The sequence below is a fragment of the Dendrobates tinctorius genome, unplaced genomic scaffold, assembly GCF_039654945.1.
Source record: "Dendrobates tinctorius isolate UK_male_01 unplaced genomic scaffold, ASM3965494v1 ptg000120l, whole genome shotgun sequence".
Lineage (NCBI taxonomy): Eukaryota > Metazoa > Chordata > Amphibia > Anura > Dendrobatidae > Dendrobates > Dendrobates tinctorius.
In genome coordinates, this window is record NW_027361788.1 from 44,618,101 (window position 1) to 44,762,279 (window position 144,179).

Genomic DNA, 144,179 nt, shown 5'->3' on the forward strand with positions numbered 1-144,179 from the left:
GAGAACATTTTTGTTATAATTAAAAAAATCTAAAATGGCAGAAATGTTGGCGACTCTTTGGGGTAAATTTTGCCTCACCCACACCCCACCACAGTTCCTCCCATTTTGGACTGGTGTAAAAACGCACTTTTTTTTATGCTCAGCTTTGCGCTGATCAAACATTTTGTGACATCTGAAGGCGTTTTACTCCAGTGTTTTCCACACATTGTCGTCTATGTTGCCGCTTACTTCTGCTTGGCCACAAATAAATCAAAGACAAATGTCCAGTATTGATCAGAGGCACAGATGAAAACCACCCGTGGGTGATTATGGGTCCCTGAAAATCACAGACAGATGCCATCCATGTGCTGTCCGTTTTAAACACCGCAATGGGTAGGAAAAGATTTGCAATTTTTTTTTTGCACATGAGAAAATAACTGATGATAAAAACCGACCCACTGACCAATCACTGATAAAAATCAGTCTGTGAAAAAAAGTGGACGTCTGAATAAGACCCAAGTGTGAGCACATCAAAATTGAAGACAGTAATAATGTATGTAATCCAGGACTTGCTCCAATGTACATTTACCATACAGGAGATCGGTAGATATGAGATTATAGATAAATATGAGGTCAGGGGTGGACATACTGCCAGTGCAGCTGCATCGGGCCCCGGGGGGTGGAGAGGGGCCCTTGCAGGCAGGCATGACCGGCCGTCACCAGTGAGTCGGGCTTTAAACTGTTTGAAAAACTTACCTCTCCCTGTTCCTCCGCACATCCTGTCTCTTCCACATTCCAAATCTATATATTTATAGAGGTGTGGAGGGCCCAAATAGATCTTTTGCTATGGTGAACTCTATGTACACCCCTGCTTGCAGGCCAGTGGTAATGACTGAGGGCTATCTGGCCTGTTGCTCAGACCCCAAGGCTCGGGGGTCCCACGGCCTGATTGTCCTCATCATAAGCGGCATGCCGGGCAGGGGTGGGGTCCGGACAGATTTCTTGCGCAGGGGCCCCCAGCTGTCACTGTCCGCCCCTGTATTAAAGAGCTACGTACACTCTACGTGCACATGGTAAGTATTTAGTGCAAAAATTTCTGCAACATTTTTGCATTTCTTGGCAGGAAAAACATCACATAAAATAGGTGCGTTTCTGATGCATATTGTTCCCCACTCATTAGTGTAAGCAGATAGACCGGACCGCAGTTACCTGCATGCCGGGTCCGGAACCAGGAAGGCTGCATCCTCTGTTCCCGGGGGGGGGGGGAGCCTGAGTGAGGAGGTCCTTCCCCTGCTGCACAAGGGAAGGAGGAGAGAGGCGGAGCTTCCTGCTGACAGGAGGGGGGCGGAGAGAACCTAGAAGGAGCGCATAGCAACAGGAGTATAAAAAGGAAAAGCACGCAAAAGAGGGGAGATTGGTGCAAACGCAGAGCGGTGCGCTCAGCTGCCCCATCCCCCACCGAGTACAGGCACTGTGGCAGGGTCCGAGCGGAGAAGGGGCAGTGGAAGCACATCTGGGACGTTATTTGTCAGTGAGTACACAAGAGATGCCAGTAGCGGATCTTGATGATTTACCCAAGTGCATTCAGTGACAGAACCTTCCTGAGATGACCATTAATAACCTCAGTGATAGCAGCCGAGACTGGAAGAGGAGGGATTGCTGCACGTGGCTCCTACTCCAGACTGAAGAAATACAGATGTTTTGAAAATGTTATTTCCAATTTTTCATCATTTGCAGATCAGTAACATGTCTAGCCATCTTGTGATTTCCTTAAAATCACAATTTTTCTTTCTTGGTTTAACAATTTTAATGTTAAGGAGTGTAAATATAGTAGTGCGTGAAAGTTTGTGAATCTTTCAGTTTTCTAAATTTCTTCGTAAATTTAACAGAAAACTACATCAGATTCTCACAGTCCTAAAAGTAAGGCTGCGTTCACACGTCGCGGTTTTTTCGTATTTCCGCGGCGGTTTTTAACGCGAAAACGCAAAAAAACAGCATCCCATGCAATCCTATGGGATTCCGCACATGCTGTGCTAATGCTGCGGATTTTCCCACGGCGGAATCGCATCGCAGAAAAATACGCAGCATGCTCATTATTTTGCGGAATCGCGGAAATTCCACCCACATAGGAATGCATTGTTCTGCTTACTTTCTGCATGTGGCTGTGCCCCCCATGCGAAAAGTAAGCAGAACATTTGCGGATGATACCCACTGTCCGGAGGAGAGGAGACTGTCCTCTGGGCTCTGGGTACCATATCCCTGTAAAAAATAGAATAAAAAAAAAAAAAAAAAAAAAAAAAAAAAAAAAAATCGGGTTACATTCACCTTCCGTTGTCCCACGCAGCGTCCCCAGGCCTCCGTGATGCATTGCGATAATGACCTTTGCTGACGTCGCGGTCTTGCGATACTGTAGCGGTGAATAAGGTGAATATAACCCGTTTTTTCATTTTTTTAATTATATTTAACATTAGATCTTTTACTACTGATGCCGCATAGGCAGCCTCAATAGGAAAAAGTTGGTCACACTAATCAAACACTGTTTGACGAGTGTGACCAACCTGTCAATCAGTTCTCCAAGCGATGCTACAGATCGCTTGGAAAACGCTAGCATTCTGCAAGCTAATTACACTTGCAAATCGCTAGTTTTTCCGCGGGAAAAATTGTGGGAATTTAAGATGCGATATTCCCGCGGAATGGAATTCAGGAATTCCCGCGGTAACTTCCGCGGGAGTTCCACTACATGTGAACTAAGCCTAAATGAACAGAACCAAATCATACAAATTAGAAGAAAATTTTAGACTTTTTTTTTTTTTTTTTTTTAAAGAAAGTGATCCAATATCACACATCTGTGAGTGGCAAAAGTATGAGAACATTTAGGAATAGCAGAAAATTTTAATGCGAGAGTAGTGTCTAATATTTTCAATCAATAGGATGACAATCAGGTGTGAGTGGGCGACCTGTTTTATTTAAAGACCAAAGATACATCAAAGTCTAATCTTCAAATCACATGTTAGTGGAAGGGAATCATGGCATGAACAAAGGAGATTTCTGAGGATGTCAGAAGAAGGATTGCAGATGCTTATCAGGCTGGAAAAGGTTACAAAACCATCTCTAAACAGTTTGGACTCTCAGTCAGACACATTGTGTACATATGGAGAAAATTCAAGACCATTATTAACTTCTTTAGGAGTAGTCGACCAACAAAGATCACTTCAATAGCAAAGCCTATATTAGTTTGTAAGGTCACAAAGGAACCCAAGATAAGCTCTAAGCAACTTAAGGACTGCCCCACATTAATGTTAATGCTCATGAGCAGAGTTAAGCAAATTTGTTTGGATTTGGTTGCCGAATCTGAATTTGCCATATTCGTGCTATATGGGGGACCCTATTCATGCCGAATGTATGTTTGATGATCGGTTCTGAAGATATTCGGTAATTTCTACTCTCATTGACTCTAATAACGTTTGGCTGTGTTCGACAAATATTGCAAAAATATTCGCTGCCGATTGTATTTGGAACCGAATCCAAACAAATTCTCTCATCTCTGCTCTTGAGTCCACCCTCAAAACAAGAATGGATTACAATGGTGCACATGGTAAGATTGCAAGGAGGAAGCCGATGCTCACCAAAATGAGCATTGCTGCCCGTCAGCAGTTTACTAAAGATCACCTGAACAAGCCAAAAGGCGTTCGAAACAATGTTTTGTGGATGGATGAGACCAAACGTAATTTTAGATTAAAGTATTGAAAATTCTGAAGGGTTCACAAACTTTCAAGCACCACGATAGATAGATACTAACCAGTTATTAGGTATTAGATGTGTAATGTAAATGATGGAAGGGCGTGGATGTGAAAATAAGTTGGAGAAGTTTGTTAGAATGGTTTTACATTTAATATAAAAATAAAGAAATATAAAAGTTGTTGATAAAAAAAAAAAAAAAAAAATCAAACAACTACAATGTACGGTAAATTAATATAAAAAAAAAAAAACAGATAACAGTCTCCCAGAGCGCTCCTAGTCCAAGGACATGGCTTTAAGTGTTTGGGGCCGGTCTCCTCAGTGATGAATAGTAATGCTTTCAGGCGGCAGGTAATGCTTTCCAGTAAAGCTTTTCTCCATATCTTCTAGATAAATAACCCAGAGCCTATAATCTTACTCATCAAGTCGCTTTCATCAATCCTTGGCGAGGACGCATCGCTTACTTCAATCAATCACATGTTGGTCAAGAAACCTTTTAGGTGGAATCTGTATTGATCAGATGCATCCATAGAGCTAAACACGGGCGCTGACCGACAGCGAGGGGCCACCTGCAGGCTGACTGGGGTATTACTCTACATCAAATTCCTTCACAAATATTGCCGGAGAGTGAAAACAGTGGCAACAAGAAAATGCCTTCAAAGGGTTAACCTAATGAGTGTCCTGCAACCCCTGCCATTATACACATACACACCAGATGGCCATTGTGGAGGCACCCAGCATCTAAGTAGGAAGGCACTCATAGAAAAGTCAGCCAACCCCCATGATTTCAGCAGGACTGGGGTGTCCTGACTTTCCTCCAATGGTAGTGACTTCTCCACAATCTCTGAATGAGAAGAAGAAACAGTATAACACCTGCAAAAGAACAGACAACAGCGACCAGCAATGCTGGGAGTTGTAGTCTTACAACAGCTGCAGAGAGTTGAGTCAGGGGACACAGAGACGGAGCAGGCCAGCAGTGCCCATTATAGGGGGTCCATAGCCCGGTATCCGCCTGACAGAACCTTTATGGATATTGACCAGTCTGACTACAACCTGCAGAGCAGATCAAAATGGGGAGAAAATCTGCATAGCATTAGCAACGGAAGACTAGAACCTGCAGAGCATTAGCAACGGAAGACTGGAGCCTGCAGAGCATTAGCAACGCAAGACTAGAGCCTGCAGAGCACTAGCAACGCAAGACTAGAACCTGCAGAGCATTAGCAACGCAAGACTAGAACCTGCAGAGCATTAGCAACGGAAGACTAGAACCTGCAGAGCATTAGCAACGGAAGACTGGAGCCTGCAGAGCATTAGCAACGGAAGACTGGAGCCTGCAGAGCATTAGCAACGCAAGACTAGAGCCTGCAGAGCACTAGCAACGCAAGACTAGAGCCTGCAGAGCATTAGCAACGCAAGACTAGAACCTGCAGAGCATTAGCAACGCAAGACTAGAACCTGCAGAGCACTAGCAACGGAAGACTAGAACCTGCAGAGCACTAGCAACGCAAGACTAGAACCTGCAGAGCACTAGCAACGCAAGACTAGAACCTGCAGAGCATTAGCAACGCAAGACTAGAACCTGCAGAGCATTAGCAACGCAAGACTAGAACCTGCAGAGCATTAGCAACGGAAGACTAGAACCTGCAGAGCATTAGCAACGGAAGACTAGAACCTGCAGAGCATTAGCAACGGAAGACTGGAGCCTGCAGAGCATTAGCAACGCAAGACTAGAGCCTGCAGAGCACTAGCAACGCAAGACTAGAACCTGCAGAGCATTAGCAACGCAAGACTAGAACCTGCAGAGCATTAGCAACGCAAGACTAGAACCTGCAGAGCACTAGCAACGGAAGACTAGAACCTGCAGAGCACTAGCAACGCAAGACTAGAACCTGCAGAGCACTAGCAACGCAAGACTAGAACCTGCAGAGCACTAGCAACGCAAGACTAGAACCTGCAGAGCATTAGCAACGCAAGACTAGAACCTGCAGAGCATTAGCAACGCAAGACTAGAACCTGCAGAGCATTAGCAACGCAAGACTAGAACCTGCAGAGCATTAGCAATGGAATACTAGAGCCTACAGAGCATTAGCAATGGAAGACTAGAACCTGCAGAGCATTAGCAATGCAAGACTAGAACCTGCAGAGCATTAGCAACGCAAGACTAGAACCTGCAGAGTGTTATCAAGGTGAGACTAGAATCGGCAGAGCATTAGCAATGGAAGACTAGAACCTGCAGAGCATTAGCAATGGAAGACTAGAACCTGCAGAGTGTTATCAAGGTGAGACTAGAATCGGCAGAGCATTAGCAATGGAAGACTAGAACCTGCAGAGCATTAGCAACGCAAGACTAGAACCTGCAGAGCAGTAGCAACGCAAGACTAGAACCTGTAGAGAATTAGCAATGGAAGACTAGAACCTGCAGAGCACTAGCAATGGAAGAATAGAACCTGCAGAGCATTATCAATGGAATAATAGAACCTGCAGTACATTAGCAAAGGAAGACAAGAACCTGCAGAGCATTATCAATGTGAGACTAGAATCTGCAGAGCATTATCAATGGGAGACTAGAATCTGCAGAGCATTATCAATGTGAGACTAGAATCTGCAGAGCATTAGCAATGCAAGACTAGAACCTGCAGAGCACTAGCAACGCAAGACTAGAACCTGCAGAGCACTAGCAACGCAAGACTAGAACCTGCAGAGCACTAGCAATGGAAGACTAGAACCTGCAGAGCACTAGCAATGGAAGACTAGAACCTGCAGAGCACTAGCAATGGAAGACTAGAACCTGCAGAGCACTAGCAACGCAAGACTAGAACCTGCAGAGTGTTATCAAGGTGAGACTAGAATCGGCAGAGCATTAGCAATGGAAGACTAGAACCTGCAGAGCATTAGCAACGCAAGACTAGAACCTGCAGAGCAGTAGCAACGCAAGACTAGAACCTGCAGAGCAGTAGCAACGCAAGACTAGAACCTGCAGAGCAGTAGCAACGCAAGACTAGAACCTGCAGAGCAGTAGCAACGCAAGACTAGAACCTGCAGAGCAGTAGCAACGCAAGACTAGAACCTGCAGAGCAGTAGCAACGCAAGACTAGAACCTGCAGAGCAGTAGCAACGCAAGACTAGAACCTGCAGAGCAGTAGCAACGGAAGACTAGAACCTGCAGAGCAGTAGCAACGGAAGACTAGAACCTGTAGAGAGTTAGCAATGGGAGACTAGAACCTGCAGAGCACTAGCAATGGAATAATAGAACCTGCAGTACATTAGCAAAGGAAGACAAGAACCTGCAGAGCATTATCAATGTGAGACTAGAATCTGCAGAGCATTATCAATGGGAGACTAGAATCTGCAGAGCATTATCAATGTGAGACTAGAATCTGCAGAGCATTAGCAATGCAAGACTAGAACCAGCAGAGCACTAGCAACGCAAGACTAGAATCTGCAGAGCATTATCAATGTGAGACTAGAACCTGCAGAACACTAGCAACGCAAGACTAGAACCAGCAGAGCAGTAGCAACGCAAGACTAGAACCTGCAGAGCAGTAGCAACGGAAGACTAGAACCTGTAGAGAGTTAGCAATGGAAGACTAGAACCTGCAGAGCACTAGCAATGGAAGAATAGAACCTGCAGAGCACTAGCAATGGAATAATAGAACCTGCAGAGCACTAGCAATGGAATAATAGAACCTGCAGAGCATTAGCAATGGAAGACTAGAACCTGCAGTACATTAGCAAAGGAAGACAAGAACCTGCAGAGCATTATCAATGTGAGACTAGAATCTGCAGAGCATTAGCAATGGGAGACTAGAGCCTGCAGAGCATTATTAATGGAACACTAGAACCTGCAGAGCACTGGCAATGGAAGACTAGAACCTGCAGAGCATTAGCAACGGAAGACTAGAACCAGCAGAGCACTAGCAATGGAAGAATAGAACCTGCAGAGCACTAGCAATGGAAGAATAGAACCAGCAGAGCATTAGCAATGGAAGAATAGAACCTGCAGTACATTAGCAATGGAAGAATAGAACCTGCAGTACATTAGCAATGGAAGACAAGAACCTGCAGAGCATTATCAATGTGAGACTAGAATCTGCAGAGCATTAGCAATGCAAGACTAGAACCTGCAGAGCATTAGCAATGGAAGACTAGAACCTGCAGAGCATTATCAATGCGAGACTAGAATCTGCAGAGCATTAGCAATGCAAGACTAGAACCTGCAGAGCATTAGCAATGCAAGACTAGAACCTGCAGAGCATTAGCAATGGAAGACTAGAACCTGCAGTGCATTAGGAATGGAAGACTAGAACCTGCAGAGTGTTATCAATGTGAAACTGGAACCTGCATAGCATTAACATTGAGAAACTAGGATCTGCAAAGCATTAGCATTGGAAGACTAGAACCTGCAAAGCATTAGCAATGGAAGACTAGAACCTGCAAAGCATTAGCAATGGAAGACTAGAACCTGCAAAGCATTAGCAATGGAAGACTAGAACCTGCAAAGCATTAGCAATGGAAGACTAGAACCTGCAGAGCATTAGCAATGGAAGACTAGAACCTGCGGAGCACTAGCAATGGAAGACTAGAGCCTGCAGAGAATTATTATTGGAAGCCTAGAAACTGAAGAGCATTAGCAATGCAAGGCTAGAACTTGCAGAGCATTAGCAATGCAAGACTAGAACCTGCAGAACATTAGCAACGCAAGACTAGAACTTGCAGAGCATTAGCAATGCAAGACTAGAACTTGCAGAGCATTAGCAATGCAAGACTAGAACTTGCAGAGCATTAGCAATGCAAGACTAGAACTTGCAGAGCATTAGCAATGCAAGACTAGAACTTGCAGAGCATTAGCAATGCAAGACTAGAACTTGCAGAGCATTAGCAATGCAAGACTTGAACCTGTAGGGCATTATTAATGCAAGACAAGAACTTGCAGAGCATTAGCAATGGGAGACTAGCACCTGCAGAGCATTAGCAATGGAAGACTAGAACCTGTAGAACATTATTAATGGAAGACTAGAACCTGCAGAGCCTTATCAATGTGAAACTGGGACCAGCAGAGCATTAGCAATGTGGAACTAGAAGCTGTAAAGCATTATACAAACATCTATCTGTAACGGATGTATTCTTGCAGAGCATTGTCTTTCTGCTGTGCATCCGGAGACTGTATATTTATAGAGTGGTCTTGCAGATCTTGCTTGGGTCCAGTGAAACACAGGGATCCTATGTGGACCCAGATCATGCCAACCTACATAGGGATGGAATTTGCAGAACATTATCTGTTGTGTAGTAGATGGAGACCATAACAGAACATTATATACATGTGAATTCAGCATTTTCACAATTTATACAACCAACATTGATTCAGACTTTTCGGGAATTTCTTATCAAGTGTGGATCTAGAACACGGAGAGCAGCAAATCCCCAGAACAGGTCCAGATTTCACATTACATATGGTGCATGGATCCAGAAAAGTGTCAGTTCTCTGGCTGCAGTGATCAGTGCAGATACCCTACCTAATAAAGGTCTAGACCCCGCAGAGTATTATCTGTTGGGGGGGGGGGGTATAGGTGTTGGGAACTCCTATAACACAATCACTCACAGCTCGTTACTTTCCTGCTGTGGACACAATTTTTACAGGATATCCATGAAGTATCGAGACAGAAGGTGCAGAGCATTTTCTAACCCATCAACAAATATTTTGCAGGACACTTATTGCATAGTGTGGATTTATACCTTGCAGCAGAGCATTGTCTACCAAGTGTAGGTTAGAAACATTCAGAGCATTTTCTATCTAGTTTGGATCCCCACCTTCCCTAGGCTCGTCTGGGATGGATGCGGAGCTCGTAGAAGATTTTTTGTCTAGTTTAGATACAGAACATTATCCAGTGTGCGGCTACACTTTGCACAGCATAGCCTCTGGTGCAAATCAGGAACTTGTAGCGCATTCTACATAGTTCACATGAACAACAGGGTCTATAACACATGGATTCAGAATTTGCAGAGCATTTTCCATCTTGTTCACCTGCAGAGCACTGACTGTATTGCGTGTATGAAGAACTTGTAGAGCAATTTCTGTGTGGTTAAAATTCAGAGCACTGCAAGGTCTGTATCTGTACAAGATAGTCCATGCTCTGCATCTGAAGTAGATAGAAAATGCTCTGCAAGTTCTGTATCCACACAGTATGGACAATGCTCCGCATCTGAACTAGATACAAAATGCTCTGCAAGTTCTGTATCTAGACAATATGGACCGAGCATTTTCTGTGTAGTTCAGATGCAGAGCACTGTCTGTGATAGGTGGATACAGAACTTGAAGAGCTTTTTCTCTAGCTCAGATGCAGAGCAATGTCTGTAATAAGTGGATACAGTACTTGCAGAGCACGGTCTATATTGTGTTGAAACAAAACTTGCAGAGCATTTTCTGTGCAGTTTAGATGCAGAACACTGTCTATAGTGTGTGGATACAGAACTTGCAGAGCATTTTCTATCTAGTTCAGATGCAGTGCATGGTCTATAATAAGTGGATACAGAACTTGCAGAGCATGGTCTATAATAAGTGGATACAGAACCTGCAGAGCCTTTTCTTTCTGGTTCAGATGCAGAGCATGGTCTATAATGGGTGGATACAGAACTTGCAGAGCATTTTCTATCTAGTTCAGAGGCAGAGCATGGTCTATAATAAGTGGATACAGAACTTGCAGAGCCTTTTCTTTCTGGTTCAGATGCAGAGCATGGTCTATAATAAGTGGATACAGAACTTGCAGAGCATTTTCTATCTAGTTCAGATGCAGTGCATGGTCTATAATAAGTGGATACAGAACTTGCAGAGCATGGTCTATAATAAGTGGATACAGAACCTGCAGAGCCTTTTCTTTCTGGTTCAGATGCAGAGCATGGTCTATAATGGGTGGATACAGAACTTGCAGAGCATTTTCTATCTAGTTCAGAGGCAGAGCATGGTCTATAATAAGTGGATACAGAACTTGCAGAGCCTTTTCTTTCTAGTTCAGATGCAGCGCATGGTCTATAATAAGTGGATACAGAACTTGCAGAGCATTTTCTATCTAGTTCAGATGCAGAGCATGGTCTATAATAAGTGGATACAGAACCTGCAGAGCCTTTTCTATCTAGTTCAGATGCAGAGCATGGTCTATAATAAGTGGATACAGAACTTGCAGAGCCTTTTCTTTCTGGTTCAGATGCAGAGCATGGTCTATAATAAGTGGATACAGAACCTGCAGAGCCTTTTCTTTCTGGTTCAGATGCAGAGCATGGTCTATAATAAGTGGATACAGAACTTGCAGAGCCTTTTCTATCTAGTTCAGATGCAGAGCATGGTCTATAATAAGTGGATACAGAACTTGCAGAGCCTTTTCTTTCTGGTTCAGATGCAGAGCATGGTCTATAATAAGTGGATACAGAACCTGCAGAGCCTTTTCTTTCTGGTTCAGATGCAGAGCATGGTCTATAATAAGTGGATACAGAACTTGCAGAGCCTTTTCTTTCTGGTTCAGATGCAGAGCATGGTCTATAATAAGTGGATACAGAACTTGCAGAGCCTTTTCTTTCTGGTTCAGATGCAGAGCATGGTCTATAATAAGTGGATACAGAACTTGCAGAGCCTTTTCTTTCTGGTTCAGATGCAGAGAGCATTTTTGTGTTGCTTCAATCCCTCAGCACGGGCACCTAATCCTCCAGCACTGCTGCTTTTGCAGACACAGCCCTCCTGACCCCTGAACCTGCAGAGATCAGTCACAGCTGCAATATGTTATGAAACCCTGAGAAGCAGCGCACGACCCATCCCCAGTGCAGAGCCCTCACTGAAACCTAGGAAAAAGTCACTGGCTCTGCAGAGCACAGCAGACAGGTGACCTACCTGTGCCCGGGTCCTGGCAAGTGAAGATGCCAGCCTGGAGGCTGAAGCAGAGACAGGCAGGGGGCACCAAGAGGAACAGGTGAGGAGGCAGCACAGGTGTCAGAGCAGCAGGCAGGAGCACAGCTGCATGTTAGCGGCAGCAAAGTGCAGGTGGAGGGAGACCCAGTGCCACTGAGACAAAGGTAAGAGATGCAGGAGAGAAGATAGGAGGGAGGAGAGTGAGAGGATGCGTGTACTCAGCTCGAACCCACGGGAGGCTGCCCCCTACAGCGCGCCTGCAGTACCCGCGTCTCCCCACAGAGCGGCAGCAGCGAGCCGGAGAAGGCACCGACTGACAGAGGCGCTGTCCCAGGGTGCTAGTCGCGGCACCGCTGAGCCCCGGCTACGCGAGGGTTAAGTGCTGCCGAGATGGGAGCACGTGTGTGCTGCACACTCGCCTGATGCCGAGCACCTGCTATACAACTAGTAGCTGAGCTCTGCACACCTATCACAGACAGAGCAATGTGCAACGACTTCACCCAAGGCAGGCGAGGGGTTAGCTGAAGGCACACATGGTTATGGCATCGAAGGGGTTACAGGATGTACTCTATCGCGGAAAGGAGGATGGGCTTATGGCAATGAAAGGGTAAACTGACCCTGCACATGATATTAGCAGGAAGGGTTAAATCATAATCACGTCTGCGAATGTAAGCTGTGTGTGTGTTCTTCAGTATGTACATAATCCAGGCATGGGGAAGAGACATTATATATGACACAGGTGGTGTAAGGGTTAAGGGCGCCATTGCAGACTCCAGCAGTACAAGGGTTAAGGGCGCTGTCCACAACCCCAGCAGTGCAAGGGCGCCGGTCAGGACTCCAGCAGTACAAGGGATAAGGCCGCTGTCCAGGACCCCGACAGTTCAAGGGTTAAGGGCACCGTCCAGGACCCCGGCAGTGCAAGGGTTAAGGGCATCATCCAGGACGCCCGGCAGTATAAGGGTTAAAGGCACCGTCCAGGACCCCGGCCGTGCAAGGGTTACAGGCGCCATCCAGGACCCTAGCAGTACAAGGGCGCCATCCAGGACTCCAGCAGTGCAAGGGTTAAGGGCGCCATCCAGGACTCCAGCAGTGCAAGGGTTAAGGGCGCCATCCAGGACTCCAGCAGTGCAAGGGTTAAGGGCGCCATCCAGGACTCCAGCAGTGCAAGGGTTAAGGGCGCCATCCACAACCCCAGCAGTGAGGGTTAAGGGCGCCATCCACAACCCCAGCAGTGAGGGCTAAGGGCGCCATCCAGAACCCCAGCAGTGAGGGTTAAGGGCGCCATCCAGAACCCCAGCAGTGAGGGTTAAGGGCGCCATCCAGAACCCCAGCAGTGAGGGTTAAGGGCGCCATCCAGAACCCCAGCAGTGAGGGTTAAGGGCGCCATCCACAACCCCAGCAGTGAGGGTTAAGGGCGCCATCCAGAACCCCAGCAGTGAGGGTTAAGGGCGCCATCCAGAACCCCAGCAGTGAGGGTTAAGGGCGCCATCCACAACCCCAGCAGTGAGGGTTAAGGGCGCCATCCACAACCCCAGCAGTGAGGGTTAAGGGCGCCATCCAGAACCCCAGCAGTGAGGGTTAAGGGCGCCATCCAGGTCCCTGGCAGTACAAGGGTTAAGGGTGCCGTCGAGGACCCTGGCAGTACAAGGGTTAAGGGCTCCGTCCAGGACCCTGGCAGTGTAAGGGTGCCAGTCTTCACATGCAGGACACACTTGTCACGTTTTTTTCTCGCACCCATAGACTTGCATTGGTGAGTCTTGGCCGAGATGCAGTGCAAATCGCGGCATGCTGTGATTTCCTCCGCACGTATAATACGGGCGAGAAAAGAAACGGATGATGGGAGCTGCCCTTAGACTAACATTGGTCCGAGTGCTATGCAATGTTATATCGCATAGCACTCGTCCGTATTTCTCTCTAGTGTGACTCCGGCCTTACAGTGATACCTGCTGATGAAATCCGTCTTGTGGTTATTTTTTAATCTTCATTTTCAGTGTTGAGTTAAAGATATGCTCACGCTCTGTGGTGGCCTGTGGGGGTCTGCTTAAATATTCATCTTTATGGGCTTATGACAGGTCACTGATCCCTCACTGACTGGCCCTCTATTTTACATACTGCATAGACTATTGTAGGGTAAAAAAAAAAATGAAAAAAATTTACATTCAGCAAAATGGTGCAGGCAGCTATGCTGTCACATGTATCGCAAAATGCATATAATATTGTTGGGTAAAAAATATATATTTAACTTCATCAAAATGGCGCATGCGCGGTAGCATCTATTGCGTTCCAATAGATCCTACTATGCAAGTGCCACTGCCATTTTGCTGCAGCCACATTATTTTTCTCCAGGAAAATGGCAGCAGCACATGTGCAGTAGCATCTGTTGGGACACGATAGATGCTACTGTGCATGCGCCATTTTGCTAAGTGTAATTTATTTTTTCTAAACTCACCATTTTCCCAAGGGTAACAGGACCCTAAAAGTTATTTTGCAATTTGTCCTGTGTACGCTGATACCCCATATGTGGGGGTAAACCACTATTTGGGTGCATGGCAGAGCTCAGAAGGGAAGCAGCCCCATTTGACTTTTTTGGCTGGAATTGAGACCGGACACCATGTCGCGATTGGAAAACCCCTGATGTACCAAAACAGTGGAAACCCCCCCACAAATGACACCATTTTGGAAACTAGACCCCCCCCAAGGAACTTATCTAGATGTGTGGTGAGAACTTTGAACCCTCAAGGGCTTCACACAAGTTTATAACGTACAGCCGTACAATTAAAAAATCATTTTTTCCACAAAAATGATCTTTCCTCCCCCAATTTTTATTTTCCCAAAGGTAACAGGACCCTAAAAGTTATTGTGCAATTTGTCCTGAGTACGCTGACACCCAACATGTGGGGGTAAACCACTATTTGGGCGCATGGCAGAGCTCGGAAGGGAAGCGGCGCCATTTGACGTTTTTGGCTGTAATTGAGATCTGACACCATGTTGCGTTTGGAAAGCCCCTGATGTACCAAAACAGTGAAAACCCCCCAAAAATGACACCATTTTGGAAACTAGACCCCCCAAGGAACTTATCTAGATGTGTGGTGAGCACTTTGAACCCCCCAGTGCTTCACAGAAGTTTATAACGCCCGGGCGTGAAAATAAAAAAAAATCGCATTTTTCCCACAAACATGATAATTTAGTCCTCAATTTTTTTATTTTCCCAAGGATACCAGGAGAAATTGAACCCCAAAAGTTGTCCAATTTGTCCCGAGTACGCTGACACCCCATATGTGGGAGAAAACTACTGTGTGGGCACACGTCGGGGCTCGGAAGGGAAGTAGTGACGTTTTGGAATGCAGACTTTGATGGAATGGTCTGCGGGTGTCATGTTGCCTTTGGAGAGCCCCTAATGTACCTAAACAGTGGAAACTCCCCACAAGTGACCCCATTTTGGAAACTAGACCCCCCACGAAACTTATCTAGATGTGTGGTGAGCACTTTGAACCCCCAAGTGCTTCACAGAAGTTTATAACGCCTGGGCGTGAAAATAAAAAAACTTTTTTCCACAAGAATGATATTTTTGCCCCCAATTTTTTATTTTCCTAAGGGTAACAGGAGAAATTGGACCCCAAAAGTTGTTTTGCAATTTGTCCTGAGTATGCTGATACCCTATATGTGGGGGTAAAACACTGTTTGGGCGCATGGCAGAGCTTGGAAGGCAAGGAGCACCATTTGCCTTTTTCAACGCAGAATTGAGATCAGACGCCATGTTGCATTTGGAGAGCCCCTGATGTGCCCAAACAGTGGAAACCCCCAATTATAACTCCATCCCTAACCCCAATACACCCCTAACCCTAATCTCAGCCCTAACCCTAATGGGAAAATGGAAATATAAATTTTTTAAATTTTATTATTTTTCCCTAACTAAGGGGTGATAACGGGGGTTTGATTTACTATTTATGGCGGGTTTTATGTTTGGCAGCTGTCACACGCTAAAAGACGCTTTTTATTGTAAAAATAGTTTTTGCATCACCACATATTGAGAGCTATAATTTTTCCGTATTTTGACCCACCGAGTCATGTGAGGACTTATTTTCTGCGGGACGAGTTGACATTTTTATTGGTATCATTTTCGGGCACGCAACATTTTTTGATCGCTTTTTATTCCGATTTTTGGGATGCAGAATGAACAAAAACCAGCGTTTCATGAATTTCTTTTGGGGGGGTGCGTTTACACCGTTCCGTGTGCGATAAAATTGATAAAGCGGTTTTATTCTTCGGGTCAGTACGGTTACAGCGATACCTCATTTAGGTCGTTTGTTTTGTCGGTTTTATGCAATAAAAACAATTTTATATAAAAAATTATTTTTGCATCGCTTTATTCTGCGAGCTATAACTTTATTTTTTCGCTGATGACGCTGTATGGCGGCTCGTTTTTTGTGGGAAAAGATGACGTTTTCAGGGGTACCATGGATATTTATATGCGTCTTTTTGATCGCGCGTTATTGCACTTTTTGGTCGGCGGTATGATAAATCATTTTTTGCTTCGTTTATTTTTATTTTTTAAGGGGTTTGCTAAAGGGGTTAACTAATGGGACAGTTTTATAGGGCGGGTCGTTACGGACGCGGCGATACCAAATGTGTACTTTTGTTTTGTTTGTTTTTTTATTTCCAAAAAATGAATTTATTAGGGAATAATTTTATTTTTTAATTTATTTAGTGATTTTTTAAAATTTTTTACTTTTTTTTTTAAACTTTATTACATTGTCCCAGGTGGGACATCACTGTCCTGTGACAGATCGCTGATCTGTCACATCACAGATCCCTGATCTGTCACAGGCACTGTACAAGGCTTACTCCTTGCCTGCTCTTTGCAGGCATGAGGAAGCCAGCTCCCTGCAGGCCCCCGAAGGTCCCCGTCGCCATCTTGGATTCGGGGACCTGCAGGGATGGAGCCCCCTGCAGCAGCGCTGCACATTGCGCTGCTGTGGGGGGCCTCAGGGAAGCACGGAGGGAGCCCCCTCTCTGCCGATGCTTCCCTTTAACCCCCGGTACACAGCGATCGTGTTTGATCGCGGTGTGCAAGGGGTTAACGTGTCGGGGGCTGTCCGTGACCGCCCCTGACACATTGTGTCGGGTGTCAGCTGTGATAATCAGCCGACACCCGGCCGCGATTAGCGGCGCTCACCACGTGGGCGCCGTTAATCGCTGCTGTGACGTACTATCCCGTCCCTGGGGGAATTAAGTCCCAGGGCACATGGACGGGATAGTACGTCACATGACAGAAAGGGGTTAAGCTGGACCATGTACAGTGCGTTGCGAAAGTATTCAGCCCCCCTGGAACTTTTCAGCCTTTTCCCACATATCATGCTTCAAACATAAAGATACCAAATGTAAATTTTTGGTGAAGAATCAACAAGTGGAACACAATTGTGAAGTGGATTGTTTGATGGAGATAGTTTGTGAACAGCAGTTTTCAGCTCTTTCTACAGATTCTCAATTGGATTCAGGTCTGGACTTTGCCTTGGCCATTCTAACACCTGGATACGTTTATTTGTGAACCCTTCCATTGTAGATTTTGCTTTATGTTTGGGATCATTGTCTTGTTGGAAAAGAAATATCCGTCCCAGTCTCAGGTCTTTTGCAGACTCCAACAGGTTTTCTTCAAGAAAGGTCCTGTATTTGGCTCCATCCATCTAACCTGCTGAAGAAAAGCAGGCCCAAACCATGATGTTGCCACCACCATGTTTGACAGTGGGGATGGTGTGTTCAGGGTAATGAGCCGTGTTGCCCTTACGCCAAACATATCGTTTGGCATTGTTGCCAAAAAGTTCGATTTTGGATTCATCTGACAAGAGACCCTTCTTCCACATGTTTGGTGTGTCTTCCAGGTGGCTTGTTGCAAACTTTAAACGACACTTTTTATGGATATCTTGAGAAATTGCTTTCTTCTTGCCACTCTTCCAAAATGGCCAGATTTGTGCAGTGTACGACTGATTGTTGTCCTATGGACAGATTGTCCCACCTCAGCTGTAGTCATGGCCAAAAGTTTAGAGAATGACACAAATATTAATTTTTACAAAGTCTACTGCTTCATTTTTTCTAATGGCAATTTGCATATACTTCAGAATGTTATAAAGAGTGATCAGCTTAACAGCAATTACTTGCAAAGTCAATATTTGCCTAGAAAATGAACTTTATCCCCCAAAACACATTTCAACATCATTGCAGCCCTGCCTTAAAAGGACCAGCTAACATCGTTTCAGTGATTGCTCCATTAACACAGGTGTGGGTGTTGATGAGGACAGGGCTGGAGATCAATCTGTCATGATTAAGTAAGAATTACACCACTGGACACTTTAAAAGGAGGCTGGTGCTTGGCATCATTGTTTCTCTTCTGTTAACCATGGTTATCTCTAAAGAAACACGTGCAGTCATCATTGCACTGCACAAAAATGGCCTAACAGGGAAGAGTATCGCAGCTAGAAAGATTGCACCTCAGTCAACAATCTATCGCATCATCAAGAACTTCAAGGAGAGCGGTTCCCTTGTTACCAAAAAGGCTCCAGGGCTCCCAAGAAAGACCAGCAAGCGCCAGGACCGTCTCTTAAAAGTGTTTCAGCTACGGGATCGGGCTACCAGCAGTGCAGAGCTTGCTCAGGAATGGCAGCAGGCAGGTGTGAGTGCATCTGCATGCACTGTGAGGCGGAGACTCTTGGAGCAAGGCCTGGTCTCAAGGAGGGCAGCAAAGAAGCCACTTCTCAACAGAAAAAACATCATGGACAGACTGATATTCTGCAAGAGGTACAGGGAGTGGACTGCTGAGGACTGGGGTAAAGTCATTTTCTCTGATGAATCCCCTTTTCGATTGTTTGGGACATCTGGAAAACGGCTTATTCGGAGAAGACCAGGTGAGCGCTACCACCAGTCTTGTCTCAAGCCAACTGTCAAGCATCCTGAAACCATTCATGTGTGGGGTTGCTTCTCAGCCAAGGGAATGGGCTCTCTCTCAGTCTTGCCTAAAAACACAGCCATGAATAAAGAATGGTACCAGAATGTCCTCCAAGAGCAACTTCTCCCAACCGTCCAAGAGCAGTTTGGCGATCAACAATGCCTTTTTCAACATGATGGAGCACCTTGCCATAAAGCAAAGGTGATAACTAAATGGCTCAGGGAACAAAACAGAGATTTTGGGACCATGGCCTGGAAACTACCCAGATCTTAATCCCATTGAGAACTTGTGGTCAATCATCAAGAGACGGGTGGACAAACAAAAACCTTCAAATTCAGACAAAATAAAAGCATTGATTTTGCAAGACTGGACTGCCATCAGTCAGGATTTGATCCAGAAGTTGATTGAGAGCATGCCAGGGAGAATTGCTGAGGTCCTGAAGAAGGGTCAACACTGCAAATATTGACTTGCTGCATTATCTCATTCTAACTGTCAATATAACCTTTTGCTACTCATATGATTGCAATTATATTTCTGTATGTGATAAAAACATCTGACAAACACACAAAAACCAGAGGCCAGCAGATCATGTGAAAATATAATATTTGTGTCATTCACTAAACTTTTGGCCATGACTGTAGATCTCTGCAGTTCATCCAGAGTGATCATGGGCTTCATGGCTGCATCTCTGATCAGTCTTCTCCTTGTTTGAGATGAAAGTTTGGAGGGACGGCCGGGTCTTGGTAGATTTACAGTGGTATGATACTCCTTCCATTTCAATATGATTGCTTGCACAGTGCTCCTTGGGATGTTAAAAGTTTTGGAAATCATTTTGTATCCAAATCTGGCTTTAAACTTCTCCACAACAGTATCACGGACATGCCTGTTGTGTTCATTGGTCTTCATGATGCTCTGTGCATCAAACAGAACCCTGAGACTATCAGAGAGCAGGTGCATTTATACGAAGACTTGATTACACACAGGTGGATTATATTTATTGTCATTTAGGACAACACTGGATCATTCAGAGATCCACAATGAACTTCTGGAGTGAGTTTGCTGCACTGAAAGTAAAGGGGCCGAATAATATTGCACGCCCCACTTTTCAGTCTTTGCATTTTCACAAAAATTTAAAACAACCAATAAATTTCGTTCAACTTCACAGTTGTGTTCCACTTGTTGTTGATTCTTCACCAAAAATTTACATTTGATATCTTTATGTTCGAAGCATGATATGTGGGAAAAGGTTGAAAAGTTCCAAGGGGCTGAATACTTTTGCAAGCCACTGTAGCTGCACTACAAATTTGATCTACCGAGGCCCCTACCCTTTTGGCTCATGATGTTGCTATCGCTTTGGAGGAATGGGCAATTTCTCTGCCTCGTATGCTAGGGAGATGGCGGTTGTTATCCATCTAGCTAGAGGAGGTCTTGATGCTTTTTTCCCCCCTTATTTTTGCCCCAGTACTACACAAACAGATTAGTGTCCTGTCTCCACTCACGAGTGGCCTCCAAATAGTGAATGACTGACTGCCTAACATCCAAAAAGTGGAAGAATTTTTATTTTAGGTTCTTTAGGGCCAGACAGATGGAGGGAAGTATTATCTCCCAATTTAAATTTCGAGAAGAAACAACTTTTGGCAGAAAAATGGGGTTCAGTCTTAGAACTATATGCTCATCAAAGATCTAAATATAAGGGTTCTGCACTGAAAGAGCCTGCATTTCATCCAGTCTCTTAGCTGAGGTGATGGTCACTAAAAAGTCTGTTCTGAGCGCTTCGCAATAGTAATACTCTCTACCGACTCATAAAGGAGCCGGCGCAGGGCGTTGAGCACTAGATTTAAATCCCACAGAGGGATTAATTTCCTTATTGTGGGCCTTAATTTCTGGATGGCTCTAGAAAAACATGCTACCCATGGATGAGATGCCGGGGGGGGGGGGGGAAATCGAAGAAAATACTCAGGGCTGCTACCTGCACCTTCAGCGTGCTTAGTTTTAACCCTTTATTAAATCCTGCCTGGAGAAAATCCAGGATTTTTGGGATATCAGGCCAGGAAGAGTCTATGAAAGAGCTACTACATTCCAGGCAAAACCTCTTCCAGATCTTATTGGAAAGTGCGCAAGTGACAGGCTTACGACCTGCCTGGATCGTGTAGATTACCTGGTCGCAGAGACCCTTAGCTCTTAAGATCTTCCTTTCAGGATCCACGCTGATAACTCTTTACTCCTTGGATCTGGCTCTGAACTGGTCCCTGAGAAAGCAGGTCTTCCCTCTCTGGTAGCAGGAGCAGATCTTCCCTGGACATCTTCCTTTCCAGAATCCCCCTGGGCGGTATGCCAGCTGCACCGCGTCTGATGTCACCGGAAGCGCCTATCTGACCTCCGGCAAGGAGTTCTCCCTGCGGCGCCCGGAAGTGACGTATGCGGCTCTGCGAGTGATGGACGCCGAAGCCCTCACAGGGAAGCGGCTCCAAGCCCAGAGCCTTGCTCTTCTGGGCATGCGGCTGGGGAACCTCCCTTCGGAAGGTGTTGGCCCCAGACCTCTTGACAAGAGGAAGGAAAGGATGGACCCCCGGTCCTCCTGAGCCCGCAAGGTAACTGAGGGAGCGTCCAAACTACAACATCTTCTTTCGTGTCTGTCCTTACAAGGACAGGAAAAACACTGGTGAGTGTGGGTGGGAGGGTCTTTTAACCTCTCGTCTGTTTCCTGTCCCTATAAGGATAGAAGGACCACCTCCATGGTGCTATCAGGAGAGACGTCCTGGAAATGAAGATTACACAACAACCACAAGACGGATTTCATTAATCAAGGTATCATTGTAATCAGTATAATGGCGCCGACCTGACAGTGTCTGTAGGTTACTGTGCACAATCCTGCTGACAGGTTCCCATTATTAGTGCCAATAAGGGGTTAAATCCAGCACCCTGGGCGGGTAACACTCAATCTTTTGCATATTAGCCGATAAGAAATTAAGTCATGTTTGTCAGCAGGGCCTGCACTGTGAGGGTTAATAGCTGACAAGCCGCACCATGCCAGTTCCAGCACACTTAGGGTTACATTCCACAGCTGCTGGGTGCAGCACGAATCATGTCTGGCATGGGAGGGGTTAAGTGCTGCAGAGCTGCAGAATGGTTTGCGACGTTCCCATGGTAACACCCCGACCATCTCCCCAGTCCAGCACCTGTCACCGCGCTCGTCCTTGAGAATTTGATGCAGCCACATCCTCCGGAACAGAGCTGCCTCCTGGCAGGGGTCCGGGCATCGCCCAGCGGCAGGGTGGAATGAGGTCACGGTCAGGTGTGGTGAGGTAGCAGGAGGCATGGTGCTGGGACTTCTGCCGCCGCGGCCCCCTCCCTGCGTGGATTACACCAGCTCTTAGCCAGTTTAACCAGCAGATTTAAACCCAAATCCCCACAGCTCAGTAACCCTTTCCCCACCAGCCTCCCGCCTGAAGGACGTGACCACTTATGCAATGTCCTTCCAGCTGCAGCAAGAGGTGGAGATCACATTATATAACTGGAAAAACACCTGGCTCTTACATAACTACTACTCCCTGCGTCACCAAGGACACAGCATTCACACTGACCTATGGTAACCTGCTGGGACTTGTGGTTCTACCACAACTGGGCCCAAATGACTTGCTTGGGTTAAGTTCTGTCCCAGAACTACAAGTTCTAGCAATGTTTTGTAAGTTATGATATAGCTAGATGCAGACACCCTGCGGATGGTGGAGGGGAGTAGTCACGATAGGCATCTGATGAAGCAGTGATCCAGCAGTCAAAGCTTAGTCACCCGTCAGCGCTTCATCGCCCTCCATCATCTCCACGCTCCCGAGTATCTACCGTCTACCATATGGGACACTGCACTTAGTGGAATTGTCCACTGATTTCGCGCCCAGGCCATAGATGTGCCCCTGCTGAGCACAAGCCGAGGGGCAGCTCTGATCCCCCTATTATCTGCGGCTGATATATCATGTGCCAAGCCCCCGCAGCGCATGGCTCTCCATCCATCATATTGGGTTGCAGCGTCTTCGCAGGTAATGAGGTGACATCCGGTCAAGATTTTATTAGAAGCCGAGCAGGATGCCAATTACCGCATCAGACTGCAAATGAATAAAGTCGTTTTATGGCTTCAAAAACGGGCAAAGAGAAAAAGTGCTAAACAGGAACACGCAAACACCAGGAAAACCGGATGATCCCACCAACAGGAGCCATATTGGTGGTCTCTAAAGACAAAACAGCAGCAGACTAAGTGACACATACTTTATTGAATCGGCAGAGTGACAGGGGTGCGACTATTTATCTTCGGGGGGAAACACCAGGCTCTTCGGGTCATAGTAGTTCATTTCAATGAGTGGCAGACCCAGCGCCTCTTTCCTCTTTATCTGCCGCTCGGCTTCTCTACGAACCCAGTCCCTCATCCTGCAAGAAAAAAAAAAAAAAGACAGCAGAGACATGAGGGCGCCCATTACTAGAAGACAGCGGAGACATGAGGGCGCCCATTACTACAAGACAGCGGAGACATGAGGGCGCCCTTTACTAGAAGACAGCGGAGACATGAGGGCGCCCTTTACTAGAAGACAGCGGAGACATGAGGGCATTCATCACTAGAAGACAGCGGAGACATGAGGGCATTCATCACTAGAAGACAGCGGAGACATGAGGGCGCCCATCACTAGAAGACAGCAGAGACATGAGGGCGCCCATCACTAGAAGACAGCAGAGACATGAGGGTGCCCATTACTAGAAGACAGCGGAGACATGAGGGTGCCCATTACTAGAAGACAGCAGAGACATGAGGGCGCCCTTTACTAGAAGACAGCAGAGACATGAGGGCGCCCTTTACTAGAAGACAGCAGAGACATGAGGGCGCCCATTACTAGAGGACAGCGGAGACATGAGGGCGCCCATTACTAGAAGACAGCGGAGACATGAGGGCGCCCATTACTAGAAGACAGCGGAGACATGAGGGCACCCATTACTAGAAGACAGCGGAGACATGAGGGCGCCCATTACTAGAAGACAGCGGAGACATGAGGGCGCCCATTACTAGAAGACAGCGGAGACACGAGGGCGCCCATTACTAGAAGACAGCGGAAAAACAAGAAATGAGAGCAGAGAAATGCAGCAGCCTAGAGCATGGGAGGGTGTCAGATGTGGGGGTATACAAGAGGTATACACACACGTCTCCTCCGCAGGTGAGTGGTCAGCGGTGAGGGGGGCACATGAGAAAGTTGTCGGTGGGGTTACAAAAAAAAAAACAAAAAAAAACAAAAACACAGCTGTCGGTGCATAAAGGAGAAACATCTGAGGGGAGGGGTGTATAAAGCAGAGATGTCATTGGGGAGGGAATGTAACAGAGACAGATGTTAGTGGGGGGTATAGGAGTGTATAAGCGATATGAGGGTAGAGACCGAGTGTCCTGTCCCCCCACATAAGATGTACACACACATCTCCTGCTTCGCTGCATTATTAAGCAGAGCCGCTATTTCTGGCAGATGCTGACACTCATTAAAGCATATTAACAGCTTCCTCACCTCCGCTGCAAGCCTCAGCCACAACATGTCGAACTCCCACAGAGAGGCAGAAAACAGCAGCTTCCCCCCCGCCAACACCTTATTATCTCACCCCCAACATCACATCCCTCTGATATTATGCAGTTCGGGGATTTCGCTTAGACCCAGGATCAGTGGTTCATTGTGTGTGCATGGCGGATCCAGCTGCAGCCCCGTGACAGCGGGCACCACAGATCTGGGCAGGACTGGCATACATTGCGTGGTGTGGAATAGACCTATGCCGCCTCCTGGTGCTGAGCTATTAATGACTACTCCATGCCCCAAGACTGGGCAGCATGGCGCACAGAGAAGAGGAAAGCCCAAGTTCAAAAGGCGCAGGGCAAAGTGTGGGTGCAGCCGTGACTGGCGGGGCCCGGACCAGAGGGTGCAGCTGAAAGTGTACTGATTAAGGGTCGGTGCTTCAATGCTATGTGATGTTGGCGCGCGCTGTGGCCGAGACGTGCTGCTCTGCCAATTTCTTTCAGCTCAGCATGAAGATAAATAATTGATTTGTTCTCATTAGGCCTCTCCCTTAGGAAGCGCTGTTCAGCTGCACAGCCATTTCCTGTGAGCGAGCGGCTGCCCACACCTGAGCGGTGGTACTAATCACTCCACATGGTACAGTATGTCAGTGCCAGGAGTGACGTGACCCCAACTCTGCCCCCTGTCCTAGTTATCAGACCCCACGCTAGTCTCCTGAACAAGCAATTACCAACTATATATAGCAGCCATGTGGGTTCATGGGGGCTTTGCATCCAATCTAGCCACCCCCAACTGGGGCAGAAGAAAAGGGGCCCTCCTGTCACTCCAACAGCAGCGACCAGTCTGACAGAACATTATCTGCAGCGTCTGTCAGGAGAAGACATATAACTGCAATATAATCTCCCCCTCAGAGATGACTAAGTGACGGCAGGGGGAGTTATGGCCGCCACGTGAGCACTTTATTGGATTTACGACACTGTGGGTGGGAGCAAAATGAAGTTATAAGGAGAAATGAGGAGAAAAGCAACAGGGCACTCACCCCCTCTCTGGAGAGTAGTAGATAAAGATGGGGACCAGCACCAGACTGACCGAAATGCCGAAGAAAAAGACCAGCCGCATGTTCCGCACATCTTGTACAGGGTCGTCGCTGAATCCGTGCCAGTCTGGGTTCTGGAAAAGAAAATATACGGGTGGGTAAAAAGACATTGTCGACAGGTGATTACACAGGAGGGAGGTGGAAGCAGCCTGAAATTATAGAAAGGGTTAAAAATAGGGTGACCATAGTGCGCAGGGCAGTGAACGTCACTTAGAGAGCAAGCTCCCGGGCCTTGGCACCAGCGCCAGTCTCCAGACACATAAGCAGGAGACATGAAAGTGCCATTATATGTTCTCATCACACGGGGGCTGAGCGCAGGGGAGAGAAAAGCCTGTGCAGCCCCCGAACAAAGGCAGCGCCACTAATGAGGAGGCCGAACACAATAGAGGTTTGCTGAAGAGAAAGGCATGAGAGGCTGAAAGATGCTCCGCTGAAGAGACGAAACCAAGAACTAGAAAAGAAGAGCGGGGGAAGGGTGCAAGAAGAATAACCATGTCAATCACACCGGGGTATGGTGGGGGCACACTGCCCTCTACTGCTGGAAGTGGGAACAGCACACAGCAAACTAATGGGGTCCTGTGCTGTACATAGAGTGCCTACAAGTAGTATTCAACCCCCTGCAGATTTAGCAGGTTTGATAAGATGCAAATAAGTTAGAGCCTTCAAATTTCACACAAGAGCAGGATTTATTAAGACTGGTTTCACATTTGCGTTAAAACAACGCTGCGCCCTGCGTCGTTAAGCCCCGCCCCGAGCCGGCTCCCTGCCCGCCCCATCCGGGATCACCGCCTACTTTCGCATTTGCACGCATGCGATCGGCGCACCCTATCTTTAGCATAGGGTGCGCAGATCATGCGCTGCCAGTGTGAAAGTAGCGTGCTGCGCACTTTTGACAGATGATCAGAGGTGCTGCTTCACCTCTGATCATCTGTCATTGTGAGATCAGAGGAGGAGTCGCGTTATTATGTGCCAGGCAGCGATCTTGTCACATAGTAACGCTGCTTCTCCTCTGATCTCACACTGACAGATGATCAGAGGTGAAGTGGCGTTACTATGAGTCAGATCGCAGTGCAGCGATCTTGTGACAAAAATAAAAAAAAAAAAGTGTAAAAAAAAAAAAAAAAAAAAAAAATGCAGGGGCTAGGGCTAGGGTTAAGGCCCCGTCACACTAAGCGACTTACCAGCGATCCCGACACCGATATCAATGTGTCAGGATCGCTAGTAAGTCGCTATGTGATCGCTGGTGAGATGTCACACAGACAGCTTCACCAGCGATCAGCACAGCGATGCCGAGCGCCCGGCATCGCTGGCCATCCTGTAAAAAATAGAATCAAAATAAAAAATATAGTTATTCTCACCTTCCGACGTCCCGTTCAGCCATCCTGCCTCTCTCCACGCTCCGGTCCCAGTGATCCTTTGCACGAATGACCGCGAGATGTCACAGTCTCGCGGGATAACAAAGTATATTTTTTATTTTTTTAATTATTTTTTACACCTGATCGCTGGTCTCCCGCCTGTCACACACAGCGATGCGTGCTGGCCAGCGGGAGACCAGCGACCAAAGAAATGTCCAGCGATTTCTTCCAGCGATCAGCGATACCGGCAGGGGGGGCCGCTCGCTGATCGCTGTCACACACAGCGATCTCGCTGGTGAGATCGCTGTTACGTCACAATAGTTGTGACTCAGCAGCGATCTCGCTACCGAGATTGCCTAGTGAGACGGGGCCTTTAGGGTTAGGGCTAGGGATTAAGGTTATGGGTGTGTTGGTGTTAGGTTTGTGGTTAGGGTTATGGTTAGGGCTGAGATTAGGGTTAGGGGTGTGTTGGGGTTAGGGTTGGAATTAGAATTGGGGGTTTCCACTGTTTAGGTACATCAGGGGCTCTGTAAATGCAATATGACGCCCGCAGACCATTCCATCAAAGTCTGCATTTCAGAACGTCACTACTTCCCTTCCGAGCCCCACCGTGTGCCCAAACAGTAGTTTTCTCCCACATATGGGGTACCAGCGTACTCAGGACAAATTGGACAACAACTCTTAGGGTCCAATTTCTCCCGTTACCCTTGTGAAAATAAAAATTGGGGGCTAAAAGATCATTTTTGTGGAAAAAAAATGATTTTTTTATTTTCATGCCTCTACATTATAAACTTTACTGAAACACTTGGGGGTTCAAAGTGCTCACCACACATCTATATAAGTTCCTTGGGGGGTCTAGTTTCCAAAATGGGGTCACTTGTGGGGGGTTTCCACTGTTTAGGTACATCAGGGGCTCTGCAAACGCGACATGACACCCACAGACCATTCCATCAAAGTCTGCATTTCAGAACGTCACTACTTCCTTTCCGAGCCCCACCGTGTGCCTAAACAGTAGTTTTCTCCAACATATGGCGTACCAGCGTACTCAGGACAAATTGGACAACAACTCTTAGGGTCCAATTTCTCCTGTTACCCTTGTGAAAATAAAAATTGGGGGCTAAAAGATCATTTTTGTGGAAAAAAAATTATTTTTTTTTTATTTTCACGGCTCTACATTATAAACTTTAGTGAAACACTTGGGGGTTCAAAGTGCTCACCACACATCTAGATAAGTCCCTGGGGGGGTCTAATTTCCAAAATGGGGTCACTTGTGGGGGGTTTCCACTGTTTAGGTACATCAGGGGCTCTCCAAATGCGACATGGCATCCGATCTCAATTCCAGCCAATTCTGCATTGAAAAAGTCAAACGGCACTCCTTCCGTTCTGAGCTCTGCCGTGTGCTCAAACAGTGGTTTAGCCCCACATACGGGGTATTGGCGTATTCGGGAGAAATTGCACAAAAAATTTAGTGGTTCATTTTCTCTTTTTACACTTGTGAAAATAAAAAAAAATGGTTTTGAAGTAAAATGTTTGTGAAAAAAAGTTAAATGTTTATTTTTTTCCTTCCATATTCCATTCATTCATGTGAAGCACCTGAAGGGTTAATAAACTTCTTGAATGTGGTTTTGAGTACATTGAGAGGTGCAGTTTTTAGAATGGTGTCAATTTTGGGTATTTTCTGTCATATTGACCCCCCAAACTCACTTCAAATGTGAGGTGGTCCCTAAAAAAAATGGTGTTGCAAATTTTGTTGTAAAAATGAGAAATCGCTGGTCAACTTTTAACCCTTATAACTTCCTAAAAAAAAAAAAAATTATGTTTCCAAAATTGTGCAGATGTAAAGTAGACATGTGGGAAATGTTATTTATTAACTATTTTGTGCGATATCACTCTCTGATTTAAGGGCATAAAAATTAAAAGTTTGAAAATTGCAAAATTTTCTAAATTTTTGCCAAATTTTGATTTTTTTAACAAATAAGTGCAGATCATATCTAAAAATTTTTACCACCATCATGAAGTACAATATGTCATGAGAAAACAATGTCAGAATCAGTAGGATCCGTTGAAGCGTTCTAGAGTTATGACCTCATAAAGTGACACTGGTCAGAATTGAAAAAATTGGCCCGGTCACGAAGGCAAAAACAGGCTCGGGTGCGAAGGGGTTAATATTTTGTGGAATAACCCTTGTTTGCAATTACGGCTAATAATCGTCTTTTATAAGACCTGATCAGGCCGGCACAGGTCTCTGGAGTTATCTTGGCCCACTCCTCCATGCAGATCTTCTCCAAGTTATCTAGGTTCTTTGGGTGTCTCATGTGGACTTTAATCTTGAGCTCCTTCCACAAGTTTTCAATTGGGTTAAGGTCAGGAGACTGACTAGGCCACTCCAACACCTTGATTTTTTGCCTCTTGAACCAGGCCTTGGTTTTCTTGGCTGTGTGCTTTGGGTCGTTGTCTTGTTGGAAGATGAAATGACGACCCATCTTAAGATCCTTGATGGAGGAGCGGAGGTTCTTGGCCAAAATCTCCAGGTAGGCCGTGCTATCCATCTTCCCATGGATGCGGACCAGATGGCCAGGCCCCTTGGCTGAGAAACAGCCCCACAGCATGATGCTGCCACCACCATGCTTAACTGTAGGGATGGTATTCTTGGGGTCGTATGCAGTGCCATCCAGTCTCCAACCGTCACGTGTGTGGTTGGCACCAAAGATCTCGATCTTGGTCTCATCAGACCAGAGAACCTTGAACCAGTCTGTCTCAGAGTCCTCCAAGTGATCATGAGCAAACTGTAGACGAGCCTTGACATGACGCTTTGAAAGTAAAGGTACCTTACGGGCTCGTCTGGAACGGAGACCATTGCGGTGGAGTACGTTACTTATGGTATTGACTGAAACCAATGTCCCCACTGCCATGAGATCTTCCCGGAGCTCCTTCCTTGTTGTCCTTGGGTTAGCCTTGACTCTTCGGACAAGCCTGGCCTCGGCACGGGAGGAAACTTTCAAAGGCGGTCCAGGCCGTGGAAGGCTAACAGTAGTTCCATAAGCCTTCCACTTCCAGATGATGCTCCCAACAGTGGAGACAGGTAGGCCCAACTCCTTGGAAAGGGTTTTGTACCCCTTGCCAGCCTTGTGACCCGCCACGACCTTGTCTCTGATGGCCTTGGAATGCTCCTTTGTCTTTCCCATGTTGACCATGTATGAGTGCTGTTCACAAGTTTGGGGAGGGTCTTAAACAGTCAGAAAAGGCTGGAAAAAGAGATAATTAATCCAACCATGTGAAGCTCATTGTTCTTTGTGCCTGAAATACTTCTTAATACTTTAGGGGAACCAAACAGAATTCTGGTGGTTTGAGGGGTTGAATAATAAATGACCCTCTGAATAAACTTTTCACAATTTAAAAAAAAATTAAACAAAGAAATAACATTCTTTTTTGCTGCAGTGCATTTCACACTTCCAGGCTGATCTACAGTCCAAATGTCACAATGCCAAGTTAATTCCGAATGTGTAAACCTGCTAAATCTGCAGGGGGTTGAATACTACTTGTAGGCACTGTATAACCCAATAGGATCACTAATGACAAAACCAGACAGGAAGAAGAGAGTCTCAGTGGTGCAGTCTGCCCATTACTGGCGGCCGTTCAACACATCGGACCCATATTCATTATTGCGTCCGCTCCTGTTTTTTGTCCCGTTTTCATGTCTTTTTTTTCTTCAGCCCTATATTGCTCCTTTCCGTTTCGCCTACTCTGAAGTCTATTCTATACTTGCTCGTCTGGGTGCGGGTTACGTAATCCAGATGTTTGAGGCCGATTCATTATGGGAGAAAAAGGTTTTCGAAATTTTGTTTTTCCATTTTTTTCCCCACAAATGTTCTCCAGTTTCCTCCCTGGAGGGATGTTTTTCTTCAACAGAAATTTTTGTGACAATGATAAAAGCCGCATGTGACATTTTAAGAGGATCATGTGACTTTTTGCTCTAAAATAAAAAATATATGAATTCTGATAAAAATCCTAAAGTTTTATGTATGCAGCTCCTGTGCAGATAAATGTGTCTCCATCCTTCCAACCCCGTACAGTCTGACCACGCAGTCCCGGTCTCCAGTAATTGATAACCAACAGACGAGGACAACTGTAGGAACAGACTACCCAGGGTTTGTCATTAGTCTGTAACCATGGCAACACATAGCACTGGACAAGAGTTGTAGACACAAAACGTTGGGCGGTTTCTCAGATGGACCATTTGCAAAACTGTTTTGTGGTTTAAATGCATAGAGCTGGGATCCCGCAGTGCGGTAGTCATACACAACCAGCAGGCGAGAACGGATGTTACCACAGAGGCGTTACCTGAAAACCTGCGCCATTAATCGTCCTGCAGGTAGCTTACTGAGGGGGCTGCAATGGAGCTCCTGCCACCGCCAGCTTCCTGCAGCAGGGACTCTGCCTCCTGGGACCCCACTCCACCCCAGTCACCACCACCAGTAACCTACATTCCGATCCCTATTTCCCTCAAAATTTGAGGGGGAAAAAGTGCATCTTATAATCTAAAGATACAGTGTATTGAATATATAAAATTAAAAAAATGATGCCAGTAACCACTAGGTGGAGCTCATTGCTATAGAATTATACTATTGTTCCAAACCTTTTGGGGCTGTATAATTCTGTGTGCAGTGAGCTCCCCTAGTGGTGGCTGTATACATAAACACCTAAACACTGAAACTATAGCCAAGTATCGTTTCTCCTTGCGGAGATTGACATGCTAAGCATGCCAAGATGAGGAAAGCCGCAATGCTCCTCTGCGAAATATGCAAATTGTCTCTTCAGAGAGGAAGAGGACTAGAACTACCGTATTTTTCGGACTATAAGACGCACCGGACCATAAGACGCACCCCAATTTTCAGTAGGAAAATAGGGGAAAAAAAAAAGTGTCAAATGGGGGTCCGTCTTACAGTCCGAATTCAGCTTACCTGGGAAGGGATCCGGCACAGGTGGAGAAGTAGTCACAGGGGTCATTCAGTGGTCCAGGCTCGTGCGGTGGCGGCTCTGTGCTGGGGCAGGTTGGTTGTGCTGGGGCAGCTGCGCTGGGGCAGCTGTGCTCTGCGGTGGTGGCAGCTGTGCTGGGGCTGGGGCAGCTGTGCTGGGGCTGGGGCAGCTGTGCTGGGGCAGCTGTGCTCTGCGGTGGTGGCAGCGGGTGGCGCTCTGCGGTGCAGTGGTGGCAGCGGGCTGTGCTCCGATGCAGGGGCCGCGGCTACGCCGGCATTTCTTCGCAGCCCGGAGGCCCCCGCAGTTCCCTTGCTGGCCGCCGCCATGTTGCGGTGGCCTCCGGGAGCATGGACGCCGGAAAGATGGCCGCCGGTCCGGGGACGGCGTATGCGCGGGATCAGATCTCGTCCCGAGATCTCGGGGGACGAGATTCAAATCTCGGCAACGAGATCTCATCCCCCGAGATCTCGGGACGAGATCTGAAGCTGCGCATGCCCCGGACCGGCGGCCATCTTCCCGGCGTCCATGCTCCCGGAGGCCACTGCAACATGGCAGCGGCCAGCAAGGGAACTGCGGGAACCTCCGGGCTGCGAAGAAATGCCGGCGGAGCCGTGGCCCCTGCACCGGAGCACAGCCCGCTGCCACCAACGCACCGGAGAGCGCCGCCCGCTGCCACCAGGTTAGACTGTGTATTGCGACCATAAGACGCACCCCCCACTTTCCCCCAAAATTTTTGGGGAAAAAAAGTGCGTCTTATGGTCGGAAAAATACGGTAACTCTAGTGCCACCTACTGGAAGTAGCAATCCTAAAAGTCAATGTTGACCCTTTAATGAGCCTTGTTACATGACTTAGGATAAAAGCCAAGCCAGAATCTCAATTTGCAGACACTGTGTTTCGGGCTACTGACCCTCGTCAGTGAAAAGTGTGAGATCTGGTTTGGCTGTGTGAGACGCGTCAACACTGAAACTGCAACACCATGGAGGAAAAGTCGTGGAGTGACGGAAATCACAGGGCGGGGACGTGTTACTAATCTGCAGATTATAAAGTGAGAACTCCATGCTGAATAATTGAAGATCTTTTGAAAACATGTATAAAGCGCAAGGTGCAAAAATCCCAGCACTTACTGTCTCAGCTGCCATCGCTGAGATTATTAAAGGGAACCTGTCAGTCCCCTCTGCCCTCCAATCCAGCAGCACTCAGCTATCTGCAATTAAACTCCCTCCCTCCCCAGCCCTGTATAAAGTAATTCAGTTAAATGCTTTAACCCCTTCACCCCCAAGGGTGGTTTGCACGTTCATGACCGGGCCAATTTTTACAATTCTGACCACTGTCCCATTATGAGGTCATAACTCTGGAACTCTTCCATGGATCCTGGCGACATATTGTACTTCATGATAGTGGTAAAATTTCATTCAAATAACTTGTGTTTATTTGTGAAAAAAAACTGGAAATTTGGCGAAAATTTTGCAATTTTCCAACTTTGAATTTTTATGCCCTTAAATCACAGAGATATGGTGCACAAAAATCTTGATAAGTAACATTTCTCACGTTTACTTTACATCAGCACAATTTTGGAACCAAAATTTTTTTTTTGTTAGGAAGTTATAAGGGTTAAAAGTTGACCAGCGATTTCTCATTTTTGCAACACCATTTTATTTTTACGGACCACATCACATTTGAAGCCACTTTGAGGGGTCTATATGATAGAAAATACCCAAAAGTGACACCATTCTAAAAACTGCACCCCTTAAGGTGCTCAAAACCACATTCAAGAAGTTTATTAACCCTTTAGGTGCGTCACAGGAATTTTTTGAATATTTAAAAAAATGAACTAACTTTTTTTTCACAAAAAAAATACTTCAGGTTCAATTTTTTTTATTTTACCAAGGGTAACAGGAGAAATTGGACTGCAAAAGGTATTGTGCAATTTGTCTTGAGTACGCTGATACCTGATATGTGGGGGGGAACCACTGTTTGGGCGCATGACAGAGCTCAGAAGGGAAGGAGCGCCGTTTGACTTTTTCAATGCAAAATTGGCTGGAATTCAGATCGGACACCATGTCACGTTTGGAGAGCCCCTGATGTACCTAAACAGTGGAAACCCCCCACAAATGACCCCATTTTGGAAACTAGACCCCCCAAGGAACTTATCTAGATGTGTGGTGAGCACTTTGAACCCCCAAGGGCTTCACAGAAGTTTATAATGCCCGGGCATGAAAATAAAAAAAATCGTATTTTTTCCACAAACATGATCAATTAGTCCCCAATTTTTTCATTTTCCCAAGGGTAACAGGAGAAATTGGACCCCAAAAGTTGATGTCCAATTTGTCATGAGTACGCTGATACCTCATATGTGGGAGAAAACTACTGTATGGGCACACGTCGGGGCTCGGAAGGGAAGTAGTGACGTTTTGGAATGCAGACTTTGATGGAATGGTCTGCGGGTGTCATGTGCGTTTGGAGAGCCCCTGATGTACCTAAACTATTGAAACTCCCCACAAGTGTCCCCATTTTGGACACTAGACCCCCACGGAACTTATCTAGATGTGTGGTGAACACTTTGATCCCCCAAGTGCTTCACAGAAGTTTATAACGCCCGAGCTTGAAAATAAAAAAATCATTTTTTTCCACAAAAATGATATTTTTGCCCCCAATTTTTTATTTTCCTAAGGGTAACAGGAGAAATTGGACCCCAAAAGTTGTTTTGCAATTTGTCCTGAGTAGGCTGATACCCTACATGTGGGGGTAAAACACTGTTTGGGCGCATGGCAGAGCTTGGAAGGGAAGGAGTACCATTTGACTTTTTCAACTCAGAATTGGCTGGAATTGAGATCAGACGCCATGTTGCATTGGGAGAGCCCCTGATGTGCCCAAACAGTGGAAACCCCCCAATTCTAACTCCAACCCGAACCCCAACACACCCCTAACCCTAATCTCAGCCCTAACCCTATCCCTAATGGGAAAATGGAAATAAATACATTTTCTTTTAATTTTATTATTTTTCCCTAACTAAGGGGGTGATAACGGGGGGTTTGATTTACTATTTATGGCAGTTTTTATGTTTGGCAGCTGTCACACGCTGAAAGACGCTTTTTATTGTAAAAATAGTTTTTGCATCACCACATATTGAGAGCTATAATTTTTCCGTATTTTGACCCACCGAGTCATGTGAGGTCTTATTTTTTGCGGGACGAGTTGACGTTTTTATTGGTACTATTTTCGGGCACGTGACATCTTTTGATCGCTTTTTATTTTGATTTCTGGGATGCAGAATGAACAAAAACCAGCGTTTCATGAATTTCTTTTGGAGGGTGCGTTTACACCGTTCCGTGTGCGGTAAAATTGATAAAGCGGTTTTATTCTTCGGGTCAGTACGATTACAGCGATACCTCATTTAGGTAGTTTTTTTATGTTTTGGCGCTTTTATGCAATGAAAACTATTTTATATAAAAAATTATTATTTTTGCATCGCTTTATTCTGCGAGCTATAACTTTTTTATTTTTTCGCTGATGATGCTGTATGGCGGCTCGTTTTTTTGCGGGACAAGATGACGTTTTCAGCGGTACCATGGATATTTTTATGCGTCTTTTTGATCGCGCATTATTGCACTTTTTGTTTGGCGGTATGATAATAAATCATTATTTTTTGCTTCGTTTTTTATTTTATAAGGGGTTCGCTAAAGGGGTTAACTAATGGGACAGTTTTATAGGGCAGGTCATTACGGATGCGGCGATACCTAATATGTGTACTTCTATTGTTTGTTTGTTTTTATTTCCAAAAAATGGATTTATTGGGGGAATATTTTTTTTTTTTCTATTTGGCGATTATTTAAATTATTTTAACACTTTTTTTTTTTTTTTAACTTTAAAACATAGTCCCAGGTGGGACATCACTGTCCTGTGATCTGTCACATGCACTGCTGCAGACTTCCTCATGCCTGCGCTTTGCAGGCACTGAGGAAGTCAGCTCCCTGCAGGCCCCCGAAGGCCCCAGTCGCCATCTTGGATTCGGGGGCCTGCAGGGAAGGAGCCCCCCGCAGCAGCGCTGCACATTGCGCTGCTGTGGGGGGCTCAGGGAAGCATGGAGGGAGCCCCCTCCCTGCCGATGCTTCCCTTTAACCCCCGGTACACCGCGATCATGTTTGATCACGGTGTGCAAGGGGTCAACGTGTCGGGGGCGGTCCTTGACCGCCCCTGACACATTGGGCCGGGTGTCAGCTGTGATAATCAGCTGACACCCGGCCGCGATCAGCAGCGCTCACCACGTGGACGCCGCTAGACGTACTATCCCGTCCATGGGTATAGAGGCCCGGGTCCCATGGACGGGATAGTAAGTCTGATGTCAGAAAGGGGTTAAAAAAGCATTAATAAGCTCCCCTTTTCCTTTTGACTAATCAATGGGGCATTTGTTCCCCAAACTAATCAGCCATCTTTCCATGTTATCATGCCCCTGTGGGCGTGATAACATAATTTGAATGAGCGGCGTCAGCGCCAGCTCATATAAATTGGGTGCATACGCATTGCTCGTTTTGGCATCGTCACTGCGTCTGAAGGCGGGTGCAAGCCTCCTGACTACAGAGACGCACATGTCCAGAAATGCAGAGGACATTATAAAGGCTTTTTCTTTTTAAACCATTTAACTGAATGACATTACATAGGGCTGGATAGGGAGGGAGTTTACTCCCACATAACTGAATGCTGCTGGACTGGAGGGCATGGGGGACATGACAGGTTCCCTTTAAAGGGGTTGTCCATTACTAGGACAACCCCCTTCTCATTCCTTATGTTTGGCCCTGTTAAAGTAAAAACACTTAGACTCCCCTCCCATGTCGGCGCTGTTCCAGCGGTGTGGGCACTCACGTTCTCGTGGCTCTCATGCAGATGTGTCATGCAAGCCCTGCGGCCCAATCACCATTAGCGTCACTGTCCCCTCCTTTGGATGTCTTGAACATCAACAGAAGGTTAGGGAAATCCCTTTAATGGTTGTTTGCGGAAGATTCTGCCACTGAATGTGCTAGGGCAAATCATCAAGATCCGCTGCTGGCAGCTCCTGGTTAATCCCTGACCAACAAGGTCTTCGATGGGAGGCAAATCAAGAGAACTTGCAGGCCATGGTAGTAAATTTAGGCCATGCAAGCTGCTCACAGCACCAACAACAAGCGGCCGTATGTATCGAGCTCCATGTACTGGTGGCTGTATAAATCTGTATGTAGCGAGCTCCCCGTACTGGTGACTGTATAAATCTGTATGTAGTGCGCTCTCCACAGTGGTGGCTGTATAAATCTATGTAGCGAGCTCCACGTAGTGGTGGCTGTATAAATCTGTATGTAGCGAGCTCCTCCTAATGGTGGCTGTATAAATCCATATGAAGTGAACTCCACCTAGTAGTCGATGCATAAATCCATACATAGTGAGCTCCCCCTAATGGTGGCTTTATAAATCCATATGTAATTAGCTCCCCCTAGTGATGCCTGTATAATTCTGTATATAGTGAGCTCCCCCCTAATAGCAGCAGAAAAAATCCATATGTAGTTAGCTCCCCCTAGTGGTGGCTGTGTAAATATGTATATAGTGAGGTCCCCCTAGTAGTAGCAGCATAAATCCATATGTAGTTAGCTCCCCCTTGTGGTGGCTGTATAAATTCATGTCATGAGCTCCCCCTAGTGGTGGCTGTATAAATCTGTATATAGTGAGCTCCCCCTAGTGGTGGCAGTATAAAGCCATATGTAGCAAGCACCCCTTAGTGGTGGCTGCATAAATCCATCTGCAGAGAGCTCTCCAAGTGGTGGCTATATAAATTTGTATATACTAAGCTCCCCCTAGTGGTGACTGTAGGAAGACATTTTATCATTTTAGTTCCAGATCATGCATGTTTGATCTGCCTGTTGGGTCTATATTACAGTTTGGAAATTAGAATCTCATTTGCCCTAGTGGGTCTGGTGACTTATTAATTATGATCACTTTCAGCCTCACTAGAGCAAAGAGGGATTCAAGGGTTTATTGTAAAGATCCTTACACTATGGCAAAGTCCCAAAAAAACCCTTTTGCCCTATCAGCTGCCAGCATTGACATCAGGGGCATATCTACAGGATTATGTAATGCTGTTGATAAGCCCCCCCGATGTAACCTGAAAGATAAGAAAAACACGTTAGATTATACTCATCAGAGGGGACGGTCCGGTCCGATGGGTGTTGCGGTCCGGCGCCTCACATCTTCATACGATGCCGTCCTCTTCTTCCCTTCCTGTAGTAGATCCTGCGCATGCGCACTGCTCTGCCCTGTTAAGGGCAGAGCAGAGTCCTGCAGTGCGCAGGCGTCAGGAGAGGTCTGGCGCCTGCGCACTGCAGTATTCTGCTCTGCCCTCAACAGGGCAGAGTAGTGCGCATGCGCAGGAGCTACTACAGGAAGGGAAGAAGAGGACGGCATCGTATGAAGATGGGAGGCGCCAGACCGGACCGCAACACCCATGGGACCAGACCGCCCCCTCCTGTGAGTATAATCTAACGTGTTTTTCTTATCTTTCAGGTTACATTGGGGGCTTATCTACAGCATTACAGAATGCTGTAGATAAGCCCCTGATGTCAATGCCGGCAGCTGATAGGGCAAAAAAAAGGGTGACAGATTCCCTTTAAGGAAAGCCATGTATGTAAAATAATACTCGGCTAATTGGTCAAGAAGGATCACATGACCGAATACGCAGCACAGAAAAGGAATGTGCTTATTTGATTCCTCTAGGCCAATCTTCTGTAGGATCCATAGTAGGCTTTATTATGGCACCGTAAACTGTTTCTGAGAACTCTTTCACAAGTCAGTGTGTCCGATACGTGTGGTGACAGTTTTCACATGTATAGGAGACACTGAATGGGTCTGTGCACATGAGCGCGTATTTCCAAGGACCATGTGTCCGTGGGTAAAACACCCTGACATGTTAGTTTTTTTAGCAGCAGCATGGGCCACAAAATGTCCTGCATACTGATGACATCAGTGTGTAAACAGTGACACAATCCGGGGCCTGGAAGTCAGAAGTATTGTTCGTGCTAGTCCCCGGCGTCGGGTGCTGAAGACGGCTCTAATAATTCTTCCCTGCTCTCTCTATGATCAGTGCTAGCAGGGAACAATTTTGAGAGTTGTATTCAAGTGTAAAACTAAAAAAAAAAAAAAAAAAAAAAAAAAATCACAGTATTCTCAACTTAACACCTAATCCCCTGAAGCCATTGTCCCCTTCAAACAAAAAACAATATCCCTCAAATGCTCGACTTTCTGTCCCACCCGATAATTCATGTCTGCGACAAATGGTTTTCAACCTTTATGGTGCTATGATGTGATCGTCCAGGCTGAGAACCATTGGTGAATGAGCTGCTGTCAGCTCAGCTTCAGTGAGTAGCTGTGATGTCATCGAGGTTACTGCAGGTCACAGAGGCTGCATCCCCAGTCGGGCCAGTGAACTGCGGTGACCTCAGTGAGAATTTCTCACGGTGAACTCACTAAGCTCAGCACTGAACCGTGAGACTTTTTCTCACTGTGCTAGCAGTGACCTTAATGAAATCATCACAGTCCACCATTGCAGCAAATCATTCTCCCCAGAGCTTCAGCGTGAGCAATCGCCTCCAGCCACCAGTCATGCTGATGAACAAATGTCACACAGAAGGATTATAGAATATTGTATTTTTTATTTTTACAGGGGACAATTTCTTCAGGGGATTAGGTGTTAAGGGGAGTATAATGTGATTTTTTTTTTTTTTTTATTCTTAATTTTACATTTGACTACAACGCTCAACATCTTCCCCTGCTCGCGCTGATCGCGAGGAAAGCAGGCAATAATGATGTGAGCTGTCTATAGCACCCCGGCGCCTGAGAACAGTGGAAACTGTGCTGGCTTTTCTCAGGCAGCGGTACGTGTCATAAACCAATGCGTCACACAGTTGCCAGTGCCACGCGTATGAAACACACGGACATCAATGCTACTGGCTTTTCCAGTACCGGAAATAACAGGACGTGTGACAGAGCCCTCAGGGCATTTATTAGTGGACACATTTTAACCCCTTGAAGGGACTGCCCACTACCAGACCACCCCTTATTAATGGGGGCATTTTTGATCTCGCTGTGTAGAATTTATTGTAAATAGATGAAGGTTCCGCATTTTATTTAGTCCCATTAGTTTTTTTTGTTTGTTTTTTTTAAAGGAATGTATATTACAACTTTTTTTAACATATTTTGATACTGTGTCACTCCCAGATGTGAACAGATGATGAATGACATCCATGATCCTGTAATACACCTGAAGGCGCCTCACACTCAGCCTCATGCATAATACCAGACACTGACATAAGGAGGCGCTTTCCCAGCAGCCACCAATCAGATATCAGCTTCTATTCCTCAGGGTGGGTTACACAGATGAGAGCTGGAATCTGATTGGTCACTACTATGACTCCCTATAACCACCAGCAGGAGGCGCAGTGACGTTACCTTGTCGTACATATTGATCTCGTCATGGTCGTCGTGCTCGTGTTTGGACTGGCTGCCATGACTGACCGTGACCGGGGTTGTGGCCTCAGCCCGAGGACCAGTATGAAGTCTGTATACCGGGGCCGTCCTCAAGAACCGCGTAGCCCCGGACAACCTCAGCGCCCGCAGACACAAGGGCATCGCCATATTTGTTCAGCCCCGAAAGGAGACTCCGAAAACACCGGAAGAGGCGGGCTCTTGTCATAATCTACCAATCAGCATTACGGTGGCGCTAACCGTTGGCAAATGTTAACCAATAAAAATCCTTATAGGGAGTCGCTAAAAAGGGGCGGGACTTACTTCTCGCTAGACCAATCCACGACCAATGTGAAGGCTTAGCCAATCAAATTCGTGACTTTAGGCGCCATCTTTACTTTGGGCAGCAGTTTATATAAAAGGCGAGTGACAGCTAGGTAACTATGGAAACAGTGCGAGTCGGGTGAAGATGGCGGATCTGGGTGAGCACCACCGCGGAGAGGTTCTCAGTTACATGCGGTTCGCGCAGTGTAAGCGGCTGCTGCGGCTGAAGAGTGTGGCGTCCTGCTTCCAGGATGTGCGGGAGAGCCGGCTGGTGGAGGACACGTACACGGCGGAGGAGGTGGCCGAGCTGCTGAGCGGCCTGGAGGCGGTGGTGCTGAGCGAGCTCGAGCTGGAGCTCATCAACTCTGCGCACACCAATGTGCTGCTGCTGCAGCAGCTCTTCTCCCAGGCCCAACACTGGCACCTGCGGCTGCACACCGACATCTCCGAGCTGGAGAACCGCCAGCTGCTGGAGCAGGTGGCCGAGCTGGAGAAGAGCCAGGAGCTGGGGCCCTCAGCCAAGGGCCCCCAGAGCAGCAAGCCCAGACTGGCCCCTCTGAGCGACGGCGGCTCCGCAGACCTCCTCCACAATCAGATCGGCCGACTGCAGGAAGAGAACGACAAGCTCCGCGCCAGACTGCGCACCCTAGAGAGCCAGGCCACTGCCGCCCTGGACCACAAGCGCAGCGCCGAGAAGGCCCTCCAAGACCTGCAGGACCAGGCCCAGCACAACTCCCTGGACCCCCGCCACCTGGAGGACCCCCGCCACCTGGAGGACACCGTGGCCAGCCTCAGGCTGGAATTCCAGAAGACCCTGGGTGACCACACAGCCAACCAGAGGGGCCTGGAGGAGAGCCTGACCACGACCAAGCACGAGCTTCTGCGGGTCAATGAGCAGCTGCTGATGGCAGAGAAGGAGCTGGACAAGAAGTTCCAGGAGACCGGGGCCTACCGCAACATGAAGGACATCCTGAGCCGCAAGAACGAGCAGATCAAGGAGCTGCGCCGGAGATTGTGCAAGTACGAGCCCGAAGACTGAGCCGGGCCGTGACCAGACATTGTGACCAATGGTACCGATCCTTCTTGTGCGGGTCAGCACGTCAATGACAATAGTCTAGAAATGATCCCCGCTTAGAGACTTCTGCTAATCGCCATTCCCAAGCTCACCGACATCTCCAGCCTCTCCTGGTGGCTGTCACGGCATGATGGGAATTTTAGTTAAGCCACACGACTATGACCAGAGAATTCTTTTGTAAAATTGTTGAATACTGAGACAGCCCAAAACACTGCGACCAGCCCTGTTGGTGCCTTCAAAGCCACAGGTTAGAGGACAACTTGCTGATTCCTGGTGGTCCGACCACTGGGACTTTCACTGATCCCGAAAGTAGGGATTCGTTGTCTATGGGCTGCCAGAGATGGGGGGAACACAGCACGGCCATACCTGGCACCATAGACAGTGAATGGAGTGGAGGTGGGCATATTCGACCACCATGTCCGGGATTATTGGGAGTCTCAGTGGTCAGACACTCATCAACAATCGTATGGATATGGACTAACGTTTCGTCTTAGGCCTCTTTCACGCTTCAGTTTTTTACAATCAGTCACAATCCGCCAGGTTTTGAAAAAAACGGATCCTCAATTTTCTTTTGAGGATCCTTTTTTTTTTTTTCCCCATTGACTTCCATTAATGGCGGATTGTGACAGATTGCTGTCCGTTGCATCCGTTTTTTTTGAGGATCCGCCAAAAGTTGCTGTCCGTCACCATCCTCAAAGATTTCAAAACGGAGCTTGCAAGGTTTTTTTCTCTGGCGGATCCTCCACACACACATTTAACCCGAAATTCTTTCTGGGTGCCGGACAAAAAAAAATCTCTGTGTCTCTCTCTCACGGATCCGCTTGTCTCTCTCTCTCTCGCCATCCGTTCACATCAGTTGAGAACGGATCCGCTAGTCTGCCTTTTTGGCGGATTTGAACTGATGCAAAAAACTGAAGTGTGAAAGAGGCCTTAGGGAAAATCCCTTTAAGGGTGCCAACTTTTAATAGCTGTCTTCAGCTCACTGGTTCCCCTACAGCTATTCTGCATGCCCCATGCTTGGCCAGGTGTGGGGAGGAAGCTGCTGCATACACATAAGGTGGCCTATTATCTTCAGGTGGGGGTGGGAGTTATTGGGCTTTAAAATTCACTATGTATGAGGGGTGCACGTTATGACATCCCCCGTGGTCAGCAGGTTCTGAAGCTTGGTAGAGGACAAGATCACATGTTGATGGATTCTGCAGGTTTTGCCTCCTGCAATGTACAGAGGGTAAAATCCTTACTGACCTCATCCACTTGTGGACCCACCTTGCTGTTCAGAGCAAAGATGTCTGATGAGCTCCTAAGGGTATGTGCACATGGCATCTTAAAGACACCGGTGTGCCCACTTGTAGTTCAAGCAGATGATGCTTCAGGAGATAAAGGGCAGTGTTTTTTCTGGCATCTTCTGCAGTTGCTTTTTTTTTTTTTTTTATTATTATTATTTAACAGGGTCGATTTCTAAGTAGAAGCTGCCAGAATGAGAGCGGTCGCTTCTTTTAAATCTCCACACTGCTTTTGAAACCTGAGGCTGTTAAAGGGAATCTGTCACCTCATTTTTGGCCTATAAGCTGCGACCACCGCCTACAGCATTCTGTAATGCTGTAGATAAGCCCCTGATGTAACCTGAAAGATAAGAAAAACGAGTTACATTATACTCACCCAGGGGCGGTCCGATCTGATGGGTGTCGTGGTCCGGTCCGGCGCCTCCCACCTTCTAGCGAAGACGTCCTCCTTCTTACTTCTGCCGCGGCTCCTGCGCACGCGTACTTTATCTGCTCTGTTGAGGGTAAAGTACTGCAGTGCGCAGGCGCCGGGAAAGGTCAGAGTAAGAAGGAGGACATCATTGCTAGAAGATGGGAGGCGCCGGACCTGCGATACCCAATCTAACTCGTTTTTCTTATCTTTCAGGTTACATCGAGGGCTTATCTACAGCATTACAGAATGTTGTAGATAACCCCTGATGGCGGTGGTCACAGCTCATAGGCCAAAAATGAAGTGACCGATTCCATTTAAAAGAAGTGACAAAAGATGAAACGTGCACGGCAAGTCTTTTGTGCACATGTTCGTTATTTTTAGAGCTCTTTTACGGTGGATTCCGTCTGGAAAAAAAAAACCGTGTGCACATATCCTAATTCTGTGCTGTCTGCCTGTTAGAAGTCTTAATTCACTCTGTCTCTTGTATATTGCATTTATGGGACCAGTCTATAGTAACGGACCCTCACCCATCACTGTCCATTCCTCATGGGCCGGTAAAATGCCAGAGCTGGGATCTGTGGCTGCTGAAGTTGAGTATACCCCAATCACACCTCTTTGATCACTGGCAGCAGTCCATCCATCCCTTGCCATGTTTGGTTCCATATATTGTTTGTGTTCTTACCTGTTGTCACTTTAAAGGATTTTTTTTTTTTTTAAGCCCCTGTGTAGCCCTGACCTTCCCTTCAGTGGTGGTCCTACCTGATCTAATCTTCAGGCGATCTTCATCTGGTGATACATGGATCTGTATAACTATTAAGAGATTTTTCTGTTTTACTCACTTCATTAAAGTGTTTTTGTTTCTGATTTCTACATATATGGTTTGTGTTTTACCTACAAGTGATTCCTCCACACCCCCCCTCCCAAAAAAAACAAACTAATATTTCCATGACTGGACCCTGGTAAAAGCCTATTTTAATTAAACCTCCAAGCCTAAAGATACTTGCTGCAGAAGCAGGCCGACACATCCTTGGCCCCGGCACTTCGTACAATATAGCTATAACACTATTGCCAGCGCCCCTGCAGGGTTTCCCTTCCACCTACATGCAGGGATGCTGGCATACTCACTGCTCTGACCCCACTGTCTGCTCCGTCTGCAGGAATGTCTCCTGCTTGTGCATACTGCACTTCAGATAAGATACCAGAAAGCACAAAAGAAAAAACCCCTAAAATATGACTTTTAATTCAGTCATTAAATAGACACAGAATGTGAAATCACTAGATACCAGGGAGTCCGAAATCCATAAAGCAGCACAGTAATATGATTCATTTTCAGAATATGAGTATATCAAAAGGGCACAAGGCTATCATGCCCTAATAAACCCTAGTTCGGCCCTTCCTGACTGCGGAGGTTGGCACCCTAATTGTAGACAACATGGCCCCCCTGCTCATCGTCGGCGTCCCTAATAACGCCCTAGACCACCCTATGTATACAAAAAAGGACATAAAGAAAAACACACACCTATAATACCGAAAAACAATACTTTCACAAAGTGCTGTAAACTTAACTCGTAGAATAAAAACCCCAACAATGAAATCTTATCTCGGAGTCAAGCAAGGGTATAAAAATGCAGCTTATTGACGCTTATCTCGGAGTCAAAAAATAATGACAGCTGCTAGTATGCAGACCAGTGGGTAAATACTCCCTTAGAAAATTCAAAGAGTGTCCTACAAAGAAATATACTATAGTCAGCACTTAAAGACAGTGTCCAGCAATTCAGGACAGCCTGTGAAAACACACTGCACATCAAGTGACAGGCAGAGTGGTGAAGAAATACATTCCACATGTGAGGTCTGTTGAAAAAAGACAGGTATACAGTAATCCTAAATCACATAAGGCAAAGGTGTCCTATCCCTGTGTAGCAAGAGGCTGTATCCACCTCACCAGGCGATAGCTGGCACAAATTGCTCACAGAGCTTTCATATAGTATGCAAACCTCCCTGTAGCACAATCAGGTCTCAATAGAATACCATTTCCTAAGGCTACCAGGGTTGCCTAAATCCCAATTAGTCATGTGATATAGTGGGCTGCCAAGTGCAGTGTGTAAAAGAAAAAATACTTATCAGCCATTGATGCCCGCAGAACCCGACACGTTTCCCCATCTAAGTTGGTGAGGGTTCGTCAGGGGTCAAAAAAACGGGTCTCATTACCCCCTGGCCGAGAGAGAAATGCAGTGTGCGGCACACAGGGATAGGACACCTTTGCCTTATGTGATTTAGGATTACTGTATACCTCTGTCTTTTTTTCAAACAGACCTCACATGTGGAATGTATTTCTTCACCACTCTGCCTGTCACTTGATGTGCAGTGTGTTTTCACAGGCTGTCCTGAATTGCTGGACACTTTAAGTGCTGACTATGGTATATTTCTTTGTAAGACACTCTTTGAATTTTCTAAGGGGGTATTTACCCACTTGTCTGCTTACTAGCAGCTGTTAGTTTTTTTGACTACGAGATAGGTGTTATGAAGCTGCATTCTGTATACCCTTACTTGACTCCCGAGATAAGATTTCATTATTGGGGTATTTATATTATGAGATAGTTATTATATATCCATTTCATTCCTTTGTAAGACGTTTTCTGAAAAAGGTATTTACCCACTGGTCTGCATACTAGCAGCTGTCAGTATTTTTTGACTCCGAGATAAGCGTCATGAAGCTGCATTTTTATACCCTTGCTTGACTCAGAGAGATTTCATTCTTGGGGGGTTTTATTCTACGAGATAAGTTTACAGCACTTTGTGAAAGTATTGTTTTTCGGTATTATAGGTGTGTGTTTTTCTTTATATCCTTTTTTGTATACATAGGGTGGTCTAGGGCGTTATTAGGGACGCCGACATTGAGCGGGGGGGCCATGTTGTCTACAACTAGGGTGCCAACCTCCGCAGTCAAGAAAGCCCGAACTAGGGTTTATTAGGGCATGATAGCCTATTGCCCTTTTGATATACTCATATTCTGAAAATGAATCATATTACTGTGCTGCTTTATGGATTTCAGACCCTCTGGTATCTAGTGATTTCACATTCTGTGTCTTTTTAATGATTGAATTAAAAGTCATATATTAGGGGTTTTTTCTTTTGTGCTTTCTGGTATATTATCTGATTTCTGAACCCCAGATTATTCTCTTGTTGAGGTCTGCATACTGCACTTCCTCATGGCGTGCCTAGTATGCGCGTGCGACTGCTCCCCCATTCTTAAAGGGGCAGCGTGTGCACAAACTGAGGCATTTAGTATCAGAGTACACCTGCAAGATGTTTCCTAGCCCCTTAAGGAGTCACTAAAGCAACAATTTTAGTATGCAGTTTCTCCTACTAGTGAGTTGAGGTCCCCTGGTCCCGGTGTGGCCAGTGACCTATACTTTGTCCTAGTGCCTGAACATTATACCCTGGTCCGTGAGCAGCCTGTCCCTGAGTCAGTATCCTAGACCTGTGTGTCTGAAAGCAGCCCTAGTCCGAGTCAGTGACGGCCACAGAGTACTGGGATCTGCCTAGGAGTGGTACTTGGAGGCTACCTGCAGCCCAGTCTGTCCCTACCATCAGGAGCTCCAGTGAACACCAGGTATTATGTATTGCTTATATAGCATCATATTCTGCAGTGCTTTACAGACATTATCCCCATGCACACCGTCTCCATTGGGGCTCACAATCTAGATTCCCTATCAGTATATCTTTGGAAACCAGAGAAAATCCACGCAAACGAGGAAAACATACAAACTCCTTGCAGATGTTTCCCTTGGTGGGATTTGAACCAAGGACTGCAGTGCTGCAGAGCAACAGTACTAACTACTGAGCCACCTTGTTTCCCATGTAGCCACTTACACTTAGGAATGGTGTAGCTACAGTAACGGGGTCTACCAAGCTGGGGTACCTCTTTCAGTACCACCCCATGTTTTCGGAGGTCCGCTCTGCGTTGGCTGGAGTCTGAATGAATGACGCTGGCTGGAATTCCTTTGTTACATGGGCGCATATAAAAGATCACTGTGTCACTCTGTCGCCTGCAGGTTCTCACGTACAACCTGGGTCAGCTCCTGTAGGCGGTCCCGGAATTCCAGCACATAGGGTACAATAGGTACCCCTTCTATGAGGCCCTCCCCTTCCCAGTGTTCCAGCACTAAGTTTAGGGGTCCCCTTACCCGTCTCCTGTATACCAGCTTGAACGGGGAGAACCTCGTGGATTCTTGGGGCACCTCCCGATAGGCAAACAGGAGGTGTGGCAAGAATTTCTCCCAGTCCCTGTAGGTCCTGGTAAAAGTCCCAATGAGCTGTTTTAATGTCCCGTTAAAGCATTCACACAACCCATTGGTTTGCGGGTGGTACGGGGCGCTTCTAATGGACTTTACACCGCACAGCTTCCACAGTTGGTCACCTCTGCTGTAAACTGGGTACCCTGGTCCGAGAATCTCCCGGGGAAATCCAACCCGGGTGAAAACCTGGAGCAGGGCGGCCGCCACGTCTCTGCCAGTATGTTAGGTAACGCAACCACCTCTGGATACAGTGTGGCATAATGTACCACTGTCAATATATACTTTTTCCCGGACGGACAGGGTTTGGCTAACAGCCCTATCAGATCGACCGCTACTTGGCTAAATGGTTCCTCGACAATGGGGAGGGGGCGTAATTTGACCTTGCATTGATCCCCCCTCTTGCCAATGCGCTGACAACTGTCACAGGTCTGGCAGTACTGACGAACATCATAGGTTACCCCCGGCCAAAAGAAGTTTTGTGTCAGACGATGCCTGGTGCGATTGACGCCGAAGTGCCCGGCCAAGGGTATATCATGAGAGATTCGCAGTAACTCCTGCCTATACTTCTTGGGAACTACCAGCTGTTGTTTTATAGTGGGGCTCGTCCCTGTGTGGTGCTGCTCTGTGATCCGGTAGAGGAGTCCCTGCTTCCATACAAACTGTTCCCCTTCCAGTACTCCTCTCCCCTCCTGTGCCTTCCCACGATATCCCTCTAATGAAGGATCCTCAAGTAACTCCCTCTTAAATTCATCTGGGGTGGCCCAAGAAATGTGTCTGGCTATGGGAATACGTGTAGGGCTGTAGTGTCTTACCTGGACCTCCTCTGAGTGTGATTCCGCCTCCGCAGCTCGAGCTTGTCTCTGGGTGGTCACAGGATAGGTCTCAGCCAGAGGGGCCACCGAGAATGCAGACAACATGGGCCCCAAGTCATTTCCCAGCAAGACGTCTGCAGGCAAATCCTCCATCAAGCTGACCTCAACAAGGCCTTCCCCGACTCCCCAGTTCAGGTGAATCCTGGCAGTGGGTAGTTGATGTATAGCTCCCCCTGCTACACGGACTGCCACTGTCCGGTCCGTCTTCTCTTGGTCCTGGACGAGATGAGGCTTCACAAGGGTCAAAGTTGCCCCGGAATCTCTTAGTCCCTGCATACGTTTCCCATTAACCCACACGACCTGTCGATGCTGTTGTTGATTATCTGCCCGGGCTGCCTGCACGGGGTCTACTTCATGTAGCACTTCCTCCATCTCTTCCACCCCTTGGTTAGTCGTAGCCCCCAATGCCGGGTCAGCTTCGCCTTGGTAGCAGTGTACAGCAGCCCGGCGGAAGGTAGCTGTTCCCGCCTTTGGCTACTGGGTATGCTGAGTCCGGTTGGGACATTGTCTTTGCAGGTGGCCCAGCTGACAGGTGTGGCATCGCGCCCCAGGGGGACTGTGGTAGGCCGGGTTTCTAGCTGGTCCCCCTACAATCTTCGGTGGTTTGGGGCCCTCCAGGTCCATGGGCGGGCCCCTAGTGACCACCTTTTATCCGGACAACTGCGGCCTCCTGGCATCATGATGTTCATCGGCCAGATGAGCGACTTCCTCAAGAGTCGTTGGCCGCCTGTCCCGAAGCCATTCCTGTGTCTCGGGGTTTAGTCCATTAAAGAATCGTTCTAATAGGAAGAGCTGGAGGACGTCCTCCTTAGTGGATGCTTGGCTTCCTTGTACCCACTGTAGCAGTGACGGCCGTAATTTACAGGCCCATTCAGCGTGGGTATCGGTTACGCGTTTTATAAGTCCGCTGAACTTTTGGCGGTAGGCCTCTGGTGTCAGCGCATACCAGGCCAAGATCACTTCTTTGATCCACTCATAGTCCATACAGTCCTCATCAGGTACCGTGCGATAGGCGTCCGCTGCCCGGCCTGTCAGCTTGCTGGCCAGAATCTGAACCCGTTCCTCCGGCTTCACTTGATGAAGGGCACACTGCCGTTCAAAGTCCTGCAGAAAGCCATCAATGTCTTCCTCTGCCTCCCCCAACTGTCGGAAGGCAATATACTGGATCTTTTTGTGGCTTACTGTTAAAGGTACCTGGTGGAAGGCCAGAGCTCCCCCTGCTCGCTGACTCTCCTCTCTGCCATCTCCATCTTGGCTAGCTTTATCCTGGTCCGCTTGGCCATCTTTTCCTTCAGATCAGTACGCGCATCAGCCATCACCTCTCGTATGATCTCTACCGCAGGGTTTGGGCCATAGAACGCCAATCTGTTCTTTACCTCCCTCTGCAATTCGGTCTCCTCCACATTCATATTGGGGGGCGCTGTACTGTCGTGTTCCATGATGGCTGCTATCAAATCCGCTTTTGTTTTGTTGCTGGCGATCAACCCTCGGGCTTCCACCAGATCTTTTAATGTAGTCCTCTTTAACTTCTGGTAGTTATTTTCCATTCATTCCTTTCCTCCTGTAGAAGGGGTATCATATCCCACCGCTGCCACCAGTGTAACGGGGTCTACCAAGCTGGGGTACCTCTTTCAGTACCACCCCGTGTTTTCGGAGGTCCGCTCTGCGTTGGCTGGAGTCTGAATGAATGACGCTGGCTGGAATTCCTTGGTTACATGGGCGCATATAAAAGATCACTGCTTCTCCACATATTTCCAGTCTGACAACACTTTACTCACAGGACACAGAATATATCACACAGATACAGAGGGCAGACCAATAGAAAAGCGGCAGGCCAGACATGAATTACAAAAGCCGCAGGTGGCCGGAGCCTGCCGATGTTTACTGTGGGAATTACAAAGGTGGGGGGAGGGCGGACAAAAGGAGAATATCGTGTCCCCTCTGCCCAGGGGCGCAGCCTGTAGGCTGATGCATTAGGGACATGCATCTCACATAGAACCTATTATACATACATATAACTGCACAACATATTCTGGGTGCTGAGTGGTTCTGTAACACTAAGCATGCCAGGTCCTGTGGCACAGTGGGTCTAGAAATCTACTTGCAAGCTTCTTCTGTGGTGCCCCAGCAGTCAGTACATAGTGTATGTAAGATAAGAGGGGTGGAGGTGCTGTCTACCAACCCAGAGCTTTGGATACATTGAGCATCTCCTGAGATGTGGAAGTAGTAAAATTTTCCATAATATTTTGCATAAACAGTCTGAAGGGACCTAGAGCGTCGGTCTCCCATGGGTGGCTCAATACAACAGTGAGACACTAAAATTGACGCTAGTAAAAATCATCCATCTTGTCAGTAGCATTGGTCATTCTCTGGGGCTTTCATTTTTAGCACACTTTATTTCACACACAACACATCACACTGAGCAAGGGAAACTGTACAAAGCTGAAAGACATGGATTCTCCTGCAGAAATGCATCCTTATTCCAGGGGTTTAGCACGAGAGGCTTCAGCATTAGCCCTTAACACAGCTCCGGGACTGGGATATGGCCTCTGTTGAAACAAGGGTCCTGCAGCTGTGGTGTCTGCTCCGGTTTTGGCCTCATTTCTTTTGGGAAGTCCAGTAGACCAAGTACCTCTGAAAATAACCAACAATGGGATTATAATCCTATTAGAATGGTTTCTTTTCCAAGCTGAAGTTATCTGGTAAAAAGGATTATATATCTCTCTCTAATATCTATCTATCTATATATATATATATATATATATATATATATACACATACATATACACATACATATATATATATATATATATATATATATATATATACACACACACACACACACACACACACACACACACACACACACACACACACACACAGTTGTGGCCAAAAATATTGACACCCCTGCAATTCTATCAGATAATACTCAGTTTCTTCCTGAAAATGATTGCAAACACAAATTCTTTGGTATTATTATCTTCATTTAATTTGTCTTAAATGAAAAAACACAAAAGAGAATGAAGCAAAAAGCAAAACATTGATCATTTCACACAAAACTCCAAAAATTGGCCAGACAAAAGTATTGGAACCCTCAGCCTAATACTTGGTTGCACAACCTTTAGCCAAAATAACTGCGACCAACCGCTTCCGGTAACCATCAATGACTTTCTTACAATGCTCTGCTGGAATTTTAGACCCATTCATCTTGGCAAACTGCTCCAGGTCCCTGATATTTGAAGGGTGCCTTCTACAAACTGCCATTTTTAGATCTCTCCACAGGTGTTCTATGGGATTCAGGTCTGGACTCATTGCTGGCCACCTTAGAAGTCTCCAGTGCTTTCTCTCAAACCATTTTCTAGTGCTTTGGGTCATTGTCCTGCTGGAAGACCCATGACCTCTGAAGGAGACCCAGCTTTCTCACACTGAGCCCTACATTATGCTGCAAAATTTGTTGGTAGTCTTCTGACTTCATAATGCCATGCACACGGTCAAGCAGTCCAGTGCCAGAGGCAGCAAAGCAACCCCAAAACATCAGGGAACCTCCGCCATGTTTGACTGTAGGGACCGTGTTCTTTTCTTTGAATGCCTCTTTTTTTCTCCTGTAAACTCTATGTTGATGCCTTTGCCCAAAAAGCTCTACTTTTGTCTCATCTGACCAGAGAACATTCTTCCAAAACATTTTAGGCTTTTTCAGGTAAGTTTTGGCAATCTCCAGCCTGGCTTTTTTGTGTCTCGGGGTAAGAAGTGGGGTCTTCCTGGGTCTCCTACCATACAGTCCCTTTTCATTCACACGCCGACGGATAGTACGGGTTGACACTGTTGTACCCTCGGACTGCAGGGCAGCTTGAACTTGTTTGGATGTTAGTCGAGGTTCTTTATCCAACATCCACACAATCTTGCGTTGAAATCTCTTGTCAATTTTTCTTTTCCGTCCACATCTAGGGAGGTTAGCCACAGTGCCTTGGGCTTTAAACTTCTTGATGACACTGCGCACGGTAGACACAGGAACATTCAGGTCTTTGGAGATGGACTTGTAGCCTTGAGATTGCTCATGCTTCCTCACAATTTGGTTTCTCAAGTCCTCAGACAGTTCTTTGGTCTTCTTTCCTTTCTCCATGCTCAATGTGGTACACACAAGGACACAGGACAGAGGTTGAGTCAACTTTAATCCATGTCAACTGGCTGCAAGTGTGATTTAGTTATTGCCAACACCTGTTAGGTGCCACAGGTAAGTTATAGGTGCTGTTAATTACACAAATTAGAGAAGCATCACATGATTTTTCAAACAGTGCCAATACTTTTGTCCACCCTCTTTTTTATGTTTGGTGTGGAATTATATCCAATTTGGCTTTAGGACAATTCTTTTTGTGTTTTTTCATTTAAGACAAATTACATGAAGATAATAACAAATAATTTGTGTTTGAAATCATTTTCAGGAAGAAACTGAGTATTATCTGACAAAATTGCAGGGGTGTCAATACTTTTGGGCACAACTGTATATATACACACACTGACTGCACCAGCAGAATAGTGAGTGCAGCTCTGGAGTATAATACAGGATGCAACTCAGGATCAGTAATGTAATGTATGTACACAGTGACTGCACCAGCAGAATAGTGAGTGCAGCTCTGGGGTATAATACAGGATGTAACTCAGGATCAGTACTGTAATGTATGTACACAGTGACTGCACCAGCAGAATAGTGAGTGCAGGTCTGGGGTATAATACAGGGTGTAACTCAGGATCAGTAATGTATGCACACAGTAACTGCACCAGCAGAATAGTGAGTTCAGCTCTAGGGTAACACAGGATCACTACAAGATAAGTAATTCATGTACACTGACTGCAGCTCTTGCATACCTTGGAGCATCAGAATAAGCACTTGGATCCATGGGATCAATCTCTTCTTCTTTTCTCCCTGTTAATAGAGAAACTCCAGTTATTCTGACAGCTACCTACTCTTTTAGCAGAGATCCTGTTTACAAGATCTTGGTGAGTCACCTTTTTTGGGTTTCTGATATGGAGCAATTTCTTCCCTTCGGATGTGTCTCCTCTCCTTGATCTCTTCCCTCTCTGGCCTCTCTGGTTTCTCCGGCCGCTCCTCTGATTCTGAATAGTGCAATTTGACTATGAATATTAAGAGAACATAAGAAGAAAGCTACAGATTGTCACTACCTTTCTGTTTAGAAGGACATTTGGTGATGATAGCGTTTGGGTCATGTGGCGATAACCAGGACACCATATCTGTCTCCACATTCCAGTAATACGGGAGGCCACTGTGCAGAAGGAGGAAAAAAAAATACAAAATAATTTAAATCTCATGTCACAAGTTAAGAAGACCCTGATATAACTAATACAAAGACCATAACCAGCCACATTCCACACAGAGATCATCATCATCCCATGTGATGTATGCAGGATAAAAGAGGAACACTATGGTGTGTAGACTCTAACCATTATTACAGAGATCACCATTATCTTAGGTCCTGACCAGCCATTTCACTATACCTTGCCCTATGGTTCTCCCTCATCACTTACCATGACCTCAGCCACTTCCACTGTCACCATATATACATCACTTTGGAGATCACAATCATCACAAGACATTGCCCTACGATCTACCTGGCCAAACACATGTGACCGCCCTTACATATTCCCTCAGCATTCATGTACACAGCCCGTTCAGCTGCAGATCCTCACCATATCAAGTCATACACCTTGTACCAGTTGGGAGGGAGATTCTCTATCCTTGTAGCCTCATAATCCACGTTGTCATCATCATAGTCTTCAGCAATGACCTCCTCTGCCGCCTCTGGGGAAGCACATACAGAAAATGTGAGTGAGTATCGATTAACTAAATGATGTTAAAAATACAACTTATTCACCATTTTCAAGATGTCTAATGTTAGTGAATGGTGACATTCAGGGATAATGTCCAACTGACTTAGGGTATGTTTCCACGGTCAGTAAATGCTGCGTACAGCCGGAGCGCGTCCAATCCGCAGCGGCCAGATGTTGCAGCATAGTGGAGGGGATTTCATGAAATCCCATCTCCACTATGCGTGCAGGGATGCCTCTGGCTTCCCTGCGTAACCGGACATGCGGCGTGTCTTTCCAGACCATAGCATGTCTATTTATCTTGCTGAAAAAATGAAAACCTTGAGGGTACTACAAATAAGCCACAGGGAGCTGCAGTCCACACACTTAAAAAGGGGAATTGCAATGAAAGAAAAAGAAGTGTGCAATATGGACGCAAACAACCCAAAATAAATGCAAATAAAATACTAATAATCAATTATTATTTTTATTGAAAACATATAGAAAGAACACACAAGTGACAAAAACATATTAAAAACAATTAAAAAAGGCCAAAAAAGAGTTTGGCCTAAAATGACACTCCAGAATAACAGGTCTTTTAATAAGGACCTGATATATACCCCCTCCAATAAATAAGGGCAGAGACTAATGAAATAGTGCAAAATACACATGTATATGCAAACCACAATGTAAACCCCAATGCGTAATTTGCAGCTCTAGAAGCATACAATTTGAGAAGCACAATAAATATGATGTAACAAGGTGCAGTAATCATAAATGACCATAGAGCATGGTTGCAGTTGCCCAAAAATGCATAAATACACCACACAATAAAATACTTTGACTTCAAAGACAACCTATTAATGATCTGTATTGAAAAATGTCAATACTTAAAATATCTAGAAGCAATAAACCCATAGAGGTAATGATAGATCAAATATCTGAGTATGTGACAGTTGTCAGAAAAAAAAATAATATTATGAATGCGGTTATCATGGATGTAGATATACCGCACAATGAGGAGCTATGGCTTCAAAAAAGCTTTTCAGGTCTTCTACAATAAGAGACATACCAATCCTCTAAGCACCTGAAGGCTGCACACATGAGGGTAAAATAAAGGTATCATAATAAAGTCAAATGCCCACAAGATGAAAATAGGAGGGGGGGTGTTGCCCCACGCGTATCGCCACCTGTAGCGTGGCTTCCTCAGGGGAAGTGGAGGTGAGTCATTGTCACAAACAGCGCCCTTTTATATATCTCAAAATTATCATAAACTACTTACAGGTAGTGAAATAGTTCGGCGGGCGTGAGGTCAGCGTCCGGAAATAGCTACTGCGCAAGCGCTGTGATGATAATTACAGAAAGTAAAATGGTGCGGCGGGCATGAAGTCAGCGTCCGGAAATAGCTACTGCGCAAGCGCTGTAATGATAACGAAACCGAAATTTAGGGATTGGAGAGCGGCGCAGGCGTACTGAAAGCAAGTGTTAAATGAACGCAAATGCGCAGGCTCAAAGAAGGAAAGAGTAATGCCAGCATATAAAGAGCGCTGATGCTCCTACATTAAAAGAAAACATCACAACCACGGCTTGAAAAGTAAGTATAACACAGGCATAATAGTTGATAAAGGTCACAAGGACCATAAAACCATGCTTGAGCGCAAAAAAAATAAACAATTATTCATATAACACCATGCAGTAAAGATTTAGGTTTTGCAAAATGTATTACGCAAAATAAGAAATGAGAATAAATGATAATCATATGTCTTTGTCATGAATATACTTTTCATATAAAATACCCATCAGGCTTTGCGTGTTGCTTTGCTTTTTTGTATATATGACTTTTATCATTTATTCTCATTTCTTATTTTGCGTAATACATTTTGCAAAACCTAAATCTTTACTGCATGGTGTTATATGAATAATTGTTTATTTTTTTGCGCTCAAGCATGGTTTTATGGTCCTTGTGACCTTTATCAACTATTATGCCTGTGTTATATTTACTTTTCAAGCCGTGGTTGTGATGTTTTCTTTTAATGTAGGAGCATCAGCGCTCTTTATATGCTGGCATTACTCTTTCCTTCTTTGAGCCTGCGCATTTGCGTTCATTTAACACTTGCTTTCAGTACGCCTGCGCCGATCTCCAATCCCTAAGTTTCGGTTTCGTTATCATTACAGCGCTTGCGCAGTAGCTATTTCCGGACGCTGACTTCATGCCCGCCGCACCATTTTACTTTCTGTAACCATCATCACAGCGCTTGCGCAGTAGCTATTTCCGGACGCTGACCTCACGCCCGCCGAACTATTTCACTACCTGTAAGTAGTTTATGATAATTTTGAGATATATAAAAGGGCGCTGTTTGTGACAATGACTCACCTCCACTTCCCCTGAGGAAGCCACGCTACAGGTGGCGATACGCGTGGGGCAACACCCCCCCTCCTATTTTCATCTTGTGGGCATTTGACTTTATTATGATACCTTTATTTTACCCTCATGTGTGCAGCCTTCAGGTGCGTAGAGGATTGGTATGTCTCTTATTGTAGAAGACCTGAAAAGCTTTTTTGAAGCCATAGCTCCTCATTGTGCGGTATATCTACATCCATGATAACCGCATTCATAATATTTTTTTTTCTGACAACTGTCACATACTCAGATATTTGATCTATCATTACCTCTATGGGTTTATTGCTTCTAGATATTTTGAGTATTGACATTTTTCAATACAGATCATTAATAGGTTGTCTTTGAAGTCAAAGTATTTTATTGTGTGGTGTATTTATGCATTTTTGGGCAACTGCAACCATGCTCTATGGTCGTTTATGATTACTGCACCTTGTTACATATTTATTGTGCTTCTCAAATTGTATGCTTCTAGAGCTGCAAATTACGCATTGGGGTTTACATTGTGGTTTGCATATACATGTGTATTTTGCACTATTTCATTAGTCTCTGCCCTTATTTATTGGAGGGGGTATATATCAGGTCCTTATTAAAAGACCTGTTATTCTGGAGTGTCATTTTAGGCCAAACTCTTTTTTGGCATTTTTTAATTGTTTTTAATATGTTTTTGTCACTTGTGTGTTCTTTCTATATGTTTTCAATAAAAATAATAATTGATTATTAGTATTTTATTTGCATTTATTTTGGGTTGTTTGCGTCCATATTGCACACTTCTTTTTCTTTCATTGCAATTCTATTTATCTTGCTGACACGCTCAGTCTCCGCAAGATGAAGTCAACCATACAATGTATAGAATGCGGTGATTCCGCATGGTTCAATGAACACATGCGGAATCACCGTGCATACAAAAGCTGGCAGGGCTTTGGATGGAGCGGACATGTGCTGCGTCCAAAGCGCTGCCGATTACTGACCGTGGAAACATACCCTTAGAGGCCGTGCATCCGAGCGCTCTCTGGTTACTACCTCTGCACCTGGGTATGATCAGGAGAGGTTTGCAGGTCACACGTTTCCATTCATCTGCAGCAAGCAGAGCATGCACACTGTTGCATATTAGAGAGGTACAGAACTTTTCATTATCAGTGCGCTGGAGTTCTATGGACTGGGAGACAGCGGTCCTCCGGGCCTCAGCAGCTGGTGATACGTTTTTGGGGTGTGCAGTGTAGGCTGTGCTCTCAGAGTGACAACTTACCGGCTTCCACGTGTTTCAGGATCCCTCTTTTTGCCAATCGAGCTTGAAGGGCCAAAGGCAGCGGCATCGCGAGTCACCAACCTGCAGGTATGGACACTGGTGAGCGGTGCCAGCCCCAAAATGTGCCCAGACCCCCACACTGCTTCCTAAGGCACCAAGGAGTGGTGACCCCCCTCTTGTGCCACTACTGCTCCACACTCTGCAGTGTGCTGGTACTTGTGGTACACCAGATTGGTAGGGAAAGCTGATCCTTCTAGTTCTACTTCATGAACCGTCCCAGGATAAAGCTGAGACCAAATGTACAAACCCAGCTCTGCGCGCGCCGCCGTTCTCCTCTTCGTGTTACCCGTTTGTGGAGGTCGCAGGCTGATGGCGTCACTGACACGCAAGGTTTTGCGTTCCACATCTCGCTTCCGATCTGTTGCCAATAGGAAGCGCTTTATACTCCCACGTGATCTAATGCTCTTAAAGCGGCCGACGTCACTTCCACTGCTGGCCCCAAAGAATGGAGGAATATGTGCGGGAACCATGGTAACGCCGGGCATGACGGGAATGTATCGCTGCTTGTAGCTATGTGGCAAAGTGGTGGCACTGTAGGAGCTGTCAACACCCCAGTGCATTCTGGGAGGCAGCTTGTACAGCTGCGCAGAGGTTGCCGGGAAACTTGGTTTCACAGACGCTTGTCGTCAGTGGCAACCAATCAGAGCTCAGCTTGTATTTTCGAGCCTTCCATGGGAAAATGAAAGGAGGACTGTAATTGATTGCTATGGAAACCATGGAGGCTTCCCATTAGCAAAGCTTTGGATACTTGAGCCATGCTCGCTAATTAGCAGAGCCATCAGCTCTCATGCAGCTGATATGGGGGCATATGGAGGTAGTTAATAGAGGAGACCTCGACCCCCCCCATGTCTTGATTGTCTCCAACCTTGTGAACTACAGCTCCCTGCATTCCCTGACAGTCTGGTAATAGGATTGACATCATGGGAATCGTAGTTTTGCTACCAGATTGCTTCTTGCGCTGGTCAGAAGAGGTAGATGCAGGTGTAGTTCTGCTAGTACCTCTGCTTGCTGACGTGTTTTCCATAGTGATGACATGGGAACATGTCTGGCCTCAGTGGTGACATCTTGGTATTAATTGTTTGCTTTCACCAACTGTATCCAGTGGCAAGATGAAATATAGCAAAATGTGGACTTGTCCTTTGACTATTTTGCAGAGTAACAGCTGCCATTTTCCTTTTCCAGCCCCTGGAGGATTGTCGATGACTGCGGCGGAGCCTTTACAATGGGACTCATCGGGGGAGGGGTATTTCAGTCAATTAAAGGGTTCAGAAATGCTCCAGTGGTGAGTATATCCTGTCTTGTACCTCCAGTGTTCCTCTTAGGCCGCGGTCACACATGCAACTGCAATGCGAGAAACTCGTGCCTCAATACCTGGCAATGTCGCCGGCACTCGGGACCGGAGTGTGCAGCTGCGTGTATTTCTATGCAGCTGAACTCTCCAGTCCCGAGTGCCTGCGGCAGTGACAGGTATTAAGGTGATAGACTCACATTGCAGTTGCAAGTGTGACCCCGGCCATTCACGGGGACTTTGATGAATAACCTGTGTGACTACCACTTAATTCCCTGATTGCAGAGATGTGGCCCTCTCTCCTGCACTGCCCTGTGCTGGTGAAGAATAGTGCAACATCGGTGGGTCCATTACATTACCACCTTTTCTTTCTTCCCAGGGGTTTAAGCACCGTCTGCGGGGCAGTATGAATGCTGTTAAAATCCGTGCTCCACAGATAGGAGGTGAGCTCTGTGCTTGGGATACCTGTTTGACACTGTGCCCTCACCCCATTACGCCCCTTTACTGTCTCTGTTATTGTACAGGCAGCTTTGCGGTGTGGGGGGGCTTGTTCTCCACTATTGACTGTGGTCTGGTGAAGCTTCGTGGGAAGGAGGACCCCTGGAATTCCATCACCAGCGGAGCTCTTACCGGGGCCGTTCTGGCGTCTCGCAGTAAGAAACCTCTCACCCCTTTTATATTCATCGTTCTAGACATTTCTGAAGTTACCATGGAAGACACATGATATTAGATTTTTCCCTTTACATGTTACACTAATACAGAGAGATGTGGCCCCTGACTACAGGATGGAGGCTTCTACTATGGGGGGGGCACTTATAGGGCCACTGCATGGGATATCAGCCAGCCTAGTCAATGACCAGCTATATAATGCATAGATGGCCTTGGGCTACCAGAGTAAAAGATGATCTTTTTCAGCAATGGAAGTCCTGAGAGGGGGATAGTTGTACCTTTTAATAGTCAAAGGTTAAGGGAAAAATGACAGGAACGGGCCGCCTTATTGAATCTTTGCAGTTGGTTCAGTAATGAGTTGAATGATTCAGACCCCCACAGACAAAATCACTTCTTGGATCCGCTTCAATGAAATTAAAATTGGGGGGGAAAAGTAGCAGAAATCCTTGGATAATAAAACTTGTACGACCATTCTCCCAGTCACTGACCTGAACGATGACTCTGTAGGGATCTGCTCATTACAAGTCTCCCTGAATAATCGTCATCACTGCTCTGTTTCATTCCTTAGGTGGACCCCTGGCTATGGTGGGCTCAGCACTGATGGGGGGGATATTATTGGCGCTCATAGAAGGTGTCGGCATCCTCCTGACCCGCTACACGGCACAGCAGTTTCAAAACCGTAAGTTCTCTAAACTATATAATACAAAGAATCAAAAGACAATTTGTGCTAAAATGAATTGGATTAATAGAACAGTCTTGTGGACTGAATGAATAAGCTAAATGAAATATATTTAACTTTTTATATAATAGATCCAATTTACAAAAATGCTGAGATGATAGCCCAGGTGTAATCATATAGTGTTTAATCAAATGGATATATCGCCTGCATAGGGATTTGCTCAAATGCAATTAAAGGCATCAAGTGCATACAGCAGACTTAAACCATGCATGTAGGATCCACGTATATGGTTGGGGGGGGTTATGGATGGCAGGCAGTATGTATAATGATAGTATAACTACGGACTAACAGGCATCTACATTACTATCATTATACACACCGCATGCCATCCTTCCTTTACTATATACGTGGATCCTACATGTATGGTTGAAGTCTGCTGTATGCGCTGTTTGCACTTGATGCTTTAATTGCATTTGAGCAAATCCCTATGCAGGCGATATATCCATTTGTTTAAACACTATATGATTACATCTGGGCTATCATCTCAGCATCTTTGTAAATCGGATCCATTCTATACAGGTGAAATATACACTCACTGGCCACTTTATTAGGTACACCTGTCCAACTGTGTGTTAAGACTTAATTTCTAATCAGCCAATCACATGGCGGCAACTCAGTGCATTTAGGCATGTAGACATGGTCAAGACAATCTCCTGCAGTTCAAACCGAGCATCAGTATGGGGAAGAAAGGTGATTTGAGTGCCTTTGAACGTGGCATGATTGTTGGTGCCAGAAGGGCTGGTCTGAGTATTTCAGAAACTGCTGATCTACTGGGATTTTCACGCACAACCATCTCTAGGGTTTACAGAGAATGGTCCGAAAAAGAAAAAAAATCCAGTGAGCGGCAGTTCTGTGGCCGGAAATGCCTTGTTGATGTCAGAGGAGAATGGGCATACTGGTTCGAGCTGATAGAAAGGCAACAGTGACTCAAATTGCCACCCGTTACAACCAAGGTAGGCAGAAGAGCATCTCTGAACGCACAGTGCGTCGAACTTTGAGGCAGATGGGCTACAGCAGCAGAAGACCACACTGGGTACCACTCCTCTCAGCTAAGAACAGGCATCTCATGGCTACTTTCAGCAGGATAATGCGCCATGTCATAAAGCTCGAATCATCTCAGATTGGTTTCTTGAACATGACAATGAGTTCACTGTACTCAAATGGCCTCCTCAGTCACCAGATCTCAATCCAATAGAGCATCTTTGGGATGTGGTGGAACGGGAGATTCGCATCAGGGATGTGCAGCCGACAAATCTGCGCCAACTGTGTGATGCCATCATGTCAATATGGTCCAAAATCTCTGAGGAATGCTTCCAGCACCTTGTTGAATCTCTGCCACGAAGAATTGAGGCAGTTCTGAAGGCAAAAGGGGGTCCAACCCGTTACTAGCATGGTGTACCTAATAAAGTGGCCAGTGAGTGTATATTTTATGTAGCTTATTGTTTCAGTCCACAAGATTGTTCTAATAATTCATCTCATTTGTAGCACAAACTGTTTTTGATTTTGTTTCCAAGTAATTTTGCAAATGGTGGATTTTTACTATTTATTTGCGGCTCGTGAAACAGACACCGGTAACGGCGCCTTTGTGGTTATTTACAGCTTTTATAGAGAACAAACCACTTTTATTTTAAAGGGGTCGTACAACTTAAGCCTCTTGTAATTTGACACTTGGTGGTCCCTATGCTGGCGAAACTGTTCTCTCCCACGACTTCATCCCATGGGAAACAGTTGGGAGGCCACCATACATATCAGACGGTCGGCTGGTTCCACCAAGATTGTCATTTTGGCTGACTTTCATCTAATGTGTATGGAGGCCTTTATGTCCAGCTGTTGATTATCATCTGCTGTTATCTAAGAATGCTACATGCTGCCATTGCAGGGGGCTTATAGTATTCCAAAGACATACTGATAGGGAATTTAGATTGTGAGCCCCATCGGGGACAGTGATGATAATGTGTGCAAACTGTAAACCGCTGCGGAATATGTTAGCGCTATATAAAAATAAAGATGATGATTATTCTGCAGCTCTGTTGTGAATGATGGAGGGGTCCCAGAGTAGCCCACTCCTTATGCACCCTCCCATGTCCTGATTTTGCCTCCGTCCGCTCTGTACCGCTTCTGTCTGGTGCTATGTCCACGCTTTAGTCACAATGTTGTGTAATGGACCCAATCTGTAGCTACGCCCCCGTTCTGTCCATATTTCAAGGGGGAGGGCATCATTGAGGGATGAGCATGCAGCTCCTTTACTAGTCTTTGTTGGTTTATTTTGCAGCCAGTCCATTTGCAGAAGGGCCAAGCAATATACCGCACTGACGCTGGAAACAGCCGGCCGCTTGGGCTTTTTATTTCAATGGTGGTGATGTTGAAGACTTGCGATACAGGTTAAGGAAGAATATGGGATTTGTATAAGTGAAGTGTTCTTATCCTTCTGTATAGAAATAAACCGTGTTCATTGTGTAACGTGTGACCCTCAGCGTGTGTATTGTATGATCACCCCCAGCCTGCAGGAGAATGAGGGGGTGTTATGGCATGTTTTTTTTTTTATGGACACATTAATTACATTTATTTCCATTTGTCCAGTAATAATCCCTTATACAATTCCCATGCCACGGTCTTCATAATGGGGCAACGAAGGAGAAATGTTTCTAGAAACAGACACTTTTACTTGGATGTTGCGATCGGTCATTTCTTCAGCTTTCAGTAGCGAGGATGAATCTAAAAAGACAAAGCAGACAATGCTGTGTGTAACTGGATAGTACTACTACATGTCTGATAGCAGCGGTGTACATCATGTGGCCATTGTCTGTAGCCCCCAGCCTTCTGGGCACTTACCTGTCTGTGGCTGGTGACTGCTCACATGCGTTTTCCATGTTGGAGAGGAATGGCACAGGCGCAGGGACGGGTAAGTACTAATGCGGCCATGGGAAGCCATCTATGGGACCTTCATGTATTGGCAGGATTTGGGTCTCCTGATCCCTACATGGGACTTCTTCGAAGGCTAGATGGGGCGGCGATGCATAGGTTGTGGGGATATTGACATGTTTGGCTGTTTTGGCAACCTGCATAAATGACAATAGGGAGAGACCTAGGCATGGTCTCTTGGTCTTTGTTATTCCTTCTTTCCCTGTGATGTAATAGTTTATGATGGGGAGGGTGATGTATGGAGCAGGCTAAGGCGCTCAGACTTCTGCTCATGAAGTGAATAATTCTGAGACTAGTAAGTAAAAGTGGCACTTGGTGGAGAATTTTGAAAAAACACTTGTTATCAAAGATGTGAATTGATTTGCAAGCTGCCAAGTCTGTGTGGCCTTTTGATAGGAGCCCTTAGAGCGGCTTCCGACCTGCCAACATTCGCGGCTCTTTTTTAACTTAACCAACCCATCGTGATGCCACGTGCATCACGCAGCATTGATGCCATACTGCCAGGCCGTCTAATCGAGAGGAGCCGCAGATGCTGGCCTGTAGGAGGTCCGAAGGGATCCTGTCCACTAGCCACAGATCACCGACGTGACCTTCTGGTCCTGTGAATCGACTGACCCTAATTCCAGTAGTTATGTTCAGCTACTTGCATTGTTCTTTGTTTTATAGCAGAAAGTTGGTAATTCTACTGCTAAACTGAATTTTCAGTGGGGTGAATAATTTTGGTTGCACCTATACATTAATCTATAGATGAGCCTTGTAGATCGATAGCCATGTACAATGCACAGATCTAGACATGCAGTCAATATGGAAAGTATTCAGACCCCTTTAAATTTTTCACTCTGTTTCATTGCAGTCATTTGATAAATTCAAGAAAGTTCATTTTTTTTCTCATTAATGTACACTCTGCACCCCATCATGACTATATAAAAAAAAAAAATTCAGAAATGTAAAAATTTTTGTAAATATATTAAAAAAAGAAACTGAAATCTCAAATGGTCATAAGTATTCAGACCTTTTGCTCAGTATTGAGTAGAAGCGCCCTTTTGAGCTAGTACAGCCATGAGTCGTCTTGGGAATAATGCAACAAGTTTTTCACACCTGGATTTGGGGATCCTCTGTCATTGTTCCGTCAGGTTGGATGATGAACGTTGGTAGACAGCCATTTACAGGTCTCTCCAGAGATGCTCAATTGGGTTTAGGTCAGGGCTCTGGCTGGGCCAGTCAAGAATGGTCACAGAGTTGTTCCGAAGCCACTGTTATTTTAGCTGTGTGCTTAGGGTCATTGTCTTGTTGGAAGGTGAACCTTCGGCCATGTCTGAGGTCCAGAGCACTCTGGAAGAGGTTTTCATCCAGGATATCTCTGTACTTGGCTGCATTCATGTTTCCTTCAATTGCAACCAGTCGTCCTGTCCCTGCAGCTGAAAAACATAGCATGATGCTGCCACCACCATGTTAAACTGTTGGAATTGTATTGGGCAGGTGATGAGCAGTGCCTGGTTTTCTCCACACATACCGCTTAGGATTATCACCAAAAAGTTCTATCTTTGTCTCATCAGACCAGAGAATCTTATTTCTCATAGTCTGGGAGTCATTCATGTGTTTTTTAGCAAACACTATGCAGGCTTTCATATGTCTAGCACTGAGGAGAGGCTTCTGTCAGGCCACTCAGCCATAAAGGCCCGACTGGTGGAGGGCTGGAGTGATAGTTGACTTTGTGGAACTTTCTCCCATCTCCCTACTGCATCTGTAGAGCGCAGCCACAGTGATCTTGGGGTTCTTCTTTACCTCTCTCACCAAGGCTCTTCTTCCACGATTGCTCAGTTTGGACGACCAGGTCTAGGAAGACTTCTGGCGGTCCCAAACGTCTTCCATTTAAGGATTATGGAGGCCACTGTGCTCTTAGGAACCTTGAGTACTGCAGAAATTCTTTTGTAACCTTGGCCAGATCTGTGCTTTGCCACAATTCTGTCTCTGAGCGCCTTGGCCAGTTCCTTTGACCTCAAGATTCTCATTTGGTCTGACATGCACTGTGAGCTGTGAGGTCTTATATAGACAGGTGTGTGCCTTTCCAAATCAAGTCCTATCAGTTTAATTAAACACAGCTGGACTCCAATGAAGGAGTAGAACCATCTCAAGGAGGATCATAAGGAAATGGACAGCATGTGACTTAAATATGAGTGTCTGACTGAGCAAAGGGTCTGCATACTTATGACCATGTGATATTTCAGTTTTTCCTTTTTTTTTTTAATAAATTTTCAAAAATCTCTACATTTGTTTTTTTTCAGTCAAGATGGGGTGCAGTGTGTACATTAATGAGAAAAAAAGGACTTTTTTGAATTTACCAAATGGCTGTAATGAAAGAGTGAAGAATGTAAAGCAGTCTGAATACTTTCCGTACCCACTGTAAAGCTAAGCTCTATATCTGGAGCACATATCCTCGCCACGAGTGCAGTGAATATTCTTTAAAGATTTTTAGTCCCTTTTTATCTCCATTTTATTACACCTATAGACAGGAGACCGCTAAAATGACAGAAGGAGACCTCCAGCCTTAGCGACGCATGTCGACAATAGGTTTTTAAATAGGTGTTAATGTTTTCTGTAGGTTGTCGGCACCAAAAAATCACAGCCAGTATCTGATCTCCTACGTAAAATGAATTTCCCTATTTCATGTTATGAGTACGTCACCTATAATTAACCCCATACACCTCCATCAAGATAACGCAGGCCCTGATGTTACTGTAGGAGGTAGGTGTTGGTGTGGCATGTGGAAAAGCTGAGTGATATCCAATTAACCACTTACAAAGGGTTAAAGCTCATCTTTCCAGATTTTTGTATACTTATTTTCTCTAGTCACCTTCTACAACAGCATAGGAGGTTGTCTCCATGCCCTAATGGGGACAGGAAGCACAAAGAGGTTAAAAGACCCTCCTACCCTCTATTCGCCAGTGTCTTTCCTGTCCCCCATGGGCCATGGAGAGCTTATAGGGTATGCTGTGTGGCCGGTGACTACAGTATTACCTTTTATAATTAGCCGGGCAGTAGTGGTTGTGGCTTCCCTCCTCTACTAAAGCTGCCCCAGTCTCCCCGCTTGCAGTGGATTCAGGGACCTTCCTGCGCCTCCTTCGGGAGTAAAGCGGGCCAGTGACCCCTGTGACGGAGGCCTCCTGAGCCCTCCGGCTTTCCTGCGCGAGCTGTTCGGCGTCCCGGAAGAGACGTCATCACAGGGCGCGTGTCACTTCCGGGCCTTGCGTTCCACCGTGGAACGCCCGAACTTCCGGTGTCAGCCCTCTGTAGCCTCCGGATCACCGAATGGCGTGTGGAGCACGCTGAAGCTAGCAGAGGCCTGCTCTGAACCCAGGGAGGAGGAGGGGGATAATTGACTGCAATGAGGGAGGGTTTATTGCCTATATAAACCCTCCAGAAGACACCTTCAGGTAAGGCCTATTTGTCCCCCACAATGGAAGGTGTTTTTGCATCTGGCCCTGCGTCTGCAGAGTTCAGCGCTAACCCTGCCACAGTAAGTATATGGGTTATGGGGGGTCCTAGTACAGGGTTTTGAATAGCAGTCCCCTTGGTGTAACTTCTCTCCCCTTTCTTTGTTTTTTAGAGCGACAAATCTGCCCACAAAAACCAGGCCAAAAAAGTGCTAGAATGTGCCTTCTGCTTCAAAAAGCTCCCGTTCAGATGGGAGAAGAAATTGTGCCGCTAGTGTACCGATACGGTGGTTAGAGCTGAACACCCCTTACTACTAGAGGAGATGCGTACCCTCGTGAAACAGGAGGTTCAGTCCTCCCTTGCCACTCTGAAACCTCCTCCTCCTTCTCCGGGTCCATCTGCCGCCAAGACAAAGAAAATGTATTTTGAGCACTCTGACTCAAATTCTGAGGACTCCTACAGCTCGGCCTCTGGGAGATGGGATGAATCTTCATCTCATAGATCTTCCGAGGCTAGGAAATATTTTTTCTCCATGGAATACATGGAGGACTTAATTAGCCCAGTACGTAATGCTATGGGCTTCGAGGAGGAGCAAACCCCAAAACGATCCAGGATGAAATGTTTGGAGGTCTGCAAGCGGAAAGGCAGATAGGGTTCCCTGTCCATGAGAATGTCTTAAACATGATTGCCCAGGAGTGGGAATCTCTGGAAAAACGCCTAAATACCCCCTCTGAACTAAAACATAGATTTCCCTTGGAAGGAGAATTGGTTAACTGGGAGATCCCTAAAGTGGATATACAAGTGACGAGAGTAGACAAGAGGACTCCCCTTTTGAGGACTCCTCTCAGCTAAAAGACTCGTTGGATAGAAAGGTGGAGAGCCTCCTGAGAAAGTCTTGGGGAAACCTCCACTTCTTCCCTTAAAACTAATTTCGCCTCCACGTGTTGCTAGATCCCTTTGAAGTTGTTTGGATCAGCTGGAGAGTCGTAGATCTCAGGGAACCTCAAGAGGGCAGCTATTGGACTCCCTTCAGCTTCTAAAAAATGCAACGGGGTTTCTGACGGATGCCTCAGCTGAGTCGGTGGCTTAAACTGTGAAGTCGTCACATCAAAAATTTAAGCTCTGCTCTATCCCGTTTACAGGCGAATGTCTGTGGGCCTGCCCTAGATGAAATACTAGAAAAGGTCACAGATAAAATGTCTCTACCTGAGCAGAAGCCGGCAAAAAAGCGTTTTTTTCGTCCCTCCTTGCCTCAGACCCCTCAAACTAGCGGGAAAGGAAAAACGTGAAGGTGGAGCTATGCTAAGGGTAAGGGCAGGAACATCCTTGTCCGCCAAACACAGCAGGACGAGCAATGACTCGGACACTGTGGGGGGCTCTCAAGGTTCCTTCACCAGTGGATGGTGATTTCTGAAAGCCATTGGGTTCTCAACATCATCGGGGGGGCCTCCTAATAGAATTAGAGTCCCCCCCCCCCTCAGGGTTGGACTTACTTCTCTTCCATCCCCGGGTGCTTAGGACCTCTTAATATCATGTCTTCAGGGTCTACTGAGTGCGAATGTAATCTCCCCAGAACCAAGTCAGGAGTGGGGGGGGGGGGGGGTCATTACTCCCGTCTCTTTATAGTAAAGAAGCATGCTGAGGATGCGCGTATAATTCTAGACCTGAAGGGTCTCAACCGGCATGTCACATACCGAAAATTCAAGATGGAGTCAGTAAAAACGGCAATTCCACTAATAGGTCCCCGTTTTGTGATGGCAACAATCGATCTAAAAGATTCCTACTTTCATATTCCCATTCATCCTCGCCACAGAAAATATCTAAGATTTGCGGTTCTACAAAATCAGCAGGTGAAGCACTATCAATACAATGTGCTCCCATTTGGCATTTCCTCTGCGCCGAGGATATTTTAAAAAAATATAGTAGAGACAGTGACCTACATTCGGGGACAGGACATCTGTAAAGTACCATACTTAGACGACCTACTAATCATAGCCCCGTCCACTCAGACCCTCAGGGATCATGTACGGAGAGTGCTAGACATCCTTCAGTCCCTAGGGTGGATCCCGAACTTAAAAAAAAAAATCAGCGCTCTAACCCTCCACAGTAAGGAAATTTCTAGGGGTGATTTCTAGACTCCGAGAGGCAGATGTCTTTCCTCCCAGAGGATCATTGTCTCAACCTGATGACAAAGATTTCGGAATTCAAGAAACTGAGGTCTCCTACCCTCCGAGCAGCAATGTCTGTCTTGGGCTCCATGACGGCCTGCATTCAGTCGGTACCCTGGGCCCAAGCACACTGCAGGGCTCTACAACCCCACATTTTGAAAAACTGGAATGGGGTCCCCAACTCCTTGAACAAAAGAGTTCAGACCCCTGGCAGAGTAAAGGCATCTATGACGTGGTTAAACCCCAGGAATCTCCAGAAGAGGGTAGCCTGGTCTCAGTCACCCCTAATAACGGTAACTGCAGACTCCCGCAAGAGGGGGTGGGGGGGGGTATAGGGCTACATGACCCTTTTCAGGGTCTCTGGAGTCCAACGATGGCTACCAGATCATCCAATGTCAGAAAACGGAAGGCAGTAGAGGAAACCTTTCTGGCAGCAAGCAGAATGTTTATGGGTCATCATGTCAGAATATATTCTGACAATGTCACCACAGTAGCTCACCAAACATCAGGGGAGCACAAGGTTCGACAATCTAATGCTTCTTTCAGACTTGCGTTATGCGGCGCAGGGTCGCCGCTAAGCTCCGCCCCCGGCCGCGCCTCCTTCGGTCAGCTCCTATGGGCGCATGACGCTGCATGCGACTGGCGTACCCTATATTTAGCGTTGGGGTACGCTGGCCGTGCGCTGGTATGCTTTTGCCGGCGCATGCGCCCTTCTGGCGCTGCGCCCAACGCACAAAAATACAGCACGGTGCGTTTGGCACACGTCGGCGCAGCACCAAAAGGGCACATGCGCTGGCAAAAGCATACCAGCGCATGGCCAGCGTACCCAACGCTAAATATAGGATACGCCGGTCGCATGCAGCGTCATGCGCCCATAGAAGGAGCTGACCGGAAGAGACACGGTCGGGGGCGGAGGTAAGCGGCGACCCTGCGTTACACCTCATAAAGCAAGTCTGAAAGTAGCCTAAGGAGTGTATCAAGACGAATATTTTGCTGGGCCGAAAGGCATCTCCTGTCCCTGACAGCTGTTCATTTGAAAGGATCCTCCAACCTTCAGGCAGACTTTGAGTCGGCAGAATATATGTCCGGGAGAATGGAGCCTGAATCTGGAAATCTTTGCCATGCTAGCATCCAGATGGGGTCTACCAGACATCAACCTGTTCGCCTCAGCCCAAAATTCACAGCTCGGCAATTACCTCTCCCTAAATCCCAGGGACAATTCCAAAGGGGTAAACTCATTCGCTCAGCAATGGAATTTTCGACTAGCATATGCGTTCCCTCCAGTCCCGACGCTAGCCAAAACCCTTCAGAAGATCAGGGAGGATCGGGTTCCAACCATCCTGGTGGCGCCAATGTGGCCAAAACGCAGCTGGTACAATCAGTAATCAATTTCCGGGTGGACGGTCCAATACAGCTACCTTCCAACATAGATCTTTTATCTCAGGGACCTATACATCACCCAGATCCCGAAAGACTGAGGTTAGCTGCCTGGCTTCTGAAGCCCAGGTACTACATGCGAAGGGGCTGTCGGACGAAGTAATTGCCACCCTACAGATGTCCAGAAGACCAGTCACCAGTGCAATATACAATAAAGTATGGAAAAAAAATTTCATCTTGGTGCATGCCTAACTCACCAGACTCTTTTCTTTCACCCCAATATATCTCAGATCTTGAACTTTTTACAGAGCGTACTAGAACTAGGCCTGAGGCCTAGTACCTTAAAATTTCAGGTCTCTGCCCTTAGTTCCGTATTTCACAACGACTTAGCCAACCACTGTTGGATTAAAATATTCATGGTGTCAGCCCTCAGGAAATTTCCTAGGAACAGCCTATTATCCCCCCCCATGGGACTTGAATGTCATCCTTAAGGGCCTCACTCAACCTCCATTTGAACCTCTGTCTTCATGTACTCCTCAGCTCCTTCCCTTTAAAGCAGCCTTTTTGGTAGCCATTACCACAGCAAGACGTGTGGGAGAACTACAGGCTCTGTCCATAAGGGAACCTTATTTTACAATTAGGGATGACTGCTTATTACTGTGACTTGATCCATCCTTCCTACCCAAGGTCGTTTCGGATTTCCACCGCTCACAAGAAATTGTGCTTCCCTCCTTCTGCCAAAATCCAAAAAATGCAGGGGAGAAAGAATTTCATACACTGTCGGCGAACGTTTTTATACTACTTGGAGCAAACTAAATCGTGGAGAATCGACTCCAATCTATTTATTAACCCTTAAGGACAAAATAAAGGTAGGAGAGTAGCGAAGAGTACCATCGCAGACTGGATCAGGAGAGCTAGTTCTGAATCATACCTGGCTCAAAATATGACGCCTCAGGAGGGTGTCAGAGCTCATTCGACAAGATCTACCTCAGCCTCCTGGGCAGAAAGAGCTGTCGCATCTACAGAACAGATTGGTAGGACCGCTACATGGTCATTCATCCATACCTTTACAAAACACTATAGGTTGGACTTGCGGTCCAGCAGGTACCTAGCCTTCAGCCGGAAGTTTCTCCAGGACGTTGTGCCCCCCTAGCTGCAGAATAGGTTGGTATTCCTCCTATGCTGTCGAGGAAGGTGACTAGAGAAAATAGAATTAGTCTTACTGGTAATTTGGTTTCTAGGAACCTTCCACGACAGTGCTAATTTCTCTCCCTATGTTCCTTGGCTGATTCTGGGGAACTTTAAAGATAACTGGTGCTATGGTATTCCTTATAAGTCACTGGCGAATAGAGGGTGGGAGGATCTTTTAACCTCTTTGTGCTTCCTGTCCCCTATTAGGGCGTGGAGACAACCTCCTATGCTGTCGTGAAAGGTTCCTAGAAACCGAATTACCGATAATACTAATTCTATTTTTTGCGGGGCTCCAGATCCTTGTAATGATATCTTGATTCTACTATTCAAGACTAAAGTGTAGAGATGGCATGAATTGGCCCCAGCAGGGGGCAGCAGTAGTTTCCTTCATTAGCATAGCTCCCTTTATATTCTGGTGGTCTAACCTTGGTGGTCTTAATACGGCCTCCTTGGAAACAGATCCAGCCTGAGTTATCGGGAAGGGTTTGGCATTCCTCTTCCTGCAGACAAGGCTCCATGTCACACCACCATTTCCCCATCACGATGGAAGCTGTGGATATGATCGCAGGGTTATACCAACATGAGGTGCAACTATCTTTCCAGAAACTCTGCCCGTCCCGGTCTATGGGCTGTGTCTAGTCTTGCAGTACAGCTCTATTGTAATGAATGGCACTGAGCTACAATACCACACACAAGCTGTACACAGGACAGGTGCTGTTTCTGGAAGGAGGCGGCTATGTTTTTCTAATCCTAGATAAACTGTTCCACATCTGCATAGGCTAGGTTTAAACTATGCTATGAAATATTTCCACCTCCACTTTTTATGTTCCAATCACTGGTTCCACTTGTGATGTATTTTTTGACAACTCTATGAGTAAAACTAATACTGTGTTATGCTTGGCACAAAGCCCAAGAGGTCACAAAACGCTAAAGAGAGGACCCCTGTCGTACTTCAGGCATAATATAGTATATCTGCTTTTGCTCTTAATATTCCCTTTAAATGGTAACCAAACTGAGACTGATAATCAATGCTAAAAATTCATACTAAATTATCCATAAGGGGGCGCTAGTCCATTGGTATTTACATGCCATTAACTTTACCAGGGAGACGAGGTATAATATACTAAAATGTGATGGGGTCACACAGAGAAGTGGAGCAGTGATGAGCGGTTATATAGGGGACAGTATATTGCTGTATACATTGCACCCGTACCCAGGTGTAACTACCCGACTTACCATCCACACATGACGGTTTGTCCCGGGTCGTTCCGGCCACTTTTCCCGGCAGGCAGGAGCACTGCACTGTCTGCGATCGCTCCTCGATACGGTTCCTGTTACAACAGCGATGGGCTGACACAACCCGACAGGTACCACCAGCTGTGTGGTATAAAGTTACAGGGTCACTTACATTAGGAAAGACCCTACAGGGCACATGCCAATGCATCAGCTTTTAAAAGGATGATATACAAGATAAAAGGGTCTGCTGTCTCTTATTTCATAGCCGCCCCCACTAATCCATAGGCTGTATCTGGTATTGCAGCTTGGCTCCATTTTAAGGTTATTTCCCAAATCACAAGATATCCACTTAGTATTACTTGCCAATGGCTGGAGATCCAAATACTGAGACCACCAGTAATTCCAAGGTCAGGACTTTGTATACCAGAGGGATTTGGAGCCCGTCTTGAATGGAGCGGAGGTGTCTATGGGACTGCGGAAAATATTGAGGTGCTGTACTCGGAGGTGGAGCATGTGCATGTCCACTCCATTCACGACAGGCTGCAGAAGCACTTTTGGGTTCCAGAGTCCCGCTCTCTAGATCACCAGTAGCGAATACCCAGCGATTGGACCCGATCGATAGATAGTGGCTAATTTGCTACTTTGGGAATCAACTTAGCAATCTTTTATCCTACTGCAGAGGTGGGGGGAGGCTCCTGCTGCAGCCAGTATTTTTTTTTTTTTTTTTTTTTTTTTAGAATCGGACACAGGACAGTGAGGACAAGGGGAGGGGGACATGGCTGATCTCTCGGGACACAGAGAACATTTCTTTATAAAAAAAAAAAAAAAAAAAAAGAGGAAATTATGGAGGGAAGAGTTTGGATATGTGTTTTTTTTCACATTTTCAGTGGTTTAGTGGTTTTTAAAGGCGGTGTGGGAAAATGTTTCTTTGGATGCACTCAAACGGCCGCAAAGCGACCAGGATTACAGTCGCGTTGTTTCTTGACTTTAGCGAACAGCCTTGTAGGCATAAATTGAAGCTTTTTGCTCCGGGCAGGAACCTATATGGTCCTGGGAATGCTTTCTTACTTTGGAGGACCAGGCATTGGCAGATTAATCAGACAGGCCATTAATTCTAATTAGACCCCTGTAGTACTTGATTTCCCCTGTGGTGGTGCTGCAGGCAAAGTGAGCACCAGATGGCAGATTTCAGCTGCTGATCGCTTTGCGATCGCCGTATCATCTGGTCTATAAATGGCCCCTATATTTATAATGTAGGCTGTTTCTGCTGTAGAATGAAATGACGAGGTCTCCTCTTACATCCCGCCTTTCCATCTCTGGTATGTGGTGTGCACCCCTCCGCTATCCCTCGCACTTGTTTCTCTCATCTCTCTCCATCTGTCTCCCCCACATCCCTCGTAGTCTGTGCTGCAGCCCTGTTCCTCTCTTGCTAGCAGATGGCATTTGCACACCCGGTCCTCATTTCTTAAGAGTCTGTGCCAGGATCTGGGAACATATCTGGCAAGAATAACAGTAATGATTTTTTTTTTCCCTGGCAATGGTCAGGGCAGGAAGGCAAGCAATGGGCGGCTATGGGAATCCATGTGCTGAACTGTAGGAGTGCAACTGACTAGGGCGAACAGGGTAATGATGTGTTTGGATGAAGTCAGGCAGTAGAGGGGGGTGAAGACTCCGTCACGGAGGCTGGAAGATGGGGAGAGGGTAGGTAAGTAGGGGGATAGTATCAGCAACTTACAGATGACTGGCAGCTGGTTGGTGTCTGTGAAGTACTGGTAGTGCGGAGGCCACAGTGGAGACAGGTCGGGCATCTGAACGTTGTGCTTGGCATAGGAGGCTGTGACCGCTGACCAGAAACAGGACATGGACAGGAGGACACTGAAGCTATCAGAGAATAGAAAAGGAGGTCAGGTTGCACAACTCTGGACCATACATGTACCAGAACCAGCAGGCAGCACTGGGGGGGTAGGAAGATGACGCGTAAAAAAGTGTTAACAATATCCATGTGGGGCAAAACACAAGAAGACACTGTTTGGGAGCTTACGTATAAAAGGGCAATGGCCGGCTACAGGGTCACATACTACATGTCCCAGAGCAGGGTGATGACTGTAAATCAGATTGCACCTGCTGATGAGAAGCGGGATGATGACTATGTTGGATGGTGATATGAAGAAGGCTGAGGAATACAGGCAGGATTGTTCCTGGTGAGGTGAAAGTGGATGATGACTATGTTGGATGGTGAGGAGAAGCAGGATGATTACAGGCGCGATTGTTCCTGGTGAGGAGAAGGTGGATGATAACTGTTGGATGGTGATATGAAGCAGGATAAGTACAGGCAGAATTGTTCCTGGTGAGGAGAAGGTGGATGATGAACACAAGTTTGATGGTTCCTGATAGAAACAAGATGATAGATGTTGGTTACGTGGTTCCTAGTAGAGGGAAGCGAAGCATTGATTGGAATAAATGGCTCCTGGCGATGATGACGATATTTCATGGTGATGAACGGTAGGATTATGAGTGCAGCCTGTATTATTAATAGTGACAGGCAAGGTGATGAATAGCGGGATGATGAATGGCTAGATGTTCCTGGTGATGGATACATGAATGGTTCCTGGTGGATCTAGGCAGGGTGATGACTAGAGATACACCCAGGTGGTTCCTCGTAGTCCAGCATAAACAGGTGAGCTCCCCAGGATCACCGAATACAGGGATCCTGGAATGGAGGGATCCTTGCTGATAGTAATAAAACTAAAGATACAGCCATCAGGGCATGCTTGGAGTTATAGTTGTAGAACGTAACATAACAAAAATAACGAGAGGGGAAAGCCATCTTGATTTCTGTCCTTTGTAACATAGAGGCAGATTGCTTACCACATGGCTACTTTGAGGACCATTCAGAGAAGGGGCCCTGCTCTAGTTGGCCTCATCCCTCTTTTAGTAAGTGGTGGTGACTTTTACAGAATTGTGTAGGAAGCAAACAGTAGGTTGAGGAATAGGCCCAAGGGTCCTGAACGGGGGGGGGGGGGGGGGATCAAAAACAGCCCCTCTATCCTGGGACAATAAAGTAGGATATGTGTTTGAGCTCTGCTATGGGGTCTTGTCTCTTCTCGCCGCTGCATCATATCAATGACTCCAATTAGCGGATCACCTAATGACCGGATCTAGTGCGTCCCACAGTGTGGCCCTTAAACACATAGAGAATAATGGGCCACGGAGGGTGTAATTGTAGTGACCCAGCTGCATGTAAATCCAGGCTGATGGCTGACAATAATCGTAACTGAAATAATGGAAAGTGACCGAGCGGCTAAAGAACGAGGCACGCTGTGTACTGAGCACACAACAATCACATGGCTCATCAGAGGGGCAGGAGGCTCCGGAGGGCTCCGCAGCGCCCCGCACAAGGTTTTCATCCAGTTTTCTGATCATATATAAAAGCAGATGAAAAGCTTATTTTTAGATGAGACATTTCCCAGCTTATGTGTGACCGATATACAGGCCTTAACCCTTCCTGCTCCAGATCCCTATATACAGGCCTTAACCCTTCCTGCTCCAGATCCCTATATACAGGCCTTAACCCTTCCTCCTCCAGATCCCTATGTACGGGCCTTAACCCTTGCTCCTCCAGATCCCTATGTACGGGCCTTAACCCTTGCTCCTCCAGATCCCTATGTACGGGCCTTAACCCTTGCTCCTCCAGATCCCTATGTACGGGCCTTAACCCTTGCTCCTCCAGATCCCTATGTACGGGACTTAACCCTTGCTCCCCCAGATCCCTATGTACGGGACTTAACCCTTCTTTCTCCAGATCCCTATATGCAGGACTTAACCCTTCCATTTTCTGTTCCCTATATACAGGACTTAACCCTTCCTCTTACAGATCCCTATGTACGGGAGAATTAACCCTTCCTCTTCCAGATCCCTATGTACGGGAGAATTAACCCTTCCTCTTCCAGATCCCTATGTACGGGAGAATTAACCCTTCCTCTTCCAGATCCCTATGTACGGGAGAATTAACCCTTCCTCTTCCAGATCCCTATGTACGGGAGAATTAACCCTTCCTCTTCCAGATCCCTATGTACGGGAGAATTAACCCTTCCTCTTCCAGATCCCTATGTATGGGAGAATTAACCCTTCCTCTTCCAGATCCCTATGTATGGGAGAATTAACCCTTCCTCTTCCAGATCCCTATGTACGGGAGAATTAACCCTTCCTCTTCCAGATCCCTATGTACGGGAGAATTAACCCTTCCTCTTCCAGATCCCTATGTACGGGAGAATTAACCCTTCCTCTTCCAGATCCCTATGTACGGGAGAATTAACCCTTCCTCTTCCAGATCCCTATGTATGGGAGAATTAACCCTTCTTTCTCCAGATCGCTATGTATGGGACTTAACCCTTCCTTTTTCTGATCCCTATACACAGGTCTTAACCCTTCCTCCTTCAGATCCCTATATACAGGTCTTTAACCCTTCCTCAACCTGCCTGTATGTACAGGCCTTAAGCCTTCCTCCTTCAGATCCCTATGTACAGGCCTTAAGCCTTCCTCCTTCAGATCCCTATATACAGGTCTTAACCCTTCCTCCTTCAGATCCCTATATACAGACCTTAACCCTTCCTCCTTCAGATCCCTATATACAGGCCTTATCCCTTCCTCGACCTGTCTGTATGTACAGGACTTAACCCTTCCTCTTTCAGATACCTATACACAGAACTTAACCCTTCCTCGTCCACATCTGTATATACAGGAGTTTGTCCTTTCACCTCGAGAGATAAATATACTGTATACATACATATAGCTTAACACTTTCTCCTCCAGAACAGTACATGGATGACTTAACTGTTTCTCCCCCAGCTGCTTGCAAAGGGGACTTAATCCTTCTTTTTCTACGGCTCAATATCTCATACTATTAAAACTCAAAGTTAATCCTTTCTTTTCCAGAGTATAAAATGGAGCCATACCAGTTGACTTAACCCTTTCAGAAGCTTATACGCCATACCTATCCCTTTCTCCTTCAAGAGCCTCCTATTTCCCAAACTTATACCTTATTCCTCCTATTAACCCTTCCTTCCCTGCAGCCCTATGTCGCCACGATCACCCCTCTTTTATTTGCGCACCTTGGATAATCCTTTAGCAGCCCCTTTATCCACCTCTTCATCAAGAGCCCTAAAATATGACTTCATCCTTACAGCCCTTAAATATGTAGATGAGGTAACTCTTCATTTCCCGGAGTAGCACACAGCACTGATTCATCCCTTCTGTGCTGTACATTTAGCACTTTAATACACCCTGCAATATTCATCTTGGCACCATGGACAGGTCATCTAACCCCAATGGTAAAAAGAGACAAAACTTTGTGCACATGGACTTTGGTCTACATCTACAGCTTTCTCCTCTCATTCAACCCTTTCTGCCCTTTAACTTATTTTCATTCATCCTTCCATCCGTCCATCCGAGCCTTACCTTGTCGCCATCCTGACTGTTGCACCTCATTGAATTTCTCTCAGGATCAGCGCTCATACCTGTACCCCTATGATCAACTCGTGACTTCATCTGCTCGTTACCATTGGGCACCTGAGACCTCTCCCCGCCATTGGGGGTCTCATCCTATAGGGACTGCTGCTCACTTACCTTCGCTGTAGCCTACAGCCCATGGAATCGGGTGTAATAACAGAGCTGGGAGGATTGCTTCTTCCTTTGCTCATCATCCGGTGAGGCTGTAATCCATCTGGGATGTGTGAGTGAGGGGGAGGAGGGCTGGGTGCCATGTGTGATAACAGAGAGTGGGGAGTGATGAAGAGGAAGCTGTGGGGGTCCATGGTGCCCTGTATGAGAAGTGCCAGCTGGGTATGAGGGAGGGGAGGTATATTCTGCCCCTCACCGCATTTCCACCTTTCTCATTGCACAGCCCACCATGCTTTCTCCTACTTTTCCCACTAGTGACTTTTGCTCGCTCCGTTCCATTCTCAGTTTTCCTACAGACGTGCTGCCCACGGCTCCTCCTGTTCACTTGCTCACCCTCATTCATTTCTCACCAGCTGATGCTGTCATTTCTTCTCAATACTTTCCCTGGGTCCAAACTGGAACTGGTGTCTCCAATCTGTGCCCATGAAACAAGGGCATTTTTTTTTCTTTTACCCCCCGAGGGGGGGGGGGGGTGAGTGCAACTAAGAGACAAGTTTAGGCACGGAGCGTTCTCACCAATGAGGCTCACAATCTATTTTTTCCTATTTTTGACCCACAAGAAGCCACCTATGCTGGGGCTACAGCCAGGCCACTTTGGCCATGACATGAACGCCATAATGCAAATGTACTCACAATGCATCCAGCAAGTCACCAGAAAGCCAAACCTAGCAGACGTGTGTGTCGTGGCACATTTACTATGGGGCAATGTAGCAGCGACTTGTGTAGTCACAGCCTTAACCCACCCTTGGCTTTTACAGCCTTGAATGACACACAAGCAAACATGGGGGGAAAACCTACAGACTCTACTGAGATTTTGTCCTTGGTGCAATTCCACCCCCTGATGCCAATGCTAAACACTGAACCACCAGTGGCTGAAACCCTCCTTTAAGACGGCCATACAGATCAGATTGACTGATGATGCACCACTGACCCATCACCCCATAAAAACTGGACTCCTTCCGTATTTCTATAGTGAGATGCACCATGAACGCGATGTTGTGGCTTCTGCATCCATTACTATGGGCCATGTCTGGTATTCATTCAGTTGTAGTACCAGTAACATCCTATGATAAGAGTGGCGCTGTGTCAGGGAAAACAAAGCCTGCCTTTGTATTCCCAATCTCATACAACCTGTATACATATGTGGCTCTAGGATCAAATTCCAGAATGGTGTCTTTTAAATAAAAAAAAGCTCCATTATTGGTGATCGCGTGTGGCAGTGTTATGTGAATGGGGCCTTAGATGGATTGAAGAATTGCTGGAGCCTGTCACACACTTGTGTTCCCATACTGCCCTCTCCTATTGTGCTCACACAAGACAAACATTACTTACTCCTTATTTTCTCTCTTCTTACTTTATCTGAATTAGGACTTGACAAGTGGGAATTTATAAAAGTGCAATCTGCCTGCAGAACGTAAATGAGCAGGAGCAGCGTAAGGCAAATTCTCTGCACGAGATTTCTCTGGGGACTAAGACACTTCCAATGGGCAAGAGAGCTTCAGGGAGCACAGAAAAAGCTGAATGCCAATCTAACCGGCGTACAGCTTCCATTCAATATACAGGTTCTTCTCACAAAATTAGAATATCATCAAAAAGTTTATTTCAGTTCTTCAATACAAAAAGTGAAACTCATATATTATATAGTCATTACACACAGTGATCTATTTCACGTGTTTATTTCTGTTAATGTTGATGATTATGGCTTACAGTCAATAAAAACCCAAAAGTCATTATCTCAGTAAATTAGAATACTTTATAACACCAGCTTGAAAGATGATTGTAAACTCTGAAATGTTGGCCTACTGAAATGTATGTTCAGTAAATGCACTCAATACTTGGTCGGGGCTCCTTTTGCATCAATTACTGCATCAATGCGGCGTCGCATGGAGGTGATCAGCCTGTGGCACTGCTGAGGAGTTATGGAAGCCCAGGTTGCTTTGATAGCAGCCTTCAGCTCGTCTGCATTCTTGGGTCTGGTGTCTCTCATCTTCCTCTTGACAGTACCCCATAGATTCTCTATGGGGTTAAGGTCAGGTGAGTTTGCTGGCCAATCAAGCACAGTGATACTGTTGTTTAGACCAGGTATTGGTACTTTTGGCAGTGTGGACAGGTGCCAAGTCCTGCTAGTGAATGAAATTTCCATCTCCATAAAGCTTGTCGGCAGAGGGAAGGATGGAGGTGCTCTAAAATTTCCTGGTAGACGGCTGCGCTGACTTTGGTCTTGATAAAACACAGTGGACCTACACCAGCAGATGACATGGCTCCCCAAACCATCACTGATTGTGGAAACTTCACACTAGACCTCAAGCAGCTTGGATTGTGTCCTCTCCACTCTTCTTCCAGACTCTGGGACCTTGATTTCCAAATGAAATGCAATATTTACTTTCATCTGAAAACAACACCTTGGACCACTGAGCAACAGCCCAGTTCTTTTTCTCCTTGGCCCAGTAAGACGCTTCTGGCGTTGTCTATTGGCCATGAGTGGCTTGACACAAGGAATGCGACACTTGTAGCCCATGTCCTGGATACGTCTTTGTGTGGTGCTCTTGAAGCAATGACTCCAGCAGCAGTCCACTCCTTGTGAATCTTCCCCCAAATTTTTAAATGGCCTTTTCATAACAATTCTTTCATGGCTGTGGTTATCCCGGTTGCTTGTGCACCTCTTTTTACCACACTTTTTCCTTCCACTCAACTTTCCATTAACCCCTTTGAGACTAAGCCAGTTTTCACCTGAATGACCGGGTCAATTTTTACAATTCTGAGCACTGTCACTTTATGAGGTAATATCTCTGGAACGCTTCAATGGAATCCCGGTGATTCTGAGACTCTTTTCTCAGGACATATTGTACTTTACGATAGCAGTAAAATTTCTTCAATATAACTTGTGTTTGTTTGTGAAAGAAACGGAAATTTGGCGAAAATTTTACAATTTTCAAACTTTTAATTTTTATGCCCTTAATCCCTTTCTGCCATTGGACATACTATCCCGTCCATGTGCCTTGGGACTTAATGCCCTTGGACGGGATAGTAAATCATAGAGATCAGCGACGCTCAAGGGGGGGAGCGCTGCTGATCGCGGCCGGGTGTCAGCTGATTATCACAGGTGACACCCGACACTATGTGTCAGGGGCGGCACGTTAACCCCTGGCACACTGCGATCAAACACGATCGCAGTGTATCGGGGGTTTAGAGAAGCATCAGCAGGGAGAGGGCTCCCTCAGTGCTTCCCTGCGACCCCCACCCCCCCAACGCAGCGCTATGTGCTGTGCTGCTCTGGGGGCCTCCTTCCCTGCAGGTCCCCCGATCCATTATGGCCGCAGGGGCCTTCGGGGGCCTGCAGGGAGGTGGCTTCCTCAGTGCCTGCAGAACGAAGGCATGAGGAAGCCTTGGGCAGCGCCTTTCAGATCACTGATCTGTCACAGCGCTGTGTGACGTGTCAGATCAGCGATCTGACATATGACAGTGATTTCCCCCCAGGACAATTTAATAAAGTTAAAAAAAAAAAAAAAAGTGTAAAAATAATTTATAAAAAAAATCGCTAAATAAATATTCCCTAATATATTCATTTTTTGGAAATAAAAAAAAAACAAAAAAACAATAAAAGTACACATATTTAGTATCACCGTGTCCGTAACGATGCACCCTATAAAACTGTCCCATTAGTTAACCCCTTTAGGGAACCCCTTAAAAAATAAAAATAAAAAACAATGCTTTATTATCATTCCGCCGATCAAAAAGTGCAATAACGCGTGATCAAAAAGACAGATATATATATATAACCATGGTACCGCTGAAAACATCATCTTGTCCCGCAAAAAAACGAGCCGCCATACAGCGTCATCAGTGAAAAAATAAAAAAGTTATAGCTCGCAGAATAAAGCGATGCAAAAATAATTATTTTTTATATAAATTGTTTTCATTGCATAAAAGCGGTAAAACATAAAAAAAATATAAATGAGGTATCACTGTAATCGTACTGACCCGAAGAATAAAACCGCTTTATCAATTTTACCACACGCGGAACACTGTAAATGCACCCCCCAAAAGAAATTCATGAAATGCTGGTTTTTGATCATTATGCATCCCAAAAATCGGAATAAAAAGCAATCAAAAAAGTCACGTACCCGAAAATGGTACCAATAAAAACGTCAACTGGTCCCGCAAAAAGTAAGACCTCACATGACTCGGGTCAAACTATTGAAAAATTATATCTCTCAAAATGTGGTGATGCAAAAACTATTTTTACAATAAAAAGCGTCTTTTAGCGTATGACAGCTGCCAAACACAAAAACCCGCAAAAATAGTAAATCAAACCCCCCGTTATCACCCCCTTAGGGGAAAAATAATAAAATTAAAAAAAATGTATTTATTTCCATTTTCCGGCTAGGGTTAGGGCTGAGGTTAGGGGTGTGTTGAGGTTAGGGTTGGAGTTAGAACTGGGGGGTTTTCACTGTTTAGGCACATCAGGGGCTCTCCAAACGCAACATGGCGTCTGATCTCAATTCCAGCCAATTCTGCGTTGAAAAAGTCAAATGGTGCACCTTCCCTTCCAAGTTCTGCCATGCACCCAAACAGTGTTTTACCCCAACATATGGGGTATCAGCCTACTCAGGACAAATTGCAAAACAACTTTTGGGGTTCAATTTCTCCTGTTACCGTTAGGAAAATAAAAATTGGGGGCAAAAATATCATTTTTGTGGAAAAAAAGTTGTTTTTTTTTTTATTTTCACGCCCGGGCGTTATAAAATTCAGTGAAGCACTTGGGGGTTCAAAATGCTCACCACACATCTAGATAAGTTCCTTGGGGGGTCTAGCTTCCAAAATAGTGTCACTTGTGGGGGTTTCAACAGTTTAGGCACATCAGAGGCTCTCCAAACGCGACATGACACCCGCAGACTATTCCATCAATTTCTGCATTCCAAAACGTCACTACTTCCCTTCCAAGCCCCGACATGTGCCCATACAGTAGTTTTCTCCCACATATGTGGTATCATTGTACTCTGGATAAATTGGACAACAACTTTTGGTGTCCAATATCTCCTGTTACCCTTGGGGAAAATAAAAAAATTTGGGACTAAAAGACCATGTTTGTGGAAAAAGTGATTTTTTTTTTTTTTTTTTTTTTTTTTTTTTTTAATTTTCACACCCGGGCGTTATAAACTTCTGTGAAGCCCTTGGGGGTTCAAAGTGCTCAACACACATCTAGATAAGTTCCTTGGGGGGGTCTAGTTTCCAAAATAGTGTCATTTGTGGGGGGTTTCCACTGTTTAGGCACATTAGGGGCTTTCCAAACGCGGCATGGCGTACGATCCCAATTCCAGCGAAAAAAGTCAAACGGCGCTGCTTCCCTTCCGAGCTCTGCCATGCGCCCAAATAGTGGTTTACCCCCACATGTGGGGTATCAGCGTACTCAGGACAAATTTCACAATAAACTTTGGGGTCCTGTTACCCTTGGGAAAATAAAAATTTTGGGTGAAAAGATCATTTTTGTGGAAAAAATATGATTTTTTTTAATTTTACGGCTGTACGTTATAAACTTCTGTGAAGCCCTTGTGGGTTCAAAGTTCTCACCACATATCTAGATAAGTTACTTGGGGGGTCTAGTTTTCAAAATGGGGTCACTTGTGGGGGGTTTCCACTGTTTAGGCATATCAGGGGCTCTCCAAACGTGACATGGCGTCCGATCTCAATTCCAGCCAATCTTCCATTGAAAAAGTCAAACGGCGCTCCTTCCCTTCTGAGCTCTGCCGTGCGCCAAAACAGTGGTTCCCCCCCCTTCACATTTCAGGTATCAGCGTACTCAGGACAAATTGCACAATAACTTTTGCAATCCAATTTCTCCTGCTACCCTTGGTAAAATAAAAAAAATTGGACCTGAAGTAATTTTTTTGTGGAAAAAAAGTTAAATGTTCAATTTTTTTTTTTTTTTTTTTTAAACATTTAAAAAATTCCTGTGAAGTACCTGAAGGGTTAATAAACTTCTTGAATGTGGTTTTGAGCACCTTGAGGGGTGCAGTTTTTAGAATGGTGTCACTTTTGGGTATTTTCTATCATATAGACCTCTCAAAGTGACTTCAATTGTGATGTGGTCCGTAAAAATAAAATGGTGTTGCAAAAATGAGAAATCGCTGGTCAACTTTTAACCCTTCCTAACAAAAAAAATTATTGGTTCCAAAATTGTGTTGATGTAAAGTAAACATATGGGAAATGTTATTTATTAAGATTGTTGTGCACCATATCTCTGTGATTTAAGGGCATAAAAATTCAAAGTTGGAAAATTGCGAAATTTTCAAAATTTTCGCCAAGTTTCCGTTTTTTTCACAAACGCAAGTCATATCAATGAAATTTTACCATTAACATGAAGTACAATATGTCACGAGAAAACAATGTCAGAATCATCGGGATCCATGGAAGTGTTCCAGAGTTATTACCTTATAAAGGGACAGTGGTCAGAATTGTAAAAAATTGGCCCGGTCAGGAACGTGCAAACCACCCTTGGGGGTAAAGGGGTTACATCAGAGAGTCATATCGCACAAAATAGTTAATAAATAACATTTCCCACATGTCTACTTTATATCAGCACAATTTTGGAATAAAATTGTTTTTTTGTTAGGAAGTTATAAGGTTTAAAAGTTGACCAGCGATTTTCATTTTTTCAACAAATATTTACAAAAAACATTTTTTTTGGGACCACTTCACATTTGAAGTGAGTTTGAGGGGCCTATATGAAAGAAAATGCCAAAAAGTGACACCATTCTAAAAATTGCAGCCCTCAAGGTACTGAAAACCACATTCAAGAAGTTTATTAACCCTTCAGGTGCTTCACTGGAATTTTTGGAATGTGGAAGGAAAAAATACATTTACTTTTTTTTTTTTTTTCACAAAAAAATTTTCCTTTAGACTTTTTTTTTTTTTTTTTTTTTTTTTTTTCACTTTCGCAAGGGTAACAGGAGAAAATGGACAATACATTTTGTTGTGCAATTTCTCCTGAGCATGCCAATGCCCCATATGTGGGGAAAGTCTACTGTTTGGGCACACGGCAGACCTCGGAAGAGAAGGAGAGGCATTTGACTTTTTGAATGTAAAATATGCTGGAATAATTAGCGGTTGCTATGTCACGTTTGGAGAGCCCCTGATTTGCCTAAACAGTGGAAACCCCCAACAAGTGACCCCATTTTGGAAACTAGACTCCTTAGGGAACTTACCTAGATATGTATTGAGCACAGGTGCTTTACAGAAGTTTATAACGTTAAGCTGTGAAAATTAAAAAAGAATAAAATAAAACAAATCACATTTTTCCCACAAAAATCTTTTTTTAGCTACAGATTTTGTACTTTCACAAGGGCAAGGAGAAAATGAGAAAATAGACTGCAAAGTTTGTTGTGCAATTTCTCCTGAGTTCACTGATACCCCATATGTGGTCGAAATCTACTTTTGAGGCAAAATGCAAAGCTCAGAAGGGAAAGTAGCGCCATATTACAGTGCAGATTTTCCTGCACTTTTTGAGGGTGCCATGTTACATTGAGCCCCTGAGGTGCCAGAGCAGCAGAACCCCCCCCATAAGTGACCCCATTTTACCAACTAAACCTCTCAAGAAATTCATCCAGGGGTGCAGTGATTATATTGTCACAAAAGGTGTGTCATATACTTTTTATACCATTGGGCAGTGAAGAAAAAATAATTTACATTTTTACCACCAAGATTGTGTGTTAGCCCCAAGTTTTATATTTTCCAACTGGGAAATGGGTAAAGATGGCACCAGAATTTGTCCGACAATTTCGGCTGAATGTAGAAATACCCCATATGTGGCTGAACAGTACTATTTTGCCATATGGAGTGACTCAGGAGGGACAGAGCACTTTTTGCCTCCTGGAGCGCAAATTTTCCTAGACTAGTTTGTGGATTCCATATAATGAGCCCGTAAGTGCTAAAAAAGCAGAATCCCCACCTCAAGTAACCCCATTTTGGAAATTATAATCCTTTGGGAATTTATCTACAGATGTAGTGACAATTCTGACTCCATGGGCGTTTTCCAGAAAGAGGCAGCAGTGGATGTTGCTGAGTGAAAATTGCAAACTGCCGTAGTGACCAGTACGTTGTACCCAGTTCATGCTTCTGGAGACACGCACCTGTAAATTAGGCGGACTCTCATCACTACAGAAATGCCAAACGTGGGCACTATATGTTGTTTAGGCACACTGGGGCTCAGAAGGGGGGGCATTTGGATTTGGGAGCAGAGAATTTGCTGAATTTGTTTTGGCGGGCGGGAAGTCATTTAGCTTTTCCAGAGCCTTTGTGCTACCAGTAACATGGAAGCCCCCTATATTTCCATTAACAGATGACAGATATGAGTGGGGACTTGCTTTTTTTGTGGATTGAGTTGAAGCTTTTATTAGGAACATTTTACATTATGTTTGGGATCACAGTTATCCGGCGCTCTACGCTGAGCACTTACTTTGGGGTTTACGTCTAAATCTGTGAGTTACCTGATGCAGATGAAACCCCGATGGATCCATTCACTATGGTGAAGCAGCAGAGTTACTCTGGACTCCGTCTGGCCACTGTTCCATGGTGTCCTTCTTTTCAGAATTGCACAAAACTGTGGACGATGGAACTTTTATGCAATCCTAAAAAGACAGACTGCTTCAACAGTGGCTCCATCTGCCTCATTATAGGGAATCTTCAGCCAGAGGTTCTGTCTAAATCACATATTTCAGAGATTTACACGGAAACTCCGGTGTAAGCGCTCAGCGCAGAGCGCAGGATAAATGTGCTACGAGCCTTACTGCGATCTTTGGGAGGTAGAATGAAAAAATCAACAGCATGTGAAGAATTGGTTAGATTTATTTTTTATGCCGTTCCGCGTGCGGTATAAGTGATTAGCCAACTTTTTTCTTCTGGACAGTGCGATTACAGCGATACCATATTTATATCGGGTTTTTACGTTTTGCTGCTGTCACACACTAAAAGACGCTTTTTATTGCAAAAACGGTTGACAGTCATGTGAGGGCTTGTTTTTTGTGGGACGAGCTGACTTTTCAATTGGTACCATTTTCGGGCACATGACATTTTTTGATTGCTTTCTATTCTGATTTTTGGGAGACAGAATGGACAAAAACCTGCAATTCTAAGAATTGCTTTTTTTTTTATATATACCGTTCCGCATGTGGAAAAATTGGTAAGGCAGCTTTATTCTTTGGGTCAGTATGATTACATTATATATTATATATTTTTTAATGTTTAGGCACTTTTATACAATAAAAACAATTTTATAGAAAAAAAATTTTTTTTGCATTGCTTTAGTCTGAGAGTTTTATAACTTTTTTTATTTTTTTCCCTGATGAAGCTGTGTGGCAGCTTGTTTTTTGCGTGATAAGATGACATTTTCAGCGGTACCATTTTTATTTACATCCGTCTTTTTGATCGCGTTTTATTGCACTTTTTGTTCGGCGGTATGATGATAAAGCATTGTTTTTTGCTTTTTTTTTTTTACAGTGTTCACTGAAGGGGTTAACTAGTGGGACAGTTTTATAGTCATTACAGATGCGGGGAGATACCAAATAAATGTTTACTTTTAATTTTTTATTTACATAAATGTATTTATTGGAAAAAATATTTTTTTCTTTATGGATTTTTTTTTATTTTTACGCTTTATAATTTTTTTAAATTTTTTACATTGTCCCTGTATGGGACATTACTTTATAACATCAGATCGCTGATCTGATGTTCTGCACTGCACAATATCAGATCAAGATCTGACAGGCAGTGAAGGAGGCATGCCGTCGCCTGCTCTCAGCAGGCAAAAAAAACAACAAAGAAAGAGGCATAAGATGCCACAAGGATCACTCAGAAAAATACATAAAATAATTAATCTTTATTGATATACACAACAATATGATGCTAAAAACAAAAGGACCACACATATATGCCTATAATGGGGCTACAAGCCCTACCAAACTCTTCCTTTCCCTGGTTAAATGTGCACCCACGTCGCCACATACTAATCAATAAAATTGAGTTAATAGTATTTGGTGTAATGGCATATGGGAAGCAACAAGTTCTGAGCCCACAAGATCAAGACAATTGCTCATACAAACAATTGTATATATTGGTGTCTACTGTTCCACCTGGGAAGATCATAAGTGGACCAGAGCCCACAGGCTCAACATCAAATAACTATGCGCCAAAGGCTGAACCAGCAAGATTAAATGTGAACAAGAGGGAGAGACAAATAAGTATCACTCCCTGTTGGGTATAAGCAGTCAAATAAGCATAAAGATTACAAATGGGTTAACAACCCATTCAACAGTGTGATACTACCTGTACCCCTAGGATACGCATAGCAGCAGCTGGTCAGCCACTGTGGCAAGAAGACAGATCTGGGCTGGAGGGGTGGACAAAGGAGGAGAAGAATGGTGCAAGAAATTGCTCTCAGCAGGCGCTCACAAGCCACCTTACCTGCAGGACCCCGAAGGACCCCACAGCCTTCTTGGTGCCGGGGGTCTCCATGGAGACCATTAGGACATCACTGTTAGAATCTGTTCAGTTTGTGAATCTGACATTTTCTTGTAGTGTTCTAGCTGCCGATCTTTTTCCTCTGGTGCTGGGTTTGTCTTGGGTCAGGTGATTGTATCACCCTTTATTAACCTGCACTTGTCTCCCATTCCTTGCTGGACAACAGTGTTAATTCTCTTGAGTTCTGGCTTGGAGCTTTGCTTTGCCTTCTGTGTGTTTAATTAGTGCAGTTCTGGGACCTCCGGTTCTGCTAGTCTTAGTTTCTGTTTTCAGTTTGTTTCTGCAGCCTTCTCTTTGTTTTCTTCTATGAGGTAACCCGTTTTGTACCCAGGCCTTAGATCTTTCAGGGACCCCCTTCCACCGATCGATAGGTCTTCACTTGAGATTAACCTAGGATCGTCGGTGGGCCTATTCGCAGGAATGGGTCGCCCACTCCATCGTAGGGTATCAGCCTATTCCTGTGCTGCATAACCATTAAAATCGTGATGCAATCACGATGTGCTGATGGAAGCGCGCAGGGAGCCCCCTCACTACTGACAGCAGCATCAGAGAGGTTAAATGCCCACAATCGGTGTGAGCACCGATCGTGGGCGTTGCTGTGGGGTGTCAGCTGCCACATACAGCTGACATCCACATGCGATCGCTGCCGCACTCAGCGTGAGGCAGTGCGAACGTGCCGCCGTACTAGTACTGCTCTAGGCACAAACGCACCTCCCGTAGGGCGGTACTAGTACGGTGAGTGTCGCAAAGGGGTTAATATGCTTGGATACAGTACTCTGTGAAGAGCCAGCTGCTTTAGCAATGACCATTTGTGTTTTACCCTCCTTGTTGAGTGTGTCAATGACTGCCTTCTGGACATCTGTCAAGTCAGCAGTCTTCCCCATGATTGTGGAGCCTACTGAAACAGAATAAGGGATCTTTTTAAATGCTTACAAAGCCTTTGCAGGTGTTTTTTTTGTTAATTATTCTAATTTACTGAGATAATGACTTTGGGGTTTTCATTGGCTGTAAGCCATAATCATCAACATTAACAGAAATAAACACATGAAATAGATCACTCTATGTGTAATGACTCTATATAATGTATGAGTTTCACTTTTTGTATTGAAGAACTGAAATAAATTTTTAATGATATTCTAATTTTGTGAGAAGCACCTGTGTATATATCTAATTATACATATACAGCCAATATAACCTGGACATCTCCTATATATAATTGTATATGTACAGCTGGTATAACCTGGGCATATCCTGTACATACTGATATATTCAAAGGGGGTGGAGCCAAAAGACAATCACAATGTCCAAAGTATAGTGCATATAAAATTCCTTTATTGTATAAATTGAACAGGCAAGGATAAGTGTGGACAAACACACATGAACCAACATAAAATCTTCATGCTGTGGGCGTACCAGAGCATAAGAGAACCAACAGATTTAAATATACATATATATATATATAATCAATTTTGTTACATGAATATCATTCTACATGTAATAGTACACAACTACTTTCCTGACACTATCAGGTAAACCTAAATATATACCAAAATCAGACCCTAAATAGCATCCATTAGGGAGAGTGACACACACTATGTCATCTATATTAAAGCTGCAGTGAGTACTTTACACAAGATAGTGATTTACTATTTTACCTGAAATATGACTGAACAGGGGGCTCAGATGGTCCATTCGCCCGTACATGTACTCAGATTCATAATCTAGTTAAATCTGTGGGTTCTCGTATGGTCTGGTACGCCCCAGCATGCAGATTTTATGTTGGTTCATGTGTGTTTGTCCACACTTATACTTGCCTGTTCAATTTATACAATAGAGCAATTTTGTATGCACTATACTTTGGACATTGTGATTGTCGTTTGGTTCTCCCCCCTGAGCTGGACTGGCCCATCGGGAAACTGGAGAATCCTCCGGTGGGCCCGCCCCCTGGCCAGCACCACAACTCCTGCCTCCTTCATTTGCCTGCTCTGCCCTGTATTTTGATCGGATGCACCATGTGGTGAGTGCATTATTCTATCCCCGTGCCGGTGGCCATCTGCACTGCTCAGCAACAAGTGATGTAAAGTGAGCGCTTTCTCATCACCTGCTGCTGCCGGCTTCTAGTGATCTTATTGTGCTCACTGCTCTCTCAGCTTCGGAGTGCTCGATGAGATCAATAAAAGCCAGCAACAGGTGATGAGAGAGCATTCACTTCACATCACTTGTTGCTGGGCAGTGCAGGCGGTCGGCATCGGGTATGGAATACCGCATGCACAACAAAGCCGACTCAATCACAGGCTGTGAGACTGCGCACACAACACAGATGCATCTAGAACGGAGTTGATTTTTTTGAGGGAATGATGTCACCGGAAGGGGCGGGACCTCCTTCAGTCCAGTGAAGACCCGATAGCAGGAAATAGCGATGTGCGGATGCTGCTGGAGAGAAGTGGAGGGAAACGACAGGCTGCTCCATGGAGCAGTGTGAGGAGAGTACTGAGGGGCTGCACAATGAACCAGCATACAGAAGGGAAGGGGGACCCAGGACTCAGTGTGAGTACTCTGAGGATGTATTTTGGAAAGGGGTAATGTTACTTGAGTGGGGATGCATAAGGAAGATGATGATGAGGGGCTGTGTGGTAAGGGGGGGGCAGTGAGGAAAAAGCCTCTTGGTGCAGCAGTGAGTTCACCTGAATAAATTTCTCAAACTGAACTGCGATGAACTCTCTGAGCTCAGCGCTGCGCCGTGAGACTTTCTCACGGTGCTAGCTATGATCTCACTGAGGTCACTGCAGCTCAGCCTAGCTGGGAACGCAGCCTTAGTGACCCGCGGTAACCTTGATGACGTCACCGCTAGTAACTGACGCATCATGACACTGTCCAGGTTGAAAATTGTTTATCCCCCAGACATGGATTAAGGCGTGGGACAGAACGACCAACAGGTGAGGGATAATGTTGTTTTTTTAATTTTTGTTTTATTACAGGATACGGTGGCTTCAATGGAACGGGCAATCACATGAGTATGGTTTAATTTAGATTCAATAAAGGAGTCTGTCATTCTTTCAATTAAAGGACTTTATTCTGTGTGTTTATTTACCAAGTAACTATAGGATTAGTAATGGATAGGTGTCTTACAGACACCCCTACATTACTAATCCGTGGGCTTGACATCACCAGACAATACAAAGATGGCATCAACTCCACAAATATGAACCCCATACAAAGCGCCAGATTTGGTGCATCTAATAGATGCACCTTTTCTGGGCAGCAGTGGCCTTCTGTTTTTAGGCTGGGGGGGACAATATCAATGGCCCCTTACTAGCCTAAGAATGCCAACCCCCCAGCTGTCTGCTTTGGCAAGGCTGATTGTCAAAAATGTGGGGATCTCATGTCGTTTTTTTACAATTTATTTATTTAAATAATTAAAAAAAAAAAAAAAAGCGTGAGGACCCCTCTATTATTGATAACCGCCTTGCTAACCCTGACAGCTGAGGGTTGCAGCCCCCAACTGTCAGTTTTGTCTGTCTGGTTATCAGAAATACAGAGGAACCCACGCCGGTTTTTCTTTTCTAATTGTTTATTTAGAGCACAGGGAGATGAGTATTCCCATCAGCCGCTCCTGCTTTCGCCCTTAATAGCAGCAGCAAATGTAGGTTGATGGAAGCAGTAGTCTCATTAGCCGACGCCAGTGACCGGAGGTGAACTTTATACCTATGATCACTGCTGTGGGCTCACTCTGTCATTTGACAGCTTGGGAATCACAGCTGACTGACCAGCGGTAATGATTTTACCGCCGATCGAAAGCAGTGTTTGCTGGATGTTCTGGCCCCCCCAGTCAAGTGAATGTAGTCTGGGTACTGTTCTGGTACCCGAACCCTAACTTTTTTTTTTTTTTTTTTTAAGCTGTTTGGCCGGACCCGAATATACAGAGGTCCGCCCATCTTTAATCCAGTGTCTAGCGTGTGACTAGTGTGCATGTGTCCTGTGTTTAGCGTGTGACTGGTGTCTATATTTTCCTATAGCAATATTGCATTTCCAGTTATCCAAAATTCCATATGTACATAATATAGCACATACCTATTTTCTATGGCAGTAATACAGTTCCAATTTTTTAGATTTACCATTCTAAACAATCCAAAGTGCAGCTTTATATTTTCTTAGTACTGGTGTGTATGTGTCCTGTGTGTCTATGTGGCACATATCTAATTAATACAATCTTTCATTGCTTATAAAAATATAATTGTTCTCAGCAGCACTTTACTTGTTTACACAAAATTATCTGCTACCGATAAGGATGTTTTTAAATCAAGCATGAAAATAACTGCACCCAACAAATGAGCATTTTGCTGGTTTGTCAGGTGATTGTTTGGACAGGTATATAGTTGTAAAAAATTCCCTGATTATCAGCTTGACAAGATGTTAGTTAAGCTAAGGGAAGACTCTGCAGCTAGGACTCATTAGGCATGGTGGGCCCCAAGAATGATTTTCTCTGGTGGGCCCAAACTACTCCAGTCTGACGCTGCTCCCCCCTTCCGCCTTTGAATATGTGAGTGGTCATTCCCACCCAGCTCTTGTGACCGCTCGTAAAACAACTCCCTGGAGCGGCCCAAAACAATCCTCTCCGCACTATATGTGCTGGAGCATACCTTCGAGCTCACATCACCGCAGCTAATAGCCATGATGACACATATCTTCCCTCAAGGACTTGTCTGGCGGCCATCTTACATACCCTCTCCCTCTGTTCAAAGCTGGGGGGCTTGGCAGCTGCTGACAATAAACAGTGGGTCCTGGACAGAGCATACGTTTTGCCATGCAGTTTTCCAGACCTATGCTCCACATGGAAGTTGAAATCCTGAAGTGCTAGGAACCACCTGGTCACTCGGGCATTGTTCCCTTTTTTTCTCCCTCATCCACTTCAGTAGAGCATGGTCTAACACCAGTCTGAACTTCCTGCCCAAGAAGTAGTACCTCAGAGAGTCCAACGCCCATTTGATGGCTAAACACTCCTCCTCCACTATGGAGTAGTTTTTCTCGCAGGATGATGGTTTTCAGCTGAGATACATTATGGTGTGCTCTCCCCCGTTCACCTCTTGGGACAACACGGCTCCCAGCCCGACATCTGATGCATCCCTCTGGACCACAAATTCCTTGGAGAAATCGGGTACTACCAGCACCAGCTGTTTACACAGGGCCAGCTTCAGTTCCTGGAAGGCCGTCTCAGCTTCTGGAGACCACTTGGCCATATCCCTTTAAGGAGATCCGTCAGAGAGGCGGCTACCATGGCGAAGTTCGGGGTGAACCAACAGTAGCATCCCACAATGCCCAAGAACGCCCTGACTTGTTTCTTCGAGAAGGGCTGTGGCCAGCCCTGGATTGCCTCAACTTTATCTGGGGCTTTGTTATGCCCCTGCCTACCACATATCCCAAGTATCTTGCTTCCTCCATTCCCAGGGCACACTTCTTTGGATTTATGGAAAACCCCGCCTTCCACAAAGCATCAAATACCGCCTGGGCCTTGCTCAGATGGCTTCCCCAATCCTGGCTGAAAATTACAATATCATCCAGGTAGGCCGCTGCATACCTCTTGTGGGGAGCTAGGATCCGGTCCATGGCTCTCTGGAACGTTGCTGGAGCACCATGCAACCCAAACGGCATCCTTGTGTACTGGAAGCATCCATCTGGTGTTGAGAACACAGTCTTTTTTTGGCGCCCTGGGGCATGGGAATCTGCCAATACCCTTTTGTGAGGTCAAGGGTAATAATGTACCAAGCTGGCCCTAGTCTCTCAATTAATTCATCGACCTGGGGCATCGGGTAGGAATCTGTCTTAGAAACCTTGTTCAGCTTCCGATAGCGCCATTCCCCATCTGGTTTTTGGCACTAGGACGATTGGGCTGGACCATCCACTCTTGGATTCCTCGATGACTCCCAAGCTTAACATCCTCCTTACCTCCTTAGAGAGATCGCCTCTCGGCATGCTTCGGGAATCCGATATGGCTTTAAGTTGATCCGGACATGAGGCTCCTTCAGGATGTCATGCTCTATGACCTTCATACATCCCGGAAGATCTGAGAAAAGGTCTCTCTTGCGCTGTAGCAACTCTCGGCACTGCTGCTTCTGCCACCTTAACATCTTCCGGCCCGACCTCAGACTTGGCCATCAGGCAAGGAGCTTTCATGGGTTCTCTGTCCTACCATTGTTTGATCAAGTTCACGTGGTACACCTGGTAGGGCTTCCTTTCCCTGGTTGGTGAATTTTGTGGTTGACCTCACCAATGCTCTCCACCAACTCATAGGGACCCTGTCACTTGGCCAGAAATTTGGTCTCCACCTTGGGTACCAGCACAAGTACTCAATCTCCTGGGTTGAATTGCCTTATCCTGGCTGACATGTTATACACCCTGGACTGGGTTTCCTGAGCCTTGAAGAGGTGCTCCTTCACAATGGGCATCACGTTGGCAATTCTCTATTGCATCAGGGTGACATGCTCTAACACGCTTCTATAGGGGGTGGTTTCAGCATCCCAGGATTCCTTCGCCACATCCAGGATCCCCCGAGGGTGTAGAGCAGCTCAAATGGGGAGAAGCCAGTGGAAGCTTAGGGAACTTCCCAGATGGAGAACAACAGGTAAGGAAGCAGGCAGGGACTGGGACAGTCTCGGCCGTCCATCTCCACTGCTTTCTTCAGCATGGCCTTCAAGGCTTTATTGTTCAAGGCAAATGCAATTCTAGGATGTATTAACAGAAGCATACAGTCTAGATCACGTGACGTAATTATTTCCCTCTACTCCTCTTTGGTCAGACCTCATCTGGAATATTGTGTCCAGTTTTGGGCACCACATTTTAAAAAAGACATCAACAAACTGGAGCAAGTTCAGAAAAGAGCGACCAGAATGGTGACCGGTCTGCAAACCCTGTCTTATGAGGAAAGGTTGCAGGATTTGGGAATGTTTAGTTTGCAAAAGAGAAGACTGAGAGGAGACTTAACAGCTGTCTACAAATATCTAAAGGGCTGTCACATTGTAGAAGGATCAACTTTATTCTCATTTGCACAAGGAAAGACTAGAAGCAATGGGATGAAACTGAATGGGAGGAGACACAGATTAGATATTAGAAAAAACTTTTTGACAGTTAGAGTGATCAATGAGTGGAACAGGCTGCCACGAGAAGTGGTGAGTTCTCCTTCAATGGAAGTCTTCAAACAGAGGCTGGACAAACATCTGACTGGGATGATTTAGCGAATCCTGCTTTGAGCAGGGGGTTGGACCAGATGGCCCAGGAGGTCCCTTCCAACTCTACGATTCTATGATTGTACCTTTCTACCAAGCCATCCATCTGGGGATGGTAGACTAAGGTCCGGAGTTATGTGATTTGCAGGGCTTTGCACAACTCCTTCATCACCTTTGACATAAACGATATCCCTTGGTCAGTCAGGATCTCTTTAGGCAACCCCATTCTAGAGAAGACATGGACCAACTCTTGGGCGATACAATTGGCGGAGGCGTTACGTAGTGGAATGGCCTCTGGGTATCATGTAGCATAGTCCAGTATCACCAGGATATACTGATGTCCTCTGGTGGACTTGACCAGGTGTCATTACTAAATCCATGGCTATGCGATCAAACGGTACCTCAATTATGGCCAATGGCACTGTCATGTCCCACGACTTGGGAAATCATTTAATATTTGCATTGTTTGTGTTGCATCTCTGTTGCTAGGCAGAAGTTTGCCTTTCCCTGTATTTTGTTCCAACTCTCTCCCTGTAGTCCTGTGATGTATGTTTGTTCCCTCCTTCATTCTCCATTTTGTGATCGTCCCTCCATCTGTATGCATCCTGTTACATGTCCTCTGAAGAACATTCCTTTTTACCTGCTGCTTTCATCATAATACAAGAATTTCAGTTAAAGCATCCCTCTTTTCCTGGAGTCTTCTTACATGAGATCGTGGCTGAGTTAAGCTGTCTGATTAATCGGTATGAACGTGAGTACAGGTCGATACGGAAAGGGCCCAGAAAGAGAGGTCTATCCAGGCACCATACGTTCTACATATCCATGAGTCAGAATAGTAAAAAGGAATAACCTGCCTTCAGAGACAGTAACTCAAGGTCTGTGCTAAATCTCAGTGGAAAAAGACATTTTCCAGATAGACTGTAACCCAGTTCCAGCCAGACCCCAGTGTGCATAGAAGCCACACACTGCAGCTGAACAGAGAGGAATATAACTCCCATCATTACACAGGACCCTGCAGCTGCTCCAGCATTAGATACAAAGTATCAACTCTGTGCAGAGTCTGTGTATTTCCTGTTGCTGAACAGTGAGAAGTATAACCCCCATCATCAACTCTTCCTGCCTGCAATCTAATCATGTCTGAAGCAAGGAATACAATGTCCCTACCAGACTTACAAGCACAGGAAAGAGACCCAGACCCCCATCCACCATCTAGCGAAAGGGGAAAACGTACAGTCAAACCCACATGGAAAGTCATGGAGAATTTAGAGACTGCAAAATGTGAATTATATAGTGATGTGTCTTCAGTATGGAAGAAAGTGCTGAGTCATATAGACACTGCATCAAGGCCTGCTTCTCATGAGTTACCACCAGTGGGAGTTCTAAAACAATTATGCACAGCATACCAAATGTACATGGAGAAGAGTGACCAATACATTATTCTCCTGAAGAAACAATCTCCCAGAGACTTTAAACGAATTGCAAGGTTTCGAGCAGCTTAATTCTGAAAGAGACTGCACTGTACGTGACATTAAAGCCAGGATAGAGGCTAGAATCGCACGAACACCAGATGCATCAACTCGCTCATCCAAATCGTGTAAGCACTCAAAACGTTCATGTAGGTCAAGTTCATCAAAATATTCTACTCTTACTGAGCAGCTTATAAGAGCACGTGCTAAGGCTGAAACTACTAAGGTAGAAGCTGCCTTTGCACAAAAGAGAGCAGAAATGGACGCAGCTGTTGCACAAAAGAGAGCAGAAATGGATGCAGCTGCTGCACAAAATAGAGCAGAAATGGATGCAGAAGCGGCACGGGTGAAAGCGGAAAAGGAAGCTCTAGAGAAGGAATGTGAGCATGCAACAGCCATGGCAGAATTAAAGGTACTCGAGCAGGCTGTCAGTGGGAGTCAAAGAGACAGCGTCAGTTTGTGTGAAATGGAGGCAGAAGACCCTATTGAACGCACAAGAGACTACGTGCTAAGCCAAGATGGCGAACCGCAGATCATCACTAACACTCTTGATGGTGTTGACGCTTCTCTAGAGCACCAGGATGCCGATCCACTTACAGAATCCTGCATTCAAGGTCATTATACCCTCGACAACCACACAGTGCCACCTCCACATGTAGCAGAAACTATACCCACCAAACCAGTTGCTGGACTAAATGCATATGCCACTCCATACTTCCCCATGTTTCAAGGCCAAGACGTCTCCACCTCTATGTACAACACTGCTCAGCCTACAATTGTGCATCCTAAGTCAGAAAGAACAGACATGTCCGACTTCGCAAGGTACATGATTCGCCGTGAACTTACTAAAACCGGTCTCACAAGGTTCGACGACCAACCTGAAAATTACAGAGGTTGGAAAAGTGCCTTTAGAACCGTAACTGGTGACCTCGGCATCACTGCTGCGGAAGAGCTGGACCTGCTGATCAGATGGTTAGGACCACAATACACAGAGCGTGTCAAGAGACTCAGGTCTGTACATATCAGTAATCCAACGGCTGGTGTCATGGCTGCATGGGAAAGACTAGAGAGAAACTTTGGCAGTCCAGAAGCCATAGAGGATGCACTGTTCAAGCAACTACAGAGTTTTCCAAAGATATCCAGCAAGGACAGTTCAAAGTTCCTAGAGCTCAGTGACCTGCTGTTAGAGCTCCAGCTGGCCAAGGCAGACACCCACCTACCTGGCCTTAGCTACCTGGACACTGCTCGTGGAGTAAACCCCATTATCTCCAAGCTACCGTACAATGTACAAGAGAAGTGGACTACAATAGGGTCAAAATACAAGAAAGACCATCAAGTGTCATTTCCTCCGTTCTCCTACTTCTGTGAGTTTATAAAAGACATTGCAGAGCGTAAGAACGACCCAAGCTTTTCCTACGGAGAATCCAGTGGCCCAGCTTCACCTCCCTCTAAATACGTAAGCACACGCTCGAATGACAGAAACCGCAGGAGTCCTGTTTCAGTGAAGAAGACGGATATTCTTCCCTTACCAACATCAGCCCCAGGCAACAGCAACAAGGGTGAAAAGAAAGAGAACCCAAATCGTGAGTGTCCCATCCACAAGAAGCCACATCCCTTAAAGTGCATCGGCTTCAGGAAGAAACTGCTCCAAGAACGCAAGGAACTTCTAAAGAAGTTCGGGGTATGCTACAGATGTTGTGCTTCTATTGAACACCTTGCTAAAGACTGTAAAACTACAATTAAGTCTATGGAGTGTGACAGTGAGGATCACGTACAAGCACTCCACCCATACCGTCCTGACTCTACACGTACTCCTTCCCCCACCACGAGCCATGGCGGGGAGGACGCAGCTCAAACTGCAAGTCATACCACAATATCTTCTTCATGCACAGAAGTCTGCGGAGAAGGTCTCTGGGACAAGTCCTGTGCGAAGATTTGCCTGGTGAACGTATATCCCAACGGTCACCCAGAGAAAGCCGCGAAGGTGTACGTCCTCTTGGATGATCAGAGCAACCGATCACTTGCAAGGTCAGAACTCTTTGATATGTTTAACTTAAAGGGAAATGCTTACCCTTACACCTTAGGTACCTGCAGCGGTGTTACAGAGGTCTCTGGGAGAAGGGCCAGTGGTCTTATAGCGACATCCCTCGACAACACCGTGGAGATACCCTTACCCACACTTGTCGAGTGCAACCAGATTCCATGCAATCGAGAAGAGATCCCAACGCCAGAGGCTGCTCTTCATCACCCACATCTCAAGGGGATAGCAAACAAGATACCAGCCCTCAACAACAGTGCAGATATCCTGATTCTGCTTGGCAGAGACATTCTCCGGCTGCACAAGGTACGTCAGCAAATTAACGGACCACACGACGCACCATTTGCCCAACGCTTTGATCTAGGCTGGGTAATTATAGGCGATGTTTGCATACACAAGATGAAGAGACCTAATAACATCTCCTCTTACAAAACACACATCTTGCCAAATGGTCGCAGCACTCATTTTCAGCCATGCCCACATCATTACTGGGTGAAAGAGAAAGTGAGCAACACCAAGAGGCAACAGGAATCCTTCAACAACATGAACATGCTCCAGCCCTGGGACGAAAACCTCGGGTCAACAGTGTTCGATTCCACAAAGTGAAGACAACAAGTTAGCACCCACAAGGGAAGATAAAGAATTCATAAAGGTTATGGACAAAGAATTTGTTCAAGATGACTCCAACAGTTGGGTAGCTCCTTTACCCTTTCGTTTCCCAAGAGCGAGGTTGCCAAACAACCTGCAGCAAGCAACTGCAAGGTTCTCATCCTTAAAACGTACCCTAAAGAGGAAACCAGAGTTGGAGAAGCATTTCATTGACTTTATGCAGAACATCTTTGACAAAGATCATGCTGAACCTGCGCCACCACTGAAGGAAGGAGAAGAATGTTGGTACCTTCCATCCTTTGGTGTCTATCACCCTCGCAAGCCTAACCAGATCAGAGTGGTGTTTGACTCCAGTGCTCAGTATGAAGGCCTCTCTCTCAACAACCTGCTACTAACTGGACCCAACTTGAACAACAGCCTCCTTGGAGTATTGATCCGCTTCAGACAAAAACCTGTTGCTATAATGGCCGACATCCAGCAGATGTTTCATTGCTTCATCATGAAGGAAGACAGCAGAAACTATCTTAGGTTCCTATGGCACAAAGACAACAATGTCAACAATCAAGTCATAGACTACCGGATGAAGGTCCATGTCTTCGACAACAGTCCTTCACCTGCTGTGGCGATCTACGGACTGAGACGAACAGCCCAGGAAGGTGAGAGAGAGTACGGATCCGATGCTCGTCAATTCGTAGAGAAGAACTTCTACGTAGACGTGCTCAAGTCCTTGCCCACAAGTGAAGAGGCAATTGACCTACTCTCCAGGACACAGGAAATGCTATCCACATCAAACCTCAGACTCCACAAGATCATCTCTAACAGTCAAGAAGTAATGAGCGCGTTTCCATCTGAGGACCATGCCACGAACCTAAAGGACCTCAACCTAGGTTCTGATGTTCCTCCCACACAGTGCAGCCTTGGTCTACTGTGGGATATCAAACAGGACACCTTCACCTTCCAAGTGTCGCCCTGTGACAAACCCTATACCAAACGAGGAGTCCTATCTGTCATAAACAGCATCTACGGTCCTCCCGGGTTTGTAGCATCCATCACTATTCAAGGCAAGATACTGTTAAGACAGCTCACTGCCGAGAACACTGATTGGGACACCCCGCTTCCGACTTAGAAACAGCAAAGGTGGGAGACATGGAAGAAGTCCTTCAAGTTCTTAGAGCAACTCCAAGTCCCACGTTGTTATTCTCCAATGATTCTTACCCCAGCTACACTTCTTACACAGAAGATTGGAGCTGCTACAGTTCCTCCCGGGAATTTCGATAACAAGGACATTTACAAACGTCAGTGGAAGCAAGTACAACACATAGCCAACGTGTTTTGGCACCGTTGGAGGACCGAATACTTGCACCTGCTTCAAAACCGTCACAAATGGTAGACACCCAGTCCCAATCTCCAAGAAGGAGACCTTGTTCTTTTAAAAGACAAAGAGGCTCATCGTAACGACTGGCCAATGGGTCTTATCACCAAGGTCATGCCCAGCGAGGACGGAAAGACTCGTAAGACAGAAGTTAAGGTGATAAAAGGGGGCTCTACCCGAACCTTCCTCCGTCCGGTCACCGATCTCGTGCTGCTACTGCCAAAGGAGGACGTCACATGAACTGAACATTGCTCCTGGACGTTGCTCACGGCGGGGAGCATTCCTCCTCATTCCCCAGTTTTTTATTGAACATTGACATTTTCCATTGGATTGCTGGGTTGGTGGAAGAGTTGGCATGTTTCCGGCTTCCCCAATCCGAAGATGGGTTTATAGTCTTGGACTTATCTTCCGGTGTGATCTACGGGTCAACAACAACGAGTTGGACTTTAAAAATGTTTGATGTTTATTATTGCATACATGTTTTTCTCTTTTCTCTTGCTTTTCAGGTTCGAACGACTTCAAAAAATTACGGACATCGTGAAATCCAAGGATTTCAGACGGGGAGTGTCATGTCCCACGACTTGGGAAATCATTTAATATTTGCATTGTTTGTGTTGCATCTCTGTTGCTAGGCAGAAGTTTGCCTTTCCCTGTATTTTGTTCCAACTCTCTCCCTGTAGTCCTGTGATGTATGTTTGTTCCCTCCTTCATTCTCCATTTTGTGATCGTCCCTCCATCTGTATGCATCCTGTTACATGTCCTCTGAAGAATATTCCTTTTTACCTGCTGCTTTCATCATAATACAAGAATTTCAGTTAAAGCATCCCTCTTTTCCTGGAGTCTTCTTACATGAGATCATGGCTGAGTTAAGCTGTCTGATTAATCGGTATGAACGTGAGTACAGGTCGATACGGAAAGGGCCCAGAAAGAGAGGTCTATCCAGGCACCATACGTTCTACATATCCATGAGTCAGAATAGGCACCAAGCGGCTATGGAAATGGGCCACTGGGGATGTCAGCTGGCAGGTGGGACAGGACCTACAGAAATTCACAATATCTCAGTGACAACCGGGCCAGTAAAACCTCTGGCGGATCCATGCCTGTGTTTTTTCAACGTCCAGGTGACCACCTAATACATGTTTATGGGCCATGTCTAATACTCTGCATTGGTATGGCCCTGGGACCAGTAATTGCTCAATTAACTCCCCTCTCAGCTTGGCAACGCAGTATAGCATCTCCCCATTCATGGCAAAATGTGGGTATTGAGTGTCAGCCCCCGGCTCTTGAGCAACACCATTAAGTAATGTTACATTTTCAAAGACCCCTTTTAGAGTCAAGTCTCAAAGAATCTATCCACAGACACACGTTCAGGGTCAGGTGACGAAAAAGCCCAAGTCTGGGGACCCTCCCGGAGTAAAGAAATATTTATCTCCACCCGTTAACTCTCATTCCCAGGGGATTGGGATCTCAGGGAGAAAAGCAACTTACAACTCTACCTGAATGTACAGAACTTCTCCTTCTCTCCGGAAAAAGTATCTGGGAGCCTGACCGTGGGTTCAGGAAAGTGGAACGTGACCTCTATGGGGTCCCCATCTATCTATGGGGTCCAAGTGACTACAGGCAGATTGGGAAAAAGAACCCTGAACAGACCTAACTGTCTCAGAGAGCTCCTTCTGAAGCTGACTATGAGAAGTGGCCAGGGCTCTATGTTCAACACACAACTTCTGCATCATTTGAGTCAGGCTAGACATCTTATCCGCCAGCATGTGAAGCAGATCCGTGAAGAGAGGAGTAGAGAAAAAAACTGTCAATGGTCAGTTATAATGTCACGCTGCAGCTATGCATGTAACTGCAACCTCCACTAGATGGCAATAGAGTGGAAGGATGGTAACAAGTCATCAAGAGCAGATCTGCAGTGCTGCAGCAAAGCTACAACCAGGTGGCAGCAGAATAGTCAAACAAGCAGAGTCAAAACCTAGACCGTCATGCAGTACAAAGGGAAAAACAAGCACAAAGTCAGTGGAGAGCCAAAGGGTCAATACCAGACAAGAGGCAGAAGTACCAGAGACCAGAGGCAATGTCAAGTTAGAGTCAAGGCCGAGTCCAACACCAGGAAATCCAAACGCAATAAAAAAAACCCACTAAGACAGGACGGGCAGAAAGGTAGGAACAGACACAGGGAAGGTTAGAAAGCGCAGCAGGACAAATCGGGGTACTACCAGAGTCAGATACTCACGCCGTAGGCAAAAAATATAATTGACATGGCCTGCAGGACACAGCAGGAAGAAATAGCAGACCTGAACTCAAAACGAGGCCAGGCAAAGTTAACCCTTAACATGATCAGTCTGGGAAAGGGGCAGAAAGGACTCAAAACCCGGACTGGATCATGACATCATCAGTTGAACCAGCTGATATTTTTTTTCACTAAGCTGCAGAATTGCTTTCTAATTACTGATAGACCTCAGCTGGTATCATGACTTTTCATGTTTTTTTGCACCTCTCTGTCTTCATGTGTTCAATACTTTTCTCACTGTGTCATTTCTCATTGTTACACATAACTTAATTTATGGCCATTGCGACGCCCGCTAGGGCCGGGGGTACTCGGTACCGGGCCGGTCAGTTCTTCAGGGGATGTCACGGCCGCAGTGACCCAGTCCGTGGCCCTGGGCGTGCAATAAAATGGAAGGGGGAAAGTTTATAGGGGATTTGTCAAAGACACCGCACTGAACTTGCTCACTGAGCCATTGCGCGTGTCCTGAGTAAAGCGAACAGTGCTCAAAGCTACCTGTGGAGCGGGCAGCAACCGAATAGATGTGTACTTCAGAGCGGCAGGACCTGAAGCACGTGACTGCTGGGGGCGTGGCCTAAACTCCACAGAGCTAGGAGCTGCAAGACAATTCCTAGCAGAGTAACTGCGAGACAAAGTTACTAAGGGGCATAGACAGTGAGAATAGTCGGGACGTAGCCAATGAGCCACACACAGAGATAGCTGCAAGGTACCAGAGGGGCGAGCAGAGAGTAGTCAGGTCACAGGCAATGAGTCATACACAGATAATAACGCAGTACAAAATCAACAGGCAAACTCACAACGGGAAACAGAATCGGGTCAGAACCATATAAACAAGCTATAGCAACAAACAGGCACACGGGGGTCAGCACACTAGGCCAAAGGCAAAAGTATAACTGGCAGGGATTGAAGCTACCCAGGGGTTTATGAAGCTCTCCCAGAACCAGAAAGAGGCCACAATCATTAACCCCAAGTGTGCAGGTCAAAACCTGCACAGAGCTCCAGACATTAACCCCCGGTGTGCAGCTCAAAAACCTGCACTGGGATCATGACAGGATTATGTCGTGACGCCACCCGTAGTGTTCGGCAATAAGATGGCCGACGCTGCGATTCAGATCCATTGGGGCCGTTGGTGGCGCAGCTGAGATTTTACAGCCCTCCACCGGTAGAGCAGGCCCCAGGGCAGTTATTGGGTAGTAGATGATAGTCACGGTAATAGTGCAGGGTAGATGACGCAGTAAATTAGAGGACTCAGCAGGGTGCAGTCTTCACACTTTTACTCACGGGCTTTCAGGTTACAATCACCAGCTGGGGTGCTGTGTCCTCCGGGTCGGTGGTACAGCCAGCTCTCTGGTAATTTGGGGTACACTTTATCAGGACCCTCTTCTTATGTTCCTTCTCTGGTCGTCTCTCACAGCGCTGGCTCCCGCCTCTCCTGCCCTGCACCTCACACACTGTGTCCCAAGCCAGCAGCCTCGGATCCTGTCGGGCAACGTCCTCTTGATCCTATGTGGCTGCCTTTTCAGCGAATGTGTGTGGATTTGGTTGTCGCGCTTACAGTCACTACAGCCTCCACTAGCTGAATGCTACAGTCTCTCCACTAATCTGGGGCCGGTCCCCCACTGCGACCTGTCCCTCCACCTGACTATAGTCGGCATGGATTCGGGTGCCACGGGTGGATTCTTCACTTCCCGTGCCCCTAGGACCCCTTCTTACTCTCTGGAGCCCCTCTCCGACTCCTTCGTCACTCCTCTCTAGTCCCAGCTCCTCACTCCTCCAGTCCTTTCACCAACTGTCTTCTCTTTCTCTGGGTCTCCTACCCTATCCACTTCCTCCACCCACACCCTCTACCCAGCTCCTCCCTGGCCTGGAGAGGTCTAGTGTTGGGTGCTAGTGTTTGGGTACTGGGTAGTTCCCCCTCCTTACCCGAGAGCGGAGTACCACACCTCTTGCTGAGGTGCAGTACCTCTGTGGCGACTGGACCCTCAGGGGCGCCATACCATCTATGGTGTGATTTCTTTGCTTGTGTGGATTGGATGTGATGTTACTGACATCTGGTGAGAAGTTCATGTCAATAGCATCTTTACAAATATATTTTCTTAGAAAGTTCATGTTCTATACTTATTTCACCCACTGTATGTACCTGGTTTAACCTGACCATCTCCTGTATATATTTCCAGTCATTTCTGAAAGTGCTAGCACCCTTGAAATTGTTCCAGAAAGTGAAGTATTTCTCCCAGAATATTATTGCAATGACACATGTTCTGTTATACACATGTTTATTTCCTTTGTGTGTATTGGAACCACCCAAAAAAACTAATTGGTCATAATTTCTCACAAAACACTTAAAATGGGCTGGACAAAATTGTTGTCACCCTCAACTTAATATTTGGTTGCACACCCTTGGGAATAAAAGACTGCAATCGCTTCATTTAATGATCAACAAGCTTCTTATGCCTCTGAACTGAAATTTTGCACAACTCTTCCTTTGCAAACTGCTCCAGGTGTCTCATGTTTGAAGGTGCTTTCTCCCAACAACAATTTAAAGATCTCTCCACAGGTGCTCAATATGGGATTTAGATCCGGAATCATTACTGACCACTTCAGAACTCTTGAACACTTTTGTTTCCATCCATTTGTGTGCTTCTTGAAGAATGTTTTGGGGTCACTGACCTAGGACGCAAACACAGCTTTCTGACGCTGGGCCCAAAATCCTTTACTAATCTTCAGATTTCAAGATGCCTTGCACACAGTCAAGAGGCAGCAAAACGACCTCAAAACAATTTGAACCTCCACCTTATTTGACTATAGGTATTGTGTTCTTTTCTTTGTAGTCCTCATCCCATTAACAGTAAACAGTAGAATGATGTGCTTTACCAGAAAGCTCTATCTTGGTGTGATCCATCCAAAAGATGCTTTCCCAAAAGGATTTTGGCTTCCTCGCGTACATTTTGGCAAACTGCAGTCTAGCTTTTTTTTGTCTCTTGTGTCAGCATTTGGGTCCTCCTGGGTCTCCTGCCATATTGTTTCATTTCATTCATATGTCGATGGATAGTTTGTGCTAACACTGATGCACCCTGAGCCTGCAGGACAGCTTGAATTTTTTTGGAACATGATTGCCGCTGCTTATCCACCGTCCGCACTATCCTGCTTTGCATTGTTAAATCAATTTTTCTTTGTCGTCTACGTCCAGGGAGATTAGCTACAGTGCCATGGTAGAAGACTTCTTGATTGTGTTGTGTTCCGAGGACAAAGGTCTGAACATGGACTTGTAACCTTGAAATTGTAAATGTTTTTCAACAATTTTGGTTCTCAAGTCCTCAGACAGTTATCTTCTCCTCTTTCTGTTCTCCATGCTTAGTGTGACACACTATGCAAATATTTAGTCAACTTCTCCTCTTTTTTCTGGTTTCAGGTGTGATTTTTATGTTGCCCACCTCTTACTTGCCACAGGTGAGTTTGAATGATAATCTCACACTTGAAACAAAGATATTTACTCACAATTTTGAAAAGGTGCCAACATTTTTGTTCTGCCCATTTTGGGGGTTTGGTGTGAAATGATGTCCAATTTTTCCCTTCTTTCTGTGTTTTTTTTTTTTTTGTGTTGTTCCATTACACACAACAGAAATAAACATGTATAACAAAACATATGTAATTGCAATAATTTTCTGGGAAAAAACTTCAATGTCAACGGTGTCAACACTTTCAGCCATGACTGAATGTAGGCGCTGTATAACCTGGGCATTTCCTGTATATAATTATACATGCACATCTGGTATAACCCGAGTGTCTCCTGCATATAATTATACATACACAGCGGGTGTAACCCGGGCGTCTCCTGTATATAATTATATGGTGTAACCTAGGCATCTCCTGTATAGAATTATACATGTACATCCGGTATAAGCCGGGCGTCTCCTGCATATAATTACACATGCACAGCCAGTATAACCCGGGCATCTCCTGCATATAATTATACATACACAGCTGGTGTAACCCGGGCGTCTCCTGTATATAATTATACGGTGTAACCTAGGCATCTCCTGAATATAATTATACATGTACAGCTGGAATAAGTTACACATCGTCTTGTATACAATGATAAGGATAATACTGGTATAAGCTCGGCATCCTTTGTCCTGAATTTGGGGTTCCCTACACTTGGTAACCAATAACCCGTCAGTAACATAACCCTTATACTGTGCTTCATTTAAAGGGAATCTGTCACCTCTCCCGCGCCTGTGCGCTGCAGGACTCTGCTCTGCCCTCAACAGGGCAGAGCAGTGCGCCTGCGCGGGAGCCACGACAGGCAGCAAAGAAGAGGACGTCACCGTTAGAAGATGGGAGGCGCCGGACCGGACCGCGACACCCATCGGACCAAAACCGACCCGGACCGCCCACCGGTGAGTATAATCTAACTCAATTTTCTTATCTTTCAGGTTACATCGGGGGGGGGGGTGTTTATCTACAGCATTACAGAATGCTGTAGATAAGCCCCTGATGGCAGTGCTAGCAGCTGATACTTGAAAAATGGGGTCACAGATTCCCTTTAACATACACATTTTAGGTGTTTTTGTTTTCCATAGAAATGCCGGAGAAGAGCGATTTCGACGCTCTTTAGAAACCTGTCAAACCTCCCATGAAAGGCATTTCCTTGTTTGCACTTTACACTGTGTTAATTGGATGCTTGATATGTGAGAAATACTTTTGTGCAATGAACTGATTTGGAACCAGAGACTCCTAATGAAAAACGGAGCAATTACCTGCAGCAGCCGCTGCCTCTGAGATATACTGGGAGGAAGACCGCAGCTTATTACCGTAATTATTATTAGCTGCACCTAGAGCTCAGCAAGACATGGGCTAGCTATGGTGTCTGTGGGGTAGCCCATGTTTAGGATGACCTTACTTAATATAAGCTCTGAGAAGGGCATTATATTGTGTTATATTGAGTGTTCTGCTCAGCAGGGAGTGGCGGTCACCCCAGCAGTGCCAGTATAATGGGAAGGACATGTTATATTTCCTCCAACACAGTCATTTAGCAATTCTAATTACAGCAATGACTGGATTTGCCCTGAAATTGGAGAGCCATTATTGAGGAACCATCCTATTTTTCCAATGGTTAGGACGCAGATATAAATGAGTTAAGTGTTGCCGTCGGGTTACTGTCTCCTTCGCACCTTGTCCTGCGTGGGAAGTTTGTGTTCTTCCAGTGACGTGCATCCCTAGTCTATCACCACTGTTCTGTGATGTCTCTGGTCTTTAGTCCTTTTCTTTTTATATTAAGGCATTTCCGGATACAAGCATTCTCTCTATCTCTCTTGGCTGCTTTTAACTTTTTATTGCATTTATTTCCAATGCCTGAGCCTGCAAGCAGGGGTGCAAGTGCGACACAAGTACAACTTTTGGTGATTCGCCTGTAACTTGGTGGTAGTGGTGTAGCGTGGATTGCCAATACAGGGACAAGGCAAGTATTTACCTCTCCAAGTGGCTTAAAGGGAATCTGCCAGCATTTTTTTTCCCTGTTTAACCTGAGAGAATATAATAATGTAGGGCAAGTGAGCCTGATTCCAACTATGTCATTTATTAGGCTGTGTGCGGTAGTTTCAATACAATCAGTATTTTACCAGCAGGAGATTATCGCTGCCGCACTTGTTGACAATGCACAGTATACCCACAAAGCCTCCAATCAGAGGTGGGTGAGCATTAACCCTACAATAAGTAAATGAATAAATAGTTATAGAACATGTAAATAACATAAATTTATCACTATTTTGATAAAAAATCATAAAAGCCGTCCCAACGAAACAGTCCTGTGTACCCAGCGGAACAGTCCTAACCTATCTAGTATTAAAAGCGTATGTCATACGACGTCAATGTGAATAAGGGTGAAACAGGATAGAGCCCTGAGAAAGCTAACCATCCATGGGTAGCTATGCACATGGTATAATTAGAGTAAATGGCCCAGACTGCTGTGACAACTTCTTGATGACTCTTGGCTGCAGAATTTGTAACAGACACATTTTTACTTCTCACATTTCCAGCACCATCGCACCTATTCTCAAACTACTTGTCACCCTTGTTTAGTAGTTTTATTCAGTGTGGACTTCAAAGGAAGGGGCAGAATCGCTTATCTAATCCTCAGTAATTAAAAGCATTTTGGTTTGTATGGCTCCAAAGATAAGAGGAGTGCTACTGCTCCTTCCTTTCAGTAGTTGGTCAAGGACTCCCTATCCAGACCCCCACCAATCAGAAAAAAAGCTAAACAGTGGCTAAAAAAAATCAAACTTTTTTAAAAAATAAAAAGTCTGCATGTTGTAGAAACACTAAATAATGGTGTCTCCAGAACAGTAATGAGCAACTGTTAAGAAGTAAATTCTTGATTTTGCAGTATAGTGTAGAACAGTGTAATGGGTGAACGGAGCAACATCTAGTTCTTCAAGGACCAAGTCTAAATTACAGAAACCATGGAAATTGTATTGATGGAACACCATATTGATCTACTCATGACTTACCGAGTAATGTCATAGAAGAAAACTGGCTGATGTTCACCTGTTTTGGAAGCCCTCATGTGAGCTGCCCAAGATAGAAAATTGAGTTGCTGTGCAGTATGGAGGAGATCGCTGGCTGTTAATGCACATTATGGAGGAGCTCGCTGGTTGTTGCTGAGCGGTATGGAGGAGAGTGCTGGTTGTTGCTGAGCGGTATGGAGGAGCTCGCTGGTTGTCGCTGCGCGGTATGGAGGAGAGTTACATAGTCATATAGGCTACAAAAAGGCCTAGGTTCATCAAGTTCATCCTTTCACCAGCAATTGTACATTTTATCACTAATTTAACTATAACTTTAATGTTATGTGACCTGAAGAATTCGTCCAACCATTTTTTAAAAGCTGTTAGAGTGTCTGCCATTACTACCTCTTGTAGTAGCACCTTTCTTCCACCCGTAATGAGTGCCCCCTGGTCCTTTATATGGTCTTTAGAATGAATAAGTCATGTGCCAGTCCTTTGTACTGACCACAAATATTTATAAATGTAAATGAGATCTCATCTGAGGTGTCTTTTTTCCTAAGCTAAACAAGGCCACCTTTTCCAACCTCTCATCATATGAGAGGCTTTCCATCCCTTGTAATAATCTAGTTACCCGTTGTTGAACTGATTCTAAAAATTCTGAATATCCTTTTTAAAATGTGGAGAACAAAACTGGGTTCCATATTCTAGATGTGGCCTCACCAGTGAGGTAAGAATATGTTGGGATCTCTGGATTTTATCGCTCTTTTTATACATCCTGAAATCTTGTTTGCTTTTGCGGTTGCTGCTTGACATTGAGTACTGCTGCTCAGCTTACTTGTAACCAGAATACCCAAGTCCTTCTCCTGTTCTGTAGTCCCCTGTATACTCCAGTTTAATGTATATGCAACAATAAGATTACTACGACCTAGTTGTATCACTCTACATTTATCTACATTAAACCTCATTTGTAACAACCAGCGGTCTAATCCATACTGCTCAGTGACAACCAGCGCTCACCTCAGTCCTGCGCAGTGACAACCAGCGCTCTCATCCATATTTTTGTATTTTCTCTTCTGACTTCTAACTAATTGTCTCCTGTGTCTGTGTCCAGTCTCCCTGCTGCCCCTCCCTCCTGATCACACCTGGGCCTTTTCATGTGCAGGTAACTTGCTATATATTCAGAGTGACAGGTCTGTCTGACCTCGGTCTGTCTTTTTAAGGATGTCTTTCAAGGATAACAACAGAAATAAGTCAGAAGTGAACAGAAGGTACGACTAACCACTGTGTTTACATGTACTAAATTTCTTAATTACTAAATTACTAACTTTCTTTGGCCTCCAAACTTACTCTCACCATGCTGACATACGCTCTAACAGTTTTGGCTCCATTACTCCTCAGTCTCCTTCGCTATCCGCAAACCCCAGCACCCACTAACCAAATAATAATCTCTCCTTCCCTCTTGCCTCCCCACCTGACCTCCTCCGATGACCTGCTCCTCGACCTCAGATCTCTCCTAATAAAATACAAAACAAGCCACCCACCCTCCTTCTCCCACATTCTCTGCCTCTCTCTGCTTCTCCTCACTGCTGGCGGCATATCTCCCAACCCTGGACCCCCACAGCTTATACCTCCCATTATTACCCCCTCCTATGGTCCCCAACCCAATACAAACACCAGAAATCTTTCCCACCTCAAATCCGTGCCCTTGACAACCACCACCCTGCTCCCACTCTCTGGATCACTTTGGAATGCCCACTCCATCTGCAATAAACTCCATGTGATTCACAACCTCTTTACCTCTCATAATTTTTCCTTCATTGGCCTCACCGAAACATGACTGACACCCTCCGACACCGCCTCCCCCGGCTGCGCTATGTTACGGCAACCTCCAATTTACCCACACTCCTCGCTCTGGCAACGGACATGCTGGAGGAGTGGGCCTTCTCCTTTCTTTCAACTGTACCTTCAATCCAATCCCACCTCTACCCTCCATCATCCACCCCTCTCTTGAAGTCCACTCTGTCCGCATCTACTCTCCCTCAAGCCTCCAAGTGGCTGTCATATACCAACCTCCAGGCCAGACCACTGCCTTTATTGACCAATTCTCCACCTGGCTCCTTCACTTTCTCTCTGCTGACATTCCCATCATTAGCATGGGTGACTTCAACATCCCTATTGACACCCACCAGTCAGCAGCCTCAAAACTCCTGTCCCTTACATCATCTTTTGGACTTAGTGGTCCTCCTCAGCCACTCACACAGACGGACACACATTAGACCTAATCTTCACCCGTCTCTGCTCCCTATCTAACTTCACAAACTTCCCTCTCCCTCTATCTGACCACCATCTACTCACTTTCTCATCCCTGTCCTCCTCTCCTGTCACCCATGTCCAGCAACATGCGCATCCCCGCAGAAACCTTGCACATCTAGACACTCGCACTCTCTGACACTATTCTACCACTGTCCTCCATATCTTCACTCCACGACACAGACACTGCCACTAGTTTCTACAATGCCACTCTTGCATCAGCCATCTACTCGGTCGCCCCTGTCATGCATAACAGAGTGCAACGAATCAATAGACAACCCTGGCACAATAACATCACTAAAAAGCTTCAGCAAGCATCCAGAATTGCAGAACGGCCCTGGAAGGAAACGCATTCGCAAGACGACTTCACTGCACTCAAACAAGCAACACTCGCATTCAAATCTGCCCTCTCCTCTGCTAAACAGGCCTACTTTACATCCCTTGTAGCTTCCTTATCCCACAACCCCAAACAGTTGTTCAATACTTTTAACTCCCTCCTCTGCCCACTCCGACTTCCCTAATCTCTGCCGAGGACTTTGCCGCAAACTTCAAAAACAAGTTGGACCAAACAAGGCAAGTCTCTATTGCTCAACCACCACAACCCCTTTGCACACCAGACCAATGCCCAAACCCCATAACCTCCCTATCTAACATCACCGAAGGGGAGCTTGCTCATCTTCTCTCCAAATCACACCTCACCACTTGTGCACTTGACCCTATCCCATCCCACCTCCTCCCCAACATCACCACACTTATCCCATCCCTAACCCACCTCTTCAACCTATCACTATCTTGTGGTACCTTCCCTTCTGCTTTCAAACATTCCACAATCACGCCTATCCTTAAAAAGCCAACCCTCGACCCAACAGCCATGTCCAGCTATCGCCCAATATCGCTGCTCCCACATTGGCTTCTAAACTCCTGGAGCAGCACATCCACGCTGAACTTTCCTCCCACCTCTCATCTAACTTGCTCTTTGACAATCTACAGTCTGGTTTCTGTCTCCATCATTCCACTGAGACAGCCCTGACCAAAATTACCAACGACCTACTTACAGCCAAAGTTAACGGACAATACTCTATACTCCTTCTTGACCTGTTCTCTGCTTTCGACACAGTTGACCACTGCCTCCTACTACAGATCCTCTCCTCCTTTGGCATCAAAGACCTCGCCCTATCCTGGATCTCCTCATACATTTCCAACCGCACACTACCTCCTCATCCCACCCTCGCTCTGTTCTAGGACCCCTACTCTTCTGAATCTATTCACTTGGTCTGGGACAACTCATAAAGTCCCATGGTTTCCAGTACCACCTTTGACACTCAGATCTACCTCTCTGGCCCAGATATTACCTCTCTGCTGTCCAGAATCCTGGAGTGTCTATCAGCCATATCCTCCTTCTGTCGCTTCCTCAAACTCAATGTGGACAAATCCGAACTCATCATCTTTCCTCCATCTCACAGATCTTCCTTACCTGACCTATCTATAACAATTGACGACATCACGTTTTCCCTCGTACCAGAGGTCTGCTGCCTCAGAGTAACCCTTGACTCTGCCCTGTCCTTCTAACCGCACATCCAAGCTCTCTCCACCTCCTGTCGCCTCCAGCTCAAAAATATTTCCAGAATCCGTCCCTTCCTCAACCCTCAATCTACTAAATCTCCCACCTCGACTATTGCAACATTCTTTTCTGTGGCCTCCCTGCTAACACCCTCGCACCCATCCAGTCCATCCTTAACTCTGCCATCTGACTAATTCATCTCTCCTCGCTACTCCTCTGCTTCTCCCCTCTGCAAATCTCTTCACTGGCTTCCATTCCCTCAGCGTATCCAGTTCAAATTACTAATACTGACCTATAAGGCCATCTATAATCTGTCTCCTCCATATATCTCTGAACTAATCTCCTGATATCTTCCCTCACGTAATGTCCGGTCCTCCCAAGACCTCCTTCTCTCCTCACACTTGTTTGTGCCTCATCCAACCGCCTCCAAGACTTCTCTCCAATATTCCCCATCATGTGGAATTCTTTGCCCCAACACGTCCGACTATCATCCACACTCTGATCCTTCAGACGGAACCTGAAAACCCATCTCTTCAGGAAAGCCTATAGCCTGCAATGAACCCCGCTGTCTCCTCACCACTACTGGAGCTACCGCCTCACTATCACTTGAGCTGCTGCAACCCCCCAACCTACTGTTTCCTTCCCCACTATCCTGTAGAATGTAAGCCCGAAAGGGCAGGGTCCTCTCTCCCCTCTATATCAGTCTGTGATTGTTAGTTTACTGTAAGTGATATCTGCAATTTGTATGTATCCCCTTCTCATGTAAAGCACCATGGAACCAATGGTGCTTTATAAATAGATGATAATAATAATACTGCGCAGCGACAACCAGTGATCTCCTCCATCCTGCGCTGTGACTATCAGCGCTGTCATCCATACTGCACAGTGATAACCAGTGCTCTCATTCATACTATGCAGTGACAGCCAAAGCTCACCTCAGTCCTGCGCAGTGACAACCAGCGCTCTCATCCATACTGCGCAGTGACAACCAGTGCTCACCTCAGTCCTGCGCAGTGACAACTATCGCTCTCATCCATACTGTCCTGCACAGTGACAACCAGCGCTCGCCTCCATCCTGCGCAGTGACAGCCAACGCTCTCATCCATTCTGCGCAGTAACAACCAGCGCTCTCCTCCGTCCTTCTCAGTGACAACTAGAGCTCTCCTCCATACTGCACAGTGACAGCCAACGCTGTCCTCCATCCTGCACAGTGATAACCAGCGCCTCTCCTCCAACCTGCGTAGTGACAACTATCGCTCTCCTCCATCCTGCACAGTGACAACCAGCGCTCTCCTCCATCCTGCGCAGTGACAACCAGCGCTCTCCTCCACCCTTCTCAGTGACAGCCAGCGCTCTCCTCCATACTGTGCAGTGACAACCAACACTCTCCTCCATACTGTGCAGTGACAACCTGCGCTCTCTTCCATACTGCGTAGTGACAACCTGCGCTCTCTTCCATACTGCGTAGTGACAACCAGTGCTCTCCTCCATCCTGCGCAGTGACAACCAGCGCTCTCTTCCATACTGTGCAGTGACTGACAACCAACACTCTCCTCCATACTGCGCAGTGACAACCTGCGCTCTCTTCCATACTGCGTAGTGACAACCAGCGCTCTCCTCCATACTGTGCAGTGACAACCAACACTCTCCTCCATACTGCGCAGTGACAACCTGCGCTCTCCTCCATCCTGCGCAGTGACAACCGGCGCTCTCCTCCATCCTGCGCAGTGACAACCAGCGCTCTCCTCCATCCTGCGCAGTGACAACCAGCGCTCTCCTCCATCCTGCACAGTGATAACCAGCGCCTCTCCTCCAACCTGCGTAGTAACAACTAGCGCTCTCCTCCATCCTGTGCAGTGACAACCAGCGCTCTCATCCATACTGCACTGCAACAACTAGCGCTCTCCTCCGTCCTGGACAGTGACAACCAGCGCTCTCCTCCATCCTGCGCAGTGACAGCCAACGCTCTCCTCCATTCTGCGCAGTGACAACCAGCGCTCTCCTCCACCCTTCTCAGTGTCAGCCAGCGCTCTCCTCCATACTGTGCAGTGACAACCAACACTCTCCTCCATACTGTGCAGCGACAACCTGCGCTCTCTTCCATACTGCGTAGTGACAACCAGCGCTCTCCTCCATCCTGCGCAGTGACAACCGGCGCTCTCTTTCATACTGTGCAGTGACTGACAACCAACACTCTCCTCCATACTGCGCAGTGACAACCTGCGCTCTCTTCCATACTGCGTAGTGACAACCAGCGCTCTCCTCCATACTGTGCAGTGACAACCAACACTCTCCTCCATACTGCGCAGTGACAACCTGCGCTCTCCTCCATCCTGCGCAGTGACAACCAGCGCTCTCCTCCATCCTGCGCAGTGACAACCAGCACTCTCCTCCATCCTGCGCAGTTACAACCAGCGCTCTCCTCCATCCTGCACAGTGATAACCAGCGCCTCTCCTCCAACCTGCGTAGTAACAACTAGCGCTCTCCTCCATCCTGTGCAGTGACAACCAGCGCTCTCATCCATACTGCACTGCAACAACTAGCGCTCTCCTCCGTCCTGGACAGTGACAACCAGCGCTCTCCTCCATCCTGCGCAGTGACAGCCAACGCTCTCCTCCATTCTGCGCAGTGACAACCTGCGCTCTCCTCCACCCTTCTCAGTGTCAGCCAGCGTTCTCCTCCATACTGTGCAGTGACAACCAACACTCTCCTCCATACTGTGCAGTGACAACCTGCGCTCTCTTCCATACTGCGTAGTGACAACCAGCGCTCTCCTCCATCCTGCGCAGTGACAACCGGCGCTCTCTTTCATACTGTGCAGTGACTGACAACCAACACTCTCCTCCATACTGCGCAGTGACAACCTGCGCTCTCTTCCATACTGCGTAGTGACAACCAGCGCTCTCCTCCATACTGTGCAGTGACAACCAACACTCTCCTCCATACTGCGCAGTGACAACCTGCGCTCTCCTCCATCCTGCGCAGTGACAACCAGCGCTCTCCTCCATCCTGCACAGTGATAACCAGCGCCTCTCCTCCAACCTGCGTAGTAACAACTAGCGCTCTCCTCCATCCTGTGCAGTGACAACCAGCGCTCTCATCCATACTGCACTGCAACAACTAGCGCTCTCCTCCGTCCTGGACAGTGACAACCAGCGCTCTCCTCCATCCTGCGCAGTGACAGCCAACGCTCTCCTCCATTCTGCGCAGTGACAACCAGCGCTCTCCTCCACCCTTCTCAGTGTCAGCCAGCGCTCTCCTCCATACTGTGCAGTGACAACCAACACTCTCCTCCATACTGTGCAGCGACAACCTGCGCTCTCTTCCATACTGCGTAGTGACAACCAGCGCTCTCCTCCATCCTGCGCAGTGACAACCGGCGCTCTCTTTCATACTGTGCAGTGACTGACAACCAACACTCTCCTCCATACTGCGCAGTGACAACCTGCGCTCTCTTCCATACTGCGTAGTGACAACCAGCGCTCTCCTCCATACTGTGCAGTGACAACCAACACTCTCCTCCATACTGCGCAGTGACAACCTGCGCTCTCCTCCATCCTGCGCAGTGACAACCAGCGCTCTCCTCCATCCTGCGCAGTGACAACCAGCACTCTCCTCCATCCTGCGCAGTTACAACCAGCGCTCTCCTCCATCCTGCACAGTGATAACCAGCGCCTCTCCTCCAACCTGCGTAGTAACAACTAGCGCTCTCCTCCATCCTGTGCAGTGACAACCAGCGCTCTCATCCATACTGCACTGCAACAACTAGCGCTCTCCTCCGTCCTGGACAGTGACAACCAGCGCTCTCCTCCATCCTGCGCAGTGACAGCCAACGCTCTCCTCCATTCTGCGCAGTGACAACCTGCGCTCTCCTCCACCCTTCTCAGTGTCAGCCAGCGTTCTCCTCCATACTGTGCAGTGACAACCAACACTCTCCTCCATACTGTGCAGTGACAACCTGCGCTCTCTTCCATACTGCGTAGTGACAACCAGCGCTCTCCTCCATCCTGCGCAGTGACAACCGGCGCTCTCTTTCATACTGTGCAGTGACTGACAACCAACACTCTCCTCCATACTGCGCAGTGACAACCTGCGCTCTCTTCCATACTGCGTAGTGACAACCAGCGCTCTCCTCCATACTGTGCAGTGACAACCAACACTCTCCTCCATACTGCGCAGTGACAACCTGCGCTCTCCTCCATCCTGCGCAGTGACAACCAGCGCTCTCCTCCATCCTGCGCAGTTACAACCAGCGCTCTCCTCCATCCTGCACAGTGATAACCAGCGCCTCTCCTCCAACCTGCGTAGTAACAACTAGCGCTCTACTCCATCCTGTGCAGTGACAACCAGCGCTCTCATCCATACTGCACTGCAACAACTAGCGCTCTCCTCCGTCCTGGACAGTGACAACCAGCGCTCTCCTCCATCCTGCGCAGTGACAGCCAACGCTCTCCTCCATTCTGCGCAGTGACAACCAGCGCTCTCCTCCACCCTTCTCAGTGACAGCCAGCGCTCTCCTCCATGCTGTGCAGTGACAACCAACACTCTCCTCTATACTGTGCAGTGACAACCTGCGCTCTCTTCCATACTGCGTAGTGACAACCTGCGCTCTCTTCCATAATGCGTAGTGACAACCTGCGCTCTCTTCCATACTGCGTAGTGACAACCAGCGCTCTCCTCCATCCTGCGCAGTGACAACCAGCGCTCTCCTCCATCCTGCGCAGTGACAACCAGCGCTCTCCATCCTGCGCAGTACCAACCAGCGCTCTCCTTCATCCTGCGCAGTGACAGCCAATGCTCTCATCCATACTGTGCAGTAACAACCAGCGCTCCTCAGTCCTGCGCAGTGACAACCAGCGCTCTACTCCATCCTGCGCAGTGACAACCAGCACTCTCATCCATACTGCAGTGACAACCAACGCTCTCCTCCAATCTGCAGTAACAACTAGCGCTCGCCTCCATCCTGTGCAGTGTAAACCTGCGCTTTCATCCATACTGCACTGCACTGTAACAACCAGCGCTCTCCTCCGTCCTGCACAGTGACAACCAGTGCTCTCCTCCATCCTTCGCAGTGACAGCCAATGCTCTCCTCCATTCTGCGCAGTAACAACCAGCGCTCTCCTCCATCCTGCGCAGTGACAACCAGCGCTCTTCTCCGTCCTGCGCAGTGACAACCAGCGCTCTCCTCCATCCTGCGCAGTGACAACCAGCACTCTCCATACTACGCAGTGACAACCAACACTCTCCTCCATACTGCGCAGTGACAAACAGCGCTCTCTTCAATACTGCATATTGATAACTATCGCTCTCCTCCATCCTGCGCAGTGACAACCAGCGATCTCCATCCTGCACAGTGACAACCAGTGCTCTCCTCCCTCCATCCTGCGCAGTAACAACCAGCGCTCTCCTCCATCCTGCGCAGTGACAACCAGCACTCTCATCCATACTGCGCAGTGACAACCAGTGCTCTCCTCCCTCCCGAGCAGTGACAACCAGCTCTCTCCTCCATCCTGCGCAGTGACAACCAGCGCTCTCCTCCATCCTGCGCAGTGAGAACCAGCGCTCTCCTCCACCCTGCGCAGTGACAGCTGACGCTCTCATCCATACTGCGCAGTAACAACCAGCGCTCCTCAGTCCTGCACAGTGACAACCAGCACTCATATTCATACTGCATAGTGACAACTAGGGCTCTCCTCCATACTGCACAATGATAACCAACGCTCTCCACCAACCTGCACAGTAACTAGCGCTCTCCTCCATCCTGTGCAGTTACAACCAGCGCTCTCATCCATACTTCGCTTTAACAACTAGTGCTCTCCTCCATCCTGCGCAGTGACAACCAGCGCTCTCCTCCATCCTGCGCAGTGACAACCAGCACTCTCCTCCGTCCTGCGTAGTGACAACCAGTGCTCACCTCCGTCCTGCGTAGTGACAACCAGCGCTCTCCGCCATACTGCGCTGTAAGATGTAGTGCTCTCCTCCGTCCTGTGCAGTAACAACCAGCGCTCTCCTCTGTCCTGCGCAGTGACAGCCATCACTCTCCTCCATCCTGTGCAGTGAAAACTAGCGCTCTGCTCCATCCTGCAGTGACAACCAGCGCTCTCCTCATACTGCGCTGTAACTAGCGGTCTCCTCCATCCTGCGCAGTGACAACCAGCACTCACCTCCGTCCTGCGTAGTGACAATCAGTGCTCTCCTTCATACTGCGCAGTAAGAACTAGCAGTCTCCTCTGTCCTGCGCAGTGACAACCCGCAGTCTCCTCCATCCTGCGCAGTAACAACCAGCGCTCTTCTCCATCCTGCGCAGTGACAACCAGCGGTCTCCTCCATACTGCGCACTGACAACCAGCTCTCTCATCCATACTGTACAGTGACAACCAGCCTTCTCCTTCATCCTGCGCAGTGACAACCAGCACTCTCCTCCATACTGCACTGTAACAATTAGCACTCTTCTCCATACTGGGCAGTTACCAATGTGATGTGTAATGACTGCTTTCTGGTCTCCCTGCAGAGCTGTGTGTGATTATACCTGACACATCTGCAAGTGCCATTCAGCTTCCATATCACAGGCAGACAGGGTTACAATATTGTTACAATAAAGAGGAGCTGAGAGAGAAGCATAAAATGTGTTTGTAAGGAGACAAAATAAATTTCTTCTGTTCTAAGGCTGGTTTCACATTTGCGTTTCGGTGCACAGCGTATGATCCACATGTGTCATGAGTACAGATCTTTAACATGGTGTACGCAGGAACATGCGTTTGCATGTGGATGCGTCATTTCGTGGTGCACGGCGAACGCAACATGTTGCATTTTTCGAGGCATCAATAATCCGTCAAATATGCGCATGAGTGCGTCAAAACAATGCATTACTGTCTATGGGAACGCAAGGACATGCGTAAGCATGCGTTTGAAAAACATGTGTACTTCAGACTGAACATGTCCAGAAAGTTGTTTTCAGCCACACCTCCAAAAAGCTCAAGCACAGCATCAGTGGCAGAATCCACTAGCACCTTTCCCAACATCACAAGGACTTTGATACCAGTCTGGTCACCAAGTGACCTATCCACCACCACAACCACCGCTGGACATTAGGACTGTTCCAACAGTACCCAGCTACACCATGCAGCCGAGTGCAGCAGCCCAGCCTTCCACTTCCACCACACAGCCGAATGCAGCAGCCCAGCCTTCCACTTCAACCACGCAGCCGAGTGCAGCAGCCCAAGCCTTCCACTTCCACCACACAGCCGAGTGCAGCAGCCAAGCCTTCCACTTCCACCTCGCAGTCAAGTGCAGCAGCCCAGCCTTCCACCACACAGCTGAGTGCAGCAGCCCAACCTTCCACTTCCACCACACAGCCAAGTTCAGCACCACAGGAACAGGAAAAAAAACGCTGAGGAACCAGCCAAATAAAGACCAGGAAAAGAAAAGTAGCGACGAAACATTGACCCACCCCCTCCACTCTCACCTCTGAATGTGTCTCCGTTTCCAAGTCTCTCCCCGCCTTTCCTTTGTTCTATCCCATCCAATGTGTCAATCCCTTCCAACTTGTATTCCAGTCATAATGTGTCCTCTTCCCCCAATGTGTCCCCTGCCAATGTTTCTGACCCAATCCTCCAATTGACTGCCACTTCCCCTGTAACAACTTCCCCAACCACTCCTAGCCTACCTTCACACCCCGACACCACCTAGGTCCACAATGTAACTCACTCCTGAAGATCCCAAGAGTAAAGCCCTTTTTTTTTTTTTTTTCTTTTTTTGTTATTTATTTGTCATATTCCCTCTTGGTGTTATGTTTGTGAATAAAAATTATTTTGGTTCACAATACCTGTTACCCTGTGTTTTCTTTATCTCATTATTTAAAAATGTGTGTATTGTTGAATGAATTATTAACGGGTGTTTACAGTAAAGGTGTTTATTATTAAAGTTACAGTCAAGGTGTTAGTATTAAAATCAGCAAACATTACAGGTACATAACATTACAGATACATTTTACTTAGCGGCTTAAACCATTTTGTCTTGCCATACCACACGTCTAATATACGAAACAAAGTAGGCAGCAAATTTATCCCTCATTTGTGCAACTTCCACTCTAGTTCTCAGAGGGTGATCTTGTTAATCATGCAATGTGGTAGTAACAGGTTCATCAAGTTCTAATTGTTGTCGCTCTTTCACCAGGATGTAATTGTGCAGAACATACGCTTTCACAACCTCATCAATTGTCTTGATTTTTAGATTTATGGCTGTTCCCAAAATGTGCCATTTAGATATCAGCAATCCAAAGGCACACTCCACAGTTCTTCGTGCCCTTGTCAGTCGGTAGTTGAAAATGCTTTTGGTGTGACTCAAGGCCCGACTTGAGTATGGTTTTATAAGGTTGGCACACATTTGAAATGCCTCATCCCCAACCACAACAAACGGCATTGGCGGTCCTTCAGTGTTCGGAAGAGGTCGTGGCTGTGGAAAATTGAAATCATTACTATACAAATGTTGGCCCATGTCAGAGTTTTTGAAAGTCTGTGAGTCATTTCCTCGTCCATGGCGACAAATCAACAGTCAGCATCTGCAATCGCCATGAGAACAATGGAAAAGTATTTTTTGTAGTTGAAATATTCGGATCCGCTTCCATCTGGTTTCATAATCCGGATGTGTTTGCCATCCACAGTCCCCAAGCAGTTTGGAAAATTACAAATGTCCAGGAATTTTGCAGCATTTTCCAGCCAGAGTTCAGTTGTGAGTTGGGGGAGGAATTCTTCAAGCAGAACGTCACATAAAGCACGGCAGGTGTCTCCAACAATCCCAGAAAGCGTGGACACTCCAATCCGGAGTTGAAAATGTAGAGATGATAAGGTCTCTAAGGTAGCCAGGTGTCTGCCGAACAGAAAATGGAAAAAAAATTAAGTACATGGGTTTTATATCAATAATAATGACATGTTTGTTTTTCAAAATTACGTACCTCAGGGTCACAAACAGATGTTCCTCAGCCAGAATTGCTCGACGGAGCTGTGTGCCCTGCCTGGACATGGATCCTCGGACACGTAACAGCAAGTCATTGAAGCTCTGTTCCGACATTCTCGTGTATTCAAAAAACTTCTCTGGGTTTTCACGCAGCTCATTGTACAAGGATTGGTAGGCTCCATCGGACTTCAATGATGCGGTGTTGCCAACAGCATTGACGACGTCTTCTCTGTCTTTCTCTTCTTTCTTCTTCACAAGCAAAAGCAAAGGCAAGGGCCAATTTCAATGACAAATCAAGATAAAAAAGGATGCTCTCCATGCAAAGATCCATCTTGAAGCTGGATACAGCAGCAAAAAAAGAGGATTTCATCACTGCAGTGTGTCTCTATATATATATATATATATATATATATATATGTATATATCCCATGAGACACACCCATTGGGTGTCTGGTGTCAAGGAAGCTCTACTGGAAAAGCATTGGAAATATCGAACGCATGCACAGAAAAAACACAAACACATGCAAAAATGCATGCACACGCAGCGTTTTTTTTCCATCATGCGTAAGATGATGCAAATAAACACTACATAAACATGCGGATGCACTGCGGACTCAAACGCTAATGTGAACCTAGCCTTAGTTACTTGTCTCACACTGGTAACTCTCCTTCATGTAAAATAATCTCTGGAGGCAGAATTATTTTACAGCCAGCATCCTCGTCATAGCATGGAATAGCTCATTTATATATTAGAAAAACTTGGATTTCTTTGGAATAAGACATCAGATTGCAGATATCAATGTATCATTTTATTCAGCTTCCTATGACCTACAGGCCCATATGGATGGCTTAGGATGGTAGATCCTTCTGACACATTCCCTTTAAGAAAAAAAAGGCATCAAATTTATCGTAACTGTACTGACCTGGAACATTATGTCTTCTGTTGTGAACTCATTTTCTGGTCTACCAGTTGAGTTCTCCTTCCGGGCTCCCTCTGGTGGTAACAGGAGGTAGTGAGGTTGATTTAATTAGTAGAGATCTTCCACCTGATGATGAGGATAACGATTGGATCTCTGGAATCTCAGACTGGATTTAAGACAGCCGATGCCCTATTCTGGTGCTGGTGATTCCTTCTGGCTTTTCAGGTCTTGGTTTTCAGCTATGTTCCAGTCATCTCAAGCTAAGTGTTTCTGCTAATGTTCACACTTGATTTTGTGTGGTCAGCCAGCCCCGGCTGGGGCTGTGCTGAACTTCCACTCTTCTTTATCTGTATTTGCCAATTTGATTTTTGTCCCTTATTAGATTGGCCTCTTTTTTTCTCTGTCTCAGAATATTTCAGAGTCCTGATAAAGTGGGAGAAGTCTAGTGACTTCAGGGTTAATTTTGTTATCAGAAGTGTTGGACATTATTTTTGTAGGGTTTTTTGGGAAGATTGCAGACAGTGTCTTTCCTTTCCTGTCCTTTCTAGTTATTTTGGGCCCCATTGTTTGCTCAGCCTATTTTCCTGCCTGTGTTTGTGTTTTCATCTTGTTTCACCGTCAATACATGTGTGGGGGCTGTCTATTCCTTTGGGGTCTGCTCTGGGTCAGTTAGTTTTCCCCTTTTCTTGCTTTAGGCTTATTTAGTCCTCCGGCTGTGACGAGGCGTCTAGATTCATTGTAGGAACGCTCCACGGCTGCTGCTAGTTGTGTGGTTAGGATCAGGGGTCTGCAATCTGCATAGTTATCAACCTCTCTGGTTTTCTGTGACTTAGCTTGTTTAGTTTTCCTCCTCGGTTACCCATTCATAACAGTCTTCAGCTCGTTTTTAACAAACAGTGAACACTGTAGAAATAAATACATTTCTTTCACCATTTCATTCCACATTGAATATTTTTTCTTCACATTTTTAATAAATTGTATGGTAAAATGAATTGTGTTGTGACGACTCCTGGAGTGGACCATCTAGGTCGCGATACCAACCCACCCTGGGTGAGCTGACCTAGTGAGAACCACCACTATACAGGGAGTGTCAGGGGCAGACCCACAGGGGTAAAGTACCATGACTGCGGAAACCAGGTGGCCGGATCACAGAAGACGCAAGACACCGTGTCAGAAAGGAGAAGACGGGAACACGCAGGATACAGGAGTGTGTAAAGCATGGACACGGGTGCACACAGGGTACAGGAGAGTGCAGAGCGTGTACCCGGGGGCACGCAGGGTACAGGAGAGTGCAGAGCGTGTACACTAGGGTGACCGGATCTCATATGGGGGGGAAAAAATGTCAGAATTTTGTTCGTCTGGACCCCACAAAATGATTCCCCTTTCCAGATATTGAGAGAGCCAAAATTTGAGCTCGATCAAACGACGTTAACCCGTGCCTCTCGTCGCTCAAAGTTTGAAAAAATCCAAATTGAGGTATTTTAAGATATAGGTATTTTGCATAGTCTGTTATACTATAAAGAATGTGACAACAACATTGCAGAAATAGCCCTGACCAAATTTTCGAACCATTTGTGGTATTTGAATGCAGAGTTGGTGGGATTATCGTTTTTTGATCTCACCATTACAGACAATGAAAAGTTGTTAATGGCTAATAAATTGCTCAGTAGCACAGATGAACCATCAGAGCACGCTAATATGAGTTGATAATTTTACATAGTTATCTAATCTATTCTAGAGCTTTTGTTAAAGTAGTTTTTGAAACGTCAGAATATAATGCTCGGCATTTGCTTACAACTTGCAGGACATATTGCTTTTGTTCTTCATCTTTTGTCAGAAGGTCGTTAAAGTCGGTTACTTCCTACCTCTTTTAATTTTTCTTTCCTAACTTTTGGATTTACAACCCTAGCGTGCTCTGATGGTTCATCTGTGCTACTGAGCAATTTATTAGCCATTAACAACTATTGCCAATGCCATCCAGTGCACGTCTTGCCGCATGTATGAAATCCTTGAACAGCCGGTCGAGGGTGCATACTGCTGTGCGAGATGTGAGCACGTTGTGCATTTGGAAGCCCAGATACTGGATCTAAATGTGCAGCTGGCAACACTGAGATCCATAGACAATATGGAAAGGAGTCTTCTGCTCACTGAACAGACGCTCAATGGGATAGATGAGGGGGGGGATGCTAGGATGGAGCTGCAGGACAATGAAGCAGCTAGCTGGGTGACAGTTAGAAGGCGGGGTAGAGGGAAGAGCACCAGGGAGGCTAGTCCTGATCTGGCACACCCCAATAAGTTTGCTAAGTTGGCAGATGAGGGGAGTGTTAGTGCAGGAGTAGCACTGCTGCAGCAAGGCATGACCTCTGAAAGCCGGATGAGTGTCTGCTCCAGTAAGGGGGGAAATAGGAGAGCAGGGCAGGCCAGACAGGTTCTGGTAGTGGGAGACTCAATTATTAGGGGAACAGATAGGGCAATCTGTCACAAAGAGGGATCGTCGAACGGTGTGCTGCCTACCTGGCGCTCGAGTCCGACACATTGCTGATCGGGTTGACAGATTACTGGGAGGGGCTGGAGAGGATCCAGCGGTCATGGTGCACATTGGCACAAATGACAAAGTTAGAAGTAGGTGGAAGGTCCTTAAAGATGATTTCAGGGAATTAGGCTGTAAGCTTAAAGCAAGGACCTCCAAGGTGGTATTTTCGGAAATACTTCCTGTACCACGTGCCACGCCAGAGAGGCAACGGGAGATTAGGGAGGTTAATAAGTGGCTCAGGAATTGGTGTAGGAAGGAGGGGTTTGGGTTCCTGCAGAACTGGGCCGACTTCTCAGTTGGCTACAGGTTCTACGCTAGGGACGGGCTGCACCTCAATGGGGAGGGTGCCGCTGTGCTGGGGGAGAAAATGGCTAGAAGGTTGAAGGAGTGTTTAAACTAGGGACGGGGGGGGGTATTCCTTTTATAGGAGGGGAAGACAGTGCAGATAGAGACCTGGGCACAAATAATGACATTGGGGGTGGGGGTGGCATGGGGGGTGGGGTTAGAACAGTTAATAATTTAAGAAAGAATAGAGGTACAGAGAGATACATAAAGTGCATGTATACTAATGCCAGAAGTCTCGCCAACAAAATGGAGGAATTGGAGTTAATATTGTTGGAACATAATTATGACATGGTGGGGATATCTGAGACATGGCTGGATGAGAGCCATGACTGGGCGGTTAATTTACAGGGCTATAGTCTGTTCAGAAATGACCGAACAAATAAGCGAGGGGGAGGCGTGTGTTTATATGTAAAATCATCCTTAAAACCCAACCTTCGTGATAATATATATGAATCTAATGAAAATGTAGAGTCCCTGTGGGTAGAGATAAGGGGAGGGGGGAAAAATAATAAATTACTGATAGGGGTTTGTTATAAATCTCCAAAAATAATGGAAGCTACAGAGAATATCCTCATAAAGCAAATAGATGAAGCAGCGACTCAAGGAGAAGTCATTATTATGGGAGACTTCAACTACCCTGAAATACATTGGGGAACCGAAACCTGCAGTTCCAGCAAGGGTAATAGGTTTCTGACAACGATGAGAGACAATTACCTTTCACAACTGGTTCAGGACCCAACAAGAGGGGGGGCACTGCTAGACCTAATATTAACCAACAGGCCAGACCGCATATCAAATGTAAGGGTTGAGGGTCACTTGGGTAATAGTGATCACAAATTAATAAGTTTTCATGTATCCTTTAATAAGATGTGTAGTAGAGGGGTTACAAGGACACTAAACTTCAGGAAGGCAAATTTCCAACAGATGAGAGATGATCTTGGTGCAATTAACTGGGTCGATATCCTGAGACATAAAAATACACAAAGAAAATGGGAGACGTTTATTAGCATCCTGAACAGGACCTGTGCACAATATATACCGTATGGGAATAAACATGCTAGAAATAGGAGGAAACCACTATGGCTAAATAGAGCTGTAAGGGGTGCAATAAGAGATAAAAATAAAGCATTTAGAGAATTAAAGCAAGTAGGTAGTGATGAGGCATTAACTAAATACAGAAGATTAAATAAATTCTGTAAAAAGCAAATCAAGACAGCAAAGATTGAGACAGAGAGACTCATTGCCAGAGAAAGTAAAAATAATCCCAAAATATTCTTTAACTACATAAATAGTAAGAAACTAAAAAATGATAGTGTTGGTCCCCTTAAAAATAGTCTGGGTGAAATGGTGGATGAGGATGAGGAAAAAGCCAATATGCTAAATAAATTTTTTTCAACAGTATTTACACAAGAAAATCCCATGACGGATAACATGATCAGGGATAAAAATTCTCCATTAAATGTCACCTGCATAACCCAGCAGGAAGTACGGCGGCGTCTACAAATCACTAAAATTGACAAATCCCCGGGCCCGGATGGGATACACCCCGGAGTACTGCAGGAATTAAGCACAGTCATAGATAGACCACTATTTTTAATCTTTAAAGATTCCATAATAACAGGGTCTGTACCACAGGACTGGCGTATAGCAAATGTGGTGCCAATATTCAAAAATGGGACAAAAACTGAACTTGGAAATTATAGGCCAGTAAGTTTAACCTCAACTGTGGGTAAAATCCTGGAGGGTTTTCTAAGAGATACTATACTGGCGTATCTGGAGAAGAATAACCTTATGACCCAATATCAACATGGGTTTACAAGAGACCGTTCCTGTCAGACTAATCTGATAAGCTTTTATGAAGAGGTAAGTTCCGGACTGGACCAAGGGAATGCAGTGGACGTGGTGTACATGGACTTTTCAAAAGCTTTTGATACGGTGCCACACAAAAGGTTGATACATAAAATGAGAACAATGGGGATAGGGGAAAATATGTGTAGGTGGGTTAAGAGCTGGCTCAGGGATAGGAAACAAAGGGTGGTTATTAATGGAGCACACTCGGACTGGGTCACGGTTAGCAGTGGGGTACCACAGGGGTCAGTTTTGGGCCCGCTTCTTTTTAACATATTTATTAATGACCTTGTAGGGGGCATAGAGAGTAGAATTTCAATAGTTGCAGATGACACTAAACTCTGCAGGGTAATTAATACAGAGGAGGACAATTTTATATTACAGGAGGATTTATGTAAACTAGAAGCTTGGGCTGATAAATGGCAAATGAGCTTTAATGGGGATAAATGTAAGGTCATGCACTTGGGTAGAACGAACAAGTTGTATAATTATGTTCTTAATTGTAAAACACTGGGCAAAACAGTCACTGAAAAAGACCTGGGTGTATGGGTGGACGACAAACTCACATTTAGTGGCCAGAGTCAAGCAGCTGCTGCAAAGGCAAATAAAATAATGGGATGCATTAAAAGAGGCATAGATGCTCATGAGGAGAACATAATTTTACCTCTATATAAGTCACTAGTGCGACCACACTTAGAATACTGTGTACAGTCCTGGTCTCCGGTGTATAAGAAAGACATAGCTGAACTGGAGCGGGTGCAGAGAAGAGCGACCAAGGTTATTAGGGAACTAGGGGGTCTGCAATACCAAGACAGGTTATTACACTTGGGGTTATTTAGTTTGGAGAATCGAAGGCTTAGGGGTGATCTTATTACAATGTATAAATATATGTGGGGACAATACAAAGACCTTTCTAATGATCTTTTTACTCTTAGACCTGTGACGGGGACAAGGGGGCATCCTCTACGTCTGGAGGAAAGAAGGTTTAAGCATACTCACAGACGCGGATTCTTTACTGTAAGAGCAGTGAGACTATGGAACTCTCTGCCATATGATGTTGTAATGAGTGATTCACTACTAAAATTTAAGAAGGGACTGGATGCCTTTCTTGAAAAGTATAATATTACAGGGTATATACACTAATCTCCTTAATATTGCGTTGATCCAGGGAGCTAGTCTGATTGCCGTATGTGGAGTCGGGAAGGAATTTTTTTCCCCAATGTGAAGCTTACTGTTGCCACATGGGGTTTTTTTGCCTTCCTCTGGATCAACATGTTAGGGCAAGTTAGGATAGGATATGGGTTGAACTAGATGGACAAAGTCTCCCTTCAACCTTAATAACTATGTTACTATGTTACTATGTTTTGTGGGGTCCAGACGGACAAAATTCCGACATCGATTTTTTGCGGTCACCCTAGTGTACACGGGGGCACGCTGGGTACAGGATAGTGCAGGGCGGGTACACGAGGGCACGCTGGGTACAGGAGTGCGTATAGGGTGCACCGAGAAGCACGCCCAGGTACGAGGCAAAACAGAGCGAGTGCAGGGAAGCACGCCTGGGAACACGGCAAAGCGGATCGCGTCCAGGGAAGCATGCCTGGGTGCAAGGCAAAGCAGAGCGCGTGCTGGGAAGCACGCCTGGGTGCAAGGCAAAGCAGAGCGCACGCTGGGGAGCATGCCAGAGAACAAGGAAAAAGCAGAGCGTGTGCTAAGAAGCACGCCAGAGCACAAGGCAGAGGACCTGAGCACAGAGAGCAGCCAAGCAGGGACCAAGCAGGCCTAGCAAGGAAGCACAACGATAATCATGCGCTGACTACAGGAAGAGGCAGCCTGATATAGGGCATGAGTGCTGGGACTTCCGGGTCACGTCCTCCGGGACCATAAGAGACATTAGAGATGGCGCAGCCGCAGTCAGGGCAGTGGGGTGAGCGCATGCGTGCTTGAGGAAGCCCTGGAGACATGCGAGCAGCCATAGAATCAAGTGCAAGAGGTGCGTGTATGCACCCGACAGGACCCTCGGACCGGCCGTGATACCGGAAGTGATGACGCCGGGCGCTGAGTACTGGCTCCGGGGAAATGCGGTGAGAGCCACATGACAGGTGTCAATCGAAGACACAACCGGTTCCATAAAACACAAGCCCTCATACAGCTATGTCGATGGAAAAATAAAAAAAAGTTGTGGCTTTTCAAATAAAGGTAATAAAAATTAAAATCCAAAAATGAAAAGAAGTCACCACGTTTAATAAAAACTTGATCTCTCTCAAGATGTAATTAACCTGTACAGTAAACGTTGTAAAGATTTAAAAAAAAAAAGCAAATGCCAGAATTGCTATTTTTTTTTAATAACTGCACATAAAAACGAAAGGGAGTATGTTTTGTTTTTGCACTTTTGGTTTTGTTTCCTCTCTTCCAAGAGCCATAATTTTATTTTTCTGGAGATATAGCCTTATGAGTACTTATTTTTTTTTGCTTTTGTTTCCTGGATGAGTTGTAGTTTTGAATGACACTGGTCATTTTACTGTATAACGTAATGGAAAATGAGACAAAATTCCAAGTGCAGTGAAATGGCCTAGTACCAGGACTCTTTAGGTCAGTATGAATATGGCGACACCAAACTTGTCAAGAACATATATATGTGTACAAGAGTGTATATTTGTTTTTCTCCTGTTACCTCTTTGAGATATGACATTCTGAGTGTTCCTTGTTGCACCTTTTTGGAGACATACGACTTTAACCCCTTTCATGACCCAGCCTATTTTGACCTTAATGACCAGGCCATTTTTTGCAATTCTGACCAGTGTCCCTTTATGAGGTAATAACCGAGGAATGCTTCAACGCATCCCAGCGATTCTGAGACTGTTTTTTCGTGACAGATTGGGCTTCATGTTAGTGATAAATTTAAGTCGATAATTTTTGCGTTTATTTGTAAAAAAAAAATAAAAAATTTGGTGAAAATTTTGAATTTATATTCTGTTAAACTAGAGAGTTATGTGACACAAAATTAGTTACTAAATAACATTTTCCACATGTCTACTTTACATCAGCACAATTTTAGAAACAAAATTATTTTTTGTTAGGAAGTGATAAGGGTTAAAAGTTGACCAGCGATTTCTCAGATTTACAACAAAATTAAAATTTACAAAACTATTTTTTTATGGACCACCTCACATTTGAAGTCACTTTTAGGGGTCTATATGTCAGAAAATACCCAAAAGTGACACCATTCTAAAAACTGCACCCCTCACGCTACTCAAAACTTCATTCAAGAAGATTAACCCTTCAGGTGCTTCACAGGAACTAAAGCAACGTGGAAGGAAAAAATGGACATTTTAATTTTTCCAACAAAAATTTTCTTTTAGCATCAATTAGCACAACCGGCCTCTCTCGGTATCGGTATGGGCTCCACCTGTGTAACACAGCCGGCATGTCTCGGGATCGGTATGGTCTCCAGCTGTGTAGCACAACCGGCCTCTCTCGGTATCGGTATGGGCTCCACCTGTGTAACACAGCTGGCATGTCTCGGGATCGGTATGCTCTCCAGCTGTGTAGCACAGCCGGCCTCTCTAGGTATGGGCTCCACCTGTGTAACACAGCCGGCATGTCTCGGGATTGGTACGGTCTCTAGCTGTGTAGCACAGCTGGCCTCTCTTGGTATCGGTACGGGCTCCACCTGTGTAACACAGCTGGCCTCTCTCAGTATCGGTACAGGCTCCACCTGTGTAACACAGCTGGCATGTCTCAGGATCGGTATGCTCTCCAGCTGTGTAGCACAACCGGCCTCTCTCGGTATCGGTATGGGCTCCACCTGTGTAACACAGCTGGCATGTCTCGGGATCGGTATGGTCTCCAGATGTGTAGCATAGCTGGCCTCTCTCAGTACGGGCTCCACTTGTGTAACACAGCCGGCATGTCTCGGGATCGGTACAGTCTCTACCTGTGTAGCACAGCTGGTCTCTCTCTGTATTGGTACGGGCTCCACCTGTGTAACACAGCCGGCATGTCTCGGGATCGGTATGGTCTCCAGCTGTGTAGCACAGCCGGCCTCTCGGTACGGGCTCCACCTGTATAACACGGCCGGCATGTCTCGGGATCAGTGTGGTCTCCAGCTGTGTAGCACAGCCGGCCTCTTGGTACGGGCTCCACCTGTATAACACAGCTGGCATGTCTCGGGATCGGTATGGTCTCCAGCTGTGTAGCACAACCGGCCTCTCTTGGTATCGGTATGAGCTCCACCTGTGTAACACAGCTGGCATGTCTCGGGATCGGTATGGTCTCCAGATGTGTATCACAGCCGGCCTCTCTCAGTACGGGCTCCACCTGTATAACAGCCGGCATGTCTCGGGATCGGTATGGTCTCCAGCTGTGTAGCACAGCCGGCCTCTCTCGGTATCGGTACGGGCTCCACCTGTGTAACATAGCCGGCCTCTCTCAGTATCGGTACAGGCTCCACCTGTATAACACAGCTGGCATGTCTCGGGATCGGTATGGTCTCCAGCTGTGTAGCACAACCGGCCTCTCTCGGTATCGGTATGGGCTCCACCTGTGTAACACAGCTGGCATGTCTCGGGATCGGTATGGTCTCCAGCTGTGTAGCACAGCCGGCCTCTCGGTACGGGCTCCACCTGGGTAACATAGCCGGCATGTCTCAGGATCGGTATGGTCTCCAGCTGTGTAGCACAGCTGGCCTCTCTCAGTACGGGCTCCACCTGTATAACACAGCCGGCATGTCTCGGGATCGGTATGGTCTCCAGCTGTGTAGCACAGCTGGCCTCTCTCAGTACGGGCTCCACCTGTATAACACAGCCGGCAAGTCTCGGGATCGGTATGGTCTCCAGCTGTGTATCACAGCCGGCCTCTCTCGGTACGGGCTCCACCTGTATAACACAGACGGCATATCTCGGGATCGGTATGGTCTCCAGCTGTGTATCACAGCCAGCCTCTCTCGGTACGGGCTCCACCTGTGTAACACAGCCGGCATGTCTCGGGATCGGTATGGTCTCCAGTTGTGTAGCACAACCGGCCTCTCTCGGTATCGGTATGGGCTCCACCTGTTTAACACAGCCGGCATGTCTCGGGATCGGTATGGTCTCCAGCTGTGTAGCACAGCCGGCTTCTCTCGGTACGGGCTCCACCTGTATAACACAGTCGGCATGTCTCGGGATCGGTATGGTCCCCAGCTGTGTATCACAGCCGGCCTCTCTCGGTACGGGCTCCACCTGTATAACACAGCCGCCATGTCTTGGGATCAGTATGGTCTCCAGCTGTGTAGCACAGCCGGCCTCTCTCAGCATCGGTATGGGCTCCACCTGTGTAACACAGCTGGCATGTCTCGGGATCGGTATGGTCTCCAGCTGTGTAGCACAACCGGCCTCTCTCGGTATCGGTATGGGCTCCACCTGTGTAACACAGCCGTCATGTCTCGGGATCGGTATGGTCTCCAGCTGTGTAGCACAGCCGGCTTCTCTAAGTACGGGCTCCACCTGTATAACACAGCCGCCATGTCTCGGGATCGGTACGGTCTCCAGCTGTGTAGCACAGCCGGCCTCTCTCGGTATCGGTATGGGCTCCACCTGTGTAACACAGCTGGCATGTCTCGGGATCGGTATGGTCTCCAGCTGTGTAGCACAACCGGCCTCTCTCGGTATCGGTATGGGCTCCACCTGTGTAACACAGCCGGCATGTCTCGGGATCGGTATGGTCTTCAGCTGTGTAGCACAGCCGGCCTCTCTCGGTACGGGCTCCACCTGTATAACACAGCCGGCATGTCTCGGGATCGGTATGGTCTCCAGCTGTGTATCACAGCCGGCCTCTCTCAGAAGGGGCTCCACCTGTATAACACAGCCGACATGTCTCAGGATCGGTATGGTCTCCAGCTGTGTATCACAGCCGGCCTCTCTCAGTAGGGGCTCCACCTGTAAAACACAGCCGACATGTCTCGGGATCGGTATGGTCTCCAGCTGTGTATCACAGCCGGCCTCTCTCAGTACGGGCTCCACCTGTATAACACAGCCGACATGTCTCGGGATCGGTATGGTCTCCAGCTGTGTAGCACAGCTGGCCTCTCTCAGTACGGGCTCCACCTGTATAACACAGCCGACATGTCTCGGGATCGGTATGGTCTCCAGCTGTGTAGCACAGCCGGCCTCTCTCGGTATGGGCTCCACCTGTGTAACACAGCCGGCATGTCTCGGGATTGGTATGGTCTCCAGCTGTGTATCATAGCCGGCCTCTCGGTACGGGCTCCACCTGTGTAACACAGCTGGAATGTCTCGGGATCGGTATGGTCTCCAGCTGTGTAGCACAGCCGGCCTCTCTCGGTATGGGCTCCACCTGTGTAACACAGCCGGCATGTCTCGGGATTGGTATGGTCTCCAGCTGTGTATCACAGCCGGCCTCTCGGTACGGGCTCCACCTGTGTAACACAGCTGGCATGTCTCGGGATCGGTATGGTCTCCAGCTGTGTAGCACAGCCGGCCTCTCTCAGTACGGGCTCCACCTGTATAACACAGCCGACATGTCTCGGGATAGGTATGGTCTCCAGCTGTGTAGCAAAGCCGGCCTCTCTCGGTATGGGCTCCACCTGTGTAACACAGCTGGTATGTCTCGGGATTGGTATGGTCTCCAGCTGTGTAGCACAGCCGGCCTCACGGTACGGGCTCCACCTGTATAACACAGCCGACATGTCTCGGGATCGGTATGGTCTCCAGCTGTGTATCACAGCCGGCCTCTCTCGGTACGGGCTCCACCTGTGTAACACAGCTGGCATGTCTCGGGATCGGTATGGTCTCCAGCTGTGTAGCACAGCCGGCCTCTCTCGGTATGGGCTCCACCTGTGTAACACAGCCGGCATGTCTCGGGATCGGTATGGTCTCCAGCTGTGTAGCACAGCCGGCCTCTCTCGGTATGGGCTCGACCCGTGTAACACAGCCGGCATGTCTCGGGATCGGTATGGTCTCCAGCTGTGTATCACAGCCGGCCTCTCGGTACGGGCTCCACCTGTGTAACACAGCTGGCATGTCTCGGGATGGGTATGGTCTCCAGCTGTGTAGCACAGCCGGCCTCTCTCAGTACAGGCTCCACCTGTATAACACAGCTGGCATGTCTCGGGATTGGAATGGTCTCCAGCTGTGTAGCACAGCCGGCCTCTCTCAGTACGGGCTCCACCTGTATAACACAGCCGACATGTCTCGGGATCGGTATGGTCTCCAGCTGTGTATCACAGCCGGCCTCTCTCAGTAGGGGCTCCACCTGTATAACACAGCCGACATGTCTCAGGATCGGTATGGTCTCCAGCTGTGTATCACAGCCGGCCTCTCTCAGTAGGGGCTCCACCTGTAAAACACGGCCGACATGTGTCGGGATCGGTATGGTCTCCAGCTGTGTATCACAGCCGGCCTCTCTCAGTACGAGCTCCACCTGTATAACACAGCAGACATGTCTCGGGATCGGTATGGTCTCCAGCTGTGTAGCACAGCTGGCCTCTCTCACTACGGGATCCACCTGTATAACACAGCCGACATGTCTCAGGATCGGTATGGTCTCCAGCTGTGTAGCACAGCCGGCCTCTCTCGGTATGGGCTTCACCTGTGTAACACAGCCGGCATGTCTCGGGATCGGTATGGTCTCCAGCTGTGTATCACAGCCGGCCTCTCGGTACGGGCTCCACCTGTGTAACACAGCTGGCATGTCTCGGGATCGGTATGGTCTCCAGCTGTGTAGCACAGCCGGCCTCTCTCAGTATGGGCTCCACCTGTATAACACAGCTGGCATGTCTCGGAATCGGTATGGTCTCCAGCTGTGTAGCACAGCCGGCCTCTCTCAGTACGGGCTCCACCTGTATAACACAGCCGACATGTCTTGGGATCGGTATGGTCTCCAGCCGTGTAGCACAGCCGGCCTCTCTCGGTATGGGCTCCACCTGTGTAACACAGCTGGCATGTCTCGGGATTGGTATGGTCTCCAGCTGTGTAGCACAGCCGGCCTCTCGGTACGGGCTCCACCTGTATAACACAGCCGACATGTCTCGGGATCGGTATGGTCTCCAGCTGTGTAGCACAGCTGGCCTCTCTCAGTACGGGCTCCACCTGTATAACACAGCCGACATGTCTCAGGATCGGTATGGTCTCCAGCTGTGTAGCACAGCCGGCCTCTCTCGGTATGGGTTTCACCTGTGTAACACAGCCGGCATGTCTCGGGATCGGTATGGTCTCCAGTTGTGTATCACAGCCGGCCTCTCGGTACGGGCTCCACCTGTGTAACACAGCTGGCATGTCTCAGGATCGGTATGGTCTCCAGCTGTGTAGCACAGCCGGCCTCTCTCAGTACGGGCTCCACCTGTATAACACAGCTGGCATGTCTCGGAATCGGTATGGTCTCCAGCTGTGTAGCACAGCCGGCCTCTCTCAGTACGGGCTCCACCTGTATAACACAGCCGACATGTCTCGGGATCGGTATGGTCTCCAGCCGTGTAGCACAGCCGGCCTCTCTCGGTATGGGCTCCAGCTGTGTAACACAGCTGGCATGTCTCGGGATTGGTATGGTCTCCAGCTGTGTAGCACAGCCGGCCTCTCGGTACGGGCTCCACCTGTATAACACAGCCGACTTGTCTCGGGATCGGTATGGTCTCCAGCTGTGTATCACAGCCGGCCTCTCTCGGTACGGGCTCCACCTGTGTAACACAGCTGGCATGTCTCGGGATCGGTATGGTCTCCAGCTGTGTAGCACAGCCGGCCTCTCTCGGTATGGGCTCCACCTGTGTAACACAGCCGGCATGTCTCGGGATCGGTATGGTCTCCAGCTGTGTAGCACAGCCGGCCTCTCTCGGTATGGGCTCGACCTGTGTAACACAGCCGGCATGTCTCGGGATCGGTATGGTCTCCAGCTGTGTATCACAGCCGGCCTCTCGTTACGGGCTCCACTTGTGTAACACAGCTGGCATGTCTCGGGATCGGTATGGTCTCCAGCTGTGTAGCACAGCCGGCCTCTCTCAGTACGGGCTCCACCTGTATAACACAGCTGGCATGTCTCGGGATCGGTATGGTCTCCAGCTGTGTAGCACAGCCGGCCTCCCTCAGTACGGGCTCCACCTGTATAACACAGCCGGCATGTCTCGGGATCGGTATGGTCTCCAGCTGTGTAGCACAGCCGGCCTCTCTCAGTACGGGCTCCACCTGTATAACACAGCCGACATGTCTCGGGATCGGTATGGTATCCAGCTGTGTAGCACAGCCGGCCTCTCTCGGTATGGGCTCCACCTGTGTAACACAGCCGGCATGTCTCGGGATCGGTATGGTCTCCAGCTGTGTAGCACAGCTGGCCTCTCTCAGTACGGGCTCCACCTGTATAACACAGCTGGCATGTCTCGGGATCGGTATGGTCTCCAGCTGTGTAGCACAGCCGGCCTCTCTCAGTACGGGCTCCACTTGTATAACACAGCCGACATGTCTCGGGATCGGTATGGTCTCCAGCTGTGTAGCACAGCCGGCCTCTCTCGGTATGGGCTCCACCTGTGTAACACAGCCGGCATGTCTCGGGATCGGTATGGTCTCCAGCTGTGTATCACAGCCGGCCTCTCGGTACTGGCTCCACCTGTGTAACACAGCTGGCATGTCTCGGCATCGGTATGGTCTCCAGCTGTGTAGCACAGCCGGCCTCTCTCAGTACGGGCTCCACCTGTATAACACAGCTGGCATGTCTCGGGATCAGTATGGTCTCCAGCTGTGTAGCACAGCCGGCCTCTCTCAGTACGGGCTCCACCTGTATAACACAGCCGACATGTCTCGGGATCGGTATGGTCTCCAGCTGTGTAGCACAGCCGGCCTCTCTCGGTATGGGCTCCACCTGTGTAACACAGCTGGCATGTCTCGGGATTGGTATGGTCTCCAGCTGTGTAGCACAGCCGGCCTCTCGGTACGGGCTCCACCTGTATAACACAGCCGACATGTCTCGGGATCGGTATGGTCTCCAGCTGTGTGTCACAGCCGGCCTCTCTCGGTACTGGCTCCACCTGTGTAACACAGCTGGCAAGTCTCGGGATCGGTATGGTCTCCAGCTGTGTATCACAGCTGGCCTCTCTCGGTACGGGCTCCACCTGTGTAACACAGCTGGCATGTCTCGGGATCGGTATGGTCTCCAGCTGTGTATCACAGCCGGCCTATCGGTACGGGCTCCACCTGTGTAACACAGCTGGCATGTCTCGGGATCGGTATGGTCTCCAGCTGTGTAGCACAGCCGGCCTCTCTCAGTACGGGCTCCACCTGTATAACACAGCTGGCATGTCTCGGGATCGGTATGGTCTCCAGCTGTGTAGCACAGCCGGCCTCTCTCAGTACGGGCTCCACCTGTATAACACAGCCGACATGTCTCGGGATCGGTATGGTCTCCAGCTGTGTAGCACAGCCGGCCTCTCTCGGTATGGGCTCCACCTGTGTAACACAGCTGGCATGTCTCGGGATCGGTATGGTCTCCAGCTGTGTAGCACAGCCGGCCTCTCTCAGTACGGGCTCCACCTGTATTACACAGCTGGCATGTCTCGGGATCGGTATGGTCTCCAGCTGTGTAGCACAGCCGGCCTCTCTCGGTATGGGCTCCACCTGTGTAACACAGCTGGCATGTCTCGGGATTGGTATGGTCTCCAGCTGTGTAGCACAGCCGGCCTCTCGGTACGGGCTCCACCTGTAGAACACAGCCGACATGTCTCGGGATCGGTATGGTCTCCAGCTGTGTAGCACAGCTGGCCTCTCGGTACGGGCTTCACCTGTATAACACAGCTGACATGTCTCGGGATCGGTATGGTCTCCAGCTGTGTAGCACAGCCGGCCTCTCTCGGTATGGGCTCCACCTGTGTAACACAGCCGGCATGTCTCGGGATCGGTATGGTCTCCAGCTGTGTAGCACAGCCGGCCTCTCTCGGTATGGGCTCCACCTGTGTAACACAGCCGGCATGTCTCGGGATCGGTATGGTCTCCAGCTCTGTATCACAGCCGGCCTCTCTCGGTACGGGCTCCACCTGTGTAACACAGCCGGCATGTCTCGGGATCGGTATGGTCTCCAGCTGTGTAGCACAGCCGGCCTCTCGGTACGGGCTCCACCTGTATAACACAGCCGACATGTCTCGGGATCGGTATGGTCTCCAGCTGTGTAGCACAGCTGGCCTCTCGGTATGGGCTCCACCTGTATAACACAGCTGACATGTCTCGGGATCGTATGGTCTCCAGCTGTGTAGCACAGCCGGCCTCTCGGTACAGGCTCCACCTGTATAACACAGCCGACATGTCTCGGGATCGGTATGGTCTCCAGCTGTGTAGCACAGCTGGCCTCTCGGTACGGGCTCCTCCTGTATAACACAGCTGACATGTCTCGGGATCGGTATGGTCTCCAGCTGTGTAGCACAGCCGGCCTCTCGGTACGGGCTCCACCTGTATAACACAGCCGACATGTCTCGGGATCGGTATGGTCTCCAGCTGTGTAGCACAGCTGGCCTCTCGGTATGGGCTCCACCTGTATAACACAGCTGACATGTCTCGGGATCGGTATGGTCTCCAGCTGTGTAGCACAGCCGGCCTCTCGGTACGGGCTCCACCTGTAGAACACAGCCGACATGTCTCGGGATCGGTATGGTCTCCAGCTGTGTAGCACAGCTGGCCTCTCGGTACGGGCTTCACCTGTATAACACAGCTGACATGTCTCGGGATCGGTATGATCTCCAGCTGTGTAGCACAGCCGGCCTCTCTCGGTATGGGCTCCACCTGTGTAACACAGCCGGCATGTCTCGGGATCGGTATGGTCTCCAGCTGTGTATCACAGCCGGCCTCTCTCGGTACAGGCTCCACCTGTGTAACACAGCCGGCATGTCTCGGGATCGGTATGGTCTCCAGCTGTGTAGCACAGCCGGCCTCTCGGTACGGGCTCCACCTGTATAACACAGCCGACATGTCTCGGGATCGGTATGGTCTCCAGCTGTGTAGCACAGCTGGCCTCTCGGTATGGGCTCCACCTGTATAACACAGCTGACATGTCTCGGGATCGGTATGGTCTCCAGCTGTGTAGCACAGCTGGCCTCTCGGTACAGGCTCCACCTGTATAACACAGCCGACATGTCTCGGGATCGGTATGGTCTCCAGCTGTGTAGCACAGCTGGCCTCTCGGTACGGGCTCCACCTGTGTAACACAGCTGACATGTCTCGGGATCGGTATGGTCTCCAGCTGTGTAGCACAGCCGGCCTCTCGGTACGGGCTCCACCTGTATAACACAGCCGACATATCTCGGGATCGGTATGGTCTCCAGCTGTGTAGCACAGCTGGCCTCTCGGTATGGGCTCCACCTGTATAACACAGCTGACATGTCTCGGGATCGGTATGGTCTCCAGCTGTGTAGCACAGCCGGCCTCTCGGTACGGGCTCCACCTGTAGAACACAGCCGACATGTCTCGGGATCGGTATGTTCTCCAGCTGTGTAGCACAGCTGGCCTCTCGGTACGGGCTCCACCTGTATAACACAGCCGGCATGTCTCGAGATCGGTATGGTCTCCAGCTGTGTAGCACAGCCGGCCTCTTGGTACGGGCTCCACCTGTATAACACAGCCGACATGTCTCGGGATCGGTATGGTCTCCAGCTGTGTAGCACAGCCGGCCTTTCGGTACGGGCTCCACCTGTGTAACACAGCCGACATGTCTCGGGATCGGTATGGTCTCCAGCTGTGTAGCACAGCCGGCCTCTCTTAGTACGGGCTCCACCTGTATTACACAGCTGGCATGTCTCGGGATCGGTATGGTCTCCAGCTGTGTACCACAGCCGGCCTCTCTCGGTATGGGCTCCACCTGTGTAACACAGCCGGCATGTCTCGGGATCGGTATGGTCTCCAGCTGTGTAGCACAGCCGGCCTCTCTCGGTATGGGCTCCACCTGTGTAACACAGCCGGCATGTCTCGGGATCGGTATGGTCTCCAGCTCTGTATCACAGCCGGCCTCTCTCGGTACGGGCTCCACCTGTGTAACACAGCCGGCATGTCTCGGGATCGGTATGGTCTCCAGCTGTGTAGCACAGCCGGCCTCTCGGAACGGGCTCCACCTGTATAACACAGCCGACATGTCTCGGGATCGGTATGGTCTCCAGCTGTGTAGCACAGCTGGCCTCTCGGTATGGGCTCCACCTGTATAACACAGCTGACATGTCTCGGGATCGTATGGTCTCCAGCTGTGTAGCACAGCCGGCCTCTCGGTACAGGCTCCACCTGTATAACACAGCCGACATGTCTCGGGATCGGTATGATCTCCAGCTGTGTAGCACAGCTGGCCTCTCGGTACGGGCTCCTCCTGTATAACACAGCTGACATGTCTCGGGATCGGTATGGTCTCCAGCTGTGTAGCACAGCCGGCCTCTCGGTACGGGCTCCACCTGTATAACACAGCCGACATGTCTCGGGATCGGTATGGTCTCCAGCTGTGTAGCACAGCTGGCCTCTCGGTATGGGCTCCACCTGTATAACACAGCTGACATGTCTCGGGATCGGTATGGTCTCCAGCTGTGTAGCACAGCCGGCCTCTCGGTACGGGCTCCACCTGTAGAACACAGCCGACATGTCTCGGGATCGGTATGGTCTCCAGCTGTGTAGCACAGCTGGCCTCTCGGTACGGGCTTCACCTGTATAACACAGCTGACATGTCTCGGGATCGGTATGGTCTCCAGCTGTGTAGCACAGCCGGCCTCTCTCGGTATGGGCTCCACCTGTGTAACACAGCCGGCATGTCTCGGGATCGGTATGGTCTCCAGCTGTGTATCACAGCCAGCCTCTCTCGGTACAGGCTCCACCTGTGTAACACAGCCGGCATGTCTCGGGATCGGTATGGTCTCCAGCTGTGTAGCACAGCCGGCCTCTCGGTACGGGCTCCACCTGTATAACACAGCCGACATGTCTCGGGATCGGTATGGTCTCCAGCTGTGTAGCACAGCTGGCCTCTCGGTATGGGCTCCACCTGTATAACACAGCTGACATGTCTCGGGATCGGTATGGTCTCCAGCTGTGTAGCACAGCTGGCCTCTCGGTACAGGCTCCACCTGTATAACACAGCCGACATGTCTCGGGATCAGTATGGTCTCCAGCTGTGTAGCACAGCTGGCCTCTCGGTACGGGCTCCACCTGTGTAACACAGCTGACATGTCTCGGGATCGGTATGGTCTCCAGCTGTGTAGCACAGCCGGCCTCTCGGTACGGGCTCCACCTGTATAACACAGCCGACATATCTCGGGATCGGTATGGTCTCCAGCTGTGTAGCACAGCTGGCCTCTCGGTATGGGCTCCACCTGTATAACACAGCTGACATGTCTCGGGATCGGTATGGTCTCCAGCTGTGTAGCACAGCCGGCCTCTCGGTACGGGCTCCACCTGTAGAACACAGCCGACATGTCTCGGGATCGGTATGTTCTCCAGCTGTGTAGCACAGCTGGCCTCTCGGTACGGGCTCCACCTGTATAACACAGCCGGCATGTCTCGAGATCGGTATGGTCTCCAGCTGTGTAGCACAGCCGGCCTCTTGGTACGGGCTCCACCTGTATAACACAGCCGACATGTCTCGGGATCGGTATGGTCTCCAGCTGTGTAGCACAGCCGGCCTTTCGGTACGGGCTCCACCTGTGTAACACAGCCGACATGTCTCGGGATCGGTATGGTCTCCAGCTGTGTAGCACAGCCGGCCTCTCTCAGTACGGGCTCCACCTGTGTAACACAGCCGGCATGTCTCGGGATCGGTATGGTCTCCAGCTGTGTAGCACAGCCGGCCTCTCTCGGTATGGGCTCCACCTGTGTAACACAGCCGGCATGTCTCGGGATCGGTATGGTCTCCAGCTGTGTATCACAGCCGGCCTCTCGGTACTGGCTCCACCTGTGTAACACAGCTGGCATGTCTCGGGATCGGTATGGTCTCCAGCTGTGTAGCACAGCCGGCCTCTCTCAGTACGGGCTCCACCTGTGTAACACAGCTGGCATGTCTCGGGATCGGTATGGTCTCCAGCTGTGTAGCACAGCCGGCCTCTCTCAGTACGGGCTCCACCTGTATAACACAGCCGACATGTCTCGGGATCGGTATGGTCTCCAGCTGTGTAGCACAGCCGGCCTCTCTCGGTATGGGCTCCACCTGTGTAACACAGCTGGCATGTCTCGGGATTGGTATGGTCTCCAGCTGTGTAGCACAGCCGGCCTCTCGGT

General features: G+C 47.0%; 6 protein-coding genes across 10 annotated transcripts in view; 2 read left to right on the plus strand and 4 right to left on the minus strand.

The window, feature by feature from the left end:
* LOC141046703 (caM kinase-like vesicle-associated protein) overlaps positions 1-11,989 on the minus strand; it is a 209,199-nt gene extending 197,210 nt beyond the window's left edge. The window contains exon 1 of one of the 3 annotated variants that reach the window (XM_073541304.1): positions 11,594-11,989. The gene's annotated coding sequence lies outside the window, so the exon portion shown is untranslated. The remainder of the gene's footprint in view (positions 1-11,593) is intronic. The other 2 variants (XM_073541305.1, XM_073541307.1) reach the window with 2 other exon arrangements.
* Positions 11,990-22,797: 10,808 nt separating this feature from the next.
* Positions 22,798-40,227, minus strand: NDUFB11 (NADH:ubiquinone oxidoreductase subunit B11). The gene is made up of 3 exons (XM_073541308.1): positions 39,981-40,227; positions 25,125-25,255; positions 22,798-22,970 (listed from the first exon to the last, which is right to left on the minus strand). The coding sequence occupies exons 1-3, from the start codon at positions 40,164-40,166 to the stop codon at positions 22,844-22,846; spliced, it is 444 nt and encodes a 147-aa protein (XP_073397409.1). The 5' UTR covers positions 40,167-40,227; the 3' UTR covers positions 22,798-22,843.
* A 201-nt stretch (positions 40,228-40,428) lies between these two features.
* Positions 40,429-43,959, plus strand: LZTFL1 (leucine zipper transcription factor like 1). Its single transcript, XM_073541309.1, has one exon. The coding sequence runs from the start codon at positions 40,465-40,467 to the stop codon at positions 41,356-41,358; it is 894 nt and encodes a 297-aa protein (XP_073397410.1). The 5' UTR covers positions 40,429-40,464; the 3' UTR covers positions 41,359-43,959.
* A 6,676-nt stretch (positions 43,960-50,635) lies between these two features.
* On the minus strand, positions 50,636-58,160 carry PQBP1 (polyglutamine binding protein 1). Of its 2 annotated transcripts, none has more exons than XM_073541310.1 (7): positions 58,034-58,160; positions 57,727-57,807; positions 53,963-54,074; positions 53,438-53,538; positions 53,264-53,389; positions 53,123-53,180; positions 50,636-50,893 (listed from the first exon to the last, which is right to left on the minus strand). In XM_073541310.1, exons 2-7 carry the CDS (start codon positions 57,791-57,793, stop codon positions 50,737-50,739), a joined length of 621 nt encoding a protein of 206 aa, XP_073397411.1. In that variant the 5' UTR covers positions 57,794-57,807; positions 58,034-58,160; the 3' UTR covers positions 50,636-50,736. The 2 variants fall into 2 exon arrangements, with proteins under 2 accessions (XP_073397411.1, XP_073397412.1); XM_073541311.1 differs by having other exon boundaries at positions 53,264-53,371; positions 58,034-58,159.
* TIMM17B (translocase of inner mitochondrial membrane 17B) lies at positions 58,155-62,942 on the plus strand. The gene is made up of 6 exons (XM_073541315.1): positions 58,155-58,257; positions 58,969-59,068; positions 59,454-59,517; positions 59,599-59,727; positions 60,312-60,422; positions 62,755-62,942. Exons 1-6 carry the CDS (start codon positions 58,232-58,234, stop codon positions 62,793-62,795), a joined length of 471 nt encoding a protein of 156 aa, XP_073397416.1. The 5' UTR covers positions 58,155-58,231; the 3' UTR covers positions 62,796-62,942.
* Positions 62,803-78,778, minus strand: LOC141046708 (chemokine-like protein TAFA-1). 2 transcript variants are annotated; one of them, XM_073541313.1, is made up of 5 exons: positions 78,437-78,778; positions 74,547-74,692; positions 72,812-72,952; positions 72,001-72,125; positions 62,803-63,197 (listed from the first exon to the last, which is right to left on the minus strand). In XM_073541313.1, exons 1-5 carry the CDS (start codon positions 78,622-78,624, stop codon positions 63,180-63,182), a joined length of 618 nt encoding a protein of 205 aa, XP_073397414.1. In that variant the 5' UTR covers positions 78,625-78,778; the 3' UTR covers positions 62,803-63,179. The 2 variants fall into 2 exon arrangements, with proteins under 2 accessions (XP_073397414.1, XP_073397415.1); XM_073541314.1 differs by lacking the exon at positions 78,437-78,778 and adding an exon at positions 78,269-78,405.
* Positions 78,779-144,179: the final 65,401 nt, after the last annotated feature.

What these genes read in the sequence shown, in the direction of transcription:
- NDUFB11 (XM_073541308.1), bottom strand. Translation starts at nt 40,166, where the DNA reads ATGGCGATGCCCTTGTGTCTGCGGGCGCTGAGGTTGTCCGGGGCTACG. An exon ending in AGATCAATATGTACGACAAG is followed by an intron (nt 25,256 to 39,980) that starts GTAACGTCACTG and finishes TTTCTTTTCCAG; the next exon opens with AACCCAGACTGGCACGGATT. An exon ending in TACTACTCTCCAGAGAGGGG is followed by an intron (nt 22,971 to 25,124) that starts GTGAGTGCCCTG and finishes TTTTTCTTGCAG; the next exon opens with GATGAGGGACTGGGTTCGTA.
- PQBP1 (XM_073541310.1), bottom strand. Translation starts at nt 57,793, where the DNA reads ATGCCGCTGCCTTTGGCCCTTCAAGCTCGATTGGCAAAAAGAGGGATC. An exon ending in AAGGTGTATGACTTGATATG is followed by an intron (nt 53,539 to 53,962) that starts GTGAGGATCTGC and finishes CCTTCTGCACAG; the next exon opens with TGGCCTCCCGTATTACTGGA. An exon ending in ATATCAGAAACCCAAAAAAG is followed by an intron (nt 53,181 to 53,263) that starts GTGACTCACCAA and finishes CTCTATTAACAG; the next exon opens with GGAGAAAAGAAGAAGAGATT.
- TIMM17B (XM_073541315.1), top strand. Translation starts at nt 58,232, where the DNA reads ATGGAGGAATATGTGCGGGAACCATG. An exon ending in CCGTGCTCCACAGATAGGAG is followed by an intron (nt 59,518 to 59,598) that starts GTGAGCTCTGTG and finishes GTTATTGTACAG; the next exon opens with GCAGCTTTGCGGTGTGGGGG. An exon ending in GGCACAGCAGTTTCAAAACC is followed by an intron (nt 60,423 to 62,754) that starts GTAAGTTCTCTA and finishes TTTATTTTGCAG; the next exon opens with CCAGTCCATTTGCAGAAGGG.
- LOC141046708 (XM_073541313.1), bottom strand. Translation starts at nt 78,624, where the DNA reads ATGGACCCCCACAGCTTCCTCTTCATCACTCCCCACTCTCTGTTATCA. An exon ending in GGCTGTAGGCTACAGCGAAG is followed by an intron (nt 74,693 to 78,436) that starts GTAAGTGAGCAG and finishes ATTCTCTGATAG; the next exon opens with CTTCAGTGTCCTCCTGTCCA. An exon ending in CAACCAGCTGCCAGTCATCT is followed by an intron (nt 72,953 to 74,546) that starts GTAAGTTGCTGA and finishes TATACCACACAG; the next exon opens with CTGGTGGTACCTGTCGGGTT.
- LZTFL1 (XM_073541309.1), top strand. Translation starts at nt 40,465, where the DNA reads ATGGCGGATCTGGGTGAGCACCACCGCGGAGAGGTTCTCAGTTACATG.